This window comes from Hippoglossus hippoglossus, chromosome 5 (assembly GCF_009819705.1).
Source record: "Hippoglossus hippoglossus isolate fHipHip1 chromosome 5, fHipHip1.pri, whole genome shotgun sequence".
Taxonomy (NCBI): Eukaryota; Metazoa; Chordata; class Actinopteri; order Pleuronectiformes; family Pleuronectidae; genus Hippoglossus; species Hippoglossus hippoglossus.
Genome location: NC_047155.1, coordinates 2,593,511 through 2,734,625, shown reverse-complemented (window position 1 = coordinate 2,734,625; position 141,115 = coordinate 2,593,511). Strand labels below are relative to the sequence as shown.

General features: G+C 42.4%; 3 protein-coding genes, 1 long non-coding RNA gene and 20 other non-coding genes across 25 annotated transcripts; 3 read left to right on the top strand and 21 right to left on the bottom strand.

The window, feature by feature from the left end:
• Positions 1 to 1,859: 1,859 nt before the first annotated feature.
• On the bottom strand, positions 1,860 to 2,288 carry LOC117761764. Its single transcript, XR_004613883.1, has 2 exons — positions 2,143 to 2,288; positions 1,860 to 2,016 (listed from the first exon to the last, which is right to left on the bottom strand). It is a non-coding gene; the product is annotated as an uncharacterized LOC117761764 (long non-coding RNA).
• Positions 2,289 to 48,538: 46,250 nt separating this feature from the next.
• Positions 48,539 to 55,352, top strand: LOC117761761 (gamma-glutamyl hydrolase-like). Its single transcript, XM_034585974.1, has 9 exons — positions 48,539 to 48,743; positions 49,740 to 49,854; positions 50,781 to 50,831; positions 51,489 to 51,573; positions 52,203 to 52,346; positions 53,469 to 53,573; positions 54,089 to 54,179; positions 54,387 to 54,524; positions 55,083 to 55,352. The coding sequence occupies exons 1-9, from the start codon at positions 48,650 to 48,652 to the stop codon at positions 55,202 to 55,204; spliced, it is 945 nt and encodes a 314-aa protein (XP_034441865.1). The 5' UTR covers positions 48,539 to 48,649; the 3' UTR covers positions 55,205 to 55,352.
• Positions 50,402 to 50,455, bottom strand: LOC117762327. The gene has a single exon (XR_004614014.1). It is a non-coding gene; the product is annotated as a U7 small nuclear RNA (small nuclear RNA).
• Positions 53,714 to 53,785, bottom strand: trnat-cgu. The gene has a single exon. It is a non-coding gene; the product is annotated as a tRNA-Thr (tRNA).
• Positions 55,353 to 56,064: 712 nt separating the features above from the next.
• Positions 56,065 to 56,136, bottom strand: trnat-cgu. Its single transcript has one exon. It is a non-coding gene; the product is annotated as a tRNA-Thr (tRNA).
• A 2,227-nt stretch (positions 56,137 to 58,363) lies between these two features.
• Positions 58,364 to 58,435, bottom strand: trnat-cgu. The gene has a single exon. It is a non-coding gene; the product is annotated as a tRNA-Thr (tRNA).
• Positions 58,436 to 61,036: 2,601 nt separating this feature from the next.
• Positions 61,037 to 61,090, bottom strand: LOC117762329. Its single transcript, XR_004614016.1, has one exon. It is a non-coding gene; the product is annotated as a U7 small nuclear RNA (small nuclear RNA).
• A 397-nt stretch (positions 61,091 to 61,487) lies between these two features.
• On the top strand, positions 61,488 to 78,055 carry LOC117761174 (gamma-glutamyl hydrolase-like). The gene is made up of 10 exons (XM_034584847.1): positions 61,488 to 61,508; positions 61,946 to 62,097; positions 62,828 to 62,878; positions 63,046 to 63,130; positions 64,159 to 64,297; positions 65,359 to 65,465; positions 66,174 to 66,264; positions 66,621 to 66,758; positions 67,234 to 67,426; positions 77,758 to 78,055. The coding sequence occupies exons 1-9, from the start codon at positions 61,488 to 61,490 to the stop codon at positions 67,353 to 67,355; spliced, it is 906 nt and encodes a 301-aa protein (XP_034440738.1). The 3' UTR covers positions 67,356 to 67,426; positions 77,758 to 78,055.
• LOC117762314 lies at positions 62,483 to 62,536 on the bottom strand. Its single transcript, XR_004614002.1, has one exon. It is a non-coding gene; the product is annotated as a U7 small nuclear RNA (small nuclear RNA).
• On the bottom strand, positions 65,620 to 65,691 carry trnat-cgu. Its single transcript has one exon. It is a non-coding gene; the product is annotated as a tRNA-Thr (tRNA).
• Positions 65,930 to 66,001, bottom strand: trnat-cgu. The gene has a single exon. It is a non-coding gene; the product is annotated as a tRNA-Thr (tRNA).
• On the top strand, positions 70,406 to 96,818 carry LOC117761762 (gamma-glutamyl hydrolase-like). 2 transcript variants are annotated; one of them, XM_034585976.1, is made up of 9 exons: positions 70,406 to 70,478; positions 71,032 to 71,146; positions 72,681 to 72,731; positions 72,899 to 72,983; positions 73,630 to 73,768; positions 76,007 to 76,113; positions 95,510 to 95,600; positions 95,957 to 96,094; positions 96,574 to 96,818. In XM_034585976.1, the coding sequence occupies exons 1-9, from the start codon at positions 70,445 to 70,447 to the stop codon at positions 96,693 to 96,695; spliced, it is 882 nt and encodes a 293-aa protein (XP_034441867.1). In that variant the 5' UTR covers positions 70,406 to 70,444; the 3' UTR covers positions 96,696 to 96,818. The 2 variants fall into 2 exon arrangements, with proteins under 2 accessions (XP_034441867.1, XP_034441866.1); XM_034585975.1 differs by lacking the exons at positions 95,510 to 95,600; positions 95,957 to 96,094; positions 96,574 to 96,818 and adding exons at positions 76,536 to 76,626; positions 76,983 to 77,120; positions 77,562 to 77,847.
• On the bottom strand, positions 71,591 to 71,646 carry LOC117762313. Its single transcript, XR_004614001.1, has one exon. It is a non-coding gene; the product is annotated as a U7 small nuclear RNA (small nuclear RNA).
• On the bottom strand, positions 76,292 to 76,363 carry trnat-cgu. Its single transcript has one exon. It is a non-coding gene; the product is annotated as a tRNA-Thr (tRNA).
• On the bottom strand, positions 91,751 to 91,804 carry LOC117762315. The gene has a single exon (XR_004614003.1). It is a non-coding gene; the product is annotated as a U7 small nuclear RNA (small nuclear RNA).
• On the bottom strand, positions 94,954 to 95,025 carry trnat-cgu. The gene has a single exon. It is a non-coding gene; the product is annotated as a tRNA-Thr (tRNA).
• On the bottom strand, positions 95,263 to 95,334 carry trnat-cgu. The gene has a single exon. It is a non-coding gene; the product is annotated as a tRNA-Thr (tRNA).
• A 762-nt stretch (positions 96,819 to 97,580) lies between the features above and the next one.
• Positions 97,581 to 97,652, bottom strand: trnat-cgu. Its single transcript has one exon. It is a non-coding gene; the product is annotated as a tRNA-Thr (tRNA).
• Positions 97,653 to 102,590: 4,938 nt separating this feature from the next.
• trnat-cgu lies at positions 102,591 to 102,662 on the bottom strand. The gene has a single exon. It is a non-coding gene; the product is annotated as a tRNA-Thr (tRNA).
• A 4,497-nt stretch (positions 102,663 to 107,159) lies between these two features.
• On the bottom strand, positions 107,160 to 107,231 carry trnat-cgu. The gene has a single exon. It is a non-coding gene; the product is annotated as a tRNA-Thr (tRNA).
• A 973-nt stretch (positions 107,232 to 108,204) lies between these two features.
• Positions 108,205 to 108,276, bottom strand: trnat-cgu. Its single transcript has one exon. It is a non-coding gene; the product is annotated as a tRNA-Thr (tRNA).
• An 849-nt stretch (positions 108,277 to 109,125) lies between these two features.
• Positions 109,126 to 109,197, bottom strand: trnat-cgu. The gene has a single exon. It is a non-coding gene; the product is annotated as a tRNA-Thr (tRNA).
• A 471-nt stretch (positions 109,198 to 109,668) lies between these two features.
• Positions 109,669 to 109,740, bottom strand: trnat-ugu. The gene has a single exon. It is a non-coding gene; the product is annotated as a tRNA-Thr (tRNA).
• Positions 109,741 to 110,085: 345 nt separating this feature from the next.
• Positions 110,086 to 110,157, bottom strand: trnat-ugu. Its single transcript has one exon. It is a non-coding gene; the product is annotated as a tRNA-Thr (tRNA).
• Positions 110,158 to 141,115: the final 30,958 nt, after the last annotated feature.

The following is a 141,115-nucleotide window of genomic DNA, read 5'->3' as shown; positions in this document are numbered from 1 at the left end:
AACTGTTCTAAACTCAGCACCAGGTTAATGTAATGGTCAGGCTTTTGCATTTCAATGACGCAAACCCCTTGGTTCTTTTTTTCTTTTTCCATTTTCTCCTCCCTCCATCTTTCCCTCTCTATATGGTGATGAAGGACGTCATTCCCTCCGTTCGTTTTCTCTCTCCCTCCGTTTATTCTCTTACCATTCCCTACTGACGTTCCAGTCTGTTTGGTGGTTTGCATTTCAATTAGAACCAACCTCAGCTATTTCTCTCTCCCTCCTTTTCTCGGTCTTCCTCCTCCTCCTTCCTCCGTTCTCTCACTCACTGTCGCTTGCTGTGCTGATCAAAGACTTCAGTTCCCAGGGACACATTTGTCATTTCGCTTCTTTCCTTCTGCTACCTTGACTCAAGATAATGGGCCAATTGTCAGGGGGCTTTTATCCCGGGAATCGTGGGGGGGGCCCCTGCGCTGCTGCATGTGAAACTGCACAGGGAACTGAACCCTTAACCCAGGAAAACTCAGCAACCATCCAGAATACGAGGAAACTAGTAGCTTTGGCTCTGTAGATTTGCTGCGCCCATAACTCCTCAGAGTCATAAGAGCTGCCACAGACGAGTGAAGCCTGTGTCTCCACATGTGATGAGATTCCAGACCTGGTTTAAAGTACGGTGTATTTCTCCTTCAGTGTTGTGTCTCAGTCGTTCACACACAGCTTCATTCATTCAGTCATTTACTAACTGATGCTTTATCAAATCTTTCTGTAATAGGGGGGGGCCGGTGTTGTGTGTGAAGCTGAATCCAGGACTCTGGCTCCTCACTCGCTGGGAGGAAAATGTTCACGGTAACTTTCCCTCAGAGCTTTTCATTCCCTCAGTCTTTGTTGAGATAGAACCAGAACTAATCCAAAAGACACAGTTTGTCTCTTCACACACACACACACACACACACACACACACTTATAGTTTGCTTTCTCTCACGTGTACACACATCCTCACCCACATGAACACACACACTGAGGCCAGAAGTGTCAAGATGATGGACCAGCCGATGAGCCTCTCTGATAGGAGCTGCTGTGTCCCACAATGCACTGCAGCGAGTCTTTGAACCCACCAACGTAAAGTTTTCTGGAAAATGTCACCAAGCTCTGCTTCCAAACATCCGGAGGTCAATATTCAGTCGAGGTCAGAGCCGATGATCGATGAACATTTTGCTTAGAGGATGTTTCAAAATATGATTGGGGAAAAACCTTCAATTTTAATTTGTACTTAATCAAGTTGTTGCTAATGAAGAAACCTTTTACAAATAAAGTTAATTAATGAGGCTTGATATGTTGATGCTACCTTAAGTAAGAGTCTACTTCAACCTCTGGACTAAATACACGCTGCCATTGATGTTGCTACTGATCCAACTCGATGTTTTACCAGAGTCAGAAGATGACAACTGTGGTGAACTAGATCATCAACTTCATCATCCATCCATTATCTACACCACTGATCCTTTGAGGGGGCTGGAGCCTCTGGTTCTTGTGGATGAACTCTATGATAAACACCTGCAGGGAATTTCATTCTTCTAACACTAACCCCTCATCAAACGTGATACAAATATTAATGTGACCTCATATAAAACTTAAAAAAATGTATGTAGACTGATACTGCAAGGCAATAATTCAGGTTTTGTCATGTCTATGGAAATATTGGTACCGAAGATACTGTTGTGATGTAAAATTCTAGATCCTCTATACTCTTCATAGGTTTCCTTCTATTATCCTCATAGCTGGATTAATGATGTGACCAAGCAGAGAAGGGATCAGGAATATAAAACTTTTATTTCTAGAAGGTTTTTTCGAGATACTTGAATAAGCTGATCAACGGAGACGCTTGATCTTGAGCACCACTGGCTCCTTTCCACCATGACCCTGGGAGATTTCTCTCATTTCAGACTCCTGCAGGAGATCGATAGTTGGGTCAGTCTGGTTGCTGATTGGCTGCGTCTCCTCCTCAGGGCTCTGGGTGGATGCAACATCAACAGTGTCCTCAGACAGCGTCTCCACCTCCTCCTCTGTGACCGAGGTCTTCACATGAGGAGTGAGAGTGAGGTCAGTCTGGCTGCTGATTGGCTGCGTCTCCTCCTCAGGGCTCCGGGTGGATGAAGCATTTACATCCACCTGTGGCTGCTCTTCAGAGGAGGCAGCACCTGCGACCGGCTCAGTTTGAGCAGGTCCGCGCTTCTTCATCTTTTTGAGCTTGATCTTGAGCACCACTGGCTTCTTTCCACCATAACCATGGAAGATTTTACTCCTTTTCTCCTCCTGCAGGAGATCGCTCACAAATTCAAACTGCATGTTTCTCTGTAATTCTTTTGTCGAGGTCAGAGAAATTAAAAAGCAAATTGCGTCCAGAAAGCAAAGTAAACCCAGCAAATCGGTAACAGAGAGCTAAGTAATGACCAGGTGAACTTAGTGAACCAAGGAAACCAAGTGAGGATTGAACCTTGATACACTTAATTTAGACCTACCTACATGAAAGGATCAAATGATCAAAGTATCAAAGTATCAAAGGATCAAAGTATCAAAGTATCAAAGTATCAAAGGATCAAATGATCAAATGATCAAAGGACATACAATCTTACAATTGCATCCTAGAATTCCGATATGTACATTTGTGACTTTGATCTGATTAAACCAGCCGTATCCATGGCAACAACACACAATAATAAGAATTAACAATAAAACTAGATATAAAGTGTAAATGTAGGAAACAACTGTAATACAGGTGCTAAACTGCCAGTGTCTCATTAAACTGTAGGTTATAAAAGTCCCCAAAACAATAACAAATATAAACACTGACTTTTTAAAGATCGTAGAAGACTCCGGTTTTGGACATTTTAACATGTATGTTATTTCCATTATATCACAAGTACATGGACCCTTCATGACTAGGATTGCATGAGAATACTCATCTAGAGAGAAAAGAGATTTTCTTGATTTAAATGTCAGGAAGATATAAATATATATTCAGTAAACAATGTGGTTGATGAAAGAGAAGAGCTGCATGCAAGGAAAACCCAAAAGAGCTGAACCCGTTAAAAACTTAACAAAATAAGCCGAAGGAGAATTAAGTTTGCACATCTCTCCTTGTTAGTAAACTGCAACCGAAACCTGATCCCAAACCTTAACCCTGACCGATTTAAACCTAAGTCTAACCTACACTTAACCACAATTCACATCCTAACACTGATCTTAACCAGGAGCTCAGATAGGAGGTTTTGCCTAATTAGGACCAGGGCTGTGTTCAGAATCATCAAATCATCAAATCATCTCCTTTCCTAACCACTAAATCATCTCCTTTCCTAACCACTATTCCTTGAGCCCGTCACGTTTTTTAAAAACAACTTTATCTATAACAGAAGACACAGACAGTACAGTTCTCTGTGCTGTGCACTGACAGTTAAAATAAAGTTTCCTGTTTAAAACAGACAGGTCCGGAGAAAAGATGTTTTCTGTTCACACAGAAGAAACATTTAATCATTAGTTACTCACAGGAAATGTGAGAATTATTTACGTGGGTGTGTCCAGGTGCAACTACGATGTTGTGTCACTTTAAATGTTGCTGCTGCAAAGAATTGTGGGAAGGCATTTTCTCCTTTCCTTTCATAAAGGATGATCCGATGTTTCCTCTGCTAAAGGAGATAAGTTAGGAAGCAGTGAAGCTCCTTTCCTTTAATTTAGCCCAGGCTGTGGTCCCCATGAGGTGGACTGGTCCTGACAAGCTCAGTGTTTATACTGGAAAAGGTCCCATAGAGGTAACAAAAATGAATACACAGACAGGCACGTAGACACACACAGACACACACACATATACACACTCTCACACAGTCTGTGAGTGAGTGAGTGGGTCTACATTCAAATATGCATCCACATACTTTTCACTTCACGTTTGAGTGTGTGTGTGTTCGTGTATGTATGTGTGTATGTGTGTGTGTGTGTGTGTGTGTGTGTGTGTGTGTGTGTGTGTGTGTGTGTGTGTGTGTGTGTGTGTAGCCTCTGCAGTAGAGGAATAATCTTCTCCTGTACACACACATACACACAAACAAACACAATGTACATTTCTCTCTTCCTCTCTTACTTTGTCGTATACATTCATTTTTCTCTCCTAAACCTTTCCCACATTACTTTGTCCGTCCCACGTGTACTTCATTTACTCTGTATCACTCTCTCTCTCTCTCTCTTTCACACACACACACACACACACACACACACACACACACACACACACACACACACACACACACACACACACACACACACACACACACACACACATAAACACAAACACAAACACACGAATAAAGCTGTATCTTGGCAGGAATGACTACTGCAGTATACCAGGGCACTGAAGTCAGATTTGGTTGCAAGTCAGACACGTGAGCGCACGCACACACACGCACGCACGCACACACGCACACACACACACACACACACACACAGAGCCTGGCAGGACCACTGCAGCGCTGGGTGCAGTGGGGGAAGCTCACATTATGATTACCTGAAGGTGTTCCTGCTATTTTACCCTCCAACAACAGCAGCAGCCCAGACAATGAAAAACACACAACACACAACGCAAATCCCTTACACACACACACACACACACACACACACACACATTTCCTTTCATACAGAGACGCACACAGACACAGTGACGTCCCAACTGACACATGTTGGCCAGAGACACACAGGTAATGTTGCCTGATTTGACTTCACTTCCACATTGTTGTGTCCGTCTGATTGTGTTGTGGTTGTAACCGATCCAGATCGTATCTTTGGTTCCGGTTACGTGAACCTGTGTGTGTGGACCAGGATCCGGTTCAGGTGAGGTTGGTGCCGCTGCCTGTTTTCAGCAGCTTTACTCCAAATGCTGCAGCCCATTGTCGGAGCCACACTGAGGCTTTGCTCCAGCTAATCCCTGTTTTTATAACAATGAAACTGAACGTCAGGTTGGAAACCACGTTCACTGAGAACATCAAATCCTCTGAAACGGAGAATCCATGTTCCAGTAAATGTGAGTTCAGCTGTAGGGCGGCAACACCTCCAGTTTAAATAACCTCGGGTTTTAAAATGTATCTGCGTGTGTTGCTGCCATGCAGGCTGCAGGAGAAGACAGTTTACTTAAATGAGACGTGCATCTGGAAGATTCACAGACGTTGACGCATGTGAATCTGAAAATAAGAAAACAAACACAAATTTCTCAGGATGAAAACAAGGAGCATGACGCATCACAATTAATAATCTAATGATGTGATAATCAGAAAGACAAACCAGTACTTTCACCAGATTCTGCTCCTGATACTCATGTACTTTGACTCTAATCGGATTTTTCACACGGTACATTTACTCGTCTACTTGGAGTATTTGTACTTTTACTGAAGTTAAGAATCTGAACATTTCTTCCAACGCTGATTTCTACTGAGGGTTGACGTGCACTCACATCGAGGTCAGGCTGTGCATGTGCTGATATCTTTACACATGTGCCAGAGTGTGCTAATATATGTCTGTCTGTGTGTGTGTGTGTGTGTGTGTGTGTGTGTGTGTGTGTGCGTGTGTGTGTGTGTGTGTGTGTGTGTGTGTCTGGGCTGTATACGGCTTAAGCCAGGACAGCCTTGGCAAAGTGAAGATGTTAACAGAGACAGACAGGCTGCCACATCCCTCAGCTGCTTGGCAATCACACACACTCACACACGCACACTCACACACACACACACACTCACACACACACACACACACACAGAGTTATAGGCCGACACTCACTGAGACGCACAGAATTACAGACGATCACATCAGTTCTCTCACAGCAGAGTGCTCACATCAGCAAGAAGAAAATGTCCATTGACAGAAAAAGAGGAAAAATCTTTGCTGACTCGTTAGAACCAAGTTAATTGTTATCAGAAGAGTGTGAGAGGTCGTGTGGTTTGCTATAAAACCAAATGATGAGTGGACGGTGTTAATGGAATCATCTATTTTCATTTGACCGATTCCATCTTCTTCTCCTCTCACTGATTTAATATTAGAATGACCTCTTACTCAAATTAAAACTGTAAAACAAAACAGTTTGTCAAGTGTGTTGCAAAGGGTGTGTGACGTGAATTTAATTCAGAATAGAAGGGAAACAGATTTCATGTCACGTTACAGTAAAATACTTGCTGCTCCATCTCATAAGTCCTGGATTCCTAAATGAGCAAGGCTCCCTCTGGAGCCGAGTTACCCGATAGGAAATGTTGAAGTATCGTGTCAGAATTATCGTACGTGACCCGAGTAGGGATGGAAAGCTCAATACCGACATTTCAAAGCTGTGTCGAGATTCCGAAGCGATTTACTGAACAGAAACAATGCTTTTCAAGGCACAAGGCTCTTATTTTGAAACATGAAACAGGAAGGATTTGTGTGAAGCTCATGAGACGCGAGTCACAGCATCACGACGTGAAAAGACGTCACTCGAGAAGAGATGCATGAACACAGCATGATCCATATTTTACTATCCAGAGTACAAAGTGTCACAAAAGGATCAAATTATCGTACATCATGCGTTATTGATCGTGCATCGTACAGAGGGAAACGTTATCTTACAATTATGATAATTATCCCGACATCTGGCCACACTGCTCGGGAGGGGCCGTCAATGTTTTACAAAAAAACACAAAATACTATGATGCACGAGTGACAGTGTGTGGAAGAGACTCAGCGTTTAAGTTTTAAAAATATAGACTGAGGTGGTTTTTCAGTGTGTGTGTGTGTGTGTGTGTGTGTGTGTGTGTGTGTGTGTGTGTGTAAAGAGTTACGTGAATGCAGGCACGAGCATGAACGACAGGAAGTTTGTGTTTGTGGAGAAAAGGGAGGGTGAGACTGTGTGAGTGTGTGTGAGGGAGAGAGAGAGAGAGAGAGAGATGGGTAATCAATGAAATCACCTCATGGTCGTATCGACGAGACAAACAGGAGGATATCGAGTCGGGGAAACGATGTCCCCCCCCCCCCCCGTGTCTGCCGCTCTCGCCTCGACTCTCCTCGCTGTCATTTCGTCCTTCGCTGCCCGAGGTTTTCAGGACGGCAGCACAATGACTATTGATGCAGAGCAGAGCTGTGGCGAGATTACTGTTATTAAGAGAGAACTACAAGCTGAGCAGTCTTTGCTCTGCTCCGAGGAACACACACACACACACACACACACACACACACACACACACACACACACACACACACAGAGACAAGGAAACAGCTTCAAGTCAGGGGGGGTGGGGGGGGGGGGGGGGGGGGGGGGGGTGTCGCTGCCTCTATATATTCTGAGCAGTGTTTTCTTTATCAGGTGAAGTCTGCTTGTTCTAGAGAAGTTGGGTAAAGAACAGATGTTTCTCTAATATTTTTCTTTAGGCTTCCCCGTAAATGAATATTAACAACACAAGCACTTACTGTTCACAATACTCAAGTTTCAGAGCATTAGCTTGAAGTAATATATAGCGTTTTTGATAGTTTATTATAATGCAGCCGGCTGTTTATTTGAAGCTGGAGTAAAAACACACAGTATCTGAACTGAGCAGATACACACACAAGGTGGTTTCTTGAAAGGAGAAAGTTATTATTATCACTAAGGAAGACAGCAAAGTGTGATGCAGATAGAAACCTCTGCAGTTTTTGAACAATACTATTAGTGAAATATATATATAAATATAATATATTCATATTTTCGATTGAGTTGATTCATTCTGTCGTGTTGACTGAATTCCTGGTGGAGTTAAAAACAAGGAATGGCTTTGTTTCACCAATTAATCAGGTTGACTGATCCATCAGATCTAATTGAGCTCCTGTGGTGAACCTCTGATCAGTTACAACTTCAGAAGATACTTTGAACATCTAACAATCAGTTTTCTACCTTTACCCCCAAAAGCAGCCAGAGGAATAAATCCCACGTTGACCCTGAAACTGTAAAAAAACCTGAGGAATACGAGAACGAGAATCAAATCACAAACGCTCTGAACTTTAACCCCCGACGATCCAAGTCTCCGCTGCTCTGCGTCGTCCCGGCTATTTAAATGCTAATCAATTCATTACCGAGGACATCATTATGCTCTCACTGCGGCTCGCATAAATCATGTCGGTCCACGCAAACGTCCCTGATAGTGAGAGAGTGATGGAGACAGAGAGAGAGAGAGAGAGAGAGAGAGAGAGAGAGAGAGAGTGATGGAGACAGAGAGAGAGAGAGAGAGAGAGAGAGAGAGAGAGAAGAGCAACATTAGTTTTAAATGAGGCCTGATTGAATCCTCATTCTCAATTTCATAATGAGAGTTTTCCCAATCTACTCCCCTCTCTTCCTCCTCCTCTCTGTCTCCTCTATCTGACACTACTCTCTCTCTCCGAGTCAATCACTGCATGTAATGAGAAAGTGAGGAGAGCTGCACACACACACACACACACACATACACACACACACACACACACACACACACACACAGACACACACACACGTGGGCAGCCGTCTCCGAGGTGTAGTCGTGCTGCAGACAATCAGCCACACATACAGGAGTCAGGGAGAAATTAGCTCTCTGTTAATTCACTCCATTGTCTCAATGCATGGTAATTTCTCGGATAGGGGCGGGTGAGCTGTGTGTGTGTCTGTGTGGTTGTGTGTGTGTGTGTGTGTGTGTGTGTGTGTGTGTGTGTGTGTGTGTGTGTGTGGGGTGAGACTTCAAACCCAACTGCGGTTTGCAGCGCCGTATGAACAAACAGTGCATTACGGGGCCGGGTTAATTATTATGCTAATCAAGCCGCCCCGGGGGCTCAGAGACGTGATGTAACATTCAGAAATAAATATATAAAAATGCACGTTGACACTGTTTCAGTCCGTTTCTGAACGTATTGGTAGGTGTTTGGGTTTTTTTCAGTTTACAGGATTATTGTTCACAAGGAGCTGAGACAGGAAGGAGGAGAAGAAATGAGCTGCGAGGACAACAGAGGAGAAAATCTCTGTGTCTTTGTCAACAGCGAAATATTCAATTGAATCTATAGCTTTTAACAATTGGTTATTGATTGCTCTGTACCTGGAGATAACTATTATTTGCTGCTGTGTACATGACGTATAAATATAATGCATCTCAGTGGAAGTAGCCGATTTAAGCTAAATTCTTTAAACAACAGAAACACATCCTCAGAATCTTACTTTGTCAAACCAGTGGAAAATAAACTATCAGGATATGTTTTATGTAATAGAAGAGCAGTGACTTAGTGGACGAGCAACATGTTGGTCAGTCAGATACCAGCGACATCTCCTTCCAGGTAGATCATGCTTTTATGTGAAACACAATTTAAAGAAACATTGATGTATAATATTAATACACTGGACTGAAAATGCAGCTGTTGCAGAAACAGTCGTCCGCACTCAGTGACTTCGTACGGGAGCAAACTAACAGCGAGTGTCTGTCGGCGCCCGCGGGTCATTTCAGGACGCATCCGTCAAACTGACATCAGATTTGGGTCACATTCAGAAATGTCACTCAAAAAAATTGGATCTAAGCAAAAGGTGGAATTGAGTAGAGCTTTGCAACCCTCGGAGCCACCGGGGCCGGCGGCTCCTTTGAATTCGGTTAGAGCCGAGTCGCGTTACGGCGTCTGGCCGCGCACGAGTCGCTGCCAATCATCCTCCCGCGGAGCCGGGCGAGCGAAAGGTGCTTCGGCCCCGTGCTTTATGCAAATGACTCGGCGGTGGCTGTCGTCAATGCAGGGGCCAATGCCAATCAACAAACACAGTGTGTGAGCGTGTGTGTCTGTGCGTGTGTCTGTGTGTGTGTGTGTGTGTGTGTGTGTGGGAGTGACAATGACTGTATATTCAGTGGTAGTGAGGGTGCATCTGTGCACGTTTGTTTTGTGTGTGTATACAGTTTGTGTGACGTTGTGTTCACTATACATTTATGTGCTCTCGTGTTTACAGATGTTTGTGCTCAGAATTGAGTGTGTGTGTGTGTGTGTGTGTGTGTGTGTGTGTGTGTGGCTTTATACATGACCTTCATATATACTTCTTTTATAGTATGAATGTATTGTGCAGCATAAATGGCTCAAAATGTGTGCATGCATTTCCTAGTGTGTGCGTTTATTGAAATGCCTGTGTGTGTGTGTGTGTGTGTGTGTGTGTCTGTGTGTCTGTTTACATCAATACGCTCTGACAACAGTGGAGAATGCAGCAGAGACAGAACATCGATGTGTGGAATGGCTCTCGGCCTCTTCAGTGTATCGTCAGTGCAGCTGACGATACACGGACTGAATCAACCTTGACAAAACGACGGTGGATCACCTACATGTCCAGCTCCTCCCATTTATTTAAAAGAAGAATTCAATCTGTTTTTGCAGCTCAAGTCTTTTCCTTATTTCATCCTTTTATTAAATCTTGATATTCTGTATCTGGTGGGTGATGTGAGGCCATTCTACCTCCGTTCGGTTGTTGGGAAATTGGAAAAAAAGGAGATATTGAAATTATAAATTATTCAACTACCTGACAGACCTGAAAACGGTAATTATGTTATTACAACACGATGGCAAATCATTACAGAGCAGAAAAACCTGAAAAGGTAAAGTGATCCCGAATCCTACAGAGGAACAAACAAGTGAAGATCAATTTTCCTGTTTCTCTCTTAAACGATCAGGAGGACAAACGAAGAAATGCGGCTCAATGGCAGCGTAAGAGAATAAAGTTAGAAATCATAAAAACACAACATTTCTTTCACAGCACGCGGCTCCAGGTGTTTCCTCTCGCTGCACCTGAATCATATTGTTCACAAATTCAGTTTTGCCTTGGCTGAGTTTTTCATTGTCGTGTTTCCACGCTTGTTGGAGCAGTTGTGTGTCTTTCACCTTCAGCTCAGTCCGTCTGGCCCCATGACAACGCAGCAGTCCCACTTGGATCCAAACCAGAACAATTAGACCAAGGGCCCTTTTCTTACACCCAGTGCAAAGCAGAGCCAAGCTCGACTAAACGTTTCTACCACCGATGCAGTTGTCATTTTCCCGTCCAGTGCAAAAGCCCTTGCTGCCCACGGGCGTGTCGGTCTCACTGACGTGTGGTCAGGTGCATTTCAGCTTGAGGAATGTGGCAGGAAACTGCACTGCGCCAGACGAAAAACCTAAACCAGTGACGTAGTGATTCACGTTTATTTTTAGGGGATATTAACAAGCTAATATGTGCTTACGTAGGCAAGTTCACAATAAACACACAGATTTGCAGCTTGTGCACTTAAGACGTTTTCAGACATGACCTGCGGATAAAGTCCAGAGAATCGAGTGTCTGGACTTTACCTGCAGTTTGCGTTTCACACATGCACAACACAGCGGGAGGTTTTCTGCACAGACTCGTGCACGACAGCAACAAGACAGGTGGAGCAGCCGGGTGCAGCAGGCAGAGACAGGAAGTGACGTAGTAACACGGAGATCATGTGACTTTCTTTGTCTGTTTCTTCTACGTGTATGACTCCACTTTTTCACCAGGAGATATTTAGGATATTTTCAAACTTTCCAAAAACTTTATACTAGGAGGCCAGGCGGAGAAAGTCTGCAGAAACACAATCGGACATTTGCGTTCACTCAGATGTCTCCTCTGGAAGAAAGTCCTCTGGAGGAATCTCTGGAGTTCAGTGCAGAAACTCATGTGAAACCATTTTCTAGGTAAAGACGCGTTTTCTCTTACAACCTGGAAAATCAACCCTTGCAGTCTTTCCGTTTATTGCATGTTACACTTCTGATTAATTACGTACAACCCTGTTGAAACATGTACCTGGTGCTGTAGTAGCTGAACTGCATTAGGACACACCCTTAATGCACTTGAGCAACAACCCTCTTTGACTGATGCATCATGGGTCCTGCTGATATTTTCTTTCTTCACCGGTTCACAGTTAAATCCATTGAGAGAGAACAAGTTAGTTTTTTTCTGTGCCTCTGTAAAATTAGCATCAGACATTTATCACAAACCTCATTAGAGATCATCGTTTCGGCTCCAACCTTCTTCCAAGACACTGAGCACAGCCGGAGATCAGCAGCGCGCCTCATGCCGGACGTGAACAGATGGTCCCACCTCCGTCCCCCCCCCCCCCCAGCTCCAGAGAAGCTCCAGTCCAGATGATGAGGAGGGGTTGTGCTGTGTGAGACACTTTTCAAACACACAGCAGATTCTCATTTTGGTGCTTCTCATAAAGTAAAACTGGAGAGACTATGCAGTATATACTTGTCTGTATACACGTGTCTGTCACTAGTCGCTTCAGGAGGCTGTTTGAATGAAGGTATTTTAAACAAAAGGCCTCAAGCACCAGGTGCATGCTGGGTACTTTCACTTTACGAGCAAACCCTCCATGTGTGAAATAACTGTAAAACGCTTCAAATTAGGTAAAAGTATCCGAGATACGGGCGACGTCGCTAGGAGCTGGTGCAGAATTGATCGGCGACTGAAGCCGTGGAATCAATGTCCTGCCAATAAACGCTTTGTGCCAAGAGGACGATAAACGGACATTTTAGAAAACATGTACAGAGGATCCATGGACGTCAGTGAAGTAAAGATCAGCAGCTCGAACGCCTGGTTTTATTTTTCCTGCAAATAAATCGTATTATTAATTCAACATAGTTTCACTCAGTATCCGTCTTCTACGCCACCGCTGCAGTTTCACCGTTCTGACCTGAACATAGAATCATAGCAGCTTCACTTCCTGCACTTATTGTAACATCAGTCCACTGGAGTCTAATTAAAGCTTTGCTCCAGGCGTCGCTCGTTACTTTCCCCGTCATGTTTTCACAGCCGTTCAGCAACAAGACACAAGTGTGATGTTTAACCTCTTCTACAATAAGAGCAGGTGTGTGTGTGTGTGTCCTGTGATTGAATCTGCATCGGTCAGAAAACATTATCTTTGGAAAAAAAACGAGCAGATCCTGCAAAACTGAAATATCACTTTAAGGGCAGAGAGTCCAGTGCGACTGTTTCTGTGTTCTAATGGTTTTATCCGACACCAACAGTGGAACAGACGATGAAACATATGGAACAGAGACTCAGGCCCAGAAGGGATAATTCACACCAAAACACAATCTGCATTTTTCCACCGTTTCCTGGACAAAGCTGCAACCTGATCCTCCGGATGAATCACTCGTGTTAATGTGCCCTGAGGGTCGTCCTGCACAACCCACAGTGGTGAAACGTAATGCTGCTTTCTGCATAAAAGCTTCGAGTGAATCACTGAACAAAAACGTCAAATTCTGGCAGGAGAAAGAAAATGATTTGGAACTTTTTCAAGCCACAACTGATGATAAAAACTGAAATTAATTCCTGTGAAGACTTATCGAGTTTCGTCTCACAACATGATTTCCACTCGTGGTCGTCTTCAATTAACATCTGTTCTGTCTCGTTTGATAATTCTGTCCCTTGCAAACTGTTTTCCCTAAAATGCAAGACGAGGGTTTAAAGTTTTAATAAACTTAACATTTAGCTGCAACACAGAAAACCTAATTAGATGAAAGCAATAGAACAAGAGTCTCTAGAGCTCCACTGATTTACAGAGGGCTGATTAAAATCACCGAACTAGAAAAACACTCTATTTTAAAGTATTAATTAGACTTGTATATATTATTTTCTGTCTTTTATCTGATTTCAAACTTGTTTTTTTATCATCTTTTGTAGAAGTAGCACTTTTTTTGTTGTACTGCTTCCTCTTGTTCAATGAAAGTAAAGGCTTTCTTTTCTATCCCCTTCTATTCACAGAGATATCAGTGTGTGTTTATGTTTGCTGACATACGACAATATGAAAACAGAGATCTTAATAATCAGTGTTTATAATTAACATTAAAACATTTAGTTTCCCGTACATATTAGTTCATGGTTAAGCTGTAAAATATAAAGCTTCCACTAGATTTCCTTTTTTCAGAAGGTTTCAATCAGTAGTAGAAATTCACTCCCCCACAAAATCCATATCACTCGGGCTCCATTCTTTTCCTCTTCATAAAAAAAATTACACAAACCAGGTTTCCTGTGAGAACACAAACTTGTTTACTTGTGACAGTCGAGTCAGATAGTGACAAACTGTCCGAGCTGGATATTCACCGACCTGTTCGCACTGACAGGAGGAGCTGATGAAGCACTTTGTCCCAGGATGAGATAAACACAGCCAACGGGCAATAAAAAACAAAAAACCTTTTTGTGGTGAAGTAACTGCCGGGATCCGAGTGAAGTTACACAAACTAGCATGTGAGAGTGAACTCGACTTTTCATCTGAAATGATGAGAGCTGATGATTCAACGCACCACCTGGTTAACAAATGTCCTAAATCTGTCAGAAAGTAAGTGAAGGGAAACATAACAACATTTCCTGCTGCTTTGTTCTGCTGTTATTTCTATAATAAGTGATGAACAGTTTGATTTAAGAAGCTTAATATTATTTTTTGAATGTTAAAAACCTGTACATTTATTTTATTCATGCAAATATATGGTAAATAGTCTTATTTATATATAATATTTCTGGTCTTGATGACCACTCTTGGCACTTTACAACCTCGGCATGCAGAATGGGGGAGATGGGGATTGAACTGCCAACCTTCTGGTTAGAGGGCGACCCGCTCGTGACCCTCAGCCACCAATATAGGTAAATATAGGAAAATATTTTCTACTCAGGTATGCATCAGTATTTTTTTATCAGAATTCTCTCTCTCTCTCTATATATATATATACATGTACCACAAAATATACTGCACATATACTGGTTTCTACACATTTAATTTTCATATAGGCTGTTAGACAATTACTTTCTGAATGACTAATATGTCCAGTCCATAGAGTGAAGTACTTTTCAATCTTGTTCCATCTCTCACCTTTGATGAGAGTAAAAAGTGTCTGATGGAGTAATTCATGCCATGTGATCTCTGCTCGTGCTTTACTCGCCGGGGACTTTAATCACGACATACGGGCTCCATGCTTCTGCTTTAAATGTTAACAAATTGGCCAGGCGTGTGATTTGGACGAGGACGGCAATGAAAATACGAATTAGCCGGAACAAAACAGGCTGATGACTGGTTCTTAATTAGCTGTGCGACACCGAGAGAGAGAGAGAGAGAGAGAGAGAGAGAGAGAGAGAGAGAGAGAGAGAGAGAGAGAGAGACGGAGCTCCTGGCTATAATGTTTTCACGACGGCTCATTCATGCCACTGATTTGTGTTTGAATCCCTCCTTCACACACACTCGTGCTCCCAGACACACACAGCTGGTGTGACTCTGCTGCTCCATCATAAACACACACTCCTTCATCCTGCTCACGTGTCTGCAACCAAACAATCCGTCTCCGTCTCCTGTGGATTCACAGACACAGAGTTGCATCATCTTCCGTTTTCCGTCAAACCTTGAACATCCTCTGGTGCTCGGGCCCCGAACACGAGCACAAGTTAAACTCTGAGGATTCGTAATGAACTTCCTTCACTCATTTTCTCCCCAATTCTACATTTTATTATAAAACATAATCCTGGGAAATCTTTTTTTCGTTCTTGCACCATCTGGTTTCACATTGACTCAGCGCCGGCTCCTGGGAGCGGCCTGGTTCTGCTGCAGCGTCCGACCCTGTCAGCCAGCGATCAGCTCCACTGGAGCGTCTGGACCGTTACACTAACTGACACGGACGTGAGATTCAGGAGGACAAATGTTTTCCCAGGGGCAGAGCTGCTCTGCAGGTTAAAATGATTTTATTAAAACCACCAAGGAAGTCATGGTTTTATCTGTTTATTAAGATTCCACAAAAACTACTACTAACTTTGAGGAAGGATGTCATATGGGTCAGGGAAGAACCCATTACATTTCGATGTGGATCTGGATTTCCACTTTCTTCAACATCTTCATTGATTTTGGATCTTTATGAAAACAAATCAGCCTCATAAAGACGTATTAGAGGACTGATGATTACAACTTTGAGCAATTTGGTGCAGATCCAAATCATAATCCAGATGTAGTGAATTTAAATCAAACCACACTGGTGCGATTGATGTGGGGATCCGTGTAATTATGATGTTTATACCGTAGTTTTCAATAATGTTGGCATATCTGAGGGCATTTCATAATTTTAGACTTTTAATAGAAATGAATTGACAACCTGTGCTGTACCAAATGTGAGGTTTTCAGAAAGCAGGGCAGAAGAAATCAAATTAAACTTAGAAGACATAACTGCAGGAAATGACGAGGCCGATCTGAGCAGGAACAAACAAGAGCAAACACACAAACAGACAAAGAGGATTGAGGCTTTTTTCCAATGTGTTGCTCATGCTCATTGAAAAGAAAATGGACTGTTTTAATATCCTGCTTTAGTCTTTGTGGACACAAATCCAAAGATCCTTCTACTTGTTGTTCCTTGTAAATCGTCTCTCCTCCCTCATCATTCTCCTGTTCATCTGATCTGATCTCATCTCTCCTCCTTCGGTCTCCGTCTCTCCTCGTCCCTCCATCCGTCCCGCGAGCCAAACTCCATCTATTCCCAAAGTGCTTTTATCAAACAGGTTTGTCAGAAAGTGCTTTGCGGAGATCGGAGAACAACAAATACAGATTAGAAGAAAAACAAAAGATAAAAGCGAGGAAGTACAAACACATCTCGGATGACAAGATAAGGGTTAGATGGTGTGTGTGTGTGTGTGTGTGTGTGTGTGTGTGTGTGTGTGTGTGTGTGTGTGTGTGTGATTGTGAGCTTGTTTTGATGCTCTGCCTGACTACACACTAACCCAACGGGGACTCGTGTCATTGTGGGGACAAGAACGTGAAGCCCCCACAGGGTTCAGGGTAGAATTAGTTTTGGTCACAGTGGGCAGGGGGCTGAAGAAGACAGGGGAAACAAGTTTGAGTGTGTTTTCTCTCTCCCAGTCTCTCCTCCCTCATCGTCCTTGTGGAAGCTAATAAAGTCATAATTGCCACTTAATGTAAAACCTGTTAAAATGTGATCAAATATTTATTAGATTGGTTTGGGAAATTTCGCAGTAATCCTCTGTTGTTTAATAAAGTGAGTTTCTCAGAGTAACAGCAGATTGTATGGAACAAAACCAAAGAGCAGTCAAATATAATTGGACATAGAAATAAAGCAAATGTCTCCGTGAGGGTTTGATTTAAGAAAAGATGAAGAGACAACTTCTCTCCACTGATGCTGCAAAAATGAAAACCCGGGGCTAAGAGAAAAGAATATTCACAGTGTTCAACTCGTGTTGAGTGTTCGATAGTTATTAATACATAATTGTCTCCGTGTCACAAACAACAAATGGACATTTTGCATCAGTCGACCCTCTGTTGGACCGTTTGAGGATACAACTCTTCTCGTGAAGCTCAGCTCGGCATCATTCACTGTATGTGAAGATGGATGAAATGAGAGCTGCTCCAAAGTGAAGCCAAAACATCTGGATCAGCCACCCAGGTTATTATTGGTCATAAACTCTGCCTCTGCCACGTTAACATATGGGACATAGATGAAGTAGATGCGATATAAGTTTGTTCTGTCATTTTAGGTAGTTTTAATCACGCGTCTTCCTGAAGTTTGATTTACTGGCAAGACCTAACTACCATGACCAGTACTGCACAGACTCTAAACTATCAGAGCAAGATGGGGGAGATATTTTCGCTTCATTTCTGTAGAGTGGGAGGAAGTGGAGATGTGTTGTCCATCTTTATTTACAGTCTATGCTCACAGGGAAGTTATTATTAGAAACACTTAGCCAAAGTTTGCATGAATAGTGGATCCTTTGTCCAACTTTGCTCAGTTGTCATCTTCCTATTTTGTACTTTGTGCACTTTGAGTTGAATGCTATCATCCATACACTTAGCAGCCTCCATATGAAATAATAATAATAACTTGAATTTATGAAGTGCCTTTCAAGAGACCCAAGGACGCTGTGCATGTGTCAGTAAATGGAGAAAAATGTCACATTACAGCTGGAAATGTGACTCCTCCCTCCGTCTGCACGTTTCTCGAGTTTTCACTCCCTCGCTCCCTCTTTTGTCTCCTCCCTCTCTCCTACTGGTCATTGTTTGTTTGTCTCTTCTGTTCATCAACACTGGTGTTTTTGTGTGTGTGTGCGTGTGTGTGTGTGTGTGTGTGTGTGTGTGTGCGTGCGTGATGCACCTTTCCTTTTACACTACAGTGTTGATTATTTCTGCCTTGTCAGTCTCTGTTGCTGCCGCAGTTTGTTAACGTCATCACACAGTGCACGTGGGTGTTTGTGTTTATTTGATTCAATGTGAGTCCTCTGCATGCATCCCTGCGTGTGTCTGAATCTGCACGTGTGTGTTTGTCGCTGTATTTACGTGCCTGTATCTCTGTGTGTGTGTCTTCCCTGCAGCTGTGTATTCATGCAGGGACTGAATCTGCCGGCTGCTGCTGTTGAAAGCTGCTGTCCACTGCTATTCAGGACCAATACAAATCAACACACACACACAATCACCACACACAATCACCACACACACACACACACACACACACACACACACACACACACACACACACACACACACACACACACATTCTTGAGGATCTTCTTTTCTTACGCAAGGCATCGGTCACATAATAACCGGTCTCCAATTTGTACTTTCACTCTGAAACCTTCACTTTCACTCTTATCATCTTGATAGTATGCTTTGATTTGCTTCCAATTTATTTATTTTTTCTTAATGATGCTACAGGAAAATGTGGTTCCCCTCATTCCTCCAAAGGAAGTGATGTAATAACACAGGTAAAATATGCTTAAAAACAAAGATACTCAGAATATAAACCTTTAGCAAAAGGACCGTCACCGAAGCAACTGTTAAATATAAAGTATGAAACTATCAATATCTGTTTAGTTATTCCGTTTCAGTGCTGACTGTCCAGTAGAGACGTTGGTCTCTCACTCTCTCGCTCAAACACCAACCTCATTCTCTCCTTTCTTCTTCTTTTTGACTGTGGGAGTTTACATTCTACACTTACACTCGAATCTCACATGGTGGCTTGACCTCTTTTGGTGTGTTTAGCGAAAACACAGAAAAATCCAAGGAGGATAAGACACCAGTGCACTGGAGGAAGATTCCACCGCCGTATTCTTAGAGAACTGCCGACGCAACTTCATATATTCGGTTTCTGCAATTGCTGAATGTAAACATACGTGGATGTTGCATTCAGATTCAAGACCAATGGGGTCATTTTCAAGGCTTTAAACTCCTCCACACTGAAATCCACCAGAGAAATGTGCTCCTCAGGTTGAACAGTTTATTCTTGCAGAGCAAATAGAGACGAGTAAACCAGGCACACACACACACACACACACACACACACACACATCAGTCCACTTCCATTGTTCACCCGATCACGTTGCAACACAGGACACAGCAGCCTGATGACAACATTTGTGTGTGTCTCTGTATTCCTGCACCTCTGGATTCCTCCACTGCAGCACCAGGGAAACTTCTGTCATCAGCACCATTAACGAACTACAGCACAGTGAAAATAATTCAATGACACCATGTTGCTTCTGCAGCTCCGTGACAAAGCATTAATCACACACTGCAACACCACAGTGCAGAGAGAGAGACCCAGAGAGAGCTCACACACAGACAGACAAGTCATCTAATAAGACAGACGTTCAGAGAAGGAAACACGCTGCAGGGTTTTTTGCTCATCATCACAATAAAGCTACGCTAGTAATGGTGGAGTTCATCGGAAAAGTTCTTTCAAACAAATGTGAGGAAAGAAAAAGAAATTGGGGAAATGGGGACTGAACAGAAGAGGACGACATGGTGAGAATAAAAGTTAAAAGACAGTGTAAGGAAACAAAGATGAAAGAGGGAGAGTTGAGAGTGATGCCAGTGTGTGAAGTATATTATTGACCAGGTCTAACAGAGAGAGAGAGAGAGAGATGATTGAGAAAAGAACGATAGAAGTGAGTGAAAAGATGAGAAGCAGAGGTTGGGGGTAAGGAATCGCTTTTTATCGACTTCCTCTCTGGAAAGGGAAAATTAAATGCACACACACACACACACACACACACACACACAGCTATTGTCTGATAAATGGCAACAGGGGAATTTAACGATAATTGAGGTGGTTTCATTGGAAATCACACCATGACTCCACATATCACGGTGGTCTGGCACAATGCACGCACGCACACACACACACACACACACACACATAAACTTTTACCAGATAGACAGTACTTAATAAGTCCGACTGACCAATGAGAAACACTTATAAAGATATCTCAATAAGTTTTTCATCCAGCGCCAACATCTTGTCGAGATCGTAAATGACACATCCTATATTCTGCTCACAGACTCTGGGCTGCTGCTGCTCTCTAGTAGGTTAAGAGTCCGTCGCAGAAGATTGAACAGATTTAGAAATTAATTTATCTCAGCTGCTATAAAGCTTTTTAAATAGCGGCAGATAAATTGTTGCATTAGTCCTTATTTGCGTTTTTTTGCGCTGGTATTCTTCCAGCTTGTTAGTACATATGGATTTATTTCAGTACTTTTAAATTAGATTTCATTTATTTTTATTTAATTATGTGTGTTGTATGTCTGTTTGTTTTATGAATAATGGGTGTATTCCCATTTATGACCTTTATTGGGACAGTAAAGTTAATCTTAATCTAGTACTTTAGTTTATGGCCAAACATCTGCAGAACCAATGACATTTTCATCACCACCAGCTGTTCTGTGCTGCACGATATTAAAACTAAATATCTACATATCAGTATGTTCACATCACCAATGTGAGAACTTCAGCATGCTAGTAATTATATATATATATGAATATTAATGTACCTCAGTACAGTGTCACATAGCTGCCTGCCTGGAGATGCACTAAACTCAATCTGTTCTCAAAACTAAAGACAGTTTGTACTTTTAAACCCACGATATGTAAAAACATCCACAGCTGAGACACTTCAGGACAGTCAGTGACTTTATCTATTTACAGGGTAGAACTTGTCCCAGTACAGAGCAATAAGTACAGAGAGATGATCCTGTCTTATCTTTTTATTCTTTCCTGCAGAGGATGAATGATCCCGTCAGAGAAAGTTTCTCAGACAAAGACCGGGACCATAAAGCACGTCTGCTCTGCTCCTGCGTTCACAGCTCTCTCTCATTCCGGGGATGGATTCTGATAAGGTGTCCTGACTGGAGAGATGGAGGCAGATGGATGAAGACAAAGCAGCGTCTTTTCTTCTGTGATTAACTGCATGTCCACAGGGTAAAAGGATTTCTGCTGTGAAATGAGCGAAGAGTTCTGGTTCCGAGCCCAAACCAGAGTTTCTCAAGGCCAATGCTGAAACTGTTAGGTTATAGGTTTTCATTTTTTCAAAGTTCACCTTCCCCCCCTCGCCCACGTAGGAAATAAATCACCAATTCCAATGTTCACTAAATGGATAAAGAACACTGATCTCAACACCTTCTACAAAAGAGTGAAGATCCTCTTTTTTTTTTAATTCAATGGTAAGAGGTGAAATGTGATTTTTCACATTCCTGCAACATTTTTTTGTTTGATTACATTTGCACATGAGAAGGAGGCAGAGGAGCGAGGAGAGTGTGAAGGTGTAATATCCTCTACGGGACGTATTAAACATCTCAGCTGAAAAGAGAGTCTGAACCCAGGTGATGAGAGAGACAGGCGGTGACAGACTGATAATAACAGACGCTTCTGGAAAATCACAAATCAGATGTTTTCCTGTCATTTTTCATTGAGGTTAAAGGTTTGTTTGTCCCTGCTCCGGTCATTTCTTGGGCAATTATTTATTTTCAATACGTATTAGTTGAGCCCTGAAAAAAGTCACTTTATTATATATATTAGCTCATGAATTACAAATATCAGAAATTTGTAAGAAAGCACATATTGTAAGTCATCTAACATCAATTAACCCCTTTGTGTTCAGAGGATCGTTTTCTTCTATGTCTTCAGTTACATGGCGCAGTCCTCGATTATATACTGAATAAATATCATAATATCTTCAAGAATAACTTTTGCAAAATCTGAATATATTTCATGTATCAAAAAAGGAAAAGCCAAACAAAGTTTCATTCAATTTTGTCAACAAAGGACAAACTGTCTATATCTTTACTTTCTGTAAATAAGCCTAAATCATATTTTCATCTACTAAAACCAAAAATAAACCATTTTATGTGTTTTCAATAAAAACGTGCTCGTAAACATGAATATGCAAAATGTTGTAAATCAATATTCACTTAGATTAATGCAGAATAATAGTATGATGCAGAATAATACTATGATTATGTATATATGTGATTCAATGTGATTTTTTAACAGGCAACTGGAGCAGATGAAGCAGAATAACAACACTAGTATATATTTATCTTTACTCTATTCACTGTTTGGCCAAAATTACAAACCCCTTTCAATACATTTCTGATTATTTTAATGCACGACATGAAGATGATCTTGGTGCCGGTAGAATAACCTGATCCCGGTTCCACTGGTCATAGCACAGCAGCTGTGGCAGATCTCAAAGGAAGCAGCTCCAGCTGTGGCTAACAGCTGTAATGGAGCCTGGTGCTGAGTCGCTGTGGATGAAAGCTGCAGCTAAAATGACTCTAATGGAGAAAAGTGGGCGACTAGTGGCCGAGGTGACCGTCCCCTTTCAGCTGAAGTCCCAGTCCCTGGTATGAAAAGTCTTTGTCCAGATCTAAAACCCATGTAAAGTCAGTTTTCTGTATTAATGAAGACTATGATGTTCCAGAACCTGAAAGCAACACTAAGCTACTTTTAGTGTTTCTACCTTGATATATAGCATCTTCAGAATTAGACCACAGGGTCTATAAAGAGGGCTGAGAGGCTTCCTCCCAAGAACAGATGATTACTCCACATCAACAACAATTTTTCTGAGAGCCCCCTTAAATTATATGATTGGCAAAGAGACTGCGGTGACACCACGATCTGGCAGATCTCCTGTGAGAAGAACTGACTGAGGTGTGGCTGTGAACAAATGCAGTTTACAGGAGACAGGATTAATCTGTAGCCGGTTCTCTGCCTCAGTTCATCTCTCACCGCTCCACTGCATCAACGTTGCATGAGCAGCAGCTTCCAAGTGTCCACATTTAAATTGGCATTAAAAAAAAGTTTAAAAAAAATCTGTGTCCATGGTTCAGTGGACAGGTGAACTGCAACAGTGAACCCAGACAGAGCTGAACTGGAACAGAGACGACACACACACACACACACACACACACACACACACACACACACACACACACACACACAGAGAGAGATACAGACACACACACGCAGCCTTGCCCACTGGCACAAATGAGCACACACTCACTCACGCATGAACAAGCAAATACAGGCAGTTATGAACACAGACACAGACACCGTCTTCCACTTCACACAAATTCACACACACACAGACACACACACACACACAGGGCTTGACAGCAGTCTGAAGTCTCTGTCAGTGAAGCCAAAGCAATCCAACGGGCCAATCGCTGACAAGTAGTATCATCGCTGACAAGTAGTAGCTTTGATATGTGTTCAATTATAAAATTTAAATCAATTATGACTCAGGATGGTGTCCGACACTGTCGCAGTGTAACACTGCATCGTGTGTGTGTCAGTGTGTCGCACCAGTAAATCACTGGTTTGGTAAATTGAGTCGTTGTGAGGTTAACTTACTGATCATTGTTTGAAATCCAATTCTGTAGACTTTCATTTAATAGATCTCCACAATGTGTCAAATGAATTCCTCAGGGAAACAGGACGAGGTCGTTACACAGCTTCGCCATCCGGAGACTAACATATATCGCCTGTGATCTACACATCTGTCGGTTTACCTCCATAATAACAAAACTAAATATGTCATCTTATGGAAGAATTTGATGAAATTATCATGATTTTTTGCTAAAATATGCCAGAAGCACCTAAATATCACAATGTGTTTGTACTTTGCCAGTTGAGCCGACTTTAAAACTGAGAACGATCCTCAGAACAGAAGATTAAACCATATTCAAATCTGTTGCATCTGCATCTACATCCATGAATGATTCCTTGGGACATTGGTGAAAATGAAAAAATCCCATTCAGTGTTTTGGGGGAAAATCCTGCTGACAAACAAACAAACAAACAAACAAACGGAGTGACTGAGGAAACGTTACCTCCGTGGTGCAGGTAAAAAAGTGGAATAAAAGAAGAGAATATCCACTTCTACAGACACCGTTACACCACTGACTGTCATACTGGTCAGTGAATCAGCTAAATGCTTTAAGGACATGAATGTTAAATGGGTTTATAAGGTATAAAATAGTTTGTGTGACCTCCTGGGAAATTATTTTTTTCTCTCGGTGGTTCAGAAATCCATGTAAGTGGCCTTTTAAAGGTTTGATACGAAGCACGGCCGACGTTCTGGATATTCGGTCCTTTATGTGCTGAAGCCGGTGGAGATGACGGAGAAATGATCCTTCAGGGGAAGATGTGAGGTGTGAGGAGAAGAGCCGACAGGCTGATGACAGGCAAGACCGAGCAGCTGCACACACACACACACACTCTCACACACACACACACACACACACACACACACACACACACACACTCCTTCACAACCCATCAGCAGGAGGTGTGTAACAGCGGCTCCTGCAAAAAATCCATGTTGTAGACACAGCCGAGCGCGTCGGACTATCACCTGTAGCTGCAAGCGTGAAAATTACAGTGTTCCCTGCTTCCCTCCTCTCACATATCCCACTAGTGACCCACTGAGTGCGTCAGACTATCACCTGGTGGAGTGTGAAGATCGGTGTTTGAACCCAACTCATTATAGAACCAACCAGAGAGATCTGAATGAGCCTCAGCAAGAAAACACACTCGTATACGTGCGTATGTAATAAACCACAACTTTAACAAAGCGCTGTAAAACAACCATAAAACACTAAACTCCAGCAGATCACTTGATACCATCACAGCCACTTTAAATGTCGTCTGCTGCCTCGGTTCATTCATTCACGTGTTGTTCAAATCTCCTGCTGTGTTTGCAGAGGCACAGTTGATGAACATACAGTTCGACAAGCGAAGGGAAAATCTTTAAACTTTTCTTTTATCCTTAATTTTCAGCTTCCGTTCACAGATGCAAATCACAGTGAAGAGTGGAGAAAAATCAACTTTACCCTTGTTCTAAACCATCGAGCGCACCGAGCAGAGCAGCTACAGCTGGAAGATAATATCAGGCCTTGAGCAGATAAGAGTCCGACACACGGCGATGAGCAAACACCTCTGCGTGCACACTTTGATACAGCAACACACTGTAAAGGGATCAGGAGGCTGTGATGAGTTCAGCGTGAGGTCGGCTGCAGTTCATGTGTCGAAAACCTGGAGAGCGGACACTCTTACAGAGATCCAGATCTTTTTAAATGAAGGTTTGAGGTGACGCCTCTTATGACCGTCGGACTCTGACATTATCTGGTTTCCTTTAAATTCTGCTGGAGGAATCCGAGCCACTGCTGTTGTGTCTTTTCCACAGTTTGGGAAACTGATCAACTGCTCTGGTAGAAATGTTTTTTTCTTTTCATATTTCTCCTCATAACAAATAACTGTAGTTTTCTGAGGTGGATCTCGTGCGACAGCAGCCAATATCCTCCAAACTACACAAAGTACTTCATGACTTTTAGTGATATAGGAACTTTTTTAAAGCAACTCCAGCTCCTGCAGATTATTGTTTTCATGCGTTTCCACCAGAGGAAAGTTACAACAGGGCAAAGCTCTACAATGAAAACAATACGTAAGGAAAGATTTAAAGAAAGGAAACGTTTTACCGGCTATTGGCAGAAATTGTCCGGCTCTGAAACCACTTGATTACTTGAGCAAACAGGCCCCGTCCTGTGCTTTCGTTAGGGACTTTTTGGGGGTCAAAAGATTTCCCCTGAACTTAATTGAAATCCTGGTCCCTGTGGTGGAAAAGCAAAGGGTCCAGTGGTTCTTGGGGTAAAGTTCCTGTGCTGCAAACAAAGCTGCTGACAGCCTGATGTGAGACTCAATACCAACTGTGATTCATCTCAACCTCAAGTCCACTAACTGTGAATCAACAGTCACCCCCCCACCTCGAGCTACAGAGATATTTGAGTCGTCCTTCTCGAAGATCAATGCAGCCACATTTATTTCTGGACGATATGTACACAAATATAATACAATATAAAAAAGTAGTGTTACTATCATGGTACCTGCCGTCTGTACGACTCAGCAGGGACACAAACGCTCAGGGACAACAGATGGTGACAGGAATGAAAACAACAGACGTAAAACTGCTCAGAAGGAGGTTTACACAATTCTTCAACTTTATTTGCTTTATGTTTTTTCTGATTGTCTAAGTCTTCAAAACCATAAGGTCTTATTTGGCAAGTATAATTGAAAAAATGCCACATTTTCAGTCCGTTTATATGTAAGTGCACCGTTATTAGACTTCCAGTAATTAAAAAAGCTGCTTGCATCATCCACCGTTTTAATAAAGAAAGAAATAAACAGACACACACACACACACACACACACACACACTCAGATACAACCTCATTTCACATTCAATACCGTGGAAATGATTAGTTTGGCAGTGTGCATGATAGTCGAGGGGAGGCAGGCATTGAGACATGGGGGGGGGGGGCAGAGTTGTACGTGTGTCTGTGTGTGCACAAAAAGTGCACGTGTTACTCCTTTTCATAGCCCACAATCAGTTTAGCCTGTAATCGACTTATAAGCTGCACGTGGGTGTGCAATTAACTGAAAACTAATTAAGCGACTGCCAGAAAATGTGCCTGAGCAGTTAAGCCAAACCAACAAGAGGCAGCCTCCACAATGGAGGCTTCCTTTTATAGACTCCTGATGAAACAAATACACTATTACTTACAAATGCTTTATAAATAAACTGGCTCTTTGATGAAACCTGCTGCCGACACGCTGCATTGAGGAGTAGTTTCAGTTTGCTCGTTTGTAAGGTTGGTTTGTGATTCTTGAAATGTTGTTATACCTGCAGAAGTATTTCCACTGCAGAGATTCTCACGTTTCATTTCCCACATTTGGAAAAACCAATGGGAAGTTTCCATGAAGAGGAAACCGGTATGACACCAGGAAGTGGAACAAACAGTTTTATTTAGCTTGCACACTAAAGAGTGTTAGCGTGTTATGATCATGGACAACAACCTCTACGAGCATCAGGAACACAGGAAACACGTAGTCGACCAATCACAGTGTCCATGTGGTATCTCCCTGCTGTGGAATCACATACAGCGACTAAACGTGTAGCCTCCATTTCTACACTTAATACACAACTATTAACCGTCTTTGTCGTCCTGCAAAGACCTGGAATTTAAACATGACAATGACAAAACCACTATTTTAACCTCAATTTCTTTCAAATATCAATTATGGCCGAGTAGCTGGTAAATCAACTGTAAATATAGAGACATGAAGGGCGATAGCAAGCTGAGGTTACAAAGGCCATCATATGCACAGAGAACACACAGAAAACAAAACAGCAAAACCTGCCTAAACATTCACATTAAAGCAAAGTAACAACTCCTTTTCTTGATTTGTTTGAAACACAATAAAGGAATAAAACGCAGGTAATGATCAGAGTCCTAAAGGAAGAGATGACTTCCTGTCAAGAGTCTCTGATGATGCAACTGCACAGCAGCAGCTGAGAGGACAGAGCCGACATGAGTGAATCCAGAGCTGAGACCTGGATCCAGCTGCTGGCAACATCTGCAGAAACAGGCAGCACCTGTGTCCAGGTTGGTGGGAGGATAATGGACAAAGCTTGGTGCAGGACTTTACACAATTAGATTAGATGTGGTAATGGAAGAGGGGGATTTAAATGCAGAACCATAATATCAGAAAATGTTATTTTCACTCTACAGACTCATGTTTTGCACCTGTTTGCTCGAGGCTGTGATTGAACACGAGACTGAGGGATGAGGCGACACCAGTGCTCCCAATGCCGAGCTCCTCAGTGGGCAGCAGAAGCCAGTGGATAAAACTAACTGTGCGTGGCGTGATTCTGTTCGGACAAGCAGATGGTGAAAACAAACGTTACGCAGGAAGTGTTCTGTCTTCGGATGACGTCGTATCGGGGGAAAGAGCGAGTTTTCATGTGGAGTCGGGGTTTGACACAGCAACAGAGATAAAAAACCACAGCAGATGTGAAATACATGTTGGGTTGTGAGCAAATAAAACATGGTGAACACTGAGTGGGTCACACACACACACACGCACACGCACACACACGGGAAGACTAACACGCCAACAGTAACAGAGATGTTACACAAAATCACGTGCATCGTTTGTGCATATTACTGTCAAGACACACATCCACTGATTCGTAAATATACAGGTTCTCACACACACACACACACACACACACACACAGAGAGAGAGAGACAAGGCACAAATAATACACACTCACACACACACCCCCACAAAAACCTACAGTAACAGAGATGTAAAACTCAACATCACGTCCATGGCTGTGCATTCACCATCAAAAACGCATCCACTCTGTCGTAAAACACACACACACACACACACACACACAGTGTTGCAGAAAAGGCCATAAACCATAAACTCTCTGCGGAGTTGCCCTGTCTGTCTGTAGGTCAGCCAGCTAAAACTGCAGAGCAGAAGGGGCCACACACACACGCACACACAAACACACACACACACACAGAGCGACAGACACACACATCCAGACGCTCCTCACAACGCACTCATGCACAGACAGTGAGGACGCTACTTTACAACCACTGACATAAACAAGTAGTAACACAGTTTAGGGACATTTGAGGATATGAAAAGCTCGTCCACACGTTCTGAGCTCTTCTTCAGAGCATTTCTGGATTCATACAAATTCCTGTATTACATTATAAATATGTGTGTGTGTATATATATATATATATATATATTACTTCATTTGACATTATCTTTTATAATTGCGTTGTAACATGCTAACTCGTACTTTTACCGAAAAAAGATATTGTTGATATTATTAAAACTCCTTAATGTTAATTCTACCTGCCTTAGAGCATATTTCTTTGTAGTTAGGGTTAGGGGTATTTTATCTATTATTTACAAAATACTCATACATCAATGTAGATTAATTAAATTCAATGTATTATTTCAATTTTATTATCTTTTATTATCTTTATTCTACACAAACTCTCGATTCTTCTGCGTTCTTGCTTGGTAACTATTATTAGACTGCTTATTAAAACCACCATTACCCTTAAAACAAATAAAAACACTTGCTTGAAATATAACAGAAAGTTGTTTGTGAGTAATTTGCATTTGACAAATTGTTGAATTGGGCCGTGCGAGCAGGGAGAAGTGCCCGTGGCCTCTGTGTGATATCGTCTGGAGGTGTGTGCGTCTCTTCCCTTGTGTTCAGCCATTAGTTCAGACATTAGTATCATAAATAGTAAATGTGTTTTCCTCTCAGATGAAATATGGCCGACGTTATCAGAATGTAAATTCATCATTCCCAGGGGTAATTTATTCCTCGGAGGTTTTCCTATTTGTCTTGATGTATGTTTTCTAACAGCCGCTGACCTGAATCAACCTCAACAGCAACACTCACGTTTTGTTCTCGTGAGATTATTTGGCAGCCGGAGTGAAACAGTAAAAATCTCTGACTGTTTTTCTTTCATCTTTCGCTGTGGACGTGTTCATTTGTTCTCGTCGTTATCAGAAGGAACCAGACTGAGGAAGTTCTTCTACAAACGCTTTTCTCACCCAGACAAGTTTCACTGAAAATACACACAAAGCCTGAAGTTACCTTTATACTTAGATGTGATTGTTTCCATTACCGTCACATATTAAATAATCAGATGTTAAAGTTCTATGCACAGACATATTCAATTAAAAATTCTACAAGTAGTATTTACTGCAGCAGTTTACTTGTGTATCAATGTAATTTGCAGAGAGTTGATAGTTATAAGGAATCGTCAGTTCTTAAAATCCATTTCTAGTTCATAGATTATATCTGTACATCTGTGTAAACATTTGATAAATAGTTCGCGACTCACTGTAAAGTTGTCATCAGTTCCAAAAGTCAACTTATGTAACAAATATAAGAAAGTAGAAAGAATACAGTAACGTCTGAGTGGAGCTTTATAAGAATTCATTCCGTAAAGATATTCTCAAAGTGAGTCTTTCAAAAAGAGTAACACAATTACATGAAGACAAATGTGTACAAATTGAAAAATATGTGCTTTTTCTATTGTCACGATTCATAAATGAATGGAAGCATGTTTTGTTTTTTTTGCAACTGACTGAACTCGACAACAGAAAACAAAGCATTAATAGTTTTTTCAACTGGTCAAAGTGAAGGTTGAGGTGAAGTCTGCCATGACAGAGAGATGCAATAACCTAAAATGACAGTTTCAGAAACTCCTAACTTCGACAGAACGATGTGCGGAGCATGAAAACATAAGAAACATAAAAACTTGGTTCTGACTGCTGAGTTTCTGACAGAGATCATCTGACACAGCTTCAGTTCTGGCATCTGGGAGTTTAGAGGTGTGAGATGTTGTTGTAGCAAACTGACCACGTGTCCCCAACATCAAGCTGCTGTCACACTCATGTGGTCACAGCCTGCTCCAGTGGAGGTTTGGGGTTGAAATCCCTGCTCAAAGACCTCGTCTGCAGCTGCTGAGAGAGACAGCGCTCCACCTCCCTCCGCTCCATCCTCTGTTTTCCTTTCATTTCACAGTTTGTGATGCTGTTTTCTCGTCTCGGTCGAGGCTGAATACGTCAGAGAGCCCAGCTGATGCAGGTCTGTGATTGGACCCATTGAAATGCGGCTGTGGTTCTGCTGAGGAATCAATAAAACACTCCTTAAAGATTCAATTATCCTTTTTTTTCTTTCCCCTTCTCATCACGCTTACAACTTTCTCGGGCTCATCTCGAGTTCATTGGATTTTACCATCTCACCCACAGCTTTACCACCCCCCCCCCCCCCACACACCCACCCACACCAACCCACGCCCACTTCTCTTATCCTCTGAGATATTGCTGAGCTCTGCCTTATGTAGTGGAACTTGCAGCAGGATTTCGGAGTGTGATGGAGAGGATGCAGCAGAGCAGCGGCGGGGATGTGCAGAAATAAATGGGTCTTCACACATTCCCTCGCACCCCCGACATTTATTTTACAAACTATGTCACGGAGAGTTTACGGATCCGTCCGCGAAGGCTGAAAGTCATCGTCTGAACAGATTGAACCGTTTATTCAATGCACTTTTTCTTGGAGCAGAAGAAACTTGCAGCAGCATCTTCGACTGAAGGTCTGATATTCACACTTGATGGATTTAGACACTGAGGTTTCAGGTTTAAACTTCTGTTGCACTTTATAGGGAAACATCACAGTTTTGGTTAAACGTGGAATAAGCTCACAAACTGTTGTGTTAAAAGTTAAGCTTCTTCAGTATTCAACTGGCTGACAGTGCAGAGGCAGAGGTTGAATTGACACCAGATGTTGAGTCCACATCCAAACTCAGACCTGCAAACTTCTGCAATGTTTTGGTATAAGCGTAACGTTCATACTTAAATTGTGTAAAGGCTGATTCATGCTTCTGCCTCGAAGCTACGCCATAGATGCGCACGTGGCCGAGCATTCACGTTACTAAGCGGATCGTGTTGGAGACGGAGCGGCGTAGGCTGCGGTCACAGGTTGTCATTTGTTACCGACTAGTTTCCACATGTCAAGAAGGTGAAGGGTTAGAGCAATATTACCCAATATGAGCCGGTTAGAGTGCAGACACCAAAAAGAGGATACATATAGGGAAAGTGCTGTTGGAGAATAATGCTAGACAATGTAAGTTTACTAGTAAGACTTGACGTTTTAAAACACACTGACCCTGAATATTCAACATCAACATGGACCAATTGACCAACCTTTTGATTTAAGGGCCATTTTTCAGTCCAACATTTGTATTCTTCATTTATCTCTCGTAGTTAAAAACCATTAAGCGCAGCCATCGACTCATTAAAATTCCCCGAGTTCATCACCATTTAATCCCAACCAGCATTTAACTTTGAGGCACTCATCAAACAGCATGCATTACACATGTTGGAATTCAATAAGTGTAGCGTTTGCTGTTCGAGAGACATAGTGGAGCAGCGGGCGGGTGCATCAGACCACAGCAGAGCGGAGGGTGCAGCAGATTAGAGCGGAACAATTTATAATTTACAGCAGAACAGAAGGTTTATCAGATAATTAGAGGTTGTGGAAGCAGGATGTGCGAGAACATTGGAGGATCAGAGCTCGGTCCGGACAAGGCGGGGAGGTGTTACAGAAAAGCAACGAGGATGTGTTCTGTTGTACAGACGCAGAACATTTAGGGTATAGCAGGGCGGTTTAGGAGGGCATTGAGCAATTTAAATTTCAGGAATGAACGCGAGCGCAGATGAAACAACCTGCTCGAGACAAATGATTTCCCTCTGCGGGCAGATAATGACAGGAGGGCTGGAGACGGACTGAAAAGCACACGGAGTGTCGGAGAGCGGTGGATTGCATGTGTGCGTTTGTGTGAAAGGGAGCGAGTTCAGGACAAGGAGCGTTGTGTGTTTGTTGTGCATATGCAGTAGAAAAGGAAAACACAACCTGGAGGGGTACACTATACACACTGTAGTGTACAGGAGTGTGTGTGTGTGAATGAGGAAGAAAAGTAGTGCAGCAACAACACCATATAATATTGAAGGTCTGATTAATAGAAGCATCCTCCTGACTTACCATTTATTCCGCGTAGCCAACGTTGAACTCAAAGACCCCCCCCACCCACCCACCGCCCCCCGAGAACCTTTGTCGAATGTCACCCGCTTCCTCTCCGTCACACTTAATTGCATGGTTATGTGAAAAGGGGGGGAAAAGGGACAGTGGAGGAGCTCAGACAAAAGCAGAGGAGCAGAGATGAGGTTGCGAGATTGGTAAGTCGATGACCTTGGTGATAAACCAGGGTCTTTTACAGGCCCCGGTCTGCACCAGGCTCAGACTGGCAATCTGGTGAATATGGGAAAATGGCAGATGGGCTGGAGTGTTCTAGGCGCGGGGGCCACAAGGCCACCAGCAACGTGGGAATACATTTATTGTAGGAGAACAGAAGAATAATTTGACCTGCCTGCCGTGGGCCACTTGACGTTAAAAGGATAGTTCACTGAAAAATGAAAATTCACTACTGACCACTGTGCTGATGGAGGTGAAGTGTTTGAGTCCACGAAGCACTTCTGGAGTTTCAGGGGTAAACAGCGTTGCAGCCAAATCCAACACAAATCTAGTAAATGGTGAAAAATAAATAAAAATGCCTCCATACTGCTCGTATAGTGTCATCCAAGTGTCCGGAAGCACCGACATTTAAATATGACTCGCAACGGTGTCATTTACACCATGTTTTTAAAATCAGAAAGTCAATTTAACTGGAGGACAGCCTAAAAGATCAGTAAAAAAGGCTGATGCAGCAAATATATTTTCGTTTAACTGATTCATTCAAGACATGTTACTGATGCGAGTCCACAGGCGTCTAATACAGAGGAGGAGAACATCTGGATGCAGGCTGATGAAGAGAAAGGCCCGGAGGAGGAAGAAGAGGCAGCTGCAGACGAGCCACGAGCCCTGCAGGTATCTACAGAGCTAATGGAGCTAACTGGGCTAATATTAGCAGAGCTAGCCTATACGTTACAAATGGAGCAAGTGGTGCAGACGTTGGAGATACAAGGGATTTGCCAGGATTGAATGTAGCACCAAGTCCGACCCTGATCTGCACATTTAAAATGTCTGTAAAACACGATAAAACTACTACTTTAGTCGTGGACTGATGCTTTACGCCGCTTTAAAAAAATATGCCATCGGAGTCTCTTGTCTGAGGGACGGGGTTGATCTGAGTTTGGGCAAAGGAAAACAGGTACCTCTGCAAAAAGTCATTTGGTTTTCGAGGAATAAGAAAAGTGCCGAGTGTGTGAGATTTGACAACATGACTCAAACGGGTTTCCAGGGACTAAGGATCATGAAAGAAATCAACGAAATTGCAATGCTCTTTCTCGGGCTCCGAGGTTTCGCGGCTCAGCCTCACGGAGAAGTGCCTGAGAAAGCAATCAAGCCAGCACAAGCACAACAGACTTTAATCAACAGCGAGGCAGAGGAGAGACAGCGGGTCAGTCGCACTGTTGCATCAACTGAGTAAGTGTGTGTGTGTGGAAAAAAAACAATCTGCGGTGGAGTCGCTCTTGAATATTTAACGATTCTGATACAACCACTGTGAAATGAGAGCAGTTTGAAGGGATGAGATGTGCTGACGTAACCACAGTAATGTCTCATGTACGAATGAACATCGGAAACAGAGCCATTGGTTTTGTCGTAACCATATTTGGAGGAGCAAGGGGGGTGGAGCCTGAGTGAGAGTTCGAGAACGATCCCCGCCCACCTACACCCTGCACCCATTGGACGCTACTAGCTGTCAATCCACACGGTGTCCACGCTCCCAACGCATACAGGGCTTTATCATCCATTGACTCTAAACGGGAGCATAATATAAAAAATTAACATCATTGATATTGAAGAAAATGTTTATTGACATTATAAATAAGTCAGAACTAGGTCTAACTCCTCTCTGAGGCTCATTTGAAAAAATAAAGGTTACAGGAGCTTCCACTATTCTCCTGTCCTGTCTATGCATCTACTGTTATATAGATTTGAGGAGCAAGGTATATAATCTCAGTTTGGACGCACTGATAGTTTACTGGGTATAAAGCATATACTGACAGTACAGTCTGTAATGTGACTGCACAGTTGTCGGACTGATGTTATCTACAAATTTTGTTGGTTAACGTTTGGATTCATACGTATTCACGATGCAGAGAGCAGCAACAAATGCATTCTTTCGAACACATAGTAGAATAAACAACAGCTTTGTTCGCAGTAACCCATAATTGTTTTATTATTATTATAAATATCACTGGACTCACATCGGGAAACATTAAGTGACTCCATCAGACACTTTGGCAGCGGAGGAGGCGTCATCTGGACGTTCTACCTAATTCCCAAAATGAGATTGGCTGGCAAAATACATGAAGTGGCAAAACAGCGCTATCTACTGTGGCCAGGAGAGTTATTACATTACAGAGATAAGGTAATTACAGTGATAACAGGGGGGGGGGGGGGGGATATGATCATAAAAAAAGAAGTAATACAGAGAATGAAGAGAAGAGGAAAGAAGCGAGGAAACACGAGAGAAAACAGCAAGAGGGCAAAAAGCTACAGTAAGTAAAGAGAGTGGAGGCAAACAGGGAGAAGCTAGGAGGAACGATGCATGAGGAGATACGGTGAGAGAGATGAGAAGGTGGAAAGACGACAAAGGAGCGAAGACAGGAAAAGAAAATCAAGGAATCAAGGGAGACGAGGAGACGGGAGAAGAAAGGGAAGCCTGAGATGAGTCGGGGAAAAGGAGGAAGGGATGAGAGGCGGGAAGAGAAGAGCGTTTGTGTTTTTTGCTGTGCATGAGTCATCGTCAGATCCTATTATGACTGAGGCAGCGTTACCGCTCTCGCCCACTTGCTAACCTACGGCTACATGCCTTCCACACGCATCACACGCACACACGCACAGTTTTGCCTTTGCTATTTTTTACGGGGACATTCCCTGATTCTTCGTAATACGTTGCATTGTTCGACACCATTTGACACCCGACATTCCTTCACTTACATTGTTTTCTAACCCTTGGACTCACAATCGATGTGTGGAGCGACCGACAGAATTGCACTGGTGGAAATGATTCTTTTCGAAGTGCGGTGCAGACTGGTTATGACAACAATAAACACTTTTACCGTGCCCCTGTGTGTAAAGGCAAGTTGCTGAAGTCAAACATTTTCTATCAGGTCATAAGGAGCTGTTATTTTATTGATAATATTAAATATGTTTACATGATAACTGATGATACAGATATATATCATGTTTAGGTTTTACTCCTCATGGGGGTTACAGCTAGATGTTAAATGGAAATCATCAGACACAGAAGGCCCAATAAAAGTTCTCACTGTGACACTTTCTTCTTCCACTTTAACATTCCTTTAAAAGGTTCAGTGTGTAGAATATAGTGACATCTAGTGGTGAAGTTCGTGTTGCAGCTGAACGCCCTCACTCACTTCCAACATGACAGAGAACCTGTGGTAGTTTCAGTTTCCATAAAAACTCAAAAGATGTTTAGTTTGTCCAGTCCGGGTCTGATCCTATTTCTTGAGAGATTTGGAAAAATGTTGACGAGTCATGTCAAACATTACGAAGAGAACCACAAAAAACACTCTGGAGTGCAAACGGGGGAAACTCAGGCCCTGCTCAGGTTTGTGCTCACGACGCGCCATATGGCAAAGAATCACGAAAATGGACGACGATAACAGCTGCTGTTGCAACTTAACATCTGCAGACGTGGCCCCAATTCACATGGTTGAGAAATGGTGAAAGAACAAGTATCCATCATTGTGTGGATATGAACTCACCTCTATCGGAGACATGAGATCCACTGTGTTGTTATATGTGCCATGTAGGACATCCAGGGAAATGCATGGACACAAGCTGCTACAGGGACAAATGGGATCAAACCATGTTCTCTAAGCTGCTGCGACATGTCGGGAGCTGTGAGCTCCACTCTCCTCCGGCTCGGGGCGGACACGTCGTCACAAACCTCAGGAACAATGATACACATCTACTCAAAAAGCCACAACACTGCACATTTCTTCAAGGAAGTCAGAGATGGACTGTTTGTTTCAGGGCGTCTCGGTCAAACGTAGCCTTTACGGAAAGGTCGGCAGTTTTAAAGTTCAAACGCTTTGAACTTTATGTGTACCGGAGAAAATGTGAAATGTGAAGGGTGTGCGACGCCTCAGGTAAAGTGCTGGCACAAGGTTCTGCGTCTCCACGGCAAAACATTTCTACAGATATTATGTTCGCTATCAAAGTAAAAAACATTGCACTCCTCTCTGCACACGTTTACTGAAGAATGACGAGCAGCGTTAAATCTTTCAGAACCCACACGAACAAGCACCTGTCCCTGAAAACGTTTCAACAACAGATCAATGTGCGACCTTTAGCGCAGAAGGGCCTGCGTGTGGTATTTTCACCTCATCCACGTATCATTGGAAAATTGATCGTCATAAGCTGAGGTATCACTGCTGTAAACGGATCGGACGCGTCTATTGAACGCCAGTGGAACAGAGTGGCGAGGTGGGAGGGGTCACAGATACGAGCGTGGCAGTGTGTTCAGTCCTGCAAAGACACGAGGCCTTGACGGGAATAAAACTTAGTTCAACAACAATTACACACAAACATCTGTCAAGTCAATGAAGTAGAGGATCTATTCACAGCGATGTGAAAGGGAAGCTTGAAGTTTGAGGTCGGACTTTAAGAACTTGAAGAAGCTTTGAGATTCAGATTCTTCATCAGTGGGAAGTGCAGGGACAATCAGGTGGAGGTGACCAGGAAGTAGGAACTGACAGGAAGGGAGTGACAGCACCAAAACAAAACAGGAAGTCCAATAAGGAACAGTCGGAGGCGGAGCGTGACAGTGACAGTCCAGTGCAGCCTCGAGCAAAATGATTATGTTGTTAGTTTCTCGTGATAATAAAAGATAAATAACTGGTAAAGTATATATTAAATGTTGTCAGAATCATCTTCATCCCTCTGACCTCCTCTTCGCCTCTGCCCCGTCCCCGTCCTCCCACTCCTCCCCCCCTCCATCAGCGATAACACAACTAAACCCTCATTAAAAGGGGGGGGGTTTTGGAGTTGGAGCTCCGTCACACACACACTCATAATTTATTACACACTCACATACACAATCGACGCCTGTGCTCCACTAACCAGCACATTATTTGATCTTCTCGCCTCCTGATTAATGGGATCTCCTCCTTCAACTGATAAGGACTCCGAACCGAGACCTTCTATCGTTCTCCTTCACGTTCTCCTCTGGTTTTTTAAAAATCTTTTCTCTCATGGTCTCTCTCTCTCTCTCTCTCTCTCTCTTTTCATTTGTCTTTTCGTCCCCTCTTCTTTTTACCGACCGTTCATGCAGATCACGGATGCCATCGCTATTTGTACCCTTAAATTCCCCCCCCCCTATCGTTTTGGTGATGGATGACTGCTGCACGCACAAATATTCACTCTCTCTCACACACACACACAGACACACACACACTTGCGTATCCATTATCTGTCCTTCAACGGGGGGAATGAGATAGTTTGACGATCAAACAACTGTTACACAGCAGCTACTTATAAATGCATTACACAGTTGTGGTCATTTCCTCTTAACTGCACACACACACAGTCACGTCTCCATGACTTCGGAGGACATGACACAGACTTGCAGTAATTACCTGGAGAATAACTCGAACCTTAACGGGAAAACTCACACGTGCCTGTTGCAGGATTTAAAGGAAACGATGCTACTGGAACACACTTTGACCGGAGTGACGTCTCGCGTTTGCTGTTCTGCATTCACCGCGCGTGGGAGAGGTTTAAGTGGCAGAGCAGACACCAGCCAATCAAATTGCATTTAAACCAATAATCAAACGCAGGCTCTCGCCAATCAAATCACTTTAATTCGAGCAGAGGTCGGAGAGATGTGGCAGCTGCTTGATCCTGGGACGTTCTCATCTGTGGAGGTTATTTCCCACAATAATGCCCCTTAGCATTGGCTGCGTGTCCCGAGTGGGAACGTGTGATTGGTTGTTGTTGTCGTGACTTTAAAGAAACGTGTACATGCGAGTGCTCAGTATCAACTGACCTCAGGACGTGTTTAGAATGAGTCACGTTCTGGGGGGCTGTTACTGCGTCAACAGCTTTATCAGCATGAAACAAACAGATCTGAAATCTGCCGGTTAACATGAGTTCTTCTATGTAAGTAGAGTGTAGAACTAAATAACAGACATTCAACAGAACAGGTCAGGGGATCGTCTACCTGCAGTCGTCGCTCTACCACTTAAAGATGTGATACTCCAAACGCACAAATGCAAAATTCCAATTTCTGAGGTTTATTTTGTTATTTTATTCTTTATCAAGCAGAACGAGGTTGATTTCTTATCCACAGTCTGATTTATTCATGACTAGAAGGTTAGAGTGATGGTTTATATTGTGCAATCATCGTCGTCACATTCTGCACACGTCACCTTGAACCAATGACGTGCTCTTGTGGTGCTGAACAGCCGGGGGTTTGATTCCTTGCTCAAGAGCAGCCATTGTGTTCTACTTAGCAGAGAGGATTCGTTCACCTTCTCCACGCAGATTTTTATCAAGTGCATTATGTGGAGTGCCGCCCCCCCCTCCCATTAAAAATCAAGGACTGGTCCAATCAAGGGCCTCAAACAGCCATAAGGCATCAGACACATCAGTGTGTCCAGAATACTGATTTAAAATCCCTCGCACACAAACTCACACAATAAGCATCAGACCCTCTCAGAGTCAAAATGTTCAAACCGGTCGAATCCAAAATCCTTGAAATATTTGAGTTTTAAGCCTTTATTGGTTGGACAGAGTTTAAGCGTGAAAGGGGGGAGAGCGTGAGAGGCTGCTGCAGAGGACTCGAACCCCCGTACACCTGGCACCCACTCAACCAGTGAGCCAACCAGCCGTTTTCAATACCAAATTCCACCACAAGGTCTCGTTCTTCACACGGCTGACGCTCCTGAGGGGAACAGACACAGATTGAAATAGGACCAGAGAGTGGAGCGGCCTCACAATCAGAAGAACTTCATCCGCTTCGAGCAGTTGGTTCAGTTCATCACCTCAAGAAAACACAAACTTTCCATTAACAGACAACATACACATGTGCATCTTCCCCTCTGCTGACATCTGATGTTTTTTTATGTTGCTGAACACTTTGCATGGTTTATGGTCCTTTTCCAAACAAAGTTATATCTTATAAATCACATTTTCATATTGATTAAGCACCGTGATACCACTGGAACGTGTCCCTGATATAGGCTCCTTTTTAATTGGCCAGATCTTGTCTTGATGTCAGTCAAGCCAGTTCACATTAAGCTCGTTCACCAGACAGACACAAACATCATTCTCGCTCTGTGTTATCCCATCTCTCTCTCTCTCCATCACACACACACACACACACACACACACACCCATCTTAAGCAGAACACACACACACACACACACTGCATTAACACACAAGCTAGCGTCCATCCTACACATGGCTCTGGCTCTGCCCTGCACGACATCTTTCTCTCTCACACACACACAGATTTAGTAACAGAAGATTTTCCGTGGGAGGCATCAGGAGGAACATGGTCTGACATGAGGCACTTAAACTGTTCTAGTAAAGGCAGCAGCTTCTGTCATTCACACTATCTGAGTGTGATGTCCCCCCCCCTCATGTGATTATTCAAAGTCTCATTCAACCCCTCAGGTACAGACATGAGCTCCTCTGGCTTCCCACAGATTCTGGGAGCATGCAGTCTGCAGGGATTCAGAGCATTAGTGAGATCGGCCACTGATGTCCTGTGATAAGGTTTGGCTCGCTGTTGGTTTTCCTCTGCTGCAGACATGTTGGATGGGGCTGAAGTCGGGGGGGGGGGGGGGGGGGGGGGGCTGAGTGGGTTCTTTCACAGCGAACCCAGAAATCCACGCGTTTATCCACACGGGGGATGTTTCTGTTGTTTTATCACAAAGCTGGAAGGTCTCTGCTTTCCGACATGTTATTGCTGAAGCATTAAGTTTCCTCTTTGTTGGAAACAAGGGGCACAAATGAAGGGGAACTCATGTACAGTGTGAGCAGTGCAAAGATTTGCCTGCACATCCAGCAGCATTGCAGCAGGGTGGGCGGTGCGGGCGATTACCTGGGGCCCCACGTAGAGAGAGGGCCCCCAAATAACACAGTTTTGCCAATAGGTTCATCATTTTAAAGGGCGTCTAAATGTGTGTGTGTCTGGGATGGTGGTGTGGATTCAACTTCAATACTTTACTATTACATACAGGCACAACATGCACTTTGGGGGGGGGGGGTTGCTTCAGTATCTTGGGACCCCCACCTCTCTTTTGCCCCGGGGCCCTCAAAGTCCAGTGAAACATCCCTGTACAAATCAAAATGTCCCGTCGCTTCCACAGATGATAACTGGTAATGTACTGGTTAAGTTAAGTTTAAATGGTTTTTACTCTGGTTTTTTAAATAAATGTTTCACACTCACAAGTTGTTTTTCTGCCGCGAGAAGTCACAGTAATTCACGGCTCAGCAAAACTTGTGAAAGCTTCATGAGAGTGAAGATGACGTTGGGACTGAAGTGAAGACGAGGTGAAGTTCAGGCTTCACACGAGCAGGTTGAAATAATTAAACCGTCAAACAATGGAAACAGTCGATTCAAAAGGGTTAGGGTCGATTCAAAAATACTGTCAAAACACATTTCAATCATATTCCAGGTGTTTAACAAACATTTGAGTTTTTTACTGTCAAATATTGATTATATCAGCACATATATTTCATCATTTTGGTTCTTTTCCCTGTTGAAACAGACAATAATAAATCTATAGAGGGAATCTGTCTCAGCACTCGTCTAAATTCAGCTCCATCCACACATGACCTATCCAAACACACAGGGTCCAGATTATTAATGTGGAGGAAGAAAGTCTCATCTACTGTCAACACCACTCTCTCTCTGACACACACACACACGCGCACGAACACTCACACACAGTCTCTCTCTCTGCCACACACAGACACACACTCACTCTCTCTGCCACACACACACACACACTTTCTCAGTTGCCCACATCCACGTATACGAATTATCACGCACGCACTTGCACCAACATCATCACTCCCTCCTGTGTTCATGCTGCAGGACCAACACGCAGCCACAGTCACGCACGCACGCTGACCTGCAAGCATCAGTAGCATCGCACGCACGAGCTCTGCAAATACGGCGGAACAAACCTGTGGTGACACGTGTGCGCATTGCGCGCAGCTCCAGCAGACCAAGCGTGTCCACGCACACTCATTGGCTACACACACGCGCACACACAACAACAACAACAACAACACGCCCACGCACGTATAGCCTACACACGCAATTACCAAAGCTGCAGGTGCTTCTCAATCAGCCCGAGAGAACATGCGCAATCAAGGCGCGCGCACACGCACGCACTTCTAGTGATCCGGAAAACTCCAAACGCATGAAGCGGAAAACGCAAAGATTCAAAGTGTCTCCATCAACAAGCTGCGCACATTGCAGCCCCGATTCAAACACACACTATCTGCAAACACACACACACTCATGCACGCACACACACGCTCATGCACGCACACACACACTCTCACATGCAAGCGCAAACATGTGCGCACATGAATTTACTTTGCTCTCCTACCTTCCTCGTGCATCCGCTGCAGACAGAAAGTGAGGTTCCTCCGCCAGCCCGGCATGGTGATGAAGGAGAGGAGGAAGAGGAGGAGAGGTCTGTAGGAAGAGGGTGAAGATGAGGAGGAGGAGGGATGATGAAGAGGAGTAATGATGATGAAGAAGTAGATCCTGTCCGGTGGAGGTGATGACACGCAGCAAATATAACGTTTCCCCCTGGTTCTCCTTCTCTCCTCTTCCTCTCTGTCCCTCTCCTCCGGTGAGTCTGTCGGTTCTCTCCGGTAACGACCCCGCTGACAGTCCGTGTGACAGTCGGTCCCGCTGCGGCACCAATGCTCTCTCTCTCTCTCTCTCTCTCTCTCTCTCTCTCTCTCTCCTCCTCCCCCCCCGGTTCATCATCAGTTCAGAGGTTATTTCCCATCCAGGCACATATTTCACATGGGGGCACATTTCTGAATAAAACCCACTTTCTGTGGAATAAAAGCAGAAGTAGCAGGAACACAGGTGAAGTGGTCACGTGCTCAGGGTGCAGTGGGGGCGGGGCTCTGCTCGTATAATTACCTGAGGTCACACTTCCGGTGCAATTAATGATGACACGCCAGTGTGAGGGGGAGATGTCACTCATGTCCAGTCCACACTGAGGACACAGCCACGTGAACGTGTCACTGGTGAACCTCCTGCTCCTGTTCGCTCATAATCTGTGAGCGAGGAGGAGAAGAAAACACGTGTAAAGAAAACATCTTCAGCTATCTGTTCAGATTTGAAAGTGTATTTATATCTGTAAATGTGTAGACAAATCTTCAAGAGCTGAAAATACAGACATGTCATCAGTTGCTCATTTTAAAGGTGCAACACGTCCTGTGCGCTGTATAAAACCTGAACATGAGGAGCTCAGTGAGTGTCGAGCCACGGTGTTCCTGATTGTTGCCGTGCAAGTGAGGTGCGGTCGACCAACGTGACCAACGTGACGCCACTGGAGCTTGTTTAGTTAATTGAGGTGTCAGAGTTTCTACCAAAGTGTCACCAGGACACATTCCCTGTGTTGTCTCTTGAAATAGAATCAAATCGATACAAACTTGGAGGTGCAGGTTGGTGTGGACACCGAGCAAAGAGACACTGCTCCATCGGACCAGCATTAACTGGGTCTTGTCCCTTTCAACTTTTTATTATCTGACACGCTGACATCTCTTGTGACAGACAGACTGACTGACAGGTAATTATTGTAAAGGTTCTGTCGTCCAAGACCCCGTTAAACAATTGGTGTGTTTGATTGTGCATATTTACACTGTCCAGTAAAACCTCAAAGCTTTGATTGTTATTGATACTGATCGGCATCACGTCTGCATCACGGCCCTGCAGCAGTTAGCAGCTCCACATGGAGTCGTGACCTGCTCTCTGCTGTCAGAAGATGGACCTGGTCCGACTGGGTCTGACTTCATCCACCGGCAGCTGCAGGGGGAGTAAAAAACAACACAGACGTCAAGTCAGACACCTTCTTCTCACAGCGTCAGTGAGACAAGAACAACGGCTGAGCTCACAGCTTTTGCTTTTTTCGTTGCAAATGAAACAGATGTTTTGGAAATCCAGGTGTTTTTGCAAGAAGAACAATGAACAACACAGTTGACGGAGATCTTTATTTCAGCTGAAAATGAAAACTACACAGAGTAACTGTCAGAAGGAGATGAAAACCATCACTTCCTCTTTGAAGAGAAATAACAAAAAACAGAGAACTTTTTCTTTTCTCGTTCATCCCCAGATTAGAAATACTAGATAAAAATAAGGCACACATGAATAACATAACAAAAGGGAGAGAGCAACAGATACACTATATTACTTATATAGCTTCAAACAATCAAATATATATCCCTGTATGTATTTTAATTACAAGGTAGGATGTTGATAATGTTCCTATAAAGAGAGTTAAGTTTTTAACACCTTACATTTATGGATATAAAGAGCAGAACACACATCTGAATTCTTAGAATAACAATATTAGACACGTGTCACTGAAGCCTTCAGCCAATCAGAGCAGGCTGTTGTGGCCCCAAGGTGCTGCTGCTGGAGGAAAACATCTGTCCGACTGCAGCCAGGTCATGTGACCTGCTGACGTTTTGCAGCGCCGGATGAAGTCAGACACATTTTCTAACCATCGTGCATTGTGTTAGGACCAGCATGCATCACGGTGAGTCAGCGCTGCACGGAGCTGCGACAAGTCGAATGCACCTAAAGACTTCTCCTTACATCTGTGGATTTAACCTACCAAGGTAGATCCCAAAAATTATCGTCACAATGAGTAAATTAAGCGTTAAAGACGAAAATGATGTGACTGCCCCTGAGTGCAGGATGAGTCCTTTAGTTTAGTTTAAACCATCAGGACAAGTCAAAGCAGATTTTAATGTAAAAAAGGTTATAACATTGTTTTGAACGGTTGGTTGAGCATCGGTTGGTCCCTGATACGTGGCTCCACGATCACTACTCTACACACTCTGGGTCCAAATGGTATAAAAGTGCAACATGGCAGCGCCTGTATCCCGAGTCTTTTTGGACACATCTTTGCACAAAGGGCAGAAGTCGAAAGGCGTCGTTCATTCTTTATTTACCGTGTTTGGTCTGAACGCTCTCTGAGCTGCAGAGCTGCTGAGTCATGCGATGGAGCCTGTGAGGAGGCGTCGCTGCACGTTGATCCTGTGGTCAAAACAAACCTACTGATTTCTGATGCTTCTCCCTTCCCTATGAACGTTCCCACAGCAGATCAGAGCCCATCCTCCGCAGAACATCAGTGTGAAATCACAGAGGAGAGGGCGGAACGGGATATTCTCCCTCGTTTGGCGACAGCACAATTAAAACCGTCTCACCAGAGCAACCAGAACTGGCCTGAGCGCGAAGGACGAGAATATTTGAATACACACAATCCCACACATTCCCACACGTCCTACAAGTACTTCAAGTACATTCTGAGCAGTCTGGGCTGGATGGATGCAGAGTCCGAGTCCAGAGCTCATTGCAGTTCGAGATCGATTTGAGCTTGAAGGGTCATTCTTTCATCACATGGTTCATAAACAGTGCGGACCAGAAGTGTTTGGACCAGTTTTCTTTAGGCTCTGAGTTTCAGGACATTTAATCTGACATAGAATAACTGATACTACATGTGCCAAGTCCCAGCTTTAAATCTGATTTACTGTTTTGAAATCTGCTCTTCCGACGCCTCAGGGCTGCCTCAGTTTGTACTGATTCAAAACGCTGCTGCTCAGGTCCTGACTGGATTTCTACATTTCTACGACTTTATACAAGGAGCTGTCAGTTAGAGAAAGACCATAGAAACATGCACCTCCTCCAGAGAACATACAGAGGAACTGCGGAGTCCGGTGCATGTTTGAAAGCAGCTTAAAAGAGGTTGGGAAATAAAACAAGAAATGAAGAACTCAAAGAGCAGACAAAGACAAATCTAAAATACACAAATACACAAAACAAAGCTCAAACACAAAGGAAACTGCACGTTCACGACAAAAGTCCCAAAAAAAGTCTCTCGAAGACACACAATGAGCAAAGCTGCCTTTTTAGACTGAGCTCTACTGATTTTGACAAACCGATTTACCTTAAGAGTAAGTGTTGTACTCTGTTGGCCCTGAGGTGGATTTTTATTCTTCCACACATACACAGACACAATTATAAAATACACAACCTCAGTTACAACCAGTAAGCGTCTACAGGAGTCAGGGAAGCAGCACAGCAGCAACGTTAACTAGTAGATTGTAATAGTTCAAAATAAGATCCCCAACTACAATACTAACCAGGATCAATGGGTGAGGGGCAGCGGGTGGTGCCTAAATCTGATGGTCCCCCCAAAAAGAGACCAAAAGAATATCCTGCTGGGATAAACAAGACAAACTTTACTGCACAAAGTAACTTACATCCAGGCCGGCGTCCTTCAGGCCTGGTGAATCCACATGAGGAGTCTCGGTGAGGTGCACAATGAAGTAAAGAGGATAACAAACTATAGCCCAACAAGAACGAGTGCCTCGCTAGTTCACAGAATATCAGCGAGAACAAGTTAACAACCGTTAACAAACACACAACAAGCTGATCACATCTCAGCCGCGCCCGGTGACATTGCACAGAGTTTGTTAATCCTCCTCGGTCCTCGAGGACGGTGGGGGGGGGGGAATAGGAATAGGTGGCTGCTGATACTGGATTCTCTGCTGATACTGGATCTGATGGGCCAGTGAGCGTGCAGGGCTGGCGCTCCAGGAGGAATCCACTGGAAGTGTGTGTGACGGAGGAGGTCGACCTGAACACCTGCAGTGAGGAAGCAGCCATGCTGTTCTGAGTTCTAACAGCTAAATGAAATGTGATGATATGTGATGTAAAAGCCGAGGCCAGAAACACCCTCACACAGAACATGAAACTGGGAAGAGTGTGACCCCTTGTGCTCAGTCACTAGAAGTACAGTGTAAAGCCCCCCCCCCCCCCCCCCCCCCCCCCCCCCCCCCCCCCCCCCCCCCCCCCCCCCCCCCCCCCCCCCACCCCCCCCCCCCCCCCCCCCCCCCCCCCCCCCCCCCCCCCCCCCCCCCCCCCCCCCCCCCCCCAACAATTCAGTGTGAAGCTTCCTGCATTACAAAACTGCTGACTTCATCAAATTTAACACACACACAATCTAAAACACATTCACCTCTGCAGTATTCATTCTACACTAGTTTAAACACACACAGTGTCTCTCTCTCTTTGTCACACACACACACACACAGACACACACACACACACACACACACACACACACACACACACACACGTACACCACCTTCCTCTATCTAGCTCGCTCTGTTCCGTCACTGTCCAGTGACCAGATGTTACACTGAGGACAGATTAAAGCAGAGGAGAGATTGGGACAGTGAATACTGCAGCACTGAAAGAGGAACGCACACACACACACACAGATGAGTGAGATAGATGTGTGTGAGTCGCCTAAACACTGGTGGCGTTGTTTAGTGTCTTCTGGTTCGTGGTCGTGTTATTTACAGATTCTGTGGCGTTTACTTCAGATCGATGGCGAGCGTTACTAAGTGGCTCGTGTTGGAGACGGAGCTGATGGATGTAGAAGAGCAATTACTTTTTTCTCAAAGAACTGCAACGAAGAAAAGAAAAAGGTCGTCTGTGATCGTTCCTTCAACTTGATTCAAAAATGGCGGCGAGTTGACCAACCACAGATATACACGTCTATGCGTAGGCTATGGCGTAGAGGCCTAACTCTAATCTAAACTTAATTCTAACCCTAACACAAAGTCTTAACCCTCAAAACAGTCCATTGAAAAGTGAGGACCGGCCAAATTGTCCTCTCTCCATAGTGTCTATGCTCACTGGTTCTCACAAAGGTACAAGTACACACACAGTATGTAGTTGTACTCGTCTCTCCATCAGTGTACAGAGATAAGAACTGGTTACAACATGTGATAACAGTGGGAGGAGCTGCTGACATGATGCAGCAAATAAAGTTAAATAAGCAAAGAATAAATGTGTGAGTCAGCAGAAGAGTTCAAGTTTACAAAAATACAATGTGAGCAAAAAAAATATGAAAACACAAAGAAGAGACGATGCCTATTTTTTGCTTCTGTACAACTTTTCCCCTCGAGGAAAAAATAAACACAAAGTAGTTTTGTTCTTGTAACAGCGTCTGTTGTTTATCTTTAAATCTGTATTTATATGTGGCTTCAATACTCTGCTGCGGTTACTTACGTCTTTCAATCACCTTAAAGTATTTTGTACTGTCAATATCTCCATCAGCACTCATTTTGACCTTTTATTATTCTTATGCTCTTGTTTATGTGATACTGGATGCTAACATTTCCCTCTGGATCAATAAAGCATCTATCTATCTATCTATCTATCTGTCTGTCTGTCTGTCTGTCTGTCTGTCTGTCTGTCTGTCTATTCTGTAAAACGATGTATGTTTTAACTGTTTCTATGAGGAGCTATGTTACCTGAGCTGTACCTGAGGAGGAGGAGGAGGAGGAGGAGACAAGATGTGAGTGACAGGGAGGAGGAGGAGGAGGAGGCTCCTGCTGGCGTTTATCTGCAGAGAGGTGTTCCTCACGTCACTGAGCAGAAGCCTGCAGGGAGGTGAAGACACAGCAGAAGAGGAAGAGGAGAGTCACAGCCTCACCATCATCAGGAAGCCTCTTCTCTCTGACTTGTAATCTGTATAAAAACACAGATCCTTCTCCTCCTCCTCCTCCTCCTCTGTGACGCATCCCTCTCCTCCCTCTCCTCCTGCGGGTTCTCCTGGTTGTCCTCCTCCTCCTGGTCGGTCATGTGTCGGCCGGCTGCAGCTCTGCTCGCGGCTCTGGCCGCTTCTCTCTGCTGCGGAGCGATGGACCAGCCGCTCAACAGCCGGCCCATCATCGGTAAGACTCGGCCTCGTGTGTGTGCGTGTGTCGGTGTGCGTGCACGGAGCGGTGCTGGATTCTGTTGGTTCTTATGTAATTTAACATGGAGAATGTTCGAGAGAAGGTGAGTGTGTGTGTGTCTGTGTGTGTGTGTGAGTGTGAGAGAGAGAGAGAGAGAGAGAGAGAGAGAGAGAGAGAGAGAGAGAGAGAGAGTGTGTGTGTGTTACTATCTTACTATTATGTCATAATTTAATTTACCACTATAGTCAATGCACATTATATCATTTTGCTTCAAGATTTCAGTCACAACAATACATAACACAGTAAACACAACATAATGTGAATAAAACAATATATTAAAGATAAGGGGAACAAAGTATATAGTGTGTTGTAAGTGAAATCAAAAATATAAAGTGTATACAGTGAAATGCAGAGAACCAGTGTAGAATAGAAATAAACTAGAAATGAGAATTAGATATGTAGAAAGTAATATCGCACACAGGTGGTAATACTGCACATGGAAAAGAAAACCTGAATAATATTGGTTATATTCAGGTAAATTTGTCAGATGCTCATTAGAGAATATTCAGCCTTTTTAAACTGAACCTTGTTCTTGACATTTGACTGTAGATGCCACCTGAGATCAGGGGACAGGTCTGTTGCTGCTGGTGCTGCATGATGGGATTTGTTTTTCCATGATGTTTGTCACATACGTCTTTAAATGTTTCCTCGAGGCTTTGAGGTTACACACAGTCACCGGGAACCGCACAAGCACAAACACATGACACCGACCACACTTCTAACACCTCAGTCAGCGACACCACACAAAAACAACCTGCACGTTTCAGGCTGAGTCACAATGTTTGTTTCTGGGCACAAACACAGACGCAGGTTCAGGGAAGAAACATTAATCACCATCACTGTACCGGTCAACATACGTCTGCATCAACGTCTCTATGTATATATCTCTGTGATAGTTGTGTCTGTGCGTTAACTGTCTCCTGTCCTCTGTAGGGGTGTTGGCACAGGAAACCCGTAAAGAAGAACAGGCTACAAGGGGCTTTTCCTACATCGCTGCTTCCTATGTGAAATACCTGGAGGCAGCCGGGGCCAGGGTCGTACCTGTCAGGTAGGACAACTCAGAAATCTGATTTATGACTTCACTCTTTGCCGGAGGGTTCAGTTTTCTGGCTTCTGATCCTGAGATTCAGATTTCAACTGCATTCTTTTCCGTTGTTTCCCTCTTTTAAACGAGAAATGTGCTTTGACACAACATGTCTGGACGTGCAACATCTGAAACTGACAATTCAACAAAGTGAAAAGTAGAATAAGCAGTTGATGCAAATATCAATAACTCAAGTGTAAAGCTACAGACAACTGGAGAAAGTTTATTCTGGTTCTTCCTGAGTATTTTATCTTTTTGTCTGATGATGAACAAACTGATTACGAACACGTGACACAGATAAAAAGAAGTTAAAGTGATGTCTGAAGAGAGGAGAGATTTATTTTGAGCTGGTTATTGATTCAGCATTAACTACATATCTGATGTTAGGGTTTTGTTTAAGTACTCTTGCTAATCGGACATTCTTATACCTGATGATTGAGTATAATTAAAGATGTATTTCCATAACTCTTCATCTATAAGATGTCTGTATTTAATTTTTCACAACAATCAGGTGGGATTCCCTTTATGGGAATCCTTCTGGATAAATACTTAAAGAGTTAAACTTCCTAATCCTCACATTGGTTGAACTGTGATCTGTCCCTGGCTCACAGACCTGTCTGTCATGGTGTTGTGATTTGATGTGGGTGGGGTTATAAATATATATATGCTATAAATGCAGTTGTAATATTGTTGAGATTAAATTACAACAATAAAACAGTGATGATTCCTGATAGACAACTTGTCCAGAGTTTCCTCTACATGTTGAGATTACAAACCTTCTTACAGCTGCTGCTTCAAATCCACATTGATTCGTTAGGGTTTGAATTGTCTTTGATGGTTAATTTGTTTTTGGCATCAATTTGTTTTCCCACATATTTTGTCCCCATCAGAGTAAATCTCACAGAAGAAGAATATACCAAGATATTCAACTCAATCAACGGGTGAGTTCAAACAGTGCTCTGCTCTCCGTATGTCTGTAGATGCTCCTCATTGTTATGTCTAATGTGGATTCATAAGTTGTGTTAAGACTTATTTGTTCAGGATAAATCTCTAAAGCCGGAGATATACTTGCTGTTAACTACGCATACGTGTGTGCACGATGGCTGCCTCGTGCACCCTGCGACTATCTGGAGCGTCGGTTGTGCACGGCGCCAGATGCAATATGCACCTGACCGCTAGGGGCAGTGTAGCGGTGTATCATCAGCGGGCTAATCCTGCGGACATTCAAAAATACCGGTGGTGTTTTTCATCATCAATTTTCTCGCATTGGCAGAACGAGAGAAACGTACTCGCCTTGGTCACGCCGTGCCTGATTTAAGGGCCTTACCAGGACCATCTACCACAGAGCCGCTGATCTCAGAATGAACAATACAGTTACCTCCTCGAGGTTCGCCATGTTTATTGTTTACATCATGCAAATCTGGAAGTTCTCTACGGTCTGATATCTCCACTGTGCCCTCTAGTGGTATCCTCCGGTAACACGCGTAGTACATCAGCAAGCATGTGAACAACTCCGTTCACGACGACGCCGCCGCTTGTCTACGTGTATTTAAACAGCAGGTAGATCTCCGGCCTGACGGAGCGCGGTCTCCCCGCAGGTTGCTGCTGCCAGGAGGAAGTTCCAATCTGCTGACGTCGCAGTACAGTCGTTCCGCCAGGATTTTATACAACTTGGCTCTGATGGTAAATTAAACTTGTTTAACTGTGTTAATGATGAAGTTACATGAAGATACCGATTAGATTATAAGTGTCTTCATTTTCATCTCGTGTATTTTCCTGTTGGTCGTCAGTTCTCCTTCTGATCGGTGTTCGTATGTGTTTATATCGTCCAATACTGTGCAGATTGTCAGTTTCTTCATTGTGGTTCAATCAGGCAGGTTTAGTAGGTTGTGCAAAGTGAAAACTGTTTCTCCAGCTGTTCCCAGGTCTCTGAACAGTTTTCTCCTTTGGGGTGAGGATTCCTATCAGAGCCTAGTTATCACTAAATCCTTCCTTTTGCATGCCACTGTTTCCTGGACTGCAAACTAAGACCTCTCCTTCTTTTCCCATGTATTCTGCCACATTTGATTAACTGACTTGTTTATAATTGACATGTAACCTGATAATCCCCACAAGTCTTTCAAGAGCTTTGTCCGTGGCTCTGAGGATGTCGCTCCTCATTAACGCCTCTGTCACATGAATGAAACAGTTGAAGACCAGCTCTGTAGTGCAGGTTGTTACGTTCAGAGAAGCCAGACAATGAAAACATATCCTGGGTAATTAAAGGTTTTCAAATCTCCCCCTCCCTCTCTCCTCCCTCTCTCCTCCTGCAGGCCAACGATGCTTCGGACTACTTCCCTGTCTGGGGAACTTGTCTGGGCTTCGAGCAGCTGACTGTCTTCACAGCGAAGAAAAACCTGCTCACGCTCACTGACACCACGGCTGTGGCTCTGCCACTCAACTTCACACGAAGTAAAGTTCACTGTCCTCACATCATGAAGGGTTTCTTCTGTTCCGACACACGTCCTTATTTGATGGAAACACGTTCTAAAGACATCTTTGCTTTTGCGAGACTAACACTTCAGCACATTAACGTTTTGGTGGGTTAAGACATGTCCTTTTCGTGGCATCATCAATATTATTGCAGAATGACCGTAGCACAATGTTTTATTGAAGTTTTTTGTTTTAGACATTTGATGTGGGATTCCTTTTATAGGAATCCTGCTAGAAAATTATCAGAAAGAGCAAATTATCCTAAATACCTGGGGGATTCAAATTGTACTTGTGTTCAATCCATAGCCTCTTCACTCATGGTGTTTAGTGCTGTATGATGTGGGCGGGACCAATGCAAATCCCTAATTTAAAGCGATGAATGGGGAACAGTGTGTCACACTGTTACAAATCTAGAGCAACCATTAAGCATAATTACCATATTCACAATGAAAGCACGAATAGGGATTGAACCCATGATGTTTGGTTTACGAGACCAACGCCTTTCCACTTGGCCACTATGCCAAAGTGTGTTTACAGTCTCTCTGTCTAAAAATCTACATTGATCGAGGATTCAGCAAGAAAAGGTTTAAAAGACTGAACCCAAAAAAGCTCAATAGTATTTGAGAATGTCTCAACTTCTCATACATCACTTTAATATTTAATACCCATAATTTTTAAATAATTTATTACAAATATAGATGTATTTATGTCAGATCTTAATGGTATTGAAGGTTTTATAGGAATCCACCTGGAAAATTATCTGTAAGAGCAAATTATCCTGATGAAGTCCTGGAATCAAAATGTTCTTGTGTTCTATCCCAAGCCTCCTCACTCATGGTGTTTGGTGTTCTATGATGTGGGCGGAGCCAATGCAATTGAGCCACTCCTTCACTCTTACAGCTTTAATCAATATAAAAGTTAAATTTTCAGTTCTACTAAGTTTTCCGCAGCTACAGCTGTGACATTGAACTCCACACGTGATTACATTAAGCTCAAGAAACCTTGGCCGTCACTCACTGACTCCAGTCATAATGTCCAATGATGTTAGAGTCCAGTATTTAACAGATCCTCCTGTCTCACCACTAATCTGTGTCCGTCCTACAGAGGCACATTCCAGCCGTCTGTTTCGGAGTTTCCCCAAAGATGTACTGAGGTCTCTGACCGAGGAAAACATCACCTCCAACTTCCACAAGTGGAGTCTGTCCTCCAAGGTATTTCCTACTGGTCATTTACTGGTTTTCCTTTTCTAGCTCCTGTAGTTGTGGTATCGGGGCAAAGTATTTATCTTGTAACCTAAACAAAGGTTGATGTAACCGAGGTTACACTTGTGAGTGCTTGTTTTACACTACTGAGGCATGGATGGGAATCGAACCCATGATCTTTGGTTTACGAGACCAACGCCTTACCACTTGGCCACCACGCCACTGTTTGTGATTTGTTATGGAATCAAACTAGGCTTTCCACAATGAATCGACAGTATTTTGGTCACCACTGATCAGTTATCAGGTTCAAACACATCGTCTTTTAGCTGTGAGCTCGAATCATTGCACCACACTACCACCCTTAAGCCATTGTGTGTTCCTGCTAAAAACAAAAGGGATTCAAAATGTTTAAATTAAATTCAATCCTGATACATCAGTACAAAGTTCCACGTTCATGTATTCGCTCATGCAAAAGGAGCAAAGTGCGACTAAAACTCTACCGATGTTAAATGTGTGTATTTCAGAACTTCAGCGGGAATCCCAAGCTGAAGAAGTTTTACAAGGTCCTGTCGACAAACCACGATGGGAAGCAAGAATTCATCTCCACTATGGAAGGTACCTTTCCTTCCTGGACACGGAAATCTGAGTGTAGTTTGCTGTAAAATGACCGTGAGCACGAAGGTCGAATGACACAAACTCCACAACGAGTCCTAGAAGATCGAGAGACGATCGTCTGACAAGAAATAACTCTTTGTTTAATACTGACTGTAATGCCTCAGTGCATGAGTGAGGTGTGCTGACAGTGTCTCTGGTCGTTTCCAGCCTACCGGTATCCATTTTATGGAGTTCAGTGGCATCCGGAGAAAACCCCTTTTGAGTGGATCGACAAACCGGGGATGATTCACTCCACCGCTGCAACAAGAGTCGCCTTCTACTCTGCCAGCCTCTTCGTCTCTGAAGGTAACACGTGGGATCTCTGTCAGCTTGTTACACAATATATCCAGATTTCTATGGTGGTTGATTAAAAATGTTACATCTTCCATTGTTTTTAACATTATAAAATACTACGTAAACTTACACAAATCTAGACAACAGATGATTTGATTGCACCCGCGACCTAACCGTTTTTCCCGCCATGCCACCATATCATAACTCAGAGTGACTCCACCTTGACGTCTGCTTTGTGTGGAGTTGTGGTATTATTTATTAGGATTGGTTTGCAAACCGGCATCACTCCAATAATTTCTTCTTTAACACATCCGATGAGAATATAGCTCCACTCATGTGAAACTGATTATTATTCACGGAACCATTTTCTTGTGAAGTTAAATTTAGACTGAATCCAAACAACCCTGCAGATGTTCGTGGAGTTTCACCCATAGAATAGACTAAGCAACTATAAGGGTCGTGTGACGCCCTCGTTTGAAGTTTTGTTCAAGTCATCTTTGTAAAAAGACATGAAAGAAAACGTGCAGCTGCTGAGTCAAATGTTCACCTCCTCTCTCACTTCCCTTCCAGCCATGAAGAACAACCACAGTTTCCCGAGTCGGGAGGAGGAAGAGAGAGCGCTCATCTACAACTTCTGTCCCGTCTTCAAAGGCATGGACTCCATCTTTGTTCAGAGCTATTACTTTGATTGATGGACGTGAGGAGCCCGTCACTGGAGGATCATTTCCAACCTGATGAAGTCACTGACAGTAAAACCTCAAATGGAACAGCGGCAATTCTGTAATATGTGAATGCAGTGATAAATAAAAATAGAAGAAAGTGAAATAAAAGTGTTGTGTTCGAAAATGTATCTGGATTTCTACGTCTGTTATGATAAAAGTACAAAATCAAACTGTGCCGGTGATTTTTTTTTTACATCCATAAGATACTCTGGTTAAAAAAGTTAAAAAGTTGTGTGTGATTGTGTGTGTCGGCGCGAGCGAAAGAGGAGAAGAAAGATTTGAGCATTTTAATGAAGGTATTGATCATTATGTGGTGATCAGTGGAGTCTGTCCACCAGTATTTCCTACTGGTCACTTATTGGTTTTCCTTTTCTAGCTCATGTAGTTGTGGTATCGGGGCAAAGTATTTCTCTTGTAACCTAAACAGGTTAATGTGACAGAAGCTTTTCCCAAGATCAGAATGTCGAAATTATGTGGATGTTCCACTTTTCGAAGGCATGGATGGGGATCAAACCCATGATCTTTGGTTTACGAGACCAACGCCTTTCCACTTGGCCACCACGTTATGGAATCAAACAATGAATCGACAGTATTTTGGTCACCACTGATCAGTTACCTGTGTGTCTGCACGAGCGAAAGGGGAGAAGAAAGATTTGAGCATTTTAATGAAGGTATTGATCATGATGTTGATATCATGATCAGAAACAAATGAACATGAAATATGAGGTTGTCCAAGATGCACCTGAGTTCACACTGTTACACATTCAGAATGTGGTTGAGGAGGTTTGGATCTGAGTGCATTCAAGGAAACCACAGTAACACCCATTTAAAGGCATGGATGGGAATTGAACCCATGATCTTTGGTTTACGAGACCAACGCCTTACCACTTGGCCACCACGCCTGTCTCCACAAATCTCTAATTATGATTACATTGTATTTACAGTTACCCTGTGTGTTAAAGCCATTGTGTAAAGGTATGGAAGGGAATTCATTCTCACCACAATATCCCCATATACGATTTTCTAAGTGTAAAATAATCTCTGATCACAAGTTACACATCCACCAGTATTTATGAGACATGCAGCATTTTATTCCTGACGCCCACAGGGGAACATGGGATTCGGTTTTTGAAGTTTCATTTTGTAACGATGTCCTTCAACCAAAAGGAGAAATCAAGAATTCTACAGATGAATCGTTAAACAATCTGAACGTCTCCTGGTTAATTTGAGTCACATTAAGTCAACCAAAATCATCATATTTAATAATTTGAGGAAAGTCTTTTGTAGTTAAGGAGGTCCTGACCTTTTTAAACCACTGACATCAGCGGTTTTCTCTGCAGCCACCTTCAGTTCTTGCTTGTTGTGGGGTCTCCTCATCCTCATCGTGGTTAAAGACGCACCTCTTCTCTTTGGCCTTATTTTCAAGTTGAAAACGTTATTATCCCAGCAGATTTAATATTATTATTATTATGATATATTGCGTATTGTTGTTTTCTTGTTATACCTTTTACTTTGTAAAGCACTTTGGTCAACCGAGTGGTTTTAAATATGTGATATAAATAAAGTTGACATTGACATTCATATGATCACAGTTTTTATACTAATTTTAAACTTACTTCAGCAACCTCATATCATGAAGTTCTTCTTTTCTTCCCTTCTCTAACAGAATCTACTTCACACGTCCTCTGGGACGACGTACGTCTAAAATGTTGAATGATGTGAACAGTTATCTTGTAAATTCATCTAATTTAAAGCGATGAATGGGGATTGAACCCATAAGTGAATTTAAACTGTGTCATACTGTTACAAATCTATAGCAATCATCAGGCATAATTACCATATTCACAATGAAGGCACGAATAGGGATTGAACCCATGATGTTTGGTTAATGAGACCAACGCCTTTCCACTTGGCCACTATGCCAAAGTGCGTTTACAGTCTCGGTGTCTAAAAATCGACATCGATCGAGGATTCAGCAAGAAAAGGTTTAAAAGACTGAACCCAAAAAAAGCTCAATAGTACTTGGGAATATCTCAACTTCTCATACTTCACTTTAATATCCATAATTTTTAAATAATTGATGAGGAATATAGATGTATTTATGGCAGATCTTAATGGTACTGAAGGTTTTACTTCAGACCGTTAGTGTGGGATTCCTTTTATAGGAATCCTCCTGGAAAAGTATCTGTAAGAGCAAATTATCCTGATGAAGTCCTGGATTCAAAATGTTCTTGTGTTCTATCCCAAGCCTCCTCACTCATGGTGTTTAGTGTTGTATGATGTGGGCGGAGCCAATGCAAATGAGACACACCTTCACTCTTAGAGCTATAATCAATATAAAAGTTTAATTTTCAGTTCTACTAAGTTTTCCGCAGCTACAGCTGTGACATTGAACTCCACACGTGATTACATTAAGCTCAAGGAACCTTGGCCGTCACTCACTGACTCCAGTCATAATGTCCAATGATGTTAGAGTCCAGTATTTAACAGATCCTCCTGCCTCACCACTAATCTGTGTCCGTCCTACAGTGGCACATACCAGCCGTCTGTTTGGGAGTTTCCCCAAAGATGTGCTGAGGTCTCTGACCGAGGAAAACATCACCTCCAACTTCCACAAGTGGAGTCTGTCCACCAAGGTATTTCCTACTGGTCACTTATTGGTTTTCCTTTTCTAGCTCATGTAGTTGTGGTATCGGGGCAAAGTATTTCTCTTGTAACCTAAACAGGTTAATGTGACAGAAGCTTTTCCCAAGATCAGAATGTCGAATTTATGTGGATGTTCCACTTTTCGAAGGCATGGATGGGGATCAAACCCACGATCTTTGGTTTACGAGACCAACGCCTTTCCACTTGGCCACCACGTTATGTAATCAAACAATGAATCAACAGTATTTTGGTCACCACTGATCAGTTACCTGTGTGTCTGCACGAGCGAAAGGGGAGAAGAAAGATTTGAGCATTTTAATGAAGGTATTGATCATGATGTTGATATCATGATCAGAAACAAATCAACATGAAATATGAGGTCGTCCAAGATGCACCTGAGTTCACACTGTTACACATTCAGAATGTGGTTGAGGAGGTTTGGATCTGAGTGCATTCAAGGAAACCACAGTAACACCCATTTAAAGGCATGGATGGGAATTGAACCCATGATCTTTGGTTTACGAGACCAACGCCTTACCACTTGGCCACCACGCCTGTCTCCACAAATGTCTAATTATGATTACATTGTATTTACAGTTACCCTGTGTGTTAAAGCCATTGTGTAAAGGTATGGAAGGGAATTCATTCTCACCACAATATCCCCATATACGATTTTCTAAGTGTAAAATAATCTCTGATCACAAGTTACACATCCACCAGTATTTATGAGACATGCAGCATTTTATTCCTGACGCCCACAGGGGAACATGGGATTTGGTTTTTGAAGTTTCATTTTGTAACGATGTCCTTCAACCAAAAGGAGAAATCAAGAATTCTACAGATGAATCGTTAAACAATCTGAACGTCTCCTGGTTAATTTGAGTCACATTAAGTCAACCAAAATCATCATATTTAATAATTTGAGGAAAGTCTTTTGTAGTTAAGGAGGTCCTGACCTTTTTAAACCACTGACATCAGCGGTTTTCTCTGCAGCCACCTTCAGTTCTTGCTTGTTGTGGGGTCTCCTCATCCTCATCGTGGTTAAAGACGCACCTCTTCTCTTTGGCCTTATTTTCAAGTTGAAAACGTTATTATCCCGGCAGATTTAATATTATTATTATTATGATATATTGCGTATTGTTGTTTTCTTGTTATACCTTTTACTTTGTAAAGCACTTTGGTCAACCGAGTGGTTTTAAATATGTGATATAAATAAAGTTGACATTGACATTCATATGATCACAGTTTTTATACTAATTTTAAACTTACTTCAGCAACCTCATATCATGAAGTTCTTCTTTTCTTCCCTTCTCTAACAGAATCTACTTCACACGTCCTCTGGGACGACGTACGTCTAAAATGTTGAATGATGTGAAAAGTTATCTTGTAAATTCATCTAATTTAAAGGGATGAATGGGGATTGAACCCATAAGTGAATTTAGACTGTGTTAGACTGTTACACATGTATAGCGACCATCAGGCATAATTACCATATTCACAATGAAGGCACGAATAGGGAATGAACCCATGATGTTTGGTTAATGAGACCAACGCCTTTCCACTTGGCCACTATGCCAAAGTGTGTTTACAGTCTCTGTGTCTAAAAATCTACATTGATCGAGGATTCAGCAAGAAAAGGTTTAAGAGATTGAACCCAAAAAAGCTCAATAGTACTTGAGAATATCTCAACTTCTCATACATCACTTTAATATCCATAATTTCGAAATAATTGATTATGAATATAAATGTATTTATGGGAGATCTTGATGGTATTGAAGGTTTTCCTTGAGACAGTTTGTGTGGGATTCCTTTTATAGGAATCCGCCTGGAAAATTATCTGTAAGAGCAAATTATCCTGATGAAGTCCTGGATTCAAAATGTGATTGTGTTCTATCCCAAGCCTCCTCACTCATGGTGTTTGGTGTCTCCACAAGTCTCTAATTATGATTACATTGTATTTACAGTTACCCTGTGTGTTAAATACATTTTGTTAAGGTATGGAAGGGAATTAAATGTCACCACAATATCCCCATTTATGATTTTCTAAGTGTAAAATAATCTCTGATCACAAGTTACACATCCACCAGTATTTATGAGACATGCAGCATTTTATTCCTGACACCCACAGTGTAAAGTTGAAAACGTTATTATCCCGGCAGATTTAATATTATTATTATTATGATATATTGCGTATTGTTGTTTTCTTGTTATACCTTTTAGTTTGTAAAGCACTTTGGTCAACCGAGTGGTTTTAAATATGTGATATAAGTAAAGTTGACGTTGACATTCGTATGATCACAGTTTTTATACTAATGAAAAACAAAATGTTCTCGAATGACTTAAACGTTCTTTGACTCAATCCGAGCTCTCGTAAAGCTCCTGTATATCTCTGCATTCACCCTGTGAAACCATCAGTAAGCAGCAGCTTCACTGCAGAGCCACCTCCAGGTTTGAGGGATGAGGTGTTGGCTTTGGGTCATGAGCTCTTCCCGTCACAGTTTCCACAGTTTCGGGCGAAAAAAAACAGGAGATCCAAAAGTCCAACTCAGCAGTAAAAGGCTACAAGGGGCTTTTCCTACATCCCTGCTTCCTATGTGAAATACCTGGAGGCAGCCGGGGCCAGGGTCGTACCTGTCAGGTAGGACAACTCAGAAATCAGATTTATGACTTCACTCTTTGCCGGAGGGTTCAGTTTTCTGGCTTCTGATCCTGGATTCAGATTTCAACTGTGGTCTTTTTCTGTTTCCTCCTCTTTTAGACAAATCATTTGCTTTGACACAACATGTGAATTACAACAAAAACTAATTGTTGTGATGTGGACGACCAGTTTAAATCTGAATGGGAGGATAAAAGAAGTGATGTCTGAAGAGAGCAGAGATTTATTTTGAGCTTGTTATTGATTCAGCATTCGAAACAATGGGGATTTACATCAGTAAGAAGTGAACTGTCTTCATATCTGATGTTAAACCTGAAGTTAGACTGATAACCTAATTTTGTGTGTTATATTATAAGCACGGGGTTTGGTTTGAGTACTATTGCAAATTGACATCTTTAGGTTCTTATACCTAATAATGGAGTATAATTTAAGATGATCTATTTTCCTAATTCTTCATCTACATGTATATGAGTTTGTATTAAATTTTTCACAATAATCAGGTGGGATTCCTTTTATAGGAATCCTTCTGGATAAATACTTAAAGAGTTAAACTTCCTAACTCACACCTTGGTTGAACTGTGGCGTGTCTCTGGCTCACATACCTGTCAGTCATAGCGGTGTGATTTGATGGGTTTTAAATATGTACGCTACAAATGCACATATTAATTGTGCACATATTAAATGCACATATTAATTGTGACACCTCTCGTGAGGACACTCACCACAGTCATGTCACACAGGCAGCACTTCCCACCTCCCACCTCCTGTTCCAGCTGCGGTGGTTATTCTTGGTTGTGCTGCAGCTCTGCTCGTGGCTCTGCACGTTTCCCTCTGGTGCGGCGCAATGAACCAGCCTCTCAACAGCCGACCCATCATCGGTAAGACTCGGCTTCAAGTGCGTCTGTGTGTCGGTAGCGGTGGTGGATTCTGTTGGTTCTTATGTAATTTAACATGGAGAGTGTTCGAGAGAAGGTGAGTGTGTGAGTTACTATCTTACTATAATGTCCTAATTTAATTATTAAACACACACACACACACACACATGGAAGTACTACACTCTTGATCCAGAGCTAATTAAAACCTGCCCATCATTTCCAAATTCCTAGAAAAAGCTGTTGCTTCAGTCTCTCTCTCTCTTTCTCTCTCTCTCTTTGCAGGTGTTTCTGACTCCAAAGCTGCAGGATAACAACTATTATTATCATTATTACTATTATTATTAACAATAATACTCATTATTATTTAACTATTACATTAATTGTTGCTGCTATCATTAATAATCAACAGCATCTTTGCTCTTTTATTATTTTAATTCTAACTAGTCAGAGCTGATACCTGATGCTGCACAAGTGATCCTGGTCTCTCTCTCTTCCTTCTGCATCAACGTCTCTATGTATATATCTCTGTGATAGTTGTGTTCGTGCGTTAACTGTCTCCTGTCCTCTGTAGGGGTGTTGGCGGATGAAACCCGTAAAGACGAACAGGCTACATGGGGCTATTCCTACATCCCTGCTTGCTATGTGAAATACCTGGAGGCAGCCGGGGCCAGGGTCGTACCTGTCAGGTAGGACAACTCACCAATCTGATTTATGACTTCACTCTTTGTATATTCAACAAAGTGAAAAGTAGAATAAAGAAAAACAGCTGATCCAAATATCAACAACTCAAGATTAAGACTGGAGAACTTTTATGACCCAGATAAAAGAAGTGATGTCTGAGGAGAGCAGAGGTTTATTTTGAGCTGGTTATTGATTCTGTGATAACAACAATGGGGATTTACATCAGTAAGAAGTGAACTGTCTTCATATCTGATGTTAAACCTGAAGTTAGACTGATAAAATCATATTGTGTGTTATATTATAAGCACAGGGCTTGGTTTGAGTACTGATGATTTATTTTCCTAATTCTTCATCTATTTTGGTTTGTATTTCATTTTTTGCAACAATCAGATGGGTTTCCCTTTATGGAAATCCTTCTGGATAAATACTTAAAGAGTTAAACTTCCTAACTCGCACCTTGGTTGAACTGTGACGTGTCTCTGGCTCACATACCTCTCAGTCATGGCGGTGTGATTTGATGTGGGTGGGGTTTTAAATATGTGCGCTATAAATGCAGTTGTAATATTAGTCATGGTTCCTGATAGACAACTTGTGTGTCGTGGGTTTCCTCTACATGTTGAGATTACAAACCTTCTTACAGCTGCTGCTTCAAATCCACATTGATTCGTTAGGGTTTGAATTGTCTTTGATGCTTTTTTGGCATTAATTTGTTTTTCAACTTTTGTTCTCCATCAGATTAAATCTCCCAGAAGAAGAATATACCAAGATATTCAACTCAATCAACGGGTGAGTTAACCACTGCTCTGCTCTCCGTATGTCTGCAGATGCTCCTCATTGTTATGTCTAATGTGAAATCTTCATAAATCGTGTTTCGACACATGTGAAGTGTCTCAGAGTGACATCATCTGCTGAGGATCTGTTCAGGATAAATGTCGAACCCGGTCTCCCTGCAGGTTCATGCTGCCGGGAGGAGGTGCAAATCTGCTGGCGTCGCCCTACAGACGAACCGCCGAAATTTTTTTCAACTTGGCTCTGAGGGTAAACCAATCAAACTTGTTTAACTGATTTGACTCCAGATGAAGTGACCTCCTTCCTTCAGTTCAGTCAGGCAACTCAAGTTCATACATTTATTGCAGCATTACAACAGGTTTAGTGTTCGGCGTCTAGGCTCCAACTTAATCACTCCCCAAACGATTACACAGGAATGATGGGAGTGATGAGCAAATACTTGTAACCCCCCGCTGGAGCCTACAGGTGGATGCTGGGGTGAGGGAGGGGCTGAAGCAACTGGTAGCAATACTGCAGCAGTGTGAGCAAAGGGGATGATTGGAAATGTCTCTCTGGTTAAATAAACCACCTGATAAGGTGGATGTGTAATATAGATGGTTGTGGAGAGTGAGGTATGTCACATGATGTATGTCACATGATTGGCGCCGCGCAGCTCGAGTTGCCTGCCAGAACTAGCTCGCCGGCGTCGCCACATTTATCATCAGTTAATCCTTGCTTTTGCAATGCAAAGTTGCATTTAGCTTTTTCCACTGTTTCTTGCATTGCAAACTAACACCTCTCATTCCTTTCCCATGTATTCTGCCACATTTGTTTGACTAACTTGTAACCTGATAATCCATGTAGTAAAGTCATTTCCCTTCGGGCAGCGTTCTCTGCCAGACTATTTGCTTCATCATTCCCTCAGTGTTTCACATGACATCACAATCATTCTTTCAATAACTGTTCGTGGCTCTGAGGATGTCGCTCCTCATTAACGACCATGCCTCTGTCACATGAATGAAACAGTGCTCTGTAGTGCAGGTTCATCAGGACAGGCTCGTGTTGGGTTCAGGGAAGTTAAACCTGCTTCACAGAACAGGACTCTGGTCTTTAGAACATTATAAGAAGGCAAAATGTTGCTGCAGTGCGAAGATCCCTTGTGTGAATATGTTGAACAGTGTGAGATTGAAGTTAAAAAGAACTTTATAAATAAAGGATAAAACTGCCAGCATCAAATCATCATGAAAGGTTTAAAATGTCACCCCACCTCCCTCTCTCCTCCCTCTCTCCTCCTGCAGGCCAACGATGCTTCGGACTACTTCCCCATCTTGGGAACTTGTCTGGGCTTCGAGCAGCTGACTGTCTTAATAGCGAAGGAAAACCTGCTCACGCGCACTGACACCACGGCTGTGGCTCTGCCGCTCAACTTCACACCAAGTAATGTTCCCTGTCCTCTGCTCTCTTTGAGCAGCCTCACATCATGAAGGGTTTCTTCTCTTCTCCAACACGAGGGGCTTCACACGTCCTTCGTGAAGTCAATGCCTGTCGGTTTTGATTTGATTCATAAGACTTTTCACTTGTAAATTACACTATGAGGGATGATATGGACAGTTCTAATGTGAGCTAAACACAAGTCAAAGCCATGGGTGAGAATTGAACCCATGATCTTTAGAATAGAAGACCAACACCTTGGACAGTTCCCCTGTTAGTTAAACATGTTTTAAAATGAACTCATCTTTTTTCTTACTGATTATTTGATGGAAACACGTTTTAAAGGCTGTGGGGAGATGTGGGATTCCTTTCATAGGAAGTTCTTCTGTTCTTCCCTTCTCTTACAAAAACTACTTCACACATCCCTATGGACGACATACGTCTAAAATGTTGAATGATGTGAACAGTCATCCTGTAAATTCATCTAATATAAAGGGATGATGGGGATTGAACCAGTAATTAAAACATACTTATAAATCTCAACTTCTCACACTACATATACTGTTAATTTTGTTCAATTACATAATTTCTATTGATAGAGTTTAAGGGTCTTCAACTACAACACTTTCTACCACACAGTTTCCTTGGAGGAGATCTTGACGGTATTGAAGGTTTTACTTGAGACAGTTAGTGTGGGATTCCTTTTATAGGAATCCTCCTGGAAAATTATCTGTAAGAGCAAATTATCCTGATGAAGTCCTGGAATCAAAATGTTATTGTGTTCTATCCCAAGCCTCCTCACTCATGGTGTTTGGTGTTCTGGGCGGAGCCAATGCAATTGAGCCACTCCTTCACTCTTACAGCTTTAATCAATATAAAAGTTAAATTTTCAGTTCTACTAAGTTTTCCGCAGCTACAGTTGTGACATTGAACTCCACATGTGATTACATTAAGCTGAAGGAACCTTGGCCGTCCCTCACTGACTCCAGTCATAATGTCCAATGATGTTAGAGTCCAGTATTTAACAGATCCTCCTGTCTCACCACTAATCTGTGTCCGTCCTACAGTGGCACATACCAGCCGTCTGTTTGGGAGTTTCCCCAAAGATGTGCTGAGGTCTCTGACCGAGGAAAACATCGCCCCCCACTTCCACAAGTGGAGTCTGGGCTCCGAGGTATTTCATTTACTGGTTTTCCACTTTTGTCTCTTCATCCTTTTACTTAGAACAACCTGACAGTGTAAATCTGACTTTCTGTAGCTCATGAAGTTGTGGTATCAGCTCTTGAGACAAGTGTAGAAGATATGCAGGTTATACAAACTCACCTGAAAGGCGTGGATGGGGATTGAACCCATGATCTTTGGTTTACGAGACCAACGCCTTACCACTTGGCCACCACACCGCCATTGTTGTTGCTATAAGTATTTTATCGAAGACAAGTTATCTCTTCAATTGTTTGTAACATTAAAAACTAACTTCGTAAACTTAATCCAATATAATTTATCTCGAGAAGAGATCAAATAGTAGAAAGTCAGGAAATGGAGCTCGCACCCATAAACACCGTATGAGACAAGAGTAGAAGATATGCTGATGTTCTTTTTTATGGCAGATCATTCACACAGTACTCATTCATACTTCAAAGGCGTGGATGGGGATTGAACCCATGATCTTTGGTTTACGAGACCAACGCCTTACCACTTGGCCACCACGCCACTGTTGAGATTAATTCTGCAGCAGATAAATTCATTTAATCATGTACAGTGATTTAATATCTTGGGGATTTCTCAACATTTCTCAACTGTAATTCAAGTTGTTGCCCGAGTGATAAACTACTAGTTCTGACGTCCAAGGTTTTTGATTGATTTTTAACTCTTTGGATTTCAGGCCTTCAACGGGAATCCCAAGCTGAAGAACTTTTACAAGGCCCTGTCGACGAACCACGATGGGAAGCAAGAATTCATCTCCACTATCGAAGGTACCTTTCCTTCCTGGACACGGAAATCTGAGTGTAGTTTGCTGTAAAGTGACCGTGAGCACGAAGGTCAGAGCAAATGAATCAGTGTCATGTCGGAAAACAGCTCGAATGACACAAACTCCACATCGAGTTCTAGAAGATCGAGAGACGATCGTCTGATAAGAAATAACTCTTTGTTTTCAGAGGATCAACAATAACACAATCATTTCAACATTCTTACTCTACTGATCTTGATTGTGATGTAGAAATGATGGAACAGATTAACTGACGAGGGCAGCGATCACATTTCTCATTTCTTTCTCCACTGACTGTAATGTGAGTTGTGGTCTGCTGACAGTGTCTCTGGTCGTTTCCAGCCTACCAGTATCCATTTTATGGACTTCAGTGGCATCCGGAGAAAACCCCCTTTGAGTGGATCGACAAACCGGGGATGATTCACTCCACCGCTGCAATAAGAGCTTCCTTCTACACTTCCAGCTTCTTCGTCTCTGAAGGTAACACGTGGGATCTCTGCAGGCTTTACTGCCTCTGTCAGTGGGTTTCAGACTTTATCCTGAAGGATAGGTCTGTGAGTTCTTCCATTTCTCACTGTCTTTCCCTTTGTTGACAGATATAAATATGAATTTGATGTGTTTTTTATGGAGTTGTGGTATTATCCGCCAACAAAAATTGGTGGGATTAATCCATGTATATGGTTTGGACATTGCAACATCACCATAGTGCTTAGACATTAGTGATCCAGATGTAAATAATCTCATTCAGATCCAAACTGTTCAGAGTGATTCACACTCTACATGTGTTCGGCTGTAACTCAGTCATCATGTGACTCCTTCATTTGAAGTTTTGTTCAAGTCATCGTTGCAAAAAAGCTCCAAACTGTTCCCAAACATAAAGGAGCAGTTGCTGAAGTCAAATAAATACTCATCACCACGTTCTGCCTTTTCACTTCCTCTCTCACTTCCCTTCCAGCCAGGAAGAGCAGCCATCGTTTCCCGAGTCAGGAGGAGGAAGAGAGCGCGCTCATCTACAACTTCTGTCCCGTCTTCAGAGGCATGAAGTCCATCTTCATTCAGTACTATTACTTTGATTGATGCGGAACCCGTCACTGGAGGAACATCTTCAACCTGATGGAGTCACTGACAGTGAAACCTCAAATGTAACAGCGACAATTTGCAACTTTAGCTGATTTGCTCAGAATTATGTGAATTATGTGAAGAACTCAAAGAGCAGACGAAGACAAATCCCAAAACCCAAATACACAAAGGAAACTGCACGTCGACAACAAGCCGGGGGGGGGGGCACATCGCTGTGCATTCAAATCGTTGACTTCTGACTCACGTGAAGGTCACACCTCTCGTGAGCAGTCACCACAGTCATGTCAGACAGGCAGCACTTCCCACCTCCCAGATCAACAGACTACTTTCCATTACATGATAATGAAGTCCATACCACACATGTTAGGACATTAGCATATTCTTACAGAAACAATGATACAGTCATTTGGATTTTGAGACTTTGAAAAATTATGACAACCTTCCGCAGAAAAACCTGCTGAAGATTAAAATTGTTAAGTCTAACAGATCAGACTGAGTACTACATTGTGTAGGATCCTATGAGTGAACAAAACTCTTGGACATTCCAAAAATGACCTTATCATTGTACGTGCCACTCTCTCTGCATCTTATCTTACAATTTAAAACGTTTTATTTTTTTCCTTTTTCTCCCTAACCTAGTGAAGAGCACAGGTTATTCATATTGTACTGTCATTGTAATCTGAATTATTTGTCTAATTTGAATCTTGCTTAGCCAAACTATATAGTATACACAAATGCCCAGATGTGACAATCCAAATGAACTGACAATTGACTTTTCCAGCTTTGGACTAAACCTGTTGAAGTTCGCCCTCAGGAACCCACGTCAGGTGCGATCCTGAGAACGAAGGGGGGATGTTGGGAACTGTTTTTTGTGAGACAACACTTCGGTATCACATGTGCAGTCAAAAGCCTGAAGCTGTATGTTCCGCAAGGAACACAGTCTCCCAGGGGCCATCAACATCACACAGAAGTGTGAAAACCCCCCCAGGGACACAGGTTTCAACTCCCATTGGTCGCTCTGGACCCCTTGACCTGTGAGGTCACCGGGCAAATATAAGGCCGGTTCTCCCCCCCCCCCTGCCTCTTCCTACAATCCTTCCACAGGAGGGAAGGCTGTCGAGCCTCTTCTGCAGCTCACATCTTCTCTTCCCATCCAACTCTTCGAGAGGAGCACAAAGGTGCAGCTTCCAGCTCATCTCACCAAGGAAACCTCTTCGCACTTCAAGCTCTACCAACGTCCTAGCAGCGACTCGATGTCCTGCTTGCAAACTTCCGCCAGCAACTGAGCTATACAGCTCAACAGAACCACTAAGGCAGAAGCCACAGCCAGCCAGAAGACTTCACAGGACTTCGAACTGCACAGCAACTTCCTTTTCTCCCCTTTCCACAAACGGGTAACACAACTGGGCTTAATAATTATACTAGGCTAAGCAAGACTGTTTATTCGATTCTGTGTGATGTTTATGAGTTTGATTTGTGGTGTTGTGATATTTTGGGTACAAGTTATTGAGAAAGTAATGTTAGTCTGTTATGCTCTTCACAGTCTTTCGTTGCATCCAATCTAGTAACTTTCTCTAATTTGGCACACACACACAGACACACGCATAACTCTTCACCTCATTATCTCTACAGGTCGTAAACATTCCAATAGGTGGGGGAAGGGTGTTGTCTCTTTGGCCAACTGCCATTTTGGAGGCAAACAGACACACAGACAAAGACACATGTAGACTCACCTGCCTATCTTTGTTTAGCAATTAGACCATTAGTAATTTGTGTTTTTATACTTTATTATATTCATAATAAATGTTTTCCTTTCACAAATGTTTTTTTCATTAATGTTGCATAAGTGAATTTTGCCAACCTCTACACTGTCAAGAACTCCATATCCTTCAACTTAGCTAACTATCTAGATGGTAATTTTGGTTATAGTTATTAAGTTAATTGTAAATCAGAGTTCCAAATTTGTAGTTAGTACCTTTATGAGACTTAATCAATAAATTGGCTATCTTTTCCCTTCCTTTGAAGGGTGGTGCCCCGAGGTAACTTTAATCAATTAAAGTTATTATTTAATATTAATAATAAAATATTTAATATTTTTATTTTGATAACCAAATTTATTGAATGCCGAAAGGCACACCATTTCATGGTATCACGTTTGATGCATTATGGCACAACAACATCCTCAAAATAATGTAATACCCCCTACATAATATTACCAATAGTAATTTCCTTTTAATTACTTGGTCTCTGGTAATTTCTCAATTCATCTCTTTTCTTTTTTCTTTTTTTTTAATACACTTTCAAATATCCGGCCTGACCAACATGAATCATAGTGCCTTAAAGAAGTTCTCTACATAGCGCGCTTTTAGAGACTTGTTTCACACAATGCAAATACAACTCAGTATTATGTCCTCTCTGTGGTTGTGTTATTTAACAGACTCTTTTTTTAAGGTACCTCGTCAGTCTACCTTCCAGGTTTATTCTAAACCCTTGGTTAAAAATTTACGGGGCTTTCACCCGTCTGGAGGATCCAATCCTCTTAGACCAACTTCTCCGTAACACTATGTTTGCTGGTAAAAAATAATAAATAAAAATACACTTGAAATCTCAGATTCTCACCAGATAGATCGCAGCGCTGAGACAATCCGGGCTCGGGTCTCGGTCCCTGCATCTCACCCGTCCTAATGGGGAGGTTAAGGTTAGAAACTTTTTTCCCAAGAAGATCACTCAATAAAAGAAGTGATGTCTGAAGAGAGCAGAGATTTATTTTGAGCTGGTTATTGATTTGGCAATAACATCAATGGGGATTTACATCAGTAAGAAGTGAACCGTCTTCATATCTGATGTTAAACCTGAAGTTAGACTGATAACCTCATTTTGTGTGTTGTATTATAAGCACGGGGTTTGGTTTGAGTACTATTGCAAATTGACATCTTTAGGTTCTTATACCTAATAATGGAGTATAATTTAAGATGATCTATTTCCCTAAGTCTTCATCTACACCTCCTGTTCCAGCTGCGGTGGTTATTCTTGGTTGTGCTGCAGCTCTGCTCGTGGCTCTGCACGTTTCCCTCTGGTGCGGCGCAATGAACCAGCCTCTCAACAGCCGACCCATCATCGGTAAGACTCGGCTTCAAGTGCGTCTGTGTGTTGGTAGCGGTGGTGGATTCTGTTGGTTCTTATGTAATTTAACATGGAGAGTGTTCGAGAGAAGGTGAGTGTGTGAGTTACTATCTTACTATAATGTCCTAATTTAATTAATAAACACACACACACACACACACACATGAAAGTACTACACTCTTGATCCAGAGCTAATTAAAACCTGCCCATCATTTCCAAATTCCTAGAAAAAGCTGTTGCTTCAGTCTCTCTCTCTCTTTCTCTCTCTCTCTTTGCAGGTGTTTCCAATTCCAAAGCTGCAGGATAACAACTATTATTATCATTATTACTATTATTATTAACAATAATACTCATTATTATTTAACTATTACATTAATTGTTGCTGCTATCATTAATAATCAACAGCATCTTTGCTCTTTTATTATTTTAATTCTAACTAGTCAGAGCTGATACCTGATGCTGCACAAGTGATCCTGGTCTCTCTCTCTTCCTTCTGCATCAACGTCTCTATGTATATATCTCTGTGATAGTTGTCTCCTGTCCTCTGTAGGGGTGTTGGCGGATGAAACCCGTAAAGACGAACAGGCTACAAGGGGCTATTCCTACATCCCTGCTTGCTATGTGAAATACCTGGAGGCAGCCGGGGCCAGGGTCGTACCTGTCAGGTAGGACAACTCAGAAATCTGATTTATGACTTCACTCTTTGTATATTCAACAAAGTGAAAAGTAGAATAAAAAAAAACAGCTGATCCAAATATCAACAACTCAAGATTAAGACTGGAGAACTTTTATGACCCAGATAAAAGAAGTGATGTCTGAGGAGAGCAGATGTTTATTTTGAGCTGGTTATTGATTCTGTGATAACAACAATGGGGATTTACATCAGTAAGAAGTGAACTGTCTTCATATCTGATGTTAAACCTGAAGTTAGACTGATAAAATCATATTGTGTGTTATATTATAAGCACAGGGCTTGGTTTGAGTACTATTGCAATTTGACATCTTTAGGTTCTTATACTTGATGATGGAGTATAATTTAAGATGATTTATTTTCCTAATTCTTCATCTACATGTATTTGAGTTTGTATTTCATTTTTTGCAACAATCAGGTGGGTTTCCCTTGATGGGAATCCTTCTGGATAAATACTTAAAGAGTTACACACTGCTGTTGCGAACCTAAAACACTTTTAGCAATTCTACTTCTCAGTGATTAGAGTACTGTAAGTGAAGTACACAGAGAAAGTGCAAATATACAATAAATTCACCAAACACTACACAAGACCAATGCTGCAGACTGATGAAATTATAATTCATTTCTCTCCATATTCCCAAATCAGTCAACATGTCAAATGGAGAATCACAACAAAACATGTCCCAGTTTTCATGCTACTACAGTCGTGTGCATGACACTGTAAGCTCAGCAAATATCAGACAAACAGAAGATTATGTTTCCAGTTCAGGTCCCAATGACAGATTTCACTGTATGTCTGCTAAGATCTGAACTCTTAGTCCAGCCTCCCCCAGCATCAATCTGTGGTTCACGACATGGTCAACTAGTGCTGCGCGAATTTCATTTGATAAATTTGGTCCTCTTCTTCTTTGAGCACGTTCTCCTCCTGCTTCATGTCTTCTTCTTCCTATTCCTCTTCCTCCTTCTCCTCCTCCGTGGATTCCCCCTCTCACCCTCACTCTTCTTCTTCTTCTGACTCCTTGCATTTTGGTTGAAGACAGGTGAACAACCTGATGGCTGTGTTGAACCAATTGGCTCATAGGGGGGGTAATTTGACAATCAGTGCTTTGGAATTGCAAGGAAGTGACATCTTGATACACTTCTGTGTCCAATGTATACAAGTGTGTTTAGTGTTTTGCAGATCACTGTGTGTATTGTTTTGCAAAAAGGTTGAAACTGACATTGTGCTTATAGTGGTGCAGATCTGGGCCCATGTTTTGCTCCTTGAGTGTTAGGTTTTGATAATTGTGTAATACTTTTGATTTTAGTGTTTATGCACTCGAAAAAAACTTTAAATATATATGCTGATAGACAACTTGTGTGTCCTGGGTTTCCTCTACATGTTGAGATTACAAACTTTCTTACAGCTGCTGCTTCAAATCCACATTGATTCGTTAGGGTTTGAATTGTCTTTGATGGTTATTTGGTTTTTGGCATTAATTTGTTTTTCAACTTTTGTTCTCCATCAGATTAAATCTCCCAGAAGAAGAATATACCAAGATATTCAACTCAATCAACGGGTGAGTTAACCACTGCTCTGCTCTCCGTATGTCTGCAGATGCTCCTTATTGTTATGTCTAATGTGAAATCTTCATAAATCGTGTTTAGACACATGTGAAGTGTCTCAGAGTGACATCATCTGCTGAGGATCTGTTCAGGATAAATGTCGAACCCGGTCTCCCTGCAGGTTGTTGCTGCCGGGAGGAGTTTCAAATCTGCTGACGTCACCAAACAGTCGAACCTCCGGTATTTTTTACAACTTGGCTCTGAGGGTAAACCAATCAAACTTGTTTAACTGATTTGACTCCAGACGAAGTGACTTCCTTCCTTTGTGGTGAGGATTCCAATCAGAGCCTCAACCCAGTTCAGTCAGGCAACTCAAGTTCATACATTTATTGCAGCATTACAACAGGTTTAGTGTTCGGCGTCTAGGCTCCAACTTAATCACTCCCCAAACGATTACACAGGAATGATGGGAGTGATGAGGATTCCAATCAGAGCCTCAACCCAGTTATCATCAGTTAATCCTTGCTTTTGCAATGCAAAGTTGCATTTAGCTTTTTCCACTGTTTCTTGCATTGCAAACTTAGAGCTCTCATTCCTTTCCCATATATTCTGCCACATTTGTTTGACAAACTTGTAACCTGATAATCCATGTAATAAATAAAAAATTAAACCTGCTTCACAGAACAGGACTCTGGTCTTTAGAACATTATAAGAAGGCAAAATGTTGCTGCAGTGCGAAGATCCCTTGTGTGAATATGTTGAACAGTGTGAGATTGAAGTTAAAAAGAACTTTATAAATAAAGGATAAAACTGCCAGCATCAAATCATCATGAAAGGTTTAAAATGTCACCCCACCTCCCTCATCTTCACCTCCCTCTCTCCTCCCTGTCTCCTCCCTCTCTCCTCCTGCAGGCCAACGATGCTTCGGACTACTTCCCCATCTTGGGAACTTGTCAGGGCTTCCAGCAGCTGACTGTCTTAACAGCGAAGGAACACCTGCTCACGCGCACTGACACCAAGGCTGTGGCTCTGCCGCTCAACTTCACACCAAGTAATGTTCCCTGTCCTCTGCTCTCTTTGAGCAGCCTCACATCATGAAGGGTTTCTTCTCTTCTCCAACACGAGGGGCTTCACACGTCCTTCGTGAAGTCAATGCCTTGATTTTTAAGACTTTTCACTTGTAAGTAATACTATGAGCTAAACACAAGTCAAAGCCATGGGTGAGAATTGAACCCATGATCTTGAGAATAGAAGACCAACACCTGGGACAGTTCCCCTGTTAGTTAAACATGTTTGAAAATGACCTCATCTTTTTTCTTACTGATTATTTGATGGAAACACATTTTAAAGGCTGTGGGAAGATGCAGGGTTCCTTTTATAGGAAGTTCTACTTTTCTTCACAGTTATCTTGTAAAGTCATCTAATTTAAAAGGATGATCGGGGATTGAACCCATGATGTTTGGTTTACAGGAGCAACACCTTTCCACTTGGCCACTATGCCCATGTGTTTATAATTTCTGTGTACCTTTACATACACAGGTCCAACAACAAAAGGGTTTGACTGAACCCAGAAAAAGCTCAATAGTAATTAAACATACTTGGAAATCTCAACTTCTCACACAACATATACTGTTAATATTTTTCAATTACATAATTTCTATTGATAGAGTTTAAGGTTCTTCAACTACAACACTTTCTACCACACAGTTACCTTGGAGGAGATCTAGATGGTATTGAAGGTTTTACTTCAGACAGTTAGTGTGGGATTCCTTTTATAGAAATCCTGCTGGAAAATTATCTGTAAGAGCAAATTATCCTGATGAAGTCCTGGATTCAAAATGTTATTGTGTTCTATCCCAAGCCTCCTCACTCATGGTGTTTGGTGTTGTATGATGTGGGCGGAGCCAATGCAAATGAGACACACCTTCACAGTTAGAGCTATAATCAATATAAAAGTTAAATTTTCTACTAAGTTTTCCGCAGCTACAGTTGTGACATTGAACTCCACATGTGATTACATTAAATTGAAGGAACCTTGGCCGTCACTCACTGACTCCAGTCATAATGTCCAATGATGTTAGAGTCCAGTATTTAACTGGTCGTGCAATAATGCATTAAACGGGATACCATAAAATGGTGCGCCTTTCGGCATTCAATAAATTTGGTTATCAAAATAAAATATAAAATATAAAAATGTATTATTAATATTAAATAATAACTTTAATTGATTAAAGTTACCTCGGGGCACCACCCTTCAAAGGAAGGGAAAAGATAGCCAATTTATTGATTAAGTCTCATAAAAGTTCTAACTACAAATTTGGAACTCTGATTAACAATTAACTTAATAACTATAACCAAAATTACCATATAAATAGTTAGCTAAGTTGAAGGATATGGAGTTCTTGACAGTGTAGAGGTTGGCAAAATTCACTAATGCAACATTATTGAAAAAATATTTGTGAAAGGAAAACATTTATTATGAATATAATAAAGTATAAAAACACAATTTACTAACGGTGTACTTACTAAACAAAGATGTGTATATGAGTATACATGTGTGTGTGTCTGTGTGTCTGTGTGCTTCCAAAATGGCGGCTGGCCACTTTGAAGATAACACCCTTCCCCCCCTATTGGAATGTTTACGACATGTAGCGGGGCTCAGAGGTAATTAGGTGAAGAGATATGCGTATATCACAAGCCCACAAATCAAACTTATAAACATCACACAGAATCGAATGAACAGTCTTTGCTTAGCCTAGTATAATTATTAAGCCCAGTTGTGTTACTCTTCCATGGAAAGGGAAAAAAGAGTTGCTGTGCAGTTCGCAGTTTTTTGAAGTCGTCTTGCTGGTTTGTGGCTCCTGCCTTAGTGATTCGCGTCGCTGCTAGGACGTTGGTAGAGCTTGCGAGGAGGTTTCCTTGGTGAGATGAGCTGGAAGCTGCACCTTTGAGCTCCTCTCGAAGAGTTGGATGGAAAGAGACTGGTCAGCCTTCCCCTCTCGGAAGGGATTGTAGAAAGAGATAGAAGAAAGGGGGAACAGGCCTTATATTGGCCCGGTGACCTCACAGGTCATGGGGCCCAAAGTGACCAATAGGAGTTGAAACCTGTGTCCCTGGGTGGTTTTCACACCTCTGTGTGACGTACTGGAGGGCCTTGGGAGACTGAGTTCCTTTCTCTGCGGCTTCAGGCTTTTGACTACCCATGTAGGCCGAAGTGTAGTACACAAATAACCATGTCCCAACATAACAGATCCTCCTGCCTCACCACAAATCTGTGTCCGTCCTACAGTGGCCCATTCCAGCCGTCTGTTTCAGAGTTTCCCCAAAGATGTGCTGAGGTCTCTGACCGAGGAAAACATCACCCCCCACTTCCACAAGTGGAGTCTGTCCTCCGAGGTATTTACTGGTTTTCCACTTTTGTCTCTTCATCCTTTTACTTAGAACAACCTGACAGTGTAAATCTCACCTTCTCTAGCTCATGAAGTTGTGGTATCAGCTCTTCTAAAACAAAGAAGGACTGAAACACATGCTGTTTTTACCATGAGACAATGCAGATTGTACAAACACATTTTAAAGGCGTGGATGGGGATTGAATCCATGATCTTTGGTTTACGAGACCAACGCCTTACCACTTGGCCACCACGCCACTGTTGAGACTAATTCTGCCGCAGTTAAATTCAATTTATCATGTACAGTGATTTAATATCTTGGGGATTTCTCAAAATTTCTCAACTGTAATTCAAGTTGTTGCCCGAGTGATAAACTACTAGTTCTGACGTCCAAGGTTTTTGATTGATTTTTAACTCTTTGGATTTCAGGCCTTCAACGGGAATCCCAGGCTGAATAATTTTTACAAGGCCCTGTCGACGAACCACGATGGGAAGCAAGAATTCATCTCCACTATCGAAGGTACCTTTCCTTCCTGGACACGGAAATCTGAGTGTAGTTTGCTGTAAAATGACCGTGAGCACGAAGGTCAGAGCAAATGAATCAGTGTCATGTCGGAAAACAGCTCGAATGACACAAACTCCATATCGAGTTCTAGAAGATCGAGAGACGATCGTCTGATAAGAAATAACTCTTTGTTTTCAGAGGATTAACAATAACACAATCATTTCAACATTCTTACTCTAGTGATCTTGATTGTGATGTAGAAATGATGGAACAGATTAACTGACGAGGGCAGCGATCACATTTCTCATTTCTTTCTCCACTGACTGTAATGTGAGTTGTGGTCTGCTGACAGTGTCTCTGGTCGTTTCCAGCCTACCAGTATCCATTTTATGGACTTCAGTGGCATCCGGAGAAAACCCCCTTTGAGTGGATCGACAAACCGGGGATGATTCACTCCGCCGCTGCAATAAGAGCTTCCTTCTACACTTCCAGCTTCTTCGTCTCTGAAGGTAACACGTGGGATCTCTGCAGGCTTTACTGCCTCTGTCAGTGGGTTTCAGACTTTATCCCAAAGGATAGGTCTGTGAGTTCTTCCATTTCTCACTGTCTTTCCCTTCGTTGACAGATATAAATATGAATTTGATGTGTTTTTTATGGAGTAAAAATTAATCCCACAAAAATTGGTGGGATTAATCCATGTATATGGTTTGGACATTGCAACATCACCATAGTGCTTAGACATTAGTGATCCAGATGTAAATAATCTCATTCAGATCCAAACTGTTCAGAGTGATTCACACTCTACATGTGTTCGGCTGTAACTCAGTCGTCATGTGACTCCTTCATTTGAAGTTTTGTTCAAGTCATCGTTGCAAAAAAGCTCCAAACTGTCAAATAAATACTCATCACCACGTTCTGCCTTTTCACTTCCTCTCTCACTTCCCTTCCAGCCAGGAAGAGCAGCCATCGTTTCCCGAGTCAGGAGGAGGAAGAGAGCGCGCTCATCTACAACTTCTGTCCCGTCTTCAGAGGCATGAAGTCCATCTTCATTCAGTACTATTACTTTGATTGATGCGGAACCCGTCACTGGAGAAACATCTTCAACCTGATGGATTCACTGACAGTGAAACCTCAAATGTAACAGAGACAATTTGCAACTTTAGCTGATTTGCTCAGAATTATGTGAATGCAGTGATAAATAAATGTAGAAGAAAGTGAAATAAAAGGATTCTGAGACACAGAAGGAAAGAAGTTTGAAAATCAGGTAATGAAGAACTCAAAGAGCAGACGAAGACAAATCCCAAAACCCAAATACACAAAGGAAACTGCACGTCGACAACAAAAGTCTCTCAAAAAGAAAGGTTGTGAATGAATGTGTTTATTAGACTGAGCTCCATTGATTTTGACAAGCCTGTTACCGGAAGACAAACAAATTACAGACACAAAAAAACACCTTGATACAGAAAAGGCTGTAATCTAAGTCTAAATAAGAGTCTAAAGTGAATGAATGTGAAATCAGTGTGGAAAGCACTGACGACTGTCAGAGACTTACTGTTGTAGTGTGATTATTGAATTGAAAACCTTATTTTGTAAATTACAGCACACTTGTAATATCAGTAATAATAATAATAATAATTACAATAATAATCATACTGAAGTGCATCAAGACGCATCGCTGTGCATTGAAATCGTTGACTTCTGAATCATCATGGAGTCGCGTGAAGGTCACACCTCTCGTGAGGACACTCACCACAGTCATGTCACACAGGCAGCACTTCCCACCTCCCACCTCCTGTTCCAGCTGCGGTGGTTATTCTTGGTTGTGCTGCAGCTCTGCTCGTGGCTCTGCACGTTTCCCTCTGGTGCGGCGCAATGAACCAGCCTCTCAACAGCCGACCCATCATCGGTAAGACTCGGCTTCAAGTGCGTCTGTGTGTTGGTAGCGGTGGTGGATTCTGTTGGTTCTTATGTAATTTAACATGGAGAGTGTTCGAGAGAAGGTGAGTGTGTGAGTTACTATCTTACTATAATGTCCTAATTTAATTAATAAACACACACACACACACACACACACACACACACACACACACACACACACACACACACACACACACATGGAAGTACTACACTCTTGATCCAGAGCTAATTAAAACCTGCCCTTCATTTCCAAATTCCTAGAAAAAGCTGTTGCTTCAGTCTCTCTCTCTCTTTCTCTCTCTCTCTTTGCAGGTGTTTCCGACTCCAAAGCTGCAGGATAACAACTATTATTATCATTATTACTATTATTATTAACAATAATACTCATTATTATTTAACTATTACATTAATTGTTGCTGCTATCATTAATAATCAACAGCATCTTTGCTCTTTTATTATTTTAATTCTAACTAGTCAGAGCTGATACCTGATGCTGCACAAGTGATCCTGGTCTCTCTCTCTTCCTTCTGCATCAACGTCTCTATGTATATATCTCTGTGATAGTTGTGTTCGTGCGTTAACTGTCTCCTGTCCTCTGTAGGGGTGTTGGCGGAGGAAACCCGTAAAGAAGAACAGGCTACATGGGGCTATTCCTACATCCCTGCTTGCTATGTGAAATACCTGGAGGCAGCCGGGGCCAGGGTCGTACCTGTCAGGTAGGACAACTCACCAATCTGATTTATGACTTCACTCTTTGCCGGAGGGTTCAGTTTTCTGGCTTCTGTTCCTGAGATTCAGATTTCAACTGCATTCTTTTCCGTTTTTTCCCTCTTTTAAACGAGAAATGTGCTTTGACACAACATGTCTGGACGTGCAACATCTGAAACTGACAATTCAACAAAGTGAAAAGTAGAATAAAGAAAAACAGCTGATCCAAATATCAACAACTCAAGATTAAGACTGGAGAACTTTTATGACCCAGATAAAAGAAGTGATGTCTGAGGAGAGCAGAGGTTTATTTTGAGCTGGTTATTGATTCTGTGATAACAACAATGGGGATTTACATCAGTAAGAAGTGAACTGTCTTCATATCTGATGTTAAACCTGAAGTTAGACTGATAAAATCATATTGTGTGTTATATTATAAGCACAGGGCTTGGTTTGAGTACTATTGCAAATTGACATCTTTAGGTTCTTATACCTGTTGGGACCTGGTTTTTGTGAGACAACACTTCTGTATCACATGTTCAGTCAAAAGCCTGAAGCCGCATGTTCCTCAAGGACTCAGTCTCCCAGGGGACATCAACATCACACAGAAGTGTGAAAACCCCCCCCAGGGACACAGGTTTCAACTCCCATTGGTCACTCTGGACCCCATGACCTGTGAGGTCACCGGGCCAATATAAGGCCTGTTCTCCCCCCCCCCCCTTCTGCCTCTCTTCTGCTCTCTTTCTACACTCCCTCCACGGAGAGAAGGCTGTCGAGCCTCTTCTCCAGCTCACATCTTCTCTTCCCATCCAACTCTTCGAGAGGAGCACAAAGGTGCAGCTTCCAGCTCATCTCACCAAGGAAACCTCTTCGCACTCCAAGCTCTACCAACCCTTCAAGCAGCGACTCGATGTCCTGCTTGCAAACTTCAGCCAGCAACTGAGCTACACAGCTCAACAGAACCACTAAGGCGGAAGCCACAGCCAGCCAGAAGACTTCACAGGACTTCGAACTGCACAGCAACTTTCTTTTCTCCCCTTTCCACAAACGGCTAACACAACTGGGCTTAATAATTATACTAGGCTAAGCAAGACTGTTTATTCGATTCTGTGGGACGTTTATAAGTTTGATTTGTGGTGTTGTGATATTTTGGGTACAAGTTATTGAGAAAGTAATGTTAGTCTGTTATGCTCTTCACAGTCTTTCATTGCATCCAATCTAGTAACTTTCTCTAATTTGGCACACACACAGACACACGCATAACTCTTCACCTCATTAGCTCTACAGGTCGTAAACATTCCAATAGGTGGGGGAAGGGTGTTATGTCTTTGGCCAACTGCCATTTTGGAAGCAAACAGACACACAGACACACACACATGTAGACTCACCTGCCTATCTTTGTTTAGTAATGTCGTGTTCTTTTTTCCTTAGGTAGAGATGGTAGAGTCGGTCTGGTTCAAAAAAGTATTTATTTAGAAGCAATGAACAGCTACTACATAGCTATGGGCACTCAACGTACAACCCGCAAGCCGCCTAATACCGCCAGGGAAGTCAAGAGTCGCGCCGAGCAGACGGTGGGTGCAATATTTATAATAATAGGTAGAACTTCAGCAGGAGGGGGAGTCACGTGGCTAGTGCACAGGCTGGTCCCAGCCTCAAGGCACTGGAATTCGCCAATGATGAGAAGCCGCTCCAGTTTCGTCCCTCCTTTGACAGTCGCTGGGACCAATCTTCACATTCTGACAGTGTTTGGTTTGGTGTTTTAAAACAAGCCTTGAATCGGCTGACAGCTTGTGAGCTTTCAGTATGGCATGCACATGTTCCTATCTGTCCTTCAGACCCTAGTGGCCGCTGCTTGAATTCTTTCTAAGGGTATGTCAGTATTTTTTAAGAAAACAGTGCATTCATCTATGTGTGATTTTTGGAATAAAGCTAATGGAGTTTATGCTGTAATATTGTAAGTTAGGTATTAGAACAAGTTAAAGTACAGTTTATTGTCTGCCACAGATGTACAGTCTTCTCAAACAGGCATTATCAGACAGGTGCAAGACTGAACTGCGATGTGACACACACACCCACACACAACAATCAACTTCAAGATTAAAACCCGCCAGCAACAGCTACTATCAGTCACTATGTGAAGGCCACACATTTTCCCACCTATTCAGATTCAGCCCAAACGGCCCCATCCCCCACCCCTGTCCAACCTACTGCACTTGTTTAGAGTTCAGTTTCATTGCCATCTTCACAGACACATATTCAGAAAAACATAGATTTTAGTCTTAACCAATAGTAAAAGGAAAACATAGATTTTAGTCTTAACAAATATTCAAAGGAATACATAGATTTTAGTCTTAACAAATATTCAGAGGAATACATAGATTTTAGTCTTAACCAATAGTAAAAGGAAAACATAGATTTTAGTCTTAACAAATATTCAGAGGAATACATAGATTTTAGTCTTAACAAATAGTAAAAGGAAAACATAGATTTTAGTCTTAACAGTAATTACACTGTTATTAATTTGTGTTTTTATACTTTATTATATTCATAATAAATGTTTTTCTTTCACAAATGTTTTTTCATTAATGTTGCATAAGTGAATTTTGCCAACCTCTACACCAGGGGTATTCAACTAAAATTTAAAGAGGTCCAGATAGAGAAAAATTCTTGAAGCAAAGGTCCGGAAGATCATAATGTCTAACTATTTAGTGTCATATATATTTAAGTAGCCTAGTAGTTGTATCAACATATGCATGTACTAAATACCTGACTGTCAAATTAAATGAATTCAGTACGATTCAAAAACTTTGACAATATTTATTGTCACGTAACATGGAACTGAACATATATGTATATATAATGTTCTCTCATTAACTAAATAAAAGTAGGGCTGCATTTCAAAATAAGAGAAAATAAATAAAATGTGAAAATTGTGCATGTTCAAATAAAGGGCTCAACTTCAGAAAAATAAAATAAAGGGAGCAAAAGCTTGAATTCCCCTTTTTCTGTTTCACATCTTGACTCAAAAGTCTCAACCAATTTTACAGATAATAAATCTCAACACATCTTAACAATTGAACAGTTTTAGAATCACTTTCTTCCCCTCTTATATCCCACTCCCCCACTTTGTTCGTCTGTTTCCCTCCCTTTCTCCGTCTCACTCCTGTTTCTCTCCCTTTCTCCGTCTCACTCCTCTGTTTCTCTCCCTTTCTCCGTCTCACTCCTGTTTCTCTCCCTTTCTCCGTCTCACTCCTGTTTCCCTCCCTTTCTCCGTCTCACTCCTCTGTTTCTCTCCCTTTCTCTGTCTCACTCCTCTGTATCTCTCCCTTTCTCCGTCTCACTCCTGTTTCTCTCCCTTTCTCCGTCTCACTCCTGTTTCTCTCCCTTTCTCCGCCTCACTCCTGTTTCTCTCCCTTTCTCCGTCTCACTCCTGTTTCTCTCCCTTTCTCCGCCTCACTCCTGTTTCTCTCCCTTTCTCTGTCTCACTCCTCTGTTTCCCTCCCTTTCTCCCTCTCACTCCTCTGTTTCTCTCCCTTTCTCCGTCTCACTCCTCTGTTTCTCTCCCTTTCTCCGTCTCACTCCTGTTTCTCTCCCTTTCTCCGTCTCACTCCTGTTTCTCTCCCTTTCTCTGTCTCACTCCTCTGTATCTCTCCCTTTGTTTTCTCGACCTGTATCTCTATCTGTCTTTTTCTTTCTACCGTCTTCTCATGTGTAAGTTGCCTCTAACTCTCTCATCTGTCCGCACTGTAGAGTCGCAATGTTTACCTGCTGGAATGCACAGACTTGATTGGCTGAGTGGTATCACGTGGGATGGCTTAACTCGCATGCAATTGGTCTGTGCGTTTCCTCATCCGCTAAACCACTACCGTAAAGACTACAAAAGCTGCGCCGGTTACAAATAGAAGCGCCCCGTCAGGTTTTAAATCATAACCTTCTGTTTTGGCTGTAGGTCCGCGGTCCGCCTGTTAGTGACCTCTGCTCTACACTGTCAAGAACTCCATATCCTTCAACTTAGCTAACTATCTAGATGGTAATTTTGGTTATAGTTATTAATTGAATTGTTAATCAGAGTTCCAAATTTGTAGTTAGTTACTTTATGAGACTTAATCAATAAATTGGCTATCTTTTCCCTTCCTTTGAAGGGTGGTGCCCCGAGGTAACTTTAATCAATTAAAGTTATTATTTAATATTAATAATAAAATATTAATATTTAAAAAAAATATTTTGATAACCAAATTTATTGAATGCCGAAAGGCACACCATTTCATGGTATCACGTTTGATGCATTATGGCACAACATTTTGACGCCCCGCGTGAGGCAGAGTACAGTTGGCAAAAATTCATGATTATGCAATATTAATTTCTTTTCATTTTTGGCCAACGCCAGAAATAAGTGGAATTTTGAATTTTCAGTCAAGCCAAAGGTTTGAATTCAGTTCCACTAGTCTGCCACCGGAGTAGACATTCAACCGTATTTACAAACAAGTGCATTGTGGTGAAATTTAATTTATTCATAAATTAAATGTTTATTAATAATTAATTATTCATAACTACCATTTTAAGTCCTCATATTGTTACGCTAAAAGATTGCTATCATTGCTAATAACTCCAGTTGAATATTCACATATTCAATGTTAACTGTTCAAGCAGTGACATTTCCTGTAACTGTTAAGTGCTTTTGAATTAAGACATAGCGTGCCACCGGCCCTATGTAACAGAGCTTGTACCTGGATGTTACTGCCAAGCATTTCAGCCCAAGTTGGATAAGAGAACCTGAGAAAGAGCCACAGCGTGCTTCCAGCCCTGTGAATTTATAGAACCCCTAACTGTTACTGCCCTGCATATCAGTTAGTGATTAAAAGTTTGGTGAACTGTTTAACCCACCATAGTTTTGGTTAGGCTAGTGTACGATCAAATCCACACTACAAGGTGTCTGCCAGTGCAACACCAAAGCCAACCACACTGCTTTTTGATTTATAACTTGTAAATCCAATCCTTCAATTTCAGACCCAACAATGGAGAACCCCTGTGTAGAACAGTTTGTTTCTTCCCTAACACAGAGCCTGACCCCTGGCTATCCTGAATTCATCAGCAAGTTGAACTTCAGTGAGTGTAATAAAGAAATAGATTCACTACTTAATGACAGGTGTGATGCACAAACAGCATCAAAGGGTCCGTTGTTGAGATGTATGATTTTAAATTTCCACAGGCAAATCAACCTGTCAGAGCGAAGCAGCCGTGGAACAGGAGGTAAATGCCCTAAGAGCGCAAAATGCTCTTCTCCTCCAGGAGGTTCAAACTGCTAGTAAGAAAGCCCTGCACTGTTTAGAAGACCTGCACTCAGCAGAGTCAGATCTCTATTCACACAAGGAGGAATTGTTAAAACTTAGATTAGAAGGCCCTGCCTCACATCAGTTTTTGAACCAATGTGATTCTGGTTATTCCGATTCACACTCCTCCGATAGTGTACGGTTAACTCCCTCTTCACTCCCAAGATGGGACAGAATCCCATCCGACCCGAAGTCTTTGGGAAGTAAGTCACCTCCTGATCCTCCAGTGACAGGAAGAGGTAACAGCTTCCTAACCTCCCATCTCTCTGACTCTGATACTGACATTGATGACATATGTAGTTTACCCTCAAGAACACATTTTGCCTCATATTCTTCTCATCCACGGATGCATGACACATTTCTCCGTGCAAAACTCTCCAAAGGGGGGACTTCAACATTTCAAGATGTTTTAGCACCTCCCCCTCAACCAGAGAGACCTGCAGCAGGTGATGCATGGGCCCGGACCTCACAGTGTCCGCGCTTTGATTTGCTTGAGTTTCTAGCTAAAGATATTGAACAATTTGATCCAGACAACTGTGATAACAATATTGATAATTACTTTAGAGAACTAGATCTCAGCTTAAGTGATGTGCCAAATGCAACAGAAAGAGAGAAGGTTAGACTCATGTTAAAAACCAGCTCTACAGCTGTTCACAAGTTTATTCAGTCACTTCCTTCCAGTGTCACAAGTAACTACCCAGAGCTCCGTCAAGCACTAGTCGAGGAATTCTCTTCTACTGCTGACGAGATCACATAGATTGTCACAGCATCCCAAATTAAACATTCACGTCGCGAAAATCCCAAAGATTATTTTTGACGTTTGAGGCATGTTTATTTTCAGGGAAAGAACACACCAGGCCTAGAAGAAAATCCCACCTTCAAGTCCTTGTTCTTACGTAACTTACATCCATGTATACGCACACATGTTGTACTGATGACACAGCAAGGAAAACCTTCAATGCAGCAGATCAGGAAGATGTCACAGGTGGCTTGGGAAAATGTTATCACTTTCAAGGCTACAGTAGGTGCAACCGAGTCCGTCAAAACAAACAGCACGGTGTCAAATTCATCCGCCGCCTCAAAACGTCACCCTCAAAACAAAACGAAGGGGGGTGACAAAAGGCAGCCTAGGGACACAGAGCGTATCCGCCATGTCCACCCACTTCCCAGAGATAGGCATTCCCACAGTAGAAGCTGTAGGAAACCATACTCTGACATTCTGGCCCAGACAACTTACCACTGCTCAGAAGATGACGACAGCATCTCTGAGTACAGTTTAAAACATGGTTATGACCGAGCACCCAGTGACAGCGCCTCTGAAGTCCTCCTGGACTCTGGCTCCCCAGAGCGTTATGGCCCTGAGCCACGACACAGGCGATCCAGAGCTCGCTCCTCACGGCCATAACCAACACAGTTAACTCCTGTACTGACAGTCAGTATTAAGTTTCTTGCAGTTAAAAGGAAAACTGTTTTGTTAGCAACAGCAGTAAACTCCAAAACCTAAATTCTGATTAAACTTATATACCACTGCCAACTTTGTAAATATGTTTGGATCGACTACTTTCCATTTCATAATAATGAAGTCCATACAACACATGTTAGGACATCAGCATATTATTACAGAAACAATGATACAGTCATTTGGATTTTGAGACTTTGAAAAATTATGACAACCTTCCGCAGAAAAACCTGCTGAAGATTAAAATTGTTAAGTCTAACAGATCAGACTGAGTACTACATTGTGTAGGATCCAAGGAGTGAACAAAACTCTTGGACATTCCAAAAATGACCTTATCATTGTATGAAGAGTGAAGAGCACAGGTTATTCATATTGTACTGTCATTGTAATCTCAATCATTTGTCTAATTTGAATCTTGCTTAGCCAAACTATATAGTATACACAAATGCCCAGATGTTACAATCCAAATGAAATGAAAATTGACTTTTCCAGCTTTGGACTAAACCTGTTCCAGTTCGCCCTCAGGAACCCACGTCAGGTGCGATCCTGAGAACGAAGGGGGGATGTTGGGAACTGGTTTTTGTGAGACAACACTTCGGTATCACATGTGCAGTCAAAAGCCTGAAGCCATGTTCCATGTTCCTCAAGGACTCAGTCTCCCAGGGGCCATTAACATCACACAGAAGTGTGCAAACCCCCCCAGGGACACAGGTTTCAACTCCCATTGGTCGCTCTGGACCCCATGACCTGTGAGGTCACCGGGCCAATATAAGGCCTGTTCTCCCACCCTTCTGCCTCTCTTTCTACACTCCCTCCACGGAGAGAAGGCTGTCGAGCCTCTTCTCCAGCTCACATCTTCTCTTCCCATCCAACTCTTCGAGAGGAGCACAAAGGTGCAGCTTCCAGCTCATCTCACCAAGGAAACCTCTTCGCACTCCAAGCTCTACCAACCCTTCAAGCAGCGACTCGATGTCCTGCTTGCAAACTTCAGCCAGCAACTGAGCTACACAGCTCAACAGAACCACTAAGGCGGAAGCCACAGCCAGCCAGAAGACTTCACAGGACTTCGAACTGCACAGCAACTTCCTTTTCTCCCCTTTCCACAAACGGGTAACACAACTGGGCTTAATAATTATACTAGGCTAAGCAAGACTGTTTATTCGATTCTGTGGGACGTTTATAAGTTTGATTTGTGGTGTTGTGATATTTTGGGTACAAGTTATTGAGAAAGTAATGTTAGTCTGTTATGCTCTTCACAGTCTTTCGTTGCATCCAATCTAGTAACTTTCTCTAATTTGGCACACACACAGACACACGCATAACTCTTCACCTCATTAGCTCTACAGGTCGTAAACATTCCAATAGGTGGGGGAAGGGTGTTGTCTCTTTGGCCAACTGCCATTTTGGAAGCAAACAGACACACAGACACACACACACATGTAGACTCACCTGCCTATCTTTCTTTAGCAATTAGACCATTAGTAATTTGTGTTTTTATACTTTATTATATTCATAATAAATGTTTTCCTTTCACAAATGTTTTTTTCATTAATGTTGCATAAGTGAATTTTGCCAACCTCTACACTGTCAAGAACTCCATATCCTTCAACTTAGCTAACTATCTAGATGGTAATTTTGGTTATAGTTATTAAGTTAATTGTTAATCAGAGTTCCAAATTTGTAGTAATTTGTAGTTACTTTATGAGACTTAATCAATAAATTGGCTATCTTTTCCCGTCCTTTGAAGGGTGGTGCCCCGAGGTAACTTTAATCAATTAAAGTTATTATTTAATATTAATAATAAAATATTAATATTTAATATTTTTATTTTGATAACCAAATTTATTGAATGCCGAAAGGCACACCATTTCATGGTATCACGTTTGATGCATTATGGCACATCAACATCCTCAAAATAATGTAATACCCCCTACATAATATTACCAATAGTAATTTCCTTTTAATTACTTGGTCTCTGGTAATTTCTCAATTCATCTCTTTTCTTTTTTCTTTTTTTTTAATACACTTTCAAATATCCGGCCTGACCAACATGAATCATAGTGCCTTAAAGAAGTTCTCTACATAGCGCGCTTTTAGAGACTTGTTTCACACAATGCAAATACAACTCAGTATTATGTCCTCTCTGTGGTTGTGTTATTTAACAGACTCTTTTTTTAAGGTACCTCGTCAGTCTACCTTCCAGGTTTATTCTAAACCCTTGGTTAAAAATTTACGGGGCTTTCACCCGTCTGGAGGATCCAATCCTCTTAGACCAACTTCTCCGTAACACTATGTTTGCTGTTAAAAAATAATAAATAAAAATACACTTGAAATCTCAGATTCTCACCAGATAGATCGCAGCGCTGAGATGATCCGGGCTCGGGTCTCGGTCCCTGCATCTCACCCGTCCTAATGGGGAGGTTAAGGTTGAAGATCACTCAACCGTAGACACCGAGTCCAGATGCGTCCAGTCGTGCGATCCCACTCCTGACACCAAATTGTGATGGAAATCTGGAAATACAAGAGGCTGGAAAACACCAAAGTTATCCACGTGTATTTTAATAGGGGCTTTCTGCAGAAAGGATCAACACAGAGAGTCACAAGGATCTCCGAGTGAAGATGCAGGACACTCAAATGCAAGCATCTTATATGGGAGAACTAAGGGCTGTCTCTCTGAACCAGTTCAGACTGGTTCTGTAGGTGCAGGAGAGAGAGGAATCTAAACACAAACAACTGATTTACATGTGTTTCCTAAGGAGATAAGCAGACATACATTCCGTTCTTTGGAGGGTAAATAAGTAGCAAAAGGGTCTGGCAGTATAAAAGTCTTTAGACAGGGCTGCAAAAGTTACTCTTCAACTTTTTCTGTTTCCTCCTCTTTTAAACAAATCATTTGCTTTGACGCAACATGTGAATTACAACAAAAACAAATTGTTGTGATGTGGACGACCAGTTTAAATCTGAATGGGAGGATAAAAGAAGTGATGTCTGAAGAGAGCAGAGATTTATTTTGAGCTGGTTATTGATTTGGCAATAACATCAATGGGGATTTACATCAGTAAGAAGTGAACCGTCTTCATATCTGATGTTAAACCTGAAGTTAGACTGATAACCTCATAATGTGTGTTATATTATAAGCACGGGGTTTGGTTTGAGTACTATACCTAACTTATACCTAATGATGGAGTATAATTTAAGATGATCTATTATCCTAAGTCTTCATCTACATGTATATGAGTTTGTATTTAATTTTTCACAATAATCAGATGGGTTTCCCTTTATGGAAATCCTTCTGGATAAATACTTAAATAGTTAAACTTCCTAACTCGCACCTTGGTTGAACTGTGACCTGTCAGTCATGGCGGTGTGATTTGATGTGGGTGGGGTTTTAAATATGTGCGCTATAAATGCAGTTGTAATATTGTTGAGATTAAATCACAACAATAAAACGGTGATGATTCCTGATAGACAACTTGTGTGTCCTGGGTTTCCTCTACATGTTGAGATTACAAACCTTCTTACAGCTGCTGCTTCAAATCCACATTGATTCGTTAGGGTTTGAATTGTCTTTGATGGTTATTTGGTTTTTGGTATTAATTTGTTTTTCTACTTTTGTTCTCTTTTAAATCTCCCAGAAGAAGAATATACCAAGATATTCAACTCAATCAACGGGTGAGTTAACCACTGCTCTGCTCTCCGTATGTCTGCAGATGCTCCTTATTGTTATGTCTAATGTGAAATCTTCATAAATCGTGTTTAGACACATGTGAAGTGTCTCAGAGTGACATCATCTGCTGAGGATCTGCTCAGGATAAATGTCGAACCCGGTCTCCCTGCAGGTTGTTGCTGCCGGGAGGAGCTGCAAATCTGCTGGTGTCGCCCTACAGTCGAACCTCCGGTTTGTTTTACAACTTGGCTCTGAGGGTAAACCAATCAAACTTGTTTCACTGACTTCCTTCCTTTGGGGTGAGGATTCCAATCAGAGCCTCGACCCAGATATCATCAGTTAATCCTTGCTTTTTTCCTTGATACCTTGATACAGAAAAGGCTGTAATCTAAGTCTAAATCAGAGTCTAAAGTGAATGAATGTGAAATCAGTGTGGAAAGCACTGACGACTGTCAGAGACTTACTGTTGTAGTGTGATTATTGAATTGAAAACCTTATTTTGTAAATTACAGCACACTTGTAATATCAGTAATAATAATAATAATAATTACAATAATAATCATACTGAAGTGCATCAAGACGCATCGCTGTGCATTGAAATCGTTGACTTCTGAATCATCATGGAGTCGCGTGAAGGTCACACCTCTCGTGAGGACACTCACCACAGTCATGTCACACAGGCAGCACTTCCCACCTCCCACCTCCTGTTCCAGCTGCGGTGGTTATTCTTGGTTGTGCTGCAGCTCTGCTCGTGGCTCTGCACGTTTCCCTCTGGTGCGGCGCAATGAACCAGCCTCTCAACAGCCGACCCATCATCGGTAAGACTCGGCTTCAAGTGCGTCTGTGTGTTGGTAGCGGTGGTGGATTCTGTTGGTTCTTATGTAATTTAACATGGAGAGTGTTCGAGAGAAGGTGAGTGTGTGAGTTACTATCTTACTATAATGTCCTAATTTAATTATTAAACACACACACACACACACACACACACACACACACACACACACACACACACACACACATGGAAGTACTACACTCTTGATCCAGAGCTAATTAAAACCTGCCCTTCATTTCCAAATTCCTAGAAAAAGCTGTTGCTTCAGTCTCTCTCTCTCTTTCTCTCTCTCTCTTTGCAGGTGTTTCCGACTCCAAAGCTGCAGGATAACAACTATTATTATCATTATTACTATTATTATTAACAATAATACTCATTATTATTTAACTATTACATTAATTGTTGCTGCTATCATTAATAATCAACAGCATCTTTGCTCTTTTATTATTTTAATTCTAACTAGTCAGAGCTGATACCTGATGCTGCACAAGTGATCCTGGTCTCTCTCTCTTCCTTCTGCATCAACGTCTCTATGTATATATCTCTGTGATAGTTGTGTTCGTGCGTTAACTGTCTCCTGTCCTCTGTAGGGGTGATGGCGGAGGAAACCCGTGAAGAAGAACAGGCTACATGGGGCTATTCCTACATCCCTGCTTGCTATGTGAAATACCTGGAGGCAGCCGGGGCCAGGGTCGTACCTGTCAGGTAGGACAACTCACCAATCTGATTTATGACTTCACTCTTTGCCGGAGGGTTCAGTTTTCTGGCTTCTGTTCCTGAGATTCAGATTTCAACTGCATTCTTTTCCGTTTTTTCCCTCTTTTAAACGAGAAATGTGCTTTGACACAACATGTCTGGACGTGCAACATCTGAAACTGACAATTCAACAAAGTGAAAAGTAGAATAAAGAAAAACAGCTGATCCAAATATCAACAACTCAAGATTAAGACTGGAGAACTTTTATGACCCAGATAAAAGAAGTGATGTCTGAGGAGAGCAGAGGTTTATTTTGAGCTGGTTATTGATTCTGTGATAACAACAATGGGGATTTACATCAGTAAGAAGTGAACTGTCTTCATATCTGATGTTAAACCTGAAGTTAGACTGATAAAATCATATTGTGTGTTATATTATAAGCACAGGGCTTGGTTTGAGTACTGATGATTTTTTTTTCCTAATTCTTCATCTATTTTGGTTTGTATTTAATTGTTTGCAACAATCAGATGGGTTTCCCTTCATGGAAATCCTTCTGGATAAATACTTAAAGAGTTAAACTTCCTAACTCGCACCTTGGTTGAACTGTGACCTGTCAGTCATGGTGTTGTGATTTGATGTGGGTGGGGTTTTAAATATGTGCGCTATAAATGCAGTTGTAATATTGTTGAGATTAAATCACAACAATAAAACAGTGATGATTCCTGATAGACAACTTGTGTGTCCTGGGTTTCCTCTACATGTTGAGATTACAAACCTTCTTACAGCTGCTGCTTCAAATCCACATTGATTCGTTAGGGTTTGAATTGTCTTTGATGCTTTTTTGGCATTAATTTGTTTTTCTACTTTTGTTCTCCATCAGATTAAATCTCCCAGAAGAAGAATATACCAAGATATTCAACTCAATCAACGGGTGAGTTAACCACTGCTCTGCTCTCCGTATGTCTGCAGATGCTCCTCATTGTTATGTCTAATGTGAAATCTTCATAAATCGTGTTTCGACACATGTGAAGTGTCTCAGAGTGACATCATCTGCTGAGGATCTGTTCAGGATAAATGTCGAACCCGGTCTCCCTGCAGGTTCATGCTGCCGGGAGGAGGTGCAAATCTGCTGGCGTCGCCCTACAGACGAACCGCCGAAATTTTTTTCAACTTGGCTCTGAGGGTAAACCAATCAAACTTGTTTAACTGATTTGACTCCAGATGAAGTGACCTCCTTCCTTCAGTTCAGTCAGACAACTCAAGTTCATACATTTATTGCAGCATTACAACAGGTTTAGTGTTCGGCGTCTAGGCTCCAACTTAATCACTCCCCAAACGATTACACAGGAATGATGGGAGTGATGAGCAAATACTTGTAACCCCCCGCTGGAGCCTACAGGTGGATGCTGGGGTGAGGGAGGGGCTGAAGCAACTGGTAGCAATACTGCTGCAGCAGTGTGAGCAAAGGGGATGATTGGAAATGTCTCTCTGGTTAAATAAACCACCTGATAAGGTGGATGTGTAATATAGATGGTTGTGGAGAGTGAGGTATGTCACATGATGTATGTCACATGATTGGCGCCGCGCAGCTCGAGTTGCCTGCCAGAACTAGCTCGACGGCGTCGCCACATTTATCATCAGTTAATCCTTGCTTTTGCAATGCAAAGTTGCATTTAGCTTTTTCCACTGTTTCTTGCATTGCAAACTAACACATCTCATTCCTTTCCCATGTATTCTGCCACATTTGTTTGACTAACTTGTAACCTGATAATCCATGTAGTAAAGTCATTTCCCTTCGGGCAGCGTTCTCTGCCAGACTATTTGCTTCATCATTCCCTCAGTGTTTCACATGACATCACAATCATTCTTTCAATAACTGTTCGTGGCTCTGAGGATGTCGCTCCTCATTAACGACCATGCCTCTGTCACATGAATGAAACAGTGCTCTGTAGTGCAGGTTCATCAGGACAGGCTCGTGTTGGGTTCAGGGAAGTTAAACCTGCTTCACAGAACAGGACTCTGGTCTTTAGAACATTATAAGAAGGCAAAATGTTGCTGCAGTGCGAAGATCCCTTGTGTGAATATGTTGAACAGTGTGAGATTGAAGTTAAAAATAACTTTATAAATAAAGGATAAAACTGCCAGCATCAAATCATCATGAAAGGTTTAAAATGTCACCCCACCTCCCTCATCTTCACCTCCCTCTCTCCTCCCTGTCTCCTCCCTCTCTCCTCCTGCAGGCCAACGATGCTTCGGACTACTTCCCCATCTTGGGAACTTGTCTGGGCTTCGAGCAGCTGACTGTCTTAATAGCGAAGGAAAACCTGCTCACGCGCACTGACACCACGGCTGTGGCTCTGCCGCTCAACTTCACACCAAGTAATGTTCCCTGTCCTCTGCTCTCTTTGAGCAGCCTCACATCATGAAGGGTTTCTTCTCTTCTCCAACACGAGGGGCTTCACACGTCCTTCGTGAAGTCAATGCCTGTCGGTTTTGATTTGATTCATAAGACTTTTCACTTGTAAATTACACTATGAGGGATGATATGGACAGTTCTAATGTGAGCTAAACACAAGTCAAAGCCATGGGTGAGAATTGAACCCATGATCTTTAGAATAGAAGACCAACACCTTGGACAGTTCCCCTGTTAGTTAAACATGTTTTAAAATGAACTCATCTTTTTTCTTACTGATTATTTGATGGAAACACGTTTTAAAGGCTGTGGGGAGATGTGGGATTCCTTTCATAGGAAGTTCTTCTGTTCTTCCCTTCTCTTACAAAAACTACTTCACACATCCCTATGGACGACATACGTCTAAAATGTTGAATGATGTGAACAGTCATCCTGTAAATTCATCTAATATAAAGGGATGATGGGGATTGAACCAGTAATTAAAACATACTTATAAATCTCAACTTCTCACACTACATATACTGTTAATTTTGTTCAATTACATAATTTCTATTGATAGAGTTTAAGGGTCTTCAACTACAACACTTTCTACCACACAGTTTCCTTGGAGGAGATCTTGACGGTATTGAAGGTTTTACTTGAGACAGTTAGTGTGGGATTCCTTTTATAGGAATCCTCCTGGAAAATTATCTGTAAGAGCAAATTATCCTGATGAAGTGCTGGAATCAAAATGTTATTGTGTTCTATCCCAAGCCTCCTCACTCATGGTGTTTGGTGTTCTATGATGTGGGCGGAGCCAATGCAATTGAGCCACTCCTTCACTCTTACAGCTTTAATCAATATAAAAGTTAAATTTTCAGTTCTACTAAGTTTTCCGCAGCTACAGTTGTGACATTGAACTCCACATGTGATTACATTAAGCTGAAGGAACCTTGGCCGTCCCTCACTGACTCCAGTCATAATGTCCAATGATGTTAGAGTCCAGTATTTAACAGATCCTCCTGTCTCACCACAAATCTGTGTCCGTCCTACAGTGGCACATACCAGCCGTCTGTTTGGGAGTTTCCCCAAAGATGTGCTGAGGTCTCTGACCGAGGAAAACATCGCCCCCCACTTCCACAAGTGGAGTCTGGGCTCCGAGGTATTTCCTACTGGTCATTTACTGGTTTTCCTTTTTTTTTTTCCACTTTTGTCTCTTCATCCTTTTACTTAGAACAACCTGACAGTGTAAATCTGACTTTCTCTAGCTCATGAAGTTGTGGTATCAGCTCTTGAGACAAGTGTAGAAGATATGCAGGTTATACAAACTCACCTGAAAGGCGTGGATGGGGATTGAACCCATGATCTTTGGTTTACGAGACCAACGCCTTACCACTTGGCCACCACACCGCCATTGTTGTTGCTATAAGTATTTTATCGAAGACAAGTTATCTCTTCAATTGTTTGTAACATTAAAAACTAACTTCGTAAACTTAATCCAATATAATTTATCTCGAGAAGAGATCAAATAGTAGAAAGTCAGGAATGGAGCTCGCACCCATAAACACCATATGAGACAAGAGTAGAAGATATGCTGATGTTCTTTTTTATGGCAGATCATTCACACAGTACTCATTCATACTTCAAAGGCGTGGATGGGGATTGAACCCATGATCTTTGGTTTACGAGACCAACGCCTTACCACTTGGCCACCACGCCACTGTTGAGATTAATTCTGCAGCAGATAAATTCATTTAATCATGTGCAGTGATTTAATATCTTGGGGATTTCTCAACATTTCTCAACTGTAATTCAAGTTGTTGCCCGAGTGATAAACTACTAGTTCTGACGTCCAAGGTTTTTGATTGATTGTTGTTAACTCTTTGGATTTCAGGCCTTCAACGGGAATCCCAAGCTGAAGAACTTTTACAAGGCCCTGTCGACGAACCACGATGGGAAGCAAGAATTCATCTCCACTATCGAAGGTACCTTTCCTTCCTGGACACGGAAATCTGAGTGTAGTTTGCTGTAAAATGACCGTGAGCACGAAGGTCAGAGCAAATGAATCAGTGTCATGTCGGAAAACAGCTCGAATGACACAAACTCCATATCGAGTTCTAGAAGATCGAGAGACGATCGTCTGATAAGAAATAACTCTTTGTTTTCAGAGGATTAACAATAACACAATCATTTCAACATTCTTACTCTACTGATCTTGATTGTGATGTAGAAATGATGGAACAGATTAACTGACGAGGGCAGCGATCACATTTCTCATTTCTTTCTCCACTGACTGTAATGTGAGTTGTGGTCTGCTGACAGTGTCTCTGGTCGTTTCCAGCCTACCAGTATCCATTTTATGGACTTCAGTGGCATCCGGAGAAAACCCCCTTTGAGTGGATCGACAAACCGGGGATGATTCACTCCGCCGCTGCAATAAGAGCTTCCTTCTACACTTCCAGCTTCTTCGTCTCTGAAGGTAACACGTGGGATCTCTGCAGGCTTTACTGCCTCTGTCAGTGGGTTTCAGACTTTATCCTGAAGGATAGGTCTGTGAGTTCTTCCATTTCTCACTGTCTTTCCCTTTGTTGACAGATATAAATATGAATTTGATGTGTTTTTTATGGAGTTGTGGTATTATCCGCCAACAAAAATTGGTGGGATTAATCCATGTATATGGTTTGGACATTGCAACATCACCATAGTGCTTAGACATTAGTGATCCAGATGTAAATAATCTCATTCAGATCCAAACTGTTCAGAGTGATTCACACTCGATTCACATGTGTTCGGCTGTAACTCAGTCGTCATGTGACTCCTTCATTTGAAGTTTTGTTCAAGTCATCGTTGCACAAAAGCTCCAAACTGTTCCCAAACATAAAGGAGCAGCTGCTGAAGTCAAATAAATACTCATCACCACGTTCTGCCTTTTCACTTCCTCTCTCACTTCCCTTCCAGCCAGGAAGAGCAGCCATCGTTTCCCGAGTCAGGAGGAGGAAGAGAGCGCGCTCATCTACAACTTCTGTCCCGTCTTCAGAGGCCTGAAGTCCATCTTCATTCAGTTCTATTACTTTGATTGATGCGGAACCCGTCACTGGAGGAACATCTTCAACCTGATGGATTCACTGACAGTGAAACCTCAAATGTAACAGCGACAATTTGCAACTTTAGCTGATTTGCTCAGAATTATGTGAAAGCGGTGATAATTTATTTCCATTTTGAAATCATGAAAACAAATTAGAATCAATCAGATTTAAGTTCCACTATAAATTAAGATAATCAATATACTGCCACACATATCATGTTGTTCCTATGTTATATTATCCCATAATATTACCTCTGCTAATAGATTATATTTGAATCCAGGCTTGTTTGTTTGTTTGCTTGGTGGAGGGATGTGGAACGGATCAGGGAAGAACTTTTTACCTTTTAACCTTTGTTGACGGAAATGTTTCATATATGAACTTGATGTGTAGATACCAGTCTTAAAATCCCGTGGAGATATTTGAAAACGTTGGTTTCTGTGGACAGATCTGAGTGCGTCATCCGTCATTTCTGTTCACGAAGACCATGTTCTGTTGTTTTTACCCAGTTGTTTTTACCCAGTCTGAGTACAGAAGTGTGTTTGTGTGTGTTGGCACGAGTGAGCAAAGGAGAGGTAGAGATGTTTCTTGTGCAGCAGAAAGATTTGTTATCGTGTTATATGAACGTGAACACAAACAAATCAACGAGGAGAAAAGAAATACCTTGACTTCATAGTGAATCAGATGACGTCAGCTGAAGTTCCTTTGTACGTCCCCCGGAGGGATCTTTGCTCACACTGTTAAAAGAACATGTTGAATGTTTGGATGTGAATGCGGTCACACCGGTTCCTAAAGCGGTCCACTTGAGATCAGACCACAAAACCCACATGTTAACACCAGGTGTGTACTCGGTGAAAGGAAACCACGTAAACACTAATTTAAAGGCATGAATGGGAATCGAACCCATGATCTTTGGTTTACGAGACCAACGCCTTACCACTTGGCCACCACGCCGTATGTGTTTGCCTGGTGAGTTAAACAGATCCCATTCACAACATCCCCACGGATGCTTTTCATTCACAAGTTACACATCCATCAGTATCTATGAGACCAGAGCATTTTAGTCCACACATCGATGGGATTTGATTTTGAAGTTAAATTTTTTTCTTTGTTCCAAAAGGAGAAGTCAATGATTCTGTAGATGAATCATGAACCAGTGGATGTGAACATGTTTTCTTGTGCGTCCCTGTGGACATTGAGGGAAATTGAACATTTTATATAACATGCTGCCGGAGAATAATCTGTCTCTAAACATTTCCACTATTTATTAAATTATAGTTTTCACACTGATGCATTAATTTAAATTTTAATCGTAACATGTGGAAGTGGGCTAATGAGATTATTGACACAGATACATGGTTTTCTAACGACAGTGACAATGATCACGACTTTGACCTCGAACGTTTAATGATGTTTTCATAACTGGGTTGAGATATTTGAGATATTTGAGATATTGATCAGCCATCAGCCTCAGACTAGAAACCAATAAGCTGCATTTGAGCAATAACTTGTTTTTGTTGTCACCACACGTTCAAACATTGTTTTCTGCTGTAAGAGAAGAAATCACATCAATTCCTCTTGTGAAAAAGTCCTGCCAAAGTGAAACCAAATATATGAATATATCTGAATATGAATAAATAAACAAGTCAAATAAAAAAAACTAAATGTTTCCATTTTTGTGCTTTTGATAAAACCACATAATGATCACTGCAAACTAACGACGCACTAACTTTGTGACTTTATAATATTAACCAGTTGGATAAATACATTAATAAACACATAATAGGAGTTGTTTGTTTGGTCATTAAAAGGAAGGAAGTCCAGTAAACATCATTAATCCAACTTCCTCTCTTAGTTTAAAATTTTAAACCCAGACAGAGACATTTATATTACTGTAGAAAACCATTCTGTTGTATGAAGATGGTTTCATGTCCTCGTCAAGTGATACTGTAGTTTTTCATTGGGGAAATATTTGCAAGAGTCTCCACTAGATGGCACCATGATACCATTGAATGTTCATGTTTCCAGTTTGATGCTCTCGGTGTTTCACTGGTTTCTCACCGTCGTTCTTCGTTCTCCTGCCTTGAGGAGTTTTGTTTTGGTGGAGTTTTGGATTTTCAGGCTTGTCTCCCTGCCGTCTAGTGACTGTTAGTCTGTGTATTAATTAAACAGTCGTCTGCATGTGGGTCCTGCAAACATTAAAACGTGAGATCATGTTGGAGCAGACAAACAAGGAGGAAGGAAAGAAACCTGACGCAGCGGAGAACAGGCGGAGGAATCAGGTGAATAAAGAAGTGCTGCGGCTAAAATAACAAATCACATGGATGGAGAACGAGGGTTTAAATACTGCAGCAGCTGATGAGATGATGAGAAGCAGGAGTGGAACCTGCAGGTGAGGCCACACACACAGACACACACACACACACACACACACACACACACACACATACAGTTCCACAGATTAGCTCCTGGGCCTCTTTAGTTTGGTCAGAAAGGGTCATTTGTCTTATTCTTGACCTGTTTACTTATGGACCGTTCATTTCTGCGTCTGCACAACCAAGAAGAATCATTGGACGTATATGTCATCATCATAATTCTATCAGAGCCCTTCTGCAAATATGAGCAGCGGGAAACTTGAGTCCACAAAGACAGTCTCCAGAAGTGGACCATCGATATGTACGTCAGAAACCTAAATACACGTCACACGCTTCTTGCATAATTTTCTTTTCCTGACTTTTTCATGGTGTTCATGTGTTCATTGGTGTTTTTCAGCACGTTTTCATATGTTTGCATGTGTTCCCACATATGTAGTTTGTACGTCCGCAGTCCGAGTGCAAGTCCACAGCCACCCCCCCTCAAATATATTGAGAATATTTCACATCAGAACTGTTCACGGCAGCATTTTATTAAACAACTGTTAAACAAAAGGTTTGAATAAGTTTCGTGCAAAGTTCTTTTTCGCTGAGTAATATTTCTCTTCTGCGTGAAAGTACTCGTGTTTAAATATTGTGTTGACGACAGTTCGAACTCGAGCTGCAGCTCTACTCTCTCTCTCTGAAGAGCCACCAGCTGATTCATCCCCACTGTAATTACATCGTTTAATTAGCAGGTGTCATCTCGCTGCCTCTGCAGCTTCATTCAGAACTTATTTAGTTATAATGAACCATCATTTTCCACTGTATCAAACCCACTCTGCTGATCCGACCTTGAGTCGTGTGAACCAACGTCTTTAAGGCTAATACAGGTTTTAATTTCACTCCACTGAACACGTGTCATACGTGACAAAAGACTCGAGGTCTAATGATTCAAAGACTCGTTTGAGGCTGAGCTCTCCGCACACCCTCCCTTTGGTAATGCATCTATTAAAATGCTTTTCACACAGATGTTGTACCACAGTATTTAATGAACGAGGCTCAGTGTTTTTAATTAAATAATGGATCAGAGTAAGAACTGCAACCACTTTCATATTTGTTCTCTGAGACCCACTAATTACACCGAGGTTTTCTCTCATCGGTTCATGAAATAACTCAATTTCCGACTGAGGCACAAGGACGCACGCGATCCAATCAGAATATTAGCAGTTTATTAAATGATGGAGTGTTGTGCGTTGTGATGGTGCTGCGGGCGGAGTAATCAGACATGCTTCACGACTGTGGAGCTGCACCCGAATCTCACCTCTTGAATCCTCAACACACAAACATGCAAACCATCTCCTCATATATAATACACACTAGCAGCCACACACAGAGTAATTCCTATCATCATCATCATCATCATCATGAGGATGGTCGTCATCTTCCTGGCAGCAACATTCATCTTCACACCTCATTAACCACGAGACAAGGATGTCAGGATCATCTGAGCGCACACAAGCACGTATACACACACACACACACACACACACACACACACACACACAGTTGTGTAGGATATCACACAAAATACACACTCGTATATGCATATGCACAAACACAAACTGGCAGACACACACCTGCAGTGCAGAGTGTATTGTGTTGATCTATAATGTCCCAGCCCATCATTAACCATGTAACATCACTGCAGCTGAGCCTGTATAACACAACATCTACATTATATATCATGGCGTCTTGACATGATGCTAATACATTGTATAAGCAGGATATTGTCAGAACTGTCAGAAACACACTTATATCTGATCAATTTGAGTTGGTGTTTGTTAGACAGGCCTTGTGGAGTAATTACATCTTATCATCTCACAATTAAAACTCATTTCTGTGCTGGAAAACCTCAGAGTTTTATCATCACTCTGTGTCTCAGGGTCATTCTGAAAACACAGACTGTAAAAGAGGAGCAGATGAAGGACTCGGCTCCATTTCTGATGCCTCGGAATAAAAAAAACCTGCTACGAGAAAGTACGAATAAAAAAGGTGCAGGCTGGGGTCAGGTCTCTTCGAATCGGAGTCTTAAGCTGGGCTCACATGGTTTATGAAATGTTGTGACCTGTAAATCAAGTAACACATCAAAGAACACGCAAAAAGAAATGAGGGAAGCTGATGCACAGAGATTTTATTCCCGGTTAAATAAATAAATAAACTCAAACAATCCTCTGAGATCACAAACCTAAAAGACAAACACCACACTGTTAATTCAAGTTTATGCCAAATGGAAACTTCTTCCCACTTCCCTCTCTCTTCTCTTTCTGTCGGAGACGTTGTAAATTCCAGGCCGAGCTTTTACTTCACCTCTAAACTGACCGACAGCCACAAGTCCACCTACTTTACTGCTTCAGTATTTCAGCCTGAGCTCTGCTGCTCCCTCTCGCTGCTTCTTTAAAGTATCAGTCTGAGCAGAGACGCGACCACACTGAGATTAATAGAAGCTCCCCGCTGTTTGTCCTTGGCCTATTCTTCAATTAGCTTCACATTCCCACCAGGTTTAGGTCCTCAGTCCAAAAAGCACACATCCCACAGGAGGAGCAGGAGCGAGATCCAGGGGCCTGAACAACTGTATCAAACCCTGAACAATGGACAAGCAGCTGCGGCAATTTCTACTGAGTCCGGAGCACTTGTTAATTATTCAGATAAGTGGCGAGGGAGCGATAAAGCGTAATTTAAAAAGCAGAACAAGAGGATAGGTGAAAAGAAACGTAGAGATGGACTGAAGAGTTTCTGTAGAAGCTGGAGTGTAAAAGAACAAGTAGATCAGTGTTCAGTCCTTTCTGTTTTCTATGGAGGTCGTTAGTAAAGTGACAGAGCTGCTCTGTGTGTATTTAATATTCTGCTCCTCAGCGTCGACCTACGAGAAAGACGTGTGGTGAGTTCACTTTGAAGATATAAAATGCAACAATTCTTCATTAAAATCTCTCAAAACAACCAAACCTATGTTAAACATTATACAGAATGTGTCCGACAATGTTCAAACTCAGAGAAATACAAATTTTTACTCAAGGTTACGTGACGTTTAATTTATACTCGCATCATTTCCTCTAAACCTGGGTCTTTGTCCGTCTCTGCTATGAATTCAAAGGACGAATGAGGGAGGATAAACACACAGCTAGCCACTTAGCTAGTCGGATGTTTTTTCCTTTCACAGTTTACATTGGTCACTCGTGATGGATCCCGATTACTCATCGCGGTGAAGAACTCCCATGATGCCACGCTGCTTCACGACGTCATCAAACCAAGTCTTTTGTTTTTATTGTGAGACCCCTAGTGGCCGAAGTGACGTGTCAAACAATCAACACAAAGCAAATTCTCCGCGTGACGAGCCAACGTATACAAAGTCAATGGAAAGGAGCACGGAGCTAACCTCTATTTTAACCTCTCTGTTGATGACAGAAGAGATAAACACTGGTTGTCAGCAAAGACCAGAAACATGATGCAGTGGCTCCAGGTTATTTAACTGCTTGCTTCAAGGCCCGAATGGGGATTGAACCCATGATCTTTGGTTTACGAGACCAACGCCTTACCACTTGGCCACCGAGCCTTCTGCATGCAAATGGATCTTGATGAAAAAAACCTGGCGTATTTAGGGAACTGATATCTTTAAGTGATAAGTGTTTTGTTCCTTGGTTGAGGAATGAATTCAACTGAGTGTCATTCTAGTTAAAATAAGTAATCACAGGGATAAATCCAACTTATCTATTGAAAACATTGACCTATAATGTAGAGTTTTTGCCTGTCATCCAGATTTACTCCCTGTTGCCCCCGGTTACACTTCAAATCAGTCACATGGTTTGTTTCATTATCACAAATTCTGACCACACACTTCAAGCTGCTGTGAAAAAAAAAACAGCATCTGCCAAATACCATAAATGCCTCAGTTCATTTAAGTCTAACGTGCACTGAACCTCTGACAGAGACTCAGCATGAAGTGACAAAATGGACCCGCTGAAAGAGAAAATAAATAATCGTGCTGTCCACAGGTTTGATGAGCAATGCCACACCTGTGTTACTTGGATTTGATTACACCCTTTCGCTGCTTCCCAGTAATGGAAAGTTTAATTTGAGAAACTGCAGGAAGACACATCCCCAAAATGATGTTTGGAGAACGGCTGCGAGCTTCACGGTGGTGGATGATTTGCTCTGCAGTCATTTTTATTAAAGTGTTTGGTTGCTTTATGTGCAAAAGCCTATAAAGTATAATAAAGAAGTGAAAAGTATTATTATTTGCGGGTTTAGAATGTGCACGCTGCTCAGCTCTATGCAATCACTGCTCCCATAAAGGGAGTTGACCCATAAACCTGCTGTCTCTATGAAGAAGGAGCTTGGTTATAATGGTGCGTTCACACCAAATGGGATTTTTCATGACAAGTCAATGCAAAGACACCAAATTGTACGTCGTTCGCTCGATTTGAAATGTTTGTACTTGCAATGCAATGTGTCGGAAAGCCTGAAGAATACGGTGGAATTGTCCGAGCTGTGTGCGCCTCCTGGTGGCCTGGACCCACAAACCACGGGCCTGTCTGGCGTTTCTCTGGCTGAAGAACTGACCATCATCATCACTGTCCTTTTAATTTTGGATGTTTTATGTCTCTTGGTGCAAAACCTGCAACAAAACACTGTGAAACTATTCAGTGATTAAATATTCTTCACAGCACCAACCTGCTTTTGTCCTGCTTCCGCACTTCAGAGAACCATTCAACAATACACACAAACCTCTTTCCATATTGAATACTGATTATTAAATAGATAATTCTAACTGTTCAAGTTGTAAAAACAAGCTCTGGGCTGAGGACATCAACAAAAGCTAATTGGAGTCAGGAGCGATCGATGAAACAAGGTGTGGGTTAGAGCTGCTTTGATTTAAAAAGAAAAACACTCAAACCTTTTGAGTTTAATATTCACAAGAAACACCGGCTGAGGTGAAACACGAGTCACAGCAGAAAGAAATGACTTCCCGAGTTTATCAAGTGTCTTAGAGGATCATGACCTGAAGCTTTTCTTCGTCTAAATCTATAGAACGACGTCAATCAAAGGAAATCAGCTTTAGGGAACAATTACCTTGTTTGGTCCATTCAGTTTAGTCCCAACTAAAATAACAGGTGTGAAAGGTGTCGTAACAAACCAATCAAAACCAAGTATAGGTAGACCACGCCCACACAGGTGATGACCACAGGATGTACGTATGTCATTCTTTAGTCCCTAAATTACAATGTGAAACCGAAACAAACACATGAGCCTTGGTTGAGACTGTGCAGATGGAACAGCCTCAACAAAGCTGTTCAGACAAGAAACCCTGAGAATCGGCTGAATCAGAAACATATCTGAACCCACAGATCTGATCTGCACTGGAAGAGCTCGTCTCAGGTTATTATTGGTGTAAAAATGGCAAAAAAAGTTAGAATAAAAAGAAAAACACGCGTAAGGACGAGAACTAAACACATCTGAGAAAGATAAAAAGAGAAAAGAGAGGGAGAAAGGAAGTATGAGATTAGAGGAGGGATGAGAAAGGAGAGAGATTATTGGTAATTGAAAGATAAAATGGTAATCAACCAGCCGGGGCAAAATATTAGAGCTCTCCTTTTTCATTTGGGGCGGCAGACACATGGGAGCGATGGCGAGAAGGAGAGCTAAGTGGTGGGAAGGACTCGGGGAAATGGAGTGAGAGCACAAAGGGGGAGAGGGAGAAAAGTGCGAGACACAACCGGAGAGGAGGAGAGAAAAGAGCGATCTGCTCAAATTTCACTTTTCTTCCACTCATCCCTCTTCATAATAGAACTGTCAAATCAACGTGGGGCTTAACGACGAACTGCTCCCCTGCCTCTCGCGCTCTCTTTTACTCTCTCCTGCTCTCCATCTGTTTATTACGCCGTTTTCTCCATCCTCACATTCGCTTTTCACCTTCTCTCACTAGAGCCCTTGTGCAGGTTCCTTGCTGCTGTTTGCATGTTGTGCTTTTCTCTCACCTGATCATGAACCCTTTATTTAGATTAACTTCAGTTTAACTTCAATCCTTCAGTCTCTTGATTCCAACTTCCTCTTAGAAGAATCAGATTTATTGACAATACACATTCGGCATATTGGGAGCGAGATACCGATATTAGTCACACTAAAACAAGGTAGCACATTAAAAGAGACTCATTCTGCTCATATTCAGGTTGATCATTTTAATTTGCGTTATTATTTGAAACGGTTTTCATGCTCTAATGTTCAGAAAACGAATGTCCTTCCTCAAACTGTCCTCTGCTGCTGCTCCTCTTTTCAGCCTCTGTCTGAAAGCTCCTGACTCTTTAAGAAGCCCCTCCCACTCAGGCACAGTCTGCTCTGATTGGCCACCTGACCTAATCTGTTGTGATTGGTCAACTGCTTTCCCCGTGCGTGCTGGACTAGCCTCGATTCAGTTCAATTTGATTTTCTTCCATTTTACTTGTATAACCCCAAATCATAACAAACATCATCTCAAAGCACTTTTCAAGTCAAGCCCTGAAAAATGATGAGGAAGTCCCACAGTTCAGAGACGAGAGAGAACGGGAACAATGTGTATCCCTCATATTTAATCTCCGTCGGACAAATTGTTATGATGAAAATAATAACAGTGATATTTCCGGCGTGCATTGTTCAGATCCACTGGACAAATGTATTTGAAACACACTGAGAAGCTGCTGCCATCTCCCATTATCGCTCCATAACCACTCTGCCTCTCTTCCTGTTTGGATTGTGAACCTTAATTCCTTCTTCCTCTTTACCAGAGTGTGTCTCTGTCCTTCTCCTCCCCTCTGTTTGTAATCCCTCTGAATTCTCTCTCTCTCTTTAGCGTCTGTAATTGTTTGACTTAGACGCTCTGCCTGAGTTCTGAATATTTAAAACAGGATACATCCCATTTCCCCCGACAGACTGTTTTACTCTGAATAGAGAAACCCGACATCACATAGAGATGACCCCTTCACGGCCACGTGGGAAATGAAGGGGTACAGCCAAGTGGTCGGGCTGAGGGGGGGGGGGGGGGGGATTGGGACAAGGCCTTTCAACTGACAGTTTACCCTGAAATGACTTGTTCCCAGAGACCAGACATAGCCATAACAAGCCGTCGGTTTCAACAGGACAAGAGTTTGCTGTTGCACGAAGACGCTGGTGTGTTTAACCCACGACCTCTAAGCCGCAGGATGATCTCTCTAACTGCCCGAACCTCCCTACTAAGATGATGAGAGGAGCAGGAATGTGATCTTCTACCACTGCTCCCTCCTCCTGCTTTTCAATTCCTCTCTCTGTGGGTTTATGTGGCAAAAACACATGGAGGAATATTCTCTGTATGTCAGTCTCACTGCTGCTCGGTCTCTTCAATAAGCTTCGCTGCAGGTTCACTTGGGGCGAATGATTCGTCTCTCGCTCTTTCTCCGTTTGTTTTCACTGGGCTGACAAAAGAAAGAACACCATCAAGGAATGGCCTCAGTTCTTCTCCTCTTTTCTTTGCTGTCTTGTCCTCTCTGTCTTTTGGGCAAAAGCCATGAAGGCTCAAACATGATGAATGACAAAATGTAAAAGCTCAAAATGCAAAACGCAGCTCAAACGCAAAATGAATAACAAACAAACTTATTTAGAAAGAAACAAAAGAAAGGACTGGTTGAATGTGCGGTAGAACCACAGGCTCTTTGTACCTTCCACCCATGAGGCTACTTTCTTTGTTGGGATGTTCCTCTCTTGAACAGAAAACCTTCTAAGGAACTTCTGTAGCTTCCATTAAACGAGCTGAAATTGTTTTCTTGCTGGTAGCCGGCGGTGGTGATGGTTTTCAAAGAGCTGAGGTCAACTGTGCGTTTTCAAGACAAGAGGTTATAATACGCACGCAGCGCTACTTCCTCCGGTTCGACTAGAAGTTCGACTTGCAATCAGAAAGTGATGACAGAGGTCAAGTTGGGCTAGCTACTTAGCATGCTAAAGGCTAGTAAACTGTTGTTAGAGTTCAGAGCTTTACATGGACTGTATTGTGGCAAATGTTCAAATTGCTTAAGCTAGAGTCACCATGTGAGATTATCAAGCTTCAAGGCCCGAATGGGGATTGAACCCATGATCTTTGGTTTACGAGACCAACGCCTTACCACTTGGCCACCGAGCCTTCTGCATGGTCCACCGAGCCTTTAAGATCTCATGGAACCCAATCATAACAATCTACATATATGTATATATTTAGTTTGCTATCTTGCATGTCCGGTTGAGAACAACCCAAAGCACATTTAATAAACTAGATGGATTCAGATCATTTTCAATCCGGAGCCCTGCAGGAGACCGGGGGTGAGGTCAGGAGACTCTCCCGCTCTGCAGGGGGTCATATCAGTGCTCCTGATGGTGAGTGAAGTGATTTTGCAAATTAAGGATTTAACTTCTCAATTCTTGCAGCCATGTAGGGAAAACTGTGAGATTGATCAGTTTATTTAAAGAATTTACACCTGGAAACTTGTTCAAGACTGTGACAAGCATTTAATGTAAATACATCAATGAAGACTTTGTTGGGATGTTGTTCTCTTGAACAGAAAACCTTCTCAGGAACTTCTGTAGCTTCCATTAAACGAGCTGTAATTGTTTTCTTGCTGGTAGCCGGCGGTGGTGATGGTTTTCAAAGAGCTGAGGTCATCTGTGCGTTTTCAAAACAAGAGGTTATAATACGCACAAAGCGCTACTTCCTCCGGTTCGACTAGAAGCTCGACTTGCATCAGAAAGTGATGAGACAGGCCAAGTTGGGCTAGCTACTTAGCATGCTAAAGGCTAGATTAACAAGTAAACTGTTGTTAATGGTATAATTGTGGCAATAGTGGCTTTGAATCTGTCGTCATTATTGACGTCGTTTTTGTTGGTCATAGTTGTGTTAAAAATAAAAACAAATGGAAAGCAGGAGTTCTGCAGATGGAACCTTGTTGATGACAGACAGGTTTAGTCAGAAGAGATAAACACTGGTTGTCAGTAAAGAGCAGAAACATGAGGATGCAGTGGCTCCAGGTGCAGGTCAGAGCTTTGCATGGACTGTATTGTGGCAAATGTTCAAATTGCTAAAGCTAGAGTCGTCATGTGAGGTTAACAAACTGCTTGCTTCAAGGCCCGAATGGGGATTGAACCCATGATTTTTGGTTTACGAGACCAACGCCTTACCACTTGGCCACCGAGCCTTCGGGATACTCTACTGAGCCTTTATGGAACCTAATCATAACAATCTTATATATATGTGTATATTTAGTTCGCTATCTTGCATGTCCGGTTAAGAAAGATTTTCAACAACAACCCAAAGCACATTTAATAAACTAGATGGATTCAGATCATTTTCTATCCGGAGCCCTGCAGGAGACGGGGGGTGAGGTCAGGAGACTCTCCCGCTCTGCAGGGGGTCATATCAGTGCTCCTGACGGTGAGTGAAGTGTTTTTGCAAATTAAGGTTTTAACTTCTCAATTCTTGCAGCCATGTAGGGAAAACTGTGAGATCATTTTATTAGCATTTAATGTAAATACATCAATGAAGACTTTGTTGGGATGTTGCTCTCTTGAACAGAAAACCTTCTCAGGAACTTCTGTAGCTTCCACTAAACGAGCTGTAATTGTTTTCTTGCTGGTAGCCGGCGGTGGTGATGGTTTTCAAAGAGCTGAGGTCAACTGTGCGTTTTCAAAACAAGAGGTTATAATACGCATGCAGCGCTACTTCCTCCGGTTCGACTAGAAGCTCGACATGCAATCAGAAAGTGATGAGACAGACCAAGTTGCTACTAGCTACTTAGCATGCTAAAGGCTAGATTAACAAGTAAACTGCTGTTAATGGTCAAATTATGGCAATAGTGGCTTTGAATCTGTCGTCATTATTGACGTCGTTTTTGTTGAGATAAATTCTGGTTGTCAGCAAAGACCAGAGACATGAGGATGCAGTGGCTCCAGGTGCAGGTCAGAGCTTTGCATGGACTGTATTGTGGCAAATGTTCAAATTGCTAAAGCTAGAGTCACCATACGAGGTTATCAAACTGCTTGTTTCAAGGCCCGAACGGGGATTGAACCCATGATCTTTGGTTTACGAGACCAACGCCTTACCACTTGGCCACCGAGCCTCCTGCATGGCCCACCGAGCCTTTAGGATTTCATGGAACACAATCATAACAATCTATATATGTATATATTTAGTTTGCTATCTTGCATGTTCGGTTGAGAAAGATTTTCAACAACAACCCAAAGCACATTTAATAAACTAGATGGATTCAGATCATTTTCTATCCGGAGCCCTGCAGGAGACGGGGGGTGAGGTCAGGAGACTCTCCCGCTCTGCAGGGGGTCATATCAGTGCTCCTGACGGTGAGTGAAGTGTTTTTGCAAATTAAGGTTTTAACTTCTCAATTCTTGCAGCCATGTAGGGAAAACATTTGCACCTGGAAACTTGTTGAAGACTGTGACAAGCATTTAATGTAAATACATCAATGAAGACTTCTTTCACAGACATAATTCAGAGGAAAGGACATATTTCCAATGTGGCTAACATCTAAAAGGTGTTATGACATTAGAGAGTTGGTATTTTGATACTAGTAAGGCATGGATGGGGTTTGAACCCATGATCTCTGGTTTACAAGACCAAAGCCTTACCACTTGGCCACCATGCCGAAGACGTTCAGCAGTGATTCTAGATTTCCCTTAATGGCTAGAAATTGGCATCTAGAGCAAAAGTCAGAGGATCATTGGTCTCTTTCTTAAGTGTTTGATTTTTTCAGTGTGATGCTTCTGTTTAAAGTGTTTTTATTTATGAATCTGGAAAATCTGTGGGTTCGACTCAAGTCTGCTCGGTACAACTTCACCAAGATGTTGAAATATTTGACGATGTTGAGTCTGGACTTCTGCTGAAAGCCTGGATAGGTGTGAAAGACCCAGGATGGTGAGTTATGTTTGAACAGTTCACACATTAGTGTGATGTTAAAAGGACATAAGTGAGTGCTTCTGTTACACTACTGAGGCATGGATGGGGATCGAACCCATGTTCTTTGGTTTACAAGACCAACGCCTTACCACTTGGCCACCACGCCCTCTTTTAAACACAGCTTTTTGCACACGATTTGAGAAATCACAAGAATCTCAGCCGCCTCGCACAAGTCAACTCATCAGGATAAAATAACCTTTTCTTTTTGCTACAGAAACATCTGCTTAATCATTAACAGTATTTCCTGTTTCCTGGAATATTCTTTGATTTTGCTCATATGCGCTACCTGCTGCAGGTCATATCATATTTCATACGCCTGCTAGTTCCTGTCTGCACACTCAGCAGATGTGTGTGTGTGTGTGTGTGTGTGTGTGTGTGTGTGTGTGTGTGTGTGTGTGTGTGTGTGTGTGTGTGTGTGTGTGTGTGTGTGTGTGTGTGTGTGTGTGTGTGTGTGTTTAAATGCCATCCCAGAGAGAGACCTGAGGATGAGAATTGGAACCAGGTTACTCATTCATTTCAGAGGACTGGGATTGTGGGGAAGAAAAAAAAAAAAAAAACGAGAGGAGAGTGTGGAAATGCTGAAATGGTAAAAAGATGGAAGAGGGGAAATGGAGCGAACAAGGTGGATAAGTCAGGATGTGGTGGGGAGGACGGCATCGTGAAGAGGAGGGAAGAAAGGGAAATGGAAATGGGAGATGGAGTGGAAATCAAAGCTGAAAGTGGGGGAGAAAAAGGTGGAGGAAACATATGCAGGGAGGAGGGTGTGGAGAAAGGAGGAAGGAGTGAAAAGTGACAAGCTGAAGGAATCAGTGGTGCATTCAGCCGGAATGAATGAACCATTTATTTTAGTTCTGTCCATTTTCTCGTCCAATTATCAATTACCAGAAGATTTAGATGCACAAGGGTCTCGTATTTTTCTACCCCCTGCCTCTAAGAGACACTTCTGCTGTGTGCGGTTATTACTATTAGGAGGTGATGCATATCTTACTTTTGTTTCAGAAGGTGAGAAGAGGAGCTGCAGCAACTTATGATACATGGTTAGTATTTTGATATATTCTCATTATATTTTTATTTTTATTTTAACTTGGGGAAAATCTTCCCTCTTGTCATGTTTTTGTTAAGTCTGGTCTTATACCCTTGAAAAACCTGACAAAAATATTAAATTGTATTTATGGCATTTGTTCATTTTCTCATGCAAAACATCTTTAGCACACGACCCACACGATGTAAAGGTGGATGTTAAACTGTCCGAGGTTCCCGTCTGAAACCACGTGTTACCGCCACATGCAGATAAAACATGAGCATTTACAAATGTTGGCTGCGGGAGCGGCTCAGCGTTGACGTCGTCCATCAACCTCTTCACTGAGCCTGTCGGCCTGTGTCACTCTCCGGCTCTGAAGGTAATGACCTGTGCTTCTCCGTCCACGATCCAAATGTGTCCTGGTTTCACTCTTCTTTCCTTTTTCTCTATTTCAAACAATCAGTTGAGCTTCACAGGTAAAAAACGTCTGTTGATGTCGTATAAATCTATAAGTATAAGTCAGTAGTGTTTTCCTACCAGAGGCAGTACAACCATATAAACACGAGTCCTTCCATTAGCTGCTGGCCTTCCTCCTCTGCTCCTGACACGTCTCCTGTCTTCACAGATCATTAAAGGGAGGGATGGGTGAGAGGATGGACAGATCGCTAGATGGATGGGTGAAAGGATGAGACAAACATAAACACACCCCAGTGAACACGCCTCCTCCTCCATCGTCTCATTTCTCTGACACAACAGAGAGAATCTTCATCTTGTTGTGTTTGTGTGTCTGTTAGTGTGTCAGTGTGAAGCCGACATCAGTTTTATACATTTGATAATATCACATAGAAATGCCAAAGAATACATTTGACCATAATTTTACTGCTGATATTTGAAATACATGAAACTAAACACAACTTTACGCCTTTAACATAACAATAAGGGATAAGTTACATAAAATATATAAATTAACTGTAATAATTTCTTAACAGCAATATTAAGATTAAGTGAAGCTAGAGTTGCTGATGTAAAATTTTAAATATCTGCATATTTTTGCAAGTTATAAATGAATTATGTCGTAACAGGTCTTATTATAGATATATACTGTATATCTACATATCTACATTATAGATATAAATATCTACATGTTTTTTTTTTTTATCACAATTAAGACATAAACCTAAAAATAGTAGTTTTTAATCTAAAACTCTCGTATGTTTTGAATTTGGATAAGACACCAACAGCGATTTGAACGATTCAGGAGTCAGGTACGATTCAGGAGTCAGAATCGAACCTGTGGCGGAGGATTCAAATCTCTGTATATATATATATATATGTGTGCTCTTGTGATGAAGTGAAAACATGAGTCCAGCTTGGAGATGTGCTCTGATCCATCACAGTTTAATATCTCTGCACCTGATGTACAGTTTCTAAAAATGTTACAAACTGTGTGTAAAGCGCCTTTAAAGCTGATTTTAGCTCGTGAACCATTTCACGTACAATTAATTTAACCTCATGTTTTGGACTGTATCTCAAATAACTGTCTATCATTTGATACAATAACAAGATGTTCTCCCTCATTTTAGATTTTCATCCTTTAGTCTCTCCTGTCCCATCAAGACATTTCATATATTCTACAATTTTCTGTGCATTGCAGTTCTGCTCTCGGTGCTGATTCCAGGCCTCTTTTCGTTAAGGGGAAAACCATGTAGACAAACAGTGCGCCTGCAGTGTGGAAACATAATATTATAATCACCAACTGTGTGTCTGTGTCTGTGTGTGTAGGCCTTAAGGGTAGTAGTGATAATACAATGCAAACAGCGTCCATTATTGCCATATCAAACCTTATGACACGTGGGAGAGGAAACATGCTGGCTTCATGTTGGGCTGTTATATGACTTTACACACACACACACACACACACACACACACACACACACACACACACACACACACTCACACTCCCTCTAACCCAGCCTCCTCCATTTGCACATTCCCACACATTTGCATCACACTGTGCTTTTGTATAAAACATAAACACGCAATTACTGACAGGCCTCCCGCCGTCGCTGGTATTTGTTACGTTTCCTCTCTGAACTGCGGAGGGCTGCTGCACCAGCTCGACAATCTAATGAACACACTCACACGCAGCAGTAGGGAACATCTTTCATATTTGTTGACAGTTATGGCTGTGCAATTAGTCCACGCAGACGTTGGGTTTAATTGTATTTTCACACAACAATGAATGTTGCGGCCTAGACTTGTTATTCTGGACAACACAGAGTGTAATACAAACAACAAAAACAACAACACAACATGAAGTAACGTGTTCCAACGTGAAAAATATTGTTCTCCCTCTAAGACAATAGCTCTTTTCTTTTCAAAATGTTGAACATATCATAAAGTATCTGACCAACATGTTTTGTTCCTGTTCCCCAAGTGAGTTTGAACGTGGGAACGACATCGAGGCCAAGGAATGGGAACATATTAGCCGCCTGGATGACCTGATCCCAGTAAATCGTCCATTTCATTAACTAAAGAAAGAACCAGTACCAAGTTTCTCTGTTGTTCAGAGACAGGAAGTAGTTAAACTGTCACCTTCTTTGTTTTAAATCCAGCTTTACCGAGTGCAGACTGACCCAAAGAGGAGGGTCACCCCCAAGAGGGGTCTCTCACACCCCTTTCTCACGATGGTCCACCTGAAGAAGGGCACGGGGGTTGGAGCAGGTGAGCCGGTCACTGCCACACATTGAACTCCTACCGGCTCAGTCACTTTGAAACAGCAGCAGTGTCTTCCAGGTAAAAAGGAATGTGTGTGTGTGTGTGTGTGTGTGTGCACGTGCGTGTCTGTGTATGTGTGTGTGTGCGTGTGTGTGTGTGTGAGTGTGTGTTTGTCCTCCAGATGGACCTGAACAGAGTGAGGAAGGTTTTCCTGCCAGAGGCTCTGGGTGAGGACAGATCGTAACAGCTTTCACACAAACACCCTGAAACCTGCTCGGATATTACAAGGCCATGAAAGGCTTCCAGGCATCTGCTGCCTTTGTGTGTGTGTGTGTGTGTGTGTGTGTGTGTGTGTGTGTGTGTGTGTGTGTGTGTGTGTGTGTGTGTGTGTGTGTGTGTGTGTGTGTGTGTGTGTGTGTGTCATACATGTGCTGAATGTGTCTGTGTGTGACAAGGACAAACAAAAATCATACTTCAATAGAGTCAGTGTTTCTCTGTGTGTGTGTGCATGTGAATCTACATGTAAAACAATTAAGAGTTATTAATTGTTAACATTGATACATGGTCATAATTTACATGTATTTGAAATTAATGGGGATGAATAATATTTAAAGATGTCAGTTAACAGAACAATGTGTCGACTAACTGACCAATAAACAAACACAGGGGAGAAAAATAGAAACTGTAAATAAATCTCAAGGCAAAAATACTCTAGTCCCCCCCCCAATGATGACAGAGCTCTTGGTTTGGTCCTTTGCATAGAATGTGAAAACTACAATGAACAAAGAAGGGAATTAATATCAGGATTAGAAGACGAAAAGCAAAATATTAAATCAGAAAAATGTGTTTGGAAAGACGTCAAGGAATATACATCATCTTAATAGAAACATCATAAAATGTTTGTTTTATTTGCTGCCAACCTACTGCTCAGTCCAGTAGATGGCGGTACTGCACCTATAAGGTGGTTTGCCAACCGCCAATAAACACCAGAAGAAGATGCGCAGGTCTTTTGCCCGACCAGGGAGAAGAACTCATGGCAGGTAACTGAAAACAAAGAGAAGTTTTGAAAAAGGAATTGTCAAGGTGCTGGAGAATGTTTTCTAAACCTGAACTGATCTGAAGCGACTGCAAATGACAACATGTGCTCCTGATGTGTGTGGAACTCCAGATGTTCGGCTCTGTTCCTCACATATTGTGATGGGAGTCGTACCTGCAGCTCTTCCTGTAAATATGATATCAGTGCAGCAGGACAGTGACGAATCACATCTGTAATATTTTAGTTCAGATGTCAGCTTCTAAGCCACTTTCACCCATTTATCTTTGGTTGTGCCGCTGCTGCACCTTCTGTTACCAAGCAACCACAACTACTTGTCCCATTAGTAAGTGTTTATTTACTTTCTTTATTGTATTTCTATTCATTATTTACTCATTACATGTTTAAAACATGTATTTGACACCAACCGGCATTTGCCCTCTGTTCCCTAAAACGGTTCAACTGATGTAAGGGGGCGGCACGGTGGTGCAGTGGTTAGCATCGTCACCTCACAGCATGAAGGTTCTGGGTTTGATCCTCGCTGTCTCTGCGTTGGGCTTTCTATGAATACTCCGGCTTCCACAGTCCGGAGATAAGCAGATTTGGGTTAACTGGTGACTCTAAGGTGTGATGGTTTGTCTCTTTATGTCGTCCCTTTGATGGACTGGCAATCTGTCCAGGGTCTACCCCCCCCTTACCCAATGTCAGCTGGTCCAGCCCCCTGGACCTTCAAAGGACAAGACGGACAGATGGATGCATGACAACAGCTACAATACCTTAGTTCTTCATCTGAGTACCTTAGTTCTTCATCTTCATCTGATTCATCTGAATCACCTGTGAAGCGTCATATACCTGGTAACCATTCTCTGTTTCCTTCATCGTCTCCTCCCTCCTTCCCTCATCCCTTAGAACCTTAGAATTGCATGTTGTTGGGTCATGGTCCCTACAAGTCCTACCCAGTCAAGATGTAAGCTCTGTGTTAGTATCAACTGTGTAACTTTGCTGGGCTCATCCATCTCTAAAAACAAAGTTTTATGTCATTCAGACAAAGACACAGTGTTCGTTACGTCTTCATTCAGACATGAGTCGAGGCAGAGCCACGATGCTTGCGGGATATCTGGCACCTGATGTGCCAGAGGGAGCAGCGGTGCTTCCAGAGAACAACTGTGAGATGAAGGAAATAATGTTATGATGGAATAATGATGTGTTTTGTTCTGTCGCAGGCGGCAACACGCTGTCACGCTGCATTTGGCATCTGGCAGTTCGTGTTGTTCTGAAACTGGAGAAACAGTCAGGAGCTCAACCAGTGAGGAGCAGAATTTGAGTATGATTTCTTAATGGATCGTCCACTGTACTACAATACATAACTCGTACTTGATACTCGTACAGTGTGCCAGTTTGAACTTGTCCCTGCTATCGCACCATGTTTGCTTGTGCCTGTGTTTCAGCTCCTCTTCATAATCCTTCAAAGCCCCGTCAGTCCTGGACGCCGAAGCCAAATGTGATGTGACATTTTAATAATCACCCACAGAGCACAGCGTAGGTGCATCCAAAGGATTAATGTGACGCAGAATACGTCGATATATACACATCTGAGGAGAGTTACACGTACAGTAAGAGCAGAAAGCCCCGAGTGGGAGGCTAATTGTGAATGTGTGAGGGTGTGATGGAGCTTACAGGCTTCAGAGATGCCCGAGCCAGAGGAGGAATCACACCAGGGCCACAGATTACGCTGGCATATGTGTAGTATTTACTGAAGAGGCGATGCATATAACATCAACTATTTAAAGCCAAGCTTATGTCTTGCAGGGGGGGGGGGGGTTATGGGGCTTGTACGCGCCCACCTATGCAGATAATAAGACATGTACAGTACATTAATACGACCATGTTAGCCACGGTCTCATCTGTGCTGCGCTCGTGGATCTTACTGTTGCTCACCGTGAGATTCGCTCCAAAATATATAAGAGCTGGAGGTTTTATTGATTCCAGGAAACAACCAGGCAGCGTAACACAAGTACTTAGGAGTATAAAAAGTAGGGCTTCCTACGGTATTAGCAAGAACCAAATGGGTTCAAGTCCCAAACTGGTGACCTCAAGGTTGGAGACTGTCTGACGAACCCACAGCTCGTCCGTGCAGCAGCTTCATCATGACCACAGACGGCAGATGAAGATGGACGACATTCTCCTCCCCGAGAAATAAGCCAAATAATCCAACTGCAGAACAAAAAAAGTGAGAAATCCTTTTTTGTCGTTTGTTGTTTTCTTCTGCCCGGAGGCTCCACGTTATTTTCAGACGTTCTTTTCTGCAGGTGTGAGTTGATCTTTGAATAATTTGCCTTCATGGTTTAACTGAGTTGTTTTTTTTTCCTCCCAGCTGCTGAGGGCAGCCTAGTTTTCAGAGTTCAGCTCCCTCTGAATGAATGAAGACATCCCTTCTTTTATGCTAATTGAAATTAATCCTCCAGGTTCTATTTTTTTTATGGTGTCGCAGCAGATGTTAATCAAAATCACTCTATTAACGGCTGAAAGAGGCAGAGAGACGAGTTCCCGTGAGACTGGAGGGAAGTGTGTGTGTGTGCGTGTGCGTGTGTGTGTGTGTGCGCGTGCGTGTGCGTGTGTGTGTGTGCGTGTGCGTGCGCGTGTGTGTGCGTGCGCTTGGAGGGGTACTCTGGGAAAAGAAAATATCGACTTTATCTCCATATTGGCCAAATGTAAGTTTTCTTAATGGTCCAATGGTACTTGTTTGATGGAAATACCTTAATTGGTTCTAAATACAATTTAAGAGTACTTGCAAAAAAATGAATAGATAGGAAAAAAGTGTCAATGTGCCTCCACAGCCTGACACCAGATACATGCTGGAAGACGGATGGATGGACGCATCTACACCTTTTCACCGGTGACATTTGAAATCTGATTGTCAGGGACTAAATATTTTACAACTGAACAAAGAAGTTATATTTTTCTCTTTGCTGTGTGTCTGTGTGTGTGTGTCTGTGTGTGTGTGTGTGTGTGTAGGTGGAGTGGGAGCCTATGCATGTTAATCAAATAAATAGCCCTATAACACCCGTATGTGTTCCCTCCCATGTGACAAAAGGCTTAATGCAGCAGTAATGGACGCTGTTAAACCGCATGCACTCATTTCTAAAAAGGCACTTACACAGATTCAGTGTCTGCTGCTAATTTGAGTTCTCTGTCATCTCGGTGCCCGGGCCCACGGGCAGGTTGTGTGTGTGATCATCAAACCGTAGAAACAGACCAGTGTGGGTATTTCCTCCCCTGTGTCAGCAAGCTTCACACGACTATAATGACCACCATTTGAGTCCATATAGTGTTGGTATGGCCCTCAGGCGCGCACACACACACACACACACACACACCCACACACACGCCCTAAGTGGAGAGAATAATATATTTCCACCCTGTAGGTGAACTGCCGAGTTTCACTAAATGATAGTTCTATCCTGTTCAGCCCTGTATTCATCCACCTGCAGTCATTTACTATAAAAGCAGCACGTAACTCAAACCATGCCTTTTTTTTTTTTAATCTTAGAAATGACCAACATAAAGAGCCACATCTGGCTAAACACCCATTTTCCCTCTAAATACCAATTTTATGTCAGTTAAGTGTAAATGAGATCAGTTTCTGGTCAATCTGCTTCTTCTCTTTATTTCTCTTTGCTCAGTTTGACACAATAACTTCAATACCTTGTGTCATGAGGTGACAATCGAGTGAACTTATGGCTGTAGATCTCAGAACTTGCTCAGGACAACTTTGATGCTTGTGAGAAAGAATGTCTCCAGTGAGGACTCGGTCAGAGCCCTGAAGCCGCGACCCGGAGTCGAGTGATCGCCTCAGTACGCAGAGACCTAACCTGGAGAATCGCTTCACATTTTCGTAAACTGGCCGTGGTCATGATCCCATTTCCCGATGCCCCGGAGTCATGATAGTTATTATCTTCTTAAGAAAGGAGACTCAAGGTGCATCTTATCAGTGTCGGCGACTCCGAGCACAAAACACACAACTCCTGCCAAGTGTGATGGAGACGGGACGGTTTGTAAAATAGCTGAACACACACACACACACACACACACACACACACACACACACACACACACACACACAGTCAGACAGAGAATCCTCATATTATAGATCCGGGCCAGGAAAGCCGAGGTCACCAGTCTGCCTCTGCCTCACCACAACCATCTGGCTTCATGACTGTAATCTGAACCAGTCTGAACCATTTCCAAAACGATAACAGACTCAACTTTCCCACTCCAGATTGGACCGACTGCACCGTGGAACCTCAGTCAGTCAGTCTGTCCGTCCTCCTTTTCTTCCCATCCTCCGTCCCTCCGTCCCTCTGTCCCTCTGTCCGTCCTCCGTCCCTCTGTCCCTCCGTCCCTCTGTCCGTCCGTCCGTCCCTCTCGTAGCAGAGACATCCAGGCAGTCTGGCGGCTGCAGAGGTCGGCGTCCACCTGGCTCAGTGTCTTGTGACGATTTAATGGCAGCCAAGATTCTGTGTGTGTGTGTGTGTGTGTGTGTGTGTGTGTGTGTGTGTGTGTGTGTGTGTGTGTGTGTGTGTGTGTGTGTGTGTGTGTGTGTGTGTGTGTGTGTGTGTGTGTGTGTGTGTGTGTGTGCGTGTCCATGCCAGAGATCTAGATTGACAGGCGGGGGTGAGAGAGACCTCTGACAGTGACCTGACACTGGACACACACACACACGCTAATGTTTAGAAGCTGCCAAATCAGCCTCAAAGACCCGCTGAGTTGGTGTGTGTGTGTGTATGAATGTGTGTGTACTTTAATATACTGCATATGTGTGTGGCCTGTCAGACATGTATAATGTGTGTTCATTACCGATGGCGTGCACTGTACAGCACATAAAGCTGAGCATGCACGGAATTGCCTGTTCCGTGTAATTGCTTGTCATTTACTTCCCTATGCCGTTGTTCAGAATGAAGTACGAGGCCTCTGGGGGCAGACGACTGCCATTTGAAGAGCAGCGCACACACACAACAGTTACACACAGACTCCACTTAACGGTTTCAAGCTTATTGGAAGTTGATGTTTGAGAGGCTCATTACCATTAGAGTGAAGATCCTCTCGTTCACGATCAGCTGTTGTTGCTGTAAATAAATCCTCCTCGGTCTGTATTTGGTTTTTATCATCTTCTCACTTTCTGACTCAATCTACTTCTTTCTTTCTAATTCTTATTTTCTGACCTGGTCCCGTCATGTTCCCTCCACCCTCAGGTTTACTACACTGGGTTCACAGATCCTCGTTGTCCCAGTACTGGAGTCGCTTTGCGCCACACCTATAACAATGTGTGTGTGTGTGTGTGTGTGTGTGTGTGTGTGTGTGTGTGAGAGAGAGAGACACACAGCATGATTGGCTTCTCATCCAAGCTGCATTAAGCCTCTACAATGCTGCATGAATGAGAATGTGCACAATAATTTGTACGTACGTGCAGATTTGGGTTTTGTGAAGCCTGAGCTGTTCGTAATTTAATAATTTTCCAGCAGAAATATGAAGCATTTGTGTGAGGGTGTGCATGTGTGAGTGTGTGTGTGTGTCTGAATTGGTGAATAAGTGGTATTTCTTTCAGTTCTGATGATGTGATTTGGAGACAACACACAGCTTCCTCCTTCAGTTTGGCCAAGTTACACACACAACTTCAAAATACAGACGTATTAAAATCTTTCCCAAAGACAAGTACACACAAAAAACATATATAACATTACAACAAAGAAACCTTTTGTCCACCTTCACACACAGTAACACAATTTGTAATAATAATACCTGTACACACACACACACACACACCTCGAGTGGTGGGTGCTTCATTAGCTCTGGTTAATAAAGTGTAAAGGATTTTCATTAGTGCTGCAGAGCCATCTGGCTGAGGACAGAGCTGAGGAGGAGGAGGAGGAGGAGGAGGAGGAGGAGATAGAGAGATGGACGGAGGAGTGGAGTAAGAAAAGACACGAGGAGTCACAAGTTTCTTTATAAAGCACCTGAGGAAGGACACATGGTGGTTGAACCTAAAACTGATGAAGATGCCAAGAAACAGGAGAAAGAAAATAATAAAACGATAGAAAGAGGGAGGAAGAGAACAAAGTAAATGTAAATGGGAAACGTAGTAAGAAAATGTGAAAAGGGAAAGAAGATGAAGGACAAAAATGGTGGGATCGCTGCAAAGGACAGTGATAAAAAAACAACAAAATAAGGGGTGAGAAGTGTGAAAACAGGGGGAACGAGGAGGGATGATGGATGACAGAGGAAGGTGGAACTGTTCAGAAACATAAGGGAATGAAGGGAGGGGTGATCGAGTCAGGGAGGTGCACATGGAAAGAGGGAGCAGGAGGTGAAAGAAGGGAGAAGGAGGTTTGAGAGGGGGGGGTGTAGATGGAGCGATGTGTTGGGGGAGAGAGAGGGATGAAAGTGGAACAGAGAGAAACAGGCAGAGGACAGAGGAGAAGCCGAGTCAGCAGGAATACAACCTTATGTTTTTCACCCAGAATCTCAGATTTATAGATTTTTAGATAGTTATGATTCTTGATTGTTACTTGTTCATGATGTCACTTGTCATAACTCATCATATGTTGAATAACTAATGCTGAAGTGTTAGATTGTCTCTATTATCAGCGGAGACATATTGAAAAACGTTCTGATCATATTCTTTTGGGGCCTTGACTTTTGACCTTTGACCGATCAGCTCCAAAAGTTTATCACATGTACAAACCCCCCGCGAGTAATTCTCCCTGAAAGTCTACCGGGTTTACGTCTGTGCATTGTTGAGTTATTTTGTTCACAGACACACACTCGCACACAGAAGCACAAAACCCTGCTCATGGCCAAGCTGACGCACACAAACATAATTGGACTCAACTTTCTCGGCCTCAGCTACTTTGAGATTAACGCTGAGCAACGAAATGTCCACATGTTAGTGGGATGTTTCTGTCGTGCACGGGACATATGTGCGTATATTATATTATATTAGTTGTCGTTGCTATGAACGGCCACTAGATGCAAACACTGTCCGAAGGTGAATCCTAATAAAACCATTCAAATCTGCTGTCGTCAGCCGATGAGCTTTGAACACAGCCGATAGAAGTCGCCTGGATGGAACCATCGCAGTTGTGTTCTCTCTCTTCTTTGTGATGAAGATGTAAACAAGGTTGATTTGTCTACTTTGTCACATTCTGGTGTGTAATGAGCATCGCAGCCTCATGGGGCCACTTAGAGACACGTTGTTAAATCACAGTCGTCTTCGTTTTACAATACAAACCCCGTTCAATATGACGCCGCCCCCTGCTGGATCTGAGATGGTACACGCCCAAGAGGAAAAGGAAAGAAAACTAAAATACTGAAATTACACATCGAGACTATTTGAGACGTGGTCAGAGCGTCGGTTTGTTTCACTACGTATTTGTTGATTGGCAGCGAGAGCTTGATGTTGATTAGATTTTATTGGTCATTCAGGTGAAGCTGCTTCTATTTTCATTACAAGTGAATTGATGTTAATGGACAGTTGTTGTTGTTTCCCTTCTCTGCTATAATTTCCCTGCTCACTTCAATTAACGCAGTGTTAACGAAGGTGTAACAGATAAATCGTCAAGTGATTTTTTTTTTCATTGCATTTGCATCCATGTTATATTTCCGTGCTCGTACGTTCTGGTTCCTGTCGACTCTCTCGGGCCTTTTTCCTTGCAGTTGAAAAAATAATCTTTAATTCCAGTCACATAATATTTATGCAAAATAAAGCATATTACATTTAAAAGCCAGAATGTTTGAGGTTATGGTTTTGTCATTGCCCTTCAGGGGTGACACTGTCCTGCTGGTGCAGACTCACTACGAGACGGAAAGTATTGTGTGTGTGTGTGTGTGTGTGTGTGTGTGTGTGTGTGTGTGTGTGTGTGTATGTGTGTGTGTGTGTGTGTGTGTACGTGTGTGTGTGCGTGTGTGTGTGTGTCATTGACTATGACAGTGTGTCCTTCCAAATCCAGACAGGACACAGTCCGAGAAAAGTCACCCCTCCTCGTGACAAACAGCTTCCAGACAGCCTCCCGTGTTTGTGTGTGCACACGCACGTTTCCGTAATAACTCCAGGGTGTGTGTGTGTTTATTTGAATGTGCGTCTCCGTCCCTGTGTAATAAACTCGTCTCGTGCACACTTTCTGCCGCACACGTTGTCGTCTCAGGAGATCCAGGAAGCTGCATTCGGGGGTTAAAGCAGAAAACATCATCGAGAAAAAGAAAACAAATATTACAAAACCAGTTTGCAGCTGCAGAGGCATCCCCTCAAATATTGACTCGCACAAATCTGTTCTGAGACCGGAGAGGATGTCGGAACATTTTCTTACGAGTGTTAATTCCACCATGTGAGTTCTCAAGTAATTTACTTTGAAAATACAACCCCCCCCCCCTTTCCTCCCCCCACTTTCTACACCAGCCTCCATCCCCGGCGCAGTTTTATGGCCTCAGCTCCTCTGTCTCTATTTTGAAGTGTGGAATGAGTTTATCCATATTTAATGATCTTCCTAATGAAGCTTTCACCTCGTGTTTGCCTGCTCTCCATTTTCCTCTCCTGCGTCTGGAGCGCAGACACAAAATAAAACACGTCGGATTTCTGGGTGAAAGACAATATCAGGTGTAAATTGTGCGAGTTGGATTGAGGACATTACACATGTGTGTATTTTTGTTGCGTTTGTGTGCTTTGGCGTGTCCATGTGTGCCTGCAACTGTGTGTTTTTGTGTGGCAGCTTGGGAGAAGGCCCATTACTCCAGGCTAAATGAGTAAAGAGCCCCCACGGTGCCCGTTGAGGTGCACGACTAGAATGATGGTTTCCTGGCGCAGATGAAGCGCTCCTTCAGGCAATATGCTGGATGGCAATGATCCATTACCACAGCAAAGGCCTTTCCCTGCGGCCTCCGCACACCCGGAGATAGAATCACAATACAGACACAATCTCGCTGTGTCGCTGGATCCCAGTTTCTCTCATACGGGTCCTTCACCAGCACTCATCCATTATTTAACACGGAGAACTCCCATCGAGCAGCGTAGAGGTACCGGGAAAGAATGCTCTAATTAGAACAGTGAATAGGAGAGAGTGGCTGTGGAGAAAGGAAAAAAAAAACACACAGAGGGAAGTTTGAGAGTTGAGAACGATGCAGCTGGGGGAGAAAAAGAAAAGCAAAGGAAAGGAGGAATGAGAGAAGAGAGAGAGAGAGAGAGAGAGAGCTTTATAAAGAAAGACAAAAGAGATGGAGGAGAACGAATGGTTTCCAGGGTGGGAGGACAATAATGGAGGAAGTATTGGTGTGAAGAAGATTTGTTTTTGTTGAAATTTCTTGAGTTTAAACAATGATTACCTCGGCCATGGAGCTCGTGTTTTCATCAGCATGACCCAAGAATAAACCCGTTACATTTAGGAGCAGATCCTGAATGTTTTTCCCCACTTTCTTAACATGAGCAGCTTTCAGACATGCACTGAATTCTCCTGAAATCATCCGGAGGGGAAGTATGTGAGAACGCAGATGTCCGAGTCAGTTGCTGAGGAGGAGCTTTACACCTAAAAGACACTGACACAGACACAGACGTCAACTTGGAAAGACGACGAGATTCAAGAGCTTTTGGTGATAAGAGGCGACACTGTTGATGTGTGTTAATAAAACGAAGTGATCTTTATCCATCACTTCCTACAACGTAACGAGGATGTTGTGAAGGCGTCTGACCGGAGAATCTCCTGCTGCGCTCCTCATATGTGAAAAGCAAACTCTGGACAAAGTCTTTGGATCACAAGTTGTTGAACTAGCTCGCTGCCGTGCGTATCTTGGATGGGGGGTGTTTCATAAATATTAAAGAGCAGAACCAGAGCGCTGCAAGGATCGGTACCGACACAAATTCTATTCACACGTTTTTTAAACTCTCGTTCAGGTTAGTTATGTGAGAGGTGGACGATTCCTTCAGGGACTTTAATGTCCAAGTCTAAAATAAACTGATCTGATCAATTAACAGCAGCCTCGGAGTCAGATCAGGTCACGCTCACCAACTCTACTTGGCTTTCTCAATTTATCATGTACATATTTTAATGATCCTCCTCCTGGGTCTCGATAAAGCTTTATTCTATCTTAGTTTTATTCGTATTGCATTTCTTCTTTCTGCTCTGACCCTAAGGGCTTTGCAGCCCGAGGCTGTGATGTTCTGCCTTTAAAACTGCCCCATCCTAGTTAGCTGCAAGCTACTGCCCCACACGGACTCTCTCTGGATATGATTCACAAATCATCGTAACACGGACTTTCAAAAGGAAGGAGCTAGTTGGAGCAGTTTGAGAATCTGCTCAGGATGTTGTCTCCTGCAGGTACTCGCTCGCACCAAGGACACACTGAAGGATTTTGCATATCTGGTCCACGAGCACTTGAGGCTCCACCAGAACTTGGGTTTTCTTCATATTGATCCCAGTTTGATCAATGGACGGATGGTTCTCCACAGAAGTCGTCCAATCAGTTTGAGTGGCAGACGCCTCGTAAGGTACCCTGGGTGTGAATCCTGAAGGTTGTGGGTTGAGTGTGTGCGAGTAAAAAGGTAGAAACCCTTTGGCAAGGCAGGAGAAGAAAATTGTTGGAATAAGAGAGAGTTGAGTATTTTCTCTTTTGGTTGTTAAAATAATTTAACTTTTAACTGTCTCAAGTCTTTACTGATTTTAAAAACCTGGTTCACTGCAGACAATCTTCTAATCGTGAGAACACACAAGACTAGACGCTCCGGTCGTAAACGCAGAACAACACAACATCTACACACACACACCTACAGTCAATTTAGAGAAAACACACTTCACACAGTGGGGACCTGTCTAAATGGGATTCAAACTAAAAACCTTCCTGCTCTGAAGCGAGATGAAAACAAATATAATAGAAAATGCAGAGAAGAGAAAGTTTTAAAACTTAGACTGACTCCAACTGTCAGTGAAAGATTCTAAATGTGTAATTAATGCTGAACAGCTTTTCCTCCACCACTTCTGTCTCTGTGATACGGGGCAGAGGAGGAGATGTCAAATTTCTGTGCACGGATGTTACGAACACAGGTTCAGTCTGGTGGAAAGAGCAAAGGTGACGACTCCGGAGCCGATACCAGACAAGATCTCTCTCTCTCTCTCTCTCTCTCTCTCTCTCTCTCTCTCGGTATAACGCCTTCACGTTGATGGGCAATTACATAAAATCATAAAGTTTATAATAACGAACGAACGAACTATGTGAGAGTGGAAAAACAACTCGCACCATTGAGTTTGTTTTAATACAAAGTGTTTCTAACTTTTACTTAACAAATTATCCTTTTTTCGAGCCTGTTCATTCGTTTTCAATGTCAAGACAGAAGCTTTCTTTCACACGTCTTCTTTACATAACGCTCACGAACATAGTCCTCGTACATCTGCTCATCCTGGGGTCCTCTGAACAAACATACAAGTGACACGTTGAGTGTAATGAAACTCAAGAAAACTCCATACCTGTGCACAGAGACATTGTCAATGCCAAACGTAAGAGGACATTTATCAAGGCCTTAATTAACGCAACATCCACGGGTATATTTGGGACGTGATGTTTGTGTAACTGACCTCGCGGGGGGAAACTGGAAACAGAAAAAGTGGGATATGCACACAAGATTGATTTTCCACCTTGACTTGACATTTCCATCCTGGAATAAACATTATTGAGCAGCTCCGGGGATGTTGAGCTGACGCCAGGAGGAGTTCGGTGGCTGCCTGGCTGCACGCTCCTCCTTGGCAAGGGGAGCGCTTGTTTTCTTCGGCTTCCCGCTTTCTTTTGAAGAGACGGATGCCTATGAAAACCCTCCCTACACCTGCTGGAGGAGATAATGAGATGTGCATGTGGACTCCCTCGCTCATTTAAATGCTAATCTGATTTTTATTTACTCTTCCTCCTGTGATGTCAACTAACTGGGAGGTGTTTTTGGTTTTGAGAGTTGGTCTGACAGCAGCTTTAAAGAGTTGACGTCCCTCTGAGATGACAGTCACACTATAGTGAACTAATTAGCGCCTTAGAGTCTCTGTTGTGAGTTGTTTTTAGAGTTAAAACTTCTCAGAGTCACAGTGTTTAACGATGCATTTCCATTTCCTCCCGTTGTACGAGGAGGAAACCAACATGTTCCCGATACGGGCGCTGCCATCTTGCCCTTTTCACGTCGTCTGGAGCCAGAGTCTGTTCAGCTGTCAATCAGGATATTTCACCGTCACACCATCAAATAGATCTGAGACATGAACAGTCGGACGTCAGATAAGAACAATTTCTTTTGTTTGGCCCAAGTCCCATCTGCTAACATGGAGGCTGTGTTTATAACACGACACTACAATGGTACTTTCCCCCATGAATAGTGTCCGGACAACAGTCACACTTACACTAAACTTAACTTAAATCATAACAACCATATAAGCAAAGTCAGAACAATAACACAACATTACTAATATAATAAAACAACTATATTTAACTTGGTCACTTAACTAGTCCCATCATCCTTTTGGGTGAGCGGCACCAATCACTACTACATATTTAAACTGTGACAAGATGGACGTGTTTGTTCAGGATATTTGCTGAGCATTAATTTTGTGAGTACAGAAAATGAGCACAAATATTCACAATGAATCCCCGTGAGGTTTAAGAAGATAATACGAGTTTAGTTTCAGTCTGACTCGTGTAAAAAGTAAAGAATAAAAAAAAGGATGCAACTAAAAATCGGTCTTTCTGTCTTTCTTGGTGTCTCCAGCTCCAGAGACTATTTAAAGTTTAAGTTACGATCAGAATGTGTGTGTGTGTGTGTGCGTGTGTGTGTGTGTGTGTGTGTGTGCGTGTGCGTGTGTGTGTACTGTCACTGCAGTGATTCCGTCAGGTTTCAGACAGAAGAACCTGAGCAGAAATATCAGGAAAGCACATAACAAGACTGATATTACTTTCAAATTAAAACCGCAGGCGTCTTTCTTCCCCCTTGTTCCTCTCTCCCTGCATTCTCTCACTCCAGCCAGTATTTCTTTCTCTGGGTTGCTGTGTGTCATTTCAATTAAGATACGAGGTAATTAAATCTCTTTTTAATGAAAGCTAACTGCCGGAGTCTGTGCACGCATCAGTGCACATGGCAAGTGTGTGTGTGTGTGTGTGTGTGAGTGAGTGTGCATGTTGATTTAAATGGCAGCAGTTATATCACAGGATATATGATTTCTTATTAGTATATAATGATGCACTTCATCAATATACAGCAATATGTTGTGTTGCATCCACAGTCATAGGTAATTGAAAATATCCCATGAGAAGTTGGTATTTGTGAATTTGGATTAATCTCATGTTCAGGATGATGTAATCAGGTTTCTCTGTTTTCAGAGAGTGAGATGAGAATTCATAGTGTTTGTTAAACACAAGAATGAGGCCGGACATGGTTAGCTTAGCTCAGCATACACATAAGGGGGGTGTAGGAAAAATATATATAAATTCTTTTGGCAATATACAAACAACAGATTGTGGAACTTGTCATCAACATTATCTAGAAACGTCACAGTAGCTGCTACGGCTCAAAAGTGCATGTTAATCACTAATTAACTGATAAACTTAAAAACTTAACCAAACCACTTCTCGTCTCAAACTTAAAGCTGAAACCATGAGCACGGAATTGTATTTCTTTAAATATCGAAGCTTAACTTGTAGATTTCTGTAGATGTGACACCAAAAGTCTCAATCCAAAGAAATGAATATACGTTTTTTTCTGTTCTACGGACTTTGTTATCGGTTTATTGCTACGAATTGATTTATCGATGTGTTGCCTGATCCGTTGTGTTTCCAAGGCAACTTGGGCAGATGAACGTTGACTGAGGTGAGAAAGGACGTTCAGTTCTCTGGCCTGCAAATGTTTTCAATTTCAAATCATCATGGAGATAATGTCTAACGTCCTTTCAACAAATCCTGTATACTATGTGTATCGCCGGAGAAGACGCCGACAAGCTCCTTGACCTCTGGACTGTCTGATGTGCACATGTCCACAAGAGAACATGCGAATGAAGACATGAAAAAAAAAAGAGGCCTGTGGAGAGGCGGAGAAAAAGACAGCGATCGCAGCACAAAGGCCGTTTAGCTGGAAGCAAGCGGAGCCGATCGTCGAGGCCTTGAACTGGACGGCTCCGTCTGACACGTCTGCTCATCCACATGAAGAAATGTGCCAAGAGGCAGCAGACGGCTGCAGATATTATAACACAAGAGAAAGATCCTTTACAAATCAACACAAATACCTGGAGTGATATCAGGTGTGTTTGCTGTGGAGTCCGCACGTCAAACCACGTCAGGTTATTATTCCTCAAATGTTACAAATCATATTCAATGAAGGAACAAATAATTGTGATCCATCACGAGTGACAGTGGAAGGACACGACTACTTTTTTCACTTCAAGTTAAGGCTTTAAAAAGTGTGCACCATTATTTTTCCATCTCTCTCTTCACCTCTTTATTCTCCCTCTCTGGTCCCAATCTTCTTTTTCCCCTTCTGGGCTCTGGATTGCAGCAAAGGATGATGGGTAGTTTGGGGTAAAGGTGCCAGGGCTTTAGTAGCACTGACTCAACAGTGATGCCCTGTCGTGTGTGTGTGTGTGTGTGTGTGTGTGTGTGTGTGTGTGTGTGTGTGTGTGTGTGTGTGTGTATCTGGCTCCTGGATAAATCCATCATCACATTTGGCATCAGGTCAGCTTGAGGATTGTGTTTTTCACCATCTCTCCCTCTCTGGTTTTCTCCTTCTGTGTATTTCTGTGGGTGTGTGTGTCTGTCTGTGCATTTGTGTGTGTGTCTGTGCATGTGTGTGTGTGTGTGTGTGTGTGTGTGTGTGTGTGTGTGTGTTGGCCATCACTTGGTCGTTTGCGCTCCCTGGGGGATCAGAATGAGACATGGGCATAAGGAGCTAACATTCCCCCACAGGGCTGCTCATGCCAACACTCCTTCATATGCATGAGATTTGTTGTAAGCCAAGTTTGTGTCGGTGAGTGTGTGTCTGCGTAGTGTGTGTGTAGTGTTTGTGTGGTGTTCACCTATTTCGACCTCGACGCATCTTTACATTATTTATGAAAAACACTTTTAAAAAATGCTGTTTATTTGAAGCGTTTATGTCATTTATGTGTCTGTGATTTAGTTCCTTGCAAAATTATGAATGATAGTCTGTATAGTGTAGTAATATTGCGTCATCGTGTGTGTGTGTGTGTGTGTGCGTGTGCGTGTGTGTAGTGTCTTTGTGGAGCCGAATCTGAGCCAAATAGAGAAATCAGTGTTCCAGGCCTGTCAGGGTTGAGGAGGAGTCATATCATCAAGACAAATACACAACCTCATGTACTGTCACTACAACACATATCACAGTATTACGACAACAGTCATCTACGAGTATAAACATTTGTACTTCAACTGTAGCGCAGTCAAAAGTGCAGCATATCATAGGAAGGCTGCACAGTTTAACTCCAGTTTCAACTTTAACTGCATCAGATAACGTATGAGTGTGTTTACACTTTAATGCAAAGTACCTTGTGTTGCTTCCGCTTGAAAATGCATGGTGTAATAATGGAGACACAACAGCTCCACGGACCTTTAAATCTATTAAAAATGCACGTTGATAAATAGATGATTGCAAACATTTGAAAGTTCCCTATAACCACGGAGCAAGAGAGCAAACACAAAGTAAATTATACAACTTAAATATTCATTTAAGTTGTATAATGTGATGTAGAAGTTACACTGCGACTGTACACTGACACACAATAACCACCCCCACACATTTGTTTTGTTCTTCGTGGACACTTATGCATTATTTATCCCTGCGCCTGATTTTTATCGTCTTGTTTTTAAACCATATTCTATCCCAGCTGCATTTTCTCAGCCACAACTGTTTGTTCTCCACTTTCGCCGTTTGGCCTCGAGTGATCCGAGTTGTTCTTGAGCTTTAAACTCGACGCACAACAAAAGTGTTCACAGTTTAAAAAAAGGTAAAAAATCAAAGTGTAGACTTTAACCGAAAAGGGACGGATTTAATGACGGAAACAAAGTGAAATTAAAAACCAGAGAATGATTAATGGATCTTGATGAAATCAGAAATATATTGAGAGGACTGATATCGATGAGTTTGTGTAATTTGGTGCAGCTTGAATGAATTTAAGGGGATTATGGGTCTTGGTGGAGGTATGCACCATTTTAATCTGGTTGTATCTTTTACTCTGACGATTCAGAAAACCAAAGGACCCAGGCCTCAACTTCAGGAATATTTGGTGCTTAAAAAAACATGTTGCATGTATAGTGTCAACGGTCCAGGGAAGAAAAAACAACTGTTAAACATCTTTCAAACTCCAAAGGTTAATTTCCAATCATAATTACCATAATCCAGCTCATAATAACATAGAATTATAAATAGAAATAAAGTTAACGTGTTTGTCTTGCAGGATTTCACAGTGACAGCAGTAATAAAAAAAAATGTTCTCTTGCAGAATCTGGTTTTGCAACTTTACAACACGCGGCCATTTGGCATTTTGTTGCGAGTGTACACGCCCACCGTTCCTGCTCCCAATTTAACTCTTCTAATTACATGCCTTTGGAATTTGGATTACACGGCCGCTGCATGGTGTGTGCATCTGGAAGCAGCGCTGGGTTGTAACGCTGCTGGTTTGGGGGCCAGAGCGAGTGCAGGGAATATGGGCTGGTTTCTGGCTCGGTGTTAGAATCCCATGCGGTTTACCTCTATCTCCCCTCGTGCAGGGATCCGTCTTTCTCCGCCTCACTGTGTTGTTTTCTCCGGGGGATTTGGAGGTCTCTAACTCTGCCATCCAAATCCATTGTGTTCACTATATGCTCTCCTCCAATCCTCCTCTATCTCACCTTCTTCTTCCTCCCATCCTTTCTTCTCTTCTTCCAAAACCTCATCTCTGCTTTTCTTTCCCTCTCATCTCCCGTCTAATCCTGTTTGTACTGTGCTCCTACTCTCCCCCATTGTTCCTCTGGTACCTGATCACATCTCAGACCTGTTTTCACCAGTTCCTCTCTGCATTTTCATCTTTTCTCCACTATTCTAACACACTTCTTTTTTATATACCTCCTTTCTTACCTGATCTAATCTCCTCCCTTGCTCCTCCTGTCTTCTCCTCTTTTGCACTCACCATCCTCTCATCTATTCTACCCTCTGCCACTTTCCCCTCTTCTCTTTTACTCCTCTCCTCCTCCCACCTTTGTCTCATTCCCCTTTCTACGCATTCTCCCCCATCATGCTTCCTTTCTCTCCCTCTCTCATCCCCCTTTTCTTCTTTTGACAACTTATTCTTCTCACTGTGTTCTCCAGAATCCATTCATCCATCCATCCATTATTGTCTTCTGCTTATCCATGCTCGGGTCACAGAGGTAGCCGGCCCTGTAGGGTATTCCACTCATCCTACTCCATAGCTACACTCTCCAGCTCTTCCTGTGGGATCCTGGGGCGTTCCTCCACCCAGAAGGGCTTCATACTCCCTCCGGTGAGTTCTGGGTGGGGTCTCCTTCTGGTTGGGTGCGCCAGGACGCCCAAGAAGCAGCGGTTCTACTCCGAGCTCCGTCAGGAAAATCCTCTGAGCCCAGACACCCAACACAGAAGACTTGTGACCGTAGGTGAGGGTTGGAACGTAGATCGACCGGTAAATTGAAAAGTTTTCCTTATGGCTGAACAGTCCGGTGCAACGTCTGCATTATTGCTGACGCAGCACCGACCCGCCTCTGTCCCTCACTCGAGAACAAGACCCAGAGATACTTCCTTCACTTGGGGCAGCAACTCACCCAGACCCAGGAGAGCAAGCCATCGTCGGGTCACTGCCCCGATGACGCCAACAGAACCACATCATCCAAAAAACGCGGGGGGGGTGTTTCCCTCACCACAGCTGCACCTTGAAATCCTCCAGAACCCACGTGAGCCAACTCCCTCCACCTCCCAGACCCTGTGCAGATGCATCCCATCGTTTTATGTTTCACATTTTATTGCCAGCGTATTGAAAGCACATTAAGTAATTTCATGCAGATGAGGTTCCCATGCACTGGGACGTAATTTGTCTGCCTGTTGTTGGACTCTAAATATGTCTTTTTTTTACGAGTTTATTAAAACATGAAACAAAAGGCAAGCAGGAAGCCTCTTTTTTGATTCTTCAGCACCACTGTGGGAGACATTTGCTCAGGGATGGTGCAATTAAAATCAAAAAGAAGGAGCGTTGGCCAGTTGAGATGGAGGAGCGGAATCAAACGGCGTTATCTGTTTATTACAAGGCCTCATTATAGCTGCAGGCTCCAGCAAGCTTCCTCTACCCACTCAGTGCTACGAGTCCAGCTTCTCATAGCGGGGATCCCAGAAGGGCTGCAAACAACACACACACACACACAGACACACACACACACACACACACACACACATAGCTCAGCAATGACTCTGGTTGACTGGTCAGGGGAGGGAATGATAGTGATAAATACAAAGCCGAAGAGCTTCTATGGAGGTGTGTGTTTTATTTGTGTGTCTGTGCACACAACAGCTGCCGAGACAGAGACGACTGCAATCAAAGAGAAGTGAAGGAAGAAGAGGAGGGAGAGAGAGAGTGTTTGTGGGTGTTTGTCTGTTTGGAGGGGGGGGGGGCTGACGCTGCTTCTCTGCCGCCTTTCAAAACAGCTTTTTGGGATTAGCTCCTGCTGCCTCCTGTGGGAGAAAATCTCTGAAGGGGAAAAGGGGGGATGAGAGAAAATGACGGGAAAGGGAAGGAGAGAAGGAAGGATGGATAGAGGAGTAAAGGAAAGGAGGAGGGAGGCAGTGGGAGATTAGTGTAAAGAGGAAGGTGGTGACGAAGAGGGATGAAAGGGAAGAAGATGAGGGTGGAGAGGAAGAGGGGGAGGAAAAGGGGGAATGAGTCGGGGAGAAGGAGAGGGAAAGGAAATTAAATCATTTCACTGGGAATGATGAAACAAGAGGGGGGGGGGTGGATAAAGGGAGAAAACCGATGACATGGAGAGAGGAGAGGAGAAAAACAAGGAAAGGAGCAAACAGGTGATGAGGAAGGAGAGCAGGAAAACAGAGGAGGAGGAGGAGGAGGGAGAGGGAGAAGAAAATCGAAACGCTCAGAGACAAAGGGAGAAAAGTGGAGATTTTCAAAGGGTGAAGTGGACAAGTGACGGAGGAGGAGAGATAATATCTTTCTCTCCCTCCTCTGTGACCTTTCACATCGCTCTGTCGTTACTTTTTCATTGTTAGCTTTTTTTTTTCGACAGTTTTCTTTTCTGTGACCCTCGATTCACATATCATGCTTTTCTTTTTTTGGTCTTTTCTACCAATTTGTTGACCGACAGCCAATCGTCTCCATAGTTTGAGTGATGACTGATTTATTTACATGGAATATTAACTGTTTGCAGGTAATATTTAACATGTATTACATTATCGAGCTAAATAATCAAAGTTAAGAAAACTGAAAATGTTATACTTGGAGGATGATTTTGGATTTTGTTTGGCAGCTTATCTCTATCCAGGTTTTTTAGATTTATTGATATTAATTGTGGGATATTAATCGATAACATTATATTAATCTTCGGGAAACAATTTGTCAACTGAGCCTTAACTCACAGAAATTCATATTATGACAAAAAAGATTAAGATAGGAAATGACGTCTCAGGTGTGTGTGTGTGTGTGTGTGTGTGTGAGAGAAGCATCTTTGATTTCCATCATTAAATATTGAATAACATGGTTAATATTTCATATTCTGCTCCACTGTGTTTTTTTTTGTTTTTTTGAATGAGCTCACACGTGGAATTCTCTGTCTCCACTTTGTGCCCGAACGTCTTATTCTACTCGTTTTCTTTCCATCTGTCCTTTATCTTCTCTTCCATCCCTCTTTCTCTTCCTCCTGCAATTATCAATCACTTTCCTCAATTTCCTGCTCTGAGACAGAAGCGTCTTTCAAACTGAAGCATGGATTGACATGACATTTGATAGACATTCACGTTTCCACCTTTTAATATTGGGATGCAAAAAAATCTATAAATTGCGTTCACTGCTCCAACGACACTTTACAGAAGCTTCCGTCTGAGACGTCTCAGTCTTCTTCTGAACTTTAAAACCTCACTGAGCAGAGCAGAAGAAGAGTGTGTGCACTTTTAGTAGAGTTTAATCTTACAACATGTGGTCCTGCGATGTCCCTTCTGAGCTGGAAACAGGACACGTTGGACTATGAGAGGGCGGCGACTGAGTGTGTCCCCCGTTCGTCAGTCTCATCTGTAGCTCCACCCTGATGCGACGTAGACGTAGTTATTAAAGATGGACAAAATATCCCGGATACAAACGAGTCTGTCTCAGCTGTCAATCGGTTCAAACAGTTCCACCCTGTTTTCATATCTTCAATTAATTGATTAAAACCAAACTCATCAGAAACACTTATGATAAGAATGACCTAAAATTATGGAAACCATCTTTTATTTACCATCTCCTAACACGAAGGAGTTACCTGGCTATACGGCAGCCAGCCACCAGGGGGCGATCGAAGGGCTTTGGCTTCACTTTTGGCAGATGGTGCCTGAACGCTCCTGTGCCAGAGTCAGATGGGACGGCGTTCTAGCATTGTGACTCCTTTCTGGGAGTTTTTACATTGTGTTGTGTCTTTTTGGGGTTATTAAATAAAAAGAAAATAAAGTTTCTCCGTAGCTGACTCGAGTGTCACACTGGCAGAGTTTTGTGTGCCCCACAGGGCGACCCGGTGGTGGGGGGGGGGGTAACACAGATGGAGAGATGACAGCTGACATGTTGACAAGACACGATACAAAGGTAACAAGAGTTGTTGAAAGATGTTTACGACCTCACATCAACTCCCCCTTCTGACCCAGTTGGAAGTGATGGGTAAGGGGTTCACAACAATGAAAACCAGAGAGAGAGGAGAGGAGGGAAGGGGGGGGGGAGGTATCAAAGTCAGAAAGTCGGGTGTGGAAGTGGAGGGTTGGGGGGGGGGGGGGGGGGGGGGGGGGGTAGTAATCAAAAGCCTAATCTGGAAATCTCTTGCTGTAGATTTTGATCTTTAATTCTGGGTCGTCTTTTCTTTTCCCACCACAGAGAAGCACCTCTGGCTCGATGCCGTCGCGCCTCTGTTGTTGTTTTGATGAAGCCAAAAGCCGAGCGTGAATTTTGCGAAAGGTAGAAGTGAGACTCATATTAATTCTCTCCGCACCGTGGATCCCCCTCTGTGTTTTTTTGTCTTATTGCTTTCAGTCTGTCTCATCCGTCTCCATATCCAGTTAAATTGTTTTAATATTTTAGAACAAAGAAAACACCGTGATGAGGCTCCTCGCTCTGTTTCCTCTCGATATCTCCAAATGGGGCCATCACAGCAGAAAATAGGATATATATTACAAACACATGAAAATATCATTAAACCAAACTGGTGTGAATAATATACTCTTTTTTTTTTGCGTTAATGAAAGTGGGACCTTTTATTATTGCTCACTGTTTATGGGTGATGTGTTTTCAGTCTCTCTCTCTCTCTCCTTCTGCCACTTGTCTGCAGGAGAGGAGCATCATGAGCTGAGAGTAGAGCCGGGGTCTGAGGAGCCGGGGACACAGAGCACCCCCCCCCCCCCCCCTCAGATTGTTCTCTGACTTCAACTTGAACATCAGCAAACATTTTTCCTGATTAGTTTATGTCTCAATATCTAGTTTCAAGCCTCCTTCAAAACGGCAAAGCAAATGTTTCGTGTCCGACGCTCGAGTTGAAATATTTTAACTTGGGTGTTATAAGACTACTCGCACCAAACACAGAAACAGCTCCTCGATATACAATTTACAATATGAACATTTACTGCCGCTCGTTGGGCAGAAATATGAGAAATGTGATATTGTCTGTGAATCGGTAAGTGAAACATTACTCTGGACGTCCAAAAAGACAGAATCTAAGAAATGAAAGCAGAGTTTATATTTCCTCAAATATCCCTCTGGAGTAAATATTGTTCAAAGAGTTTGTCCTTTAACTCCTCCCTGGCGGCAAACCTCTGTCCTGTTGAAGTGTCCTTGAGCAGGACAGAGAATCGCAGTCAGCTGAGCGGCTGCTGTTGTGCATCTGACCTCTGACCTCTCCCCGGAGGAGGGAGGACAAGGTTCCCTCAACAGAAACCACGAGAGGAAATCGTGCTGTTGCCACGATATTAACTTATAGAATCTACCATAGAGATAAATATGTATCTGAACCAAGCCATAGTAGATCTTTTAGTAGACAAACAGCAGATCAGCAAATAAAATTACTAATCCAAAACTAAACAGGCAAATCAGACCAAATAAAAGAAAGGAATGGAATTAAAATAACTTATAAAATGAGAAAAATGTGTAAAATATTGTTGGAATTAATTGTAAATACAAACATGTACATTAAATAATAAATTCATACTGATCTTTATGTATATATATCTCTATTCCCATATTGGTCCTGTTTCTATATGAAGCAGATTTCTTCCACCTTTTCTCCTCTGCACAGACAGGCTGCTGTATCGTCTGCTCACCAACAGGGGACGCCATTGTTACACTCAGCTGCTACTTTCCTCCGTTGGCATCTGCTGAGCGTTGAGAGTCGACTCCGAACAGCTGGACGCTCTGACTGAGGCACGACGCAGAACTCACACTGTTCCTTTACACTGAATACACACTGAATGGTTTTTAACTGGAGTCGACGGACAGAGGGGATGAGGGAGAAGAGGGAGAGGAGGAGGAGGAGGAGGAGGAAGGGAGGAGAAGACGACGAGGAGGAAGAAGGTGGTGATGGAGAGAGAAAAAGTTTAGGGGTCAGGAAAAGTGGACCGATGGTGAAGTAGGGATGAGAGGTGGAGGAGAGGAGGGGTGTTGATTCGGTGAGAAAGAAGAAGATGCAGAAAAATGGTTCCCCCCTCTTTCCTCACTCCCTTCTTCTCCTCCTCTCCCCTTCTCCTCCTCTCCCCTCTCCTCCTCTCCCCTTCTCCTCCTCTCCCTCGCTCTGTCTCCGAGCGTTGGAGGTAGAGACGGTAATGAGCGTTGTGACGGATTGCAGCGAGTTATCAGCGTCCGTGCGCTGCACACGGGGGACAGCTCACCACCATCCCTCCATCCTGACGGAGGAGTGGAGGGAGAGACAGAAAGAAAACTCACATCATTCTCTTAAACTTTATTCTCCTCTTTTCAATCCATCCACACCTGCTTATCCTTTGCTTTTTGGCATCAGGTCTTTTTCCTCCTTCTCTCCTTCTCTCCATCTCTTTCATTCTTCTACTTTAGTCTCATCTGTCTGTTTTTTTTTTTTTACCTTCACCCTGCATCCTTCCATCTCTCTCCTCCTTCTGTCCACCCAACTCTTTTTCTCATCCTGTCTTTCTGTCATGCAAATTCCCACATTATTTCTCTTTCCTGTTCCTTCCTCCCTTCTTCTCCTTCGTCTCCTTCGTCTCCTTAACTCATTTGTACCCTCTCTAAAGGACGTGAAGCTTCCCTCTGAGTCACCACCTCCTTCTTTCTCTCCCTCCATCCCTCCATCCTCGATCAGTAGCAGTTGTTGTCCCGGAGGGAAACCAGACGGATGGCTTCCTGGTCACCCAGAGTTAAATAAAGCAGTGACACCTGGCCTCTCCTGCTGTGTCCACACGCAGGGAACAGACGACAAGAAAAATGTGAGCAAGAGACGAAGAGAGAGGAAGAGAGAGAACGAGAGAGAGAGAGAGAGAGAGAGAGAGAGAGAGAGGAAGAGAGAGAAAGAGAGAGAGAGAGAGAGAGAGGAAGAGAGAGAGAGAGAGGGAGAGAGAGAGAGGAAGAGAGAGAAAGAGAGAGAGAGAGAGAGAGAGAGGAAGAGAGAGAGAGAGAGGGAGAGAGAGAGAGAGGGAGAGAGAGAGAGAGGAAGAGAGAGAGAGAGAGAGAGAGAGGTTACAACGAGGGCGGATATGTCAGTTCCAAACACAAGCAACACTAAGCAGCTCAATTAGAACTCTGTGCATTGTCACTTCAGTTTACATTGTTGCTATTCTTATATTTCCTTGTTTATATTGTGTGTTTACTTATTTATCACTGATGCTTTTTATCATTATTCTCGTCTTTAATGCAGTGACACGGCAAAGCTTCCCCTTTGTGGGACTAATGATTGTCTTAATAATTGATGATCTGTTGTTCTTACTAAAGCTGGACTTGTGTATGGAGAGTGGGTGGAGGTACGATTGCAGGTCAGGAGCGATGGGTTGAACCCGGGTTGCAGAGGTCAGTCACTGATGGGTGAAGGTTGAGATGAAGTAGAACCCAGGATGTGTGACACGGGCCGTCATTTTTAATATAAGTTTATTTCATTCATCGACCCAACAAAACAATTTAAATGCAAACACAAAATCTCAAATCTCGAACGAAAAGGAGCAGAAAGGAGAATATTCTTATTTAATCTCATTAATTAGCAAGGCAAATAATAACCATTTTTTGAGAAAGAGAGATTAAGAAAGAGGGAAAAAATGATTTGGGAGAGAGGAGGAGGTTCGACACACGTGTAGGTTTTGGATTAAATATTGGGCTGAAGCTGAATTATTGATTTTGAGTGGTTTCTAATACAGATCATCAGGTCAGAAATCAATAACCCTGTGAATCACTGTGGGACTTTGCATGATGATGAAATGTTGAGATAATCAACATTAACAGGTGAAAACATGTCATTATGTCTTATTACATCAATGCATCTATGGGGTTAATACGTACCAGTAACACCACCAATATTAAAAGCGCATGTTTCTGTATTGGGATCATCGGTTCACATGAAACCCTTCAATGATCTCTTGTGCTCTGTGTGGACGCGTCTGCATTTGTTTGCCTTCGTATTTATTCAGATTCTTTATTTGTCTGTTACCTGGATGAGCGGAGACATTTTTCTCTGCTTTATTTCCTTTCATTGGCAAAATCATGTTGTTTATTCAGTTTTTTCAGCGTCTCAATCTTCACCACATTTCACCTGAGAATCTGTATTCTGCTTGCACACTTATTTTCCTGCACCATAAAAAAAAAAAACAACACACAGTACCTTTCTAACCTCACCACAGTTTGTTCTACAAATAGGAAAAAAATAACTGCATCTGCTTGTGTGAAAGGAAAATATTCAAAAAGGCATGAAGTGTGCATGTACTTTTGATGCTTTTATGCTAATCACAATGATTGATGTGCGTTTTGCTTGGATTAAAATGACACGTTACACAGACTGGGTCCTCTGCTCTAGATGGTGATTTCTCTTTCACCGTCCAAGTGAATATATGAAGCGTTAGAGGAAATAACTTCGTGCCCTGATCAGACTCAACGTGCCGGTTGTGTTACCTTTTCGATCCCGCGTCACTTCGTTCATTCCTAACGAGAGAAAGTGTTTCCACTGAATGATTTTGCTGCAGATGCATCGCAAGGTGGTTGTTGCATTTTTCTTTGTGGTATTTCCTTTTTTGCAATGACACTTAAAGTGCTATAATAGACCATCTTCTTTTTATAATGCATGTTAGAGTTATATATATATATTATTATATGGTTTGGTTAAGTTGAGGCAGGTAAAAGTATTTGTTTTATGTACTGTAATACCTTTGTCATCACGTAGTTTAAAGAAACGCTGGACGTCTCTCTGTAGGTTTTCACTGCAGTGACGATGTGATGTGACGACTCCTGTGTCATAAGAGACGTAACCTGGGACAGTTCCTGAAGACAAGATAAAAGTCAACGTGTCAAAGATGAAAGGAGCCTTTGTTTCCTCTGCCAAGGAGGTTATGTTTTTACCTTTTGTCTGTTTGTTCGGTTGTTTGTCAACCGGATTAAGCAAAAAACTACTTAACCAATTTCCATGAAACCTTTTGGAAGGATACATTTTGTAGGGGATCCAAAAAAGGTGCAAATCCAGGAATTCTTAAAAACAAACAAACAAACATAAAGCATATTTAACACAAATAACACACATCACACACACACACTTGTTGGAGGTATGAACTCTACTGAGGGACATTCCAGTGTTATAATAGTGTTCAGTACAAGGTGAACTGGACAAGAACATGTTTGATGCTGAAGCTGTGACATAATGATCAATTTAACCAGGAAAGAGATTTTACAGGATGTTTTTTTAACCTTTTACATCTTCATTCTCACCCAGTTCCAAAGAATAAATAGAACATTATGATGTTGAGAATTTGAATCTTCTGTTTCTTCAGCAATAAATATAACAAGTGTAGTGAAAAATAACTCCAGCAGAAAGGGGAGGAATGTGTAATCGTCCACTGCCTAC

What these genes read in the sequence shown, in the direction of transcription:
- LOC117761761 (XM_034585974.1), top strand. Translation starts at nt 48,650, where the DNA reads ATGTGTCGGCCGGCTGCAGCTCTGCTCGCGGCTCTGGCCGCTTCTCTC. An exon ending in TCAACTTCACACGAAGTAAA is followed by an intron (nt 52,347 to 53,468) that starts GTTCACTGTCCT and finishes CGTCCTACAGAG; the next exon opens with GCACATTCCAGCCGTCTGTT. An exon ending in AGTGGAGTCTGTCCTCCAAG is followed by an intron (nt 53,574 to 54,088) that starts GTATTTCCTACT and finishes TGTGTATTTCAG; the next exon opens with AACTTCAGCGGGAATCCCAA.
- LOC117761174 (XM_034584847.1), top strand. Translation starts at nt 61,488, where the DNA reads ATGGAGAGTGTTCGAGAGAAG. An exon ending in TGGAGAGTGTTCGAGAGAAG is followed by an intron (nt 61,509 to 61,945) that starts GTGAGTGTGTGA and finishes TCTCTGTGATAG; the next exon opens with TTGTGTTCGTGCGTTAACTG. An exon ending in AGTGGAGTCTGGGCTCCGAG is followed by an intron (nt 65,466 to 66,173) that starts GTATTTCATTTA and finishes TTTGGATTTCAG; the next exon opens with GCCTTCAACGGGAATCCCAA.
- LOC117761762 (XM_034585976.1), top strand. Translation starts at nt 70,445, where the DNA reads ATGAACCAGCCTCTCAACAGCCGACCCATCATCG. An exon ending in CAACAGCCGACCCATCATCG is followed by an intron (nt 70,479 to 71,031) that starts GTAAGACTCGGC and finishes TGTCCTCTGTAG; the next exon opens with GGGTGTTGGCGGATGAAACC. An exon ending in AGTGGAGTCTGTCCTCCGAG is followed by an intron (nt 76,114 to 95,509) that starts GTATTTACTGGT and finishes TTTGGATTTCAG; the next exon opens with GCCTTCAACGGGAATCCCAA.